This window comes from Eretmochelys imbricata, chromosome 5 (assembly GCF_965152235.1).
Source record: "Eretmochelys imbricata isolate rEreImb1 chromosome 5, rEreImb1.hap1, whole genome shotgun sequence".
NCBI lineage: Eukaryota > Metazoa > Chordata > Testudines > Cheloniidae > Eretmochelys > Eretmochelys imbricata.
The window spans coordinates 30,825,128-30,969,306 of NC_135576.1; the positions used below are offsets into that span (position 1 = coordinate 30,825,128).

At 39.8% G+C, this 144,179-nt stretch overlaps 1 protein-coding gene across 1 annotated transcript; it reads right to left on the minus strand.

The window, feature by feature from the left end:
- Window positions 1-5,074: 5,074 nt before the first annotated feature.
- Window positions 5,075-85,318, minus strand: FGF10 (fibroblast growth factor 10). Its single transcript, XM_077816265.1, has 3 exons — window positions 84,889-85,318; window positions 8,739-8,842; window positions 5,075-5,272 (listed from the first exon to the last, which is right to left on the minus strand). The coding sequence occupies exons 1-3, from the start codon at window positions 85,226-85,228 to the stop codon at window positions 5,075-5,077; spliced, it is 642 nt and encodes a 213-aa protein (XP_077672391.1). The 5' UTR covers window positions 85,229-85,318.
- Between the last annotated feature and the right edge of the window lie 58,861 nt (window positions 85,319-144,179).

Here is a 144,179-nt window from a genome sequence, read left to right on the forward strand (position 1 = left end):
GTCAATACTCTCCAGCCACTAGCTGTGTGTTTAGCTTTGGCTTCTTCTAAACTTAAAAGTTTAAAATATTTGATGAAGAATATCTATACTGGCAATAAATTGAGTCTGGGTGGAAATTGACAGACTGATTGCTCAACTTGCACTGGAAATGTTCCTCTTCCCTGAAAAATTCATTTTGTATAAAAGTTTAATAGTTTTTAAAAGGTTTCTCTTCCATACAAATGAATAGCATGTTGGATCTACTTCATGTAATGTGTAATGCTGGCATTAATTTTGTCTTCAGAGAAAGACCCTCTGTCAGATTGCCAACAGGCAAAAGGACTACTGAAGTGATGGCTAAATGATTTAGAAATTAGTAAAATGGTGAATTAGCCATTTAAAATTTATCTAAGATAATGAAAACCAAGTAGAATGATTCAGACCATAAAATAGTATGTCTGCAGCTGAGGTCACGGGCTATGCTGTGCAAATTTCTATGTTCAGTTCACAACGGTAATGAAGAACATAGAATATTTTGATTCTTCATGTACTAGCTTATCCCAAGAGAATACTAGATTCTAAGATCTAATATGAACATAAGCTCTTCTGTTTCCTTGCAACATGTTGTCTATGGTAATACATGCCATGTACCCTATACATTTAGGTACTTGATGTATTCACCTTCAGGTAATGGGATATTGATATCCTAGTAGTTTCACACTGAACCAAATGGCCAAACCTGTGCATTTTTATTTTACTAGCGTATCAGTTTATTCATCACATGCAATATATTTATGTGAAAGCAATGTACAATTTCCATAAAAATACCGATAAGGAACTTCTGCAGTCCATTTCCTTTTTATTAATTATAGTAGCCTGTAGAAGCCCCAAACAGGATCCGGGCACCAATATACTCAGTGCTGTACTAACAAGTAGCAAATGACAGTCCATGAGCCCCAAAAGACAGTTCCAAAGAGCTTCCATAAAATTAAATACTAGGATCAAACATCTCTTGAGTGGATATATGCAAATATAAAACCATAATTTCCTGGAGTAAAAAAACAATGCATTTTTCATGTTGAACCTTTTGGCCATAACGTGATATGAAACAGGTAGTTTCCTGTATATATTTAATGTTGTCATTGTCAATTGCTTTGAAACTGTTTCCATGAAGCAGTCTCCTTGACCACATTACAGAGTGTTCATACTCAACATAATTCCAGCAGAAAAATGTTTGGGCATATGTGTATGTGTGTGTGTGCTCTGTGTTGCTCTTTTCCTTCTAAAATTTAATAAGAAATTAGCAGTGGGGGAATAATCCCAGACAGTTAATTTAAGAAAGCTAAATAATGACACCTGGTACTTTAAGATATGGGGTACCCTCACCTCTGATTGACTTCAGAAACAGGCCCTAAATTTGCTGAGATTCATGTAATATAAACCTTTGCCTACATAACTGACATGAAGTTGCAGTCTACTTCCATGTACAAATGTTTTTGCACTACTGCATCTTACTAACCTTACTTGAGCTTTAAAAGCTTCAGAGTCTTGGACAAACACTTTAAATGTTAGAGAAAAATACCCTACGTTTTGCTTATAAATGTGAGTTCATGCTCTTCCTCCTAAAGCCCTTCATTCTTTCATCAAATAGGCTTCTTTTAAATTCATTGCTTTTTTCCACTGTATAAACTAGATGGACCTAGATACTTACAGGAAGAATCTAAAGCGTTCAGTTGTTATTAGAGTGACGATAGCTGACTCACACATGCAAAACATTAAAGAAACCTTACAAATGTTCAAGTGATTTTTGTTTTGTTTTAGGGCTATGGAGCACCAAACCACATCCTGTAATATACATGAATCTCCCCCTCCCCCCCCCGCTTTTTTTTTATTATGCAGTATCATTTAAGGCTAATAAAACAATCAAGGACAACATTTTTATTCTCTATTCCCAGCATTTTATTATTTTTATTTAAATATAACATACTGTACATTGTTGATCAGCCTTTAAAAAAACAAAAACAAAAAACCCCACCCTCTTTAACTTGATCAGGAGTCCCCTCTTATGGTAAAAGGAACTATAATACTCTGGGAAGACTGTCTGCAGCACAATTCTACCACAGTAAATACCAGAGCATGCCTATAGTGCAGGCCATCATTTTCCTTCAAGAATTTTTTATTTTTGTTAACCATCAGGAACCAACCATTCGTTCCACAGAATAGCTCCTGTCCCCATCTCTATTCACTTTAGAAAAGTGATATTTTCTATTCTTGGCCTCTGTGAGCAGCGATATGTTTTGCTAGAAGCTGTTTTAGTGTTTTGAAATCCTGTAATTATGAATGTTTACATATAAACTCCCCTAAGTCATCTAAATGGTTCTGTGAAATGAGAACCTAGTTTGTACCATAGATGTTGTTAAAGTGGTTATCCAATACTATATTTGCTCAACCAAACATTTAATTTTTGTTGTGGGTGGTCCATTATACATTGTCATATGCAATTATTACTTTAAAAATTTAAACAAGAAAGCCTCCCTCTCCATATGATAAGTTTTGCTATTCAGTCTCAATTACAAATTTAATTTTAACCTCTGAAATTCTACTGTCGGTCGATTTTTTAAAAAAATCTCATTCATCAACAAATAGGTTGGAAACCAAATACCATGAAATGCACTGGTAGCTGCAAGCCAAAATGCTGTGCCTCAAATACACTTTTTTGTTATAAAACAGACAACTTTGTTTTGAGGAACAGGAAATACAATCTGACCGTTCTTTATGTTTTACATGTTATGGGAAAGCTGCTGCTGCTGTTTTTTTTTTTTTTAATACACAACTAATACTTAAATAACAATTAACATTGGAAGTGCTGGCTAAGCATTGACTCAAATAAGTTATAGAAGATCACAATAACACCAGCCTTTCTTCAGGTAAAATTTTAGTTAAAAAAAAAAAGACACAATTTAGCAAAACTCTCCTTTTGTATCAAAATACAGGTTCCAAACAATAAAAATAAAACCAACTTTCCCCCAACAATACTGAAGATAGAACTGCACGTCAATATAATCTCATAGTTATCACTTAAAAGTATTTAGAAAAATTATTATTATACTACTTTTTTTTTCTCACTACGGACACCGCAGAGAAGTTTATGCATTTATTTAGTGGAATACAATGTGAAGACAGTGGTACATGTTGGCTGATGTACTGTTTTCTATTAAAAAGAAAAGGAGGACTTGTGGCACCTTAGAGATGAACCAATTTATCTGAGCTCACGAAAGCTTATGCTCAGATAAATTGGTTCGTCTCTAAGGTGCCACTAGTCCTCCTTTTCTTTTTGCGGATACAGACTAACACGGCTGCTACTCTGAAACCTGTTTTCTATTAATCTGCTCTAACAAAATGAATCTCAAGACGGTTATATTGATGAGTTTTCCAGAGCTCTCTAAATTTACAGAAATAAGTGAAGCAAAAAACAAACCTTATATTCCGTTAGGTTGACCAGACTTCATAATAGGCTTTAACTCATTTGCTTAAATTAAGCTGTGGGAATAGTAACATTTCATAAAAAGTGCCTGATATTGTGTTTTTTGAGCATTCATTTATTGTGATGGATATGAAAGACATTCTAACTTGGGACACGGTTGCTGTTTTTTTAGCTGGCTCTCATAATGTTATATGCATATGAAAGTAGTCTCTGTTAATTGCATGATCATGAATATTCTATGGTCTTTTTTCAGGAAATGGTCCCAATATATGTCTGTGGCTCTTCAAGCTGTTAATGAGGACAATTTAGTTGAACATGAAGGTTACTGAATAAGGACTGCAGGAGTGTGCTCTTTTTGGACTTACTTTTCGGGAGCCAAATTCTGCTCTCAGGTGCTTCCAATTGCACAGGATAATTCTGCTTGCATTTAAATGCATGCAATATTGCAATCTCATTAAAATCAATGGGCATGAGCCACATTTAGAGATTGTTCCAAAGGCCACTACAGGCAGTGAAAAGATTCCCATTAACTGCAATGAATTTTGGATCAGACCCCGAAGAAAGACTATACATTAGTCTCAAATACAAATCAATGGTATCTGAATTACATACACATACACATCCCAAACACGAACGCACCTGAGTACAGATTTGGCCTCTCCATCCACTTCATACAAGCAACAAGACCCCCCTGACAATGTATTTCTTGAAGTTTGTTCTTGAGTGATGGCAGGTAGGATTCACAAACATAAACACATCCAATGTGTGTGATAAATCTGAGCACTGCTTCAGGTCCTTTTGCTTAAGTGCAAAACAGTTTAGAAGAAAACAGATTGGACATATTCACTGCAATGCTGACTTTACCTTAAAGACTTGTCAGTTTCCTATTCTCAGGCAGTCAGTGAGGTTTTGAAAGTTTACTCTATCAACCCCCGTGAGAAAAGCTGAAAAAAGGGGAAGAAATAAGGAAGCAACTGAGGAAATCATTTAAAACAAAAAAAAAAAAAGATATTTAACATCCTATTAAATAAATAACTTAGAGAGAAATAAAAAGGAATGAAGTTAGAATACACAGGCATACCATACTATTCATTTTGTTAGAACAGTTTAATTCTAATATGCTTATATTTCCTAATCCTATCCATTCTTCCATGAGGCTACTCCAGAAACTTCTTTATTTGTGCATATGACCCAAGTGCTTCCAGTAAATGCTTGCATGTTTAACTGTTCATTGGATCATTAGGCTTGAATGAGCAATGAAGGTCTTTGATACGAGTTAGTATTCCATAAATAACTTTCCCCAAAGATCATTCAACAGATTGTCTCACGTCCTGCAAGTTCTATCGCAGAGATAAAAAAACATTATTCACACTGGGAATAGTTCCCATCCCATTTGATCCAGCTTGTATCTTGATTATAAGATATGACACAGAACTAATTAAAAGTCCTTCATGTGCCAGCAATGAGCACAAAACCTTCAAAGGCTTTCCCCCTTTTTCAAACAAGCAGACGTCTGCATTGTTTCTTTGCTTTTACTCTTCAAGAGGATTACCAAGTATACTTGACAAAAGAGCCTTTGGTTCAACTGCATCAATAAAACAGTTCCTTCATCTATGACATTACTACCATTGGAAGAAAGTGAGCTGAGGTGTTTTTCCTCCTTGTTTTCTGTCCTCTCTTTGTAGCTCCTCTTCCATTCAAGGCCACAAACATTTGTCTTCCATTGTGCTTCCAATTTAAGGATGCGTATGTGTTGTATCCATTTTCTTCTATTCTTTCCTTCAATTTACAATCGCTGTTAAACTCTTTCTGTAAGAAGAGAAAAATGAACAGGCCAGTTCAGAATGTAAAGACTTTTTAACCATATTGAGGATAAAATAATATCTTATACAATAATAACCTGAAGGATTCCAAAGTGTTTTACAACTTTTCCACATAATCTAGATGATTATTATAAAATTATACGGTTTGCTTATTGAAATATTTAATTGCATGCACATTATAACACATCGGTTATGCTACAAAATAAAAATGTAACCGATTGGGCAGTAGATAATTACATATAGTAATAAAATTATATAATGCAATTAACAGATGTAATGAAGCCACCTCTGGGATGGAACATGGCAGCAATGAAACATCAGTTTCTTAGTTATAAGGTTTCTCTATGTCACAATCATGGACTCATTCACTATGTTGCACTTCTAAACAAATGCAATCTTTGACGTGTCTTGATCCAGGTTATTGGTAGCACATGTTAAATGAATCTATAAACTATAAATTTTAAACTGTAAAGGCTCATTTAAACTAAAATCCATTCATACCGCTGTGGCATTGCAAAGGAGACTTTAAGTGGGTGCAAATCACTCTGGCAGTGTAAATGGACCGTAAAGTGAGTGTGATGCCCCTTTAACATGCCAAAATGGTATAAAGGGCCTTACCAGAAATAAGGATCAGGACCTGAAAGATTTCAGTGCCTGGCCCAATATCCATATTGTAAGAATGTTCACAGTGAACCTAACAAAATTCTGCATGCACACTTCCAAGGATGAATGGTTTCCATTTTTCAAGAAAATTGGTATCAGTTTGCTAGGAGAGGATGTAAAACATAAAAGGCAAGTATGTTGTCATGAGAGGCTAATTGTTTCTGTAATATTTACCATACACAGATCTGCTTTTCAGGAGTGATGACAAGAATGTCTTTAATAAACAAATAGCTTCCATATTGAAAAAAGGAAGCCATTTCAATAAAGCCACTTAAATACAAATTGGAACTCTTTTGCAAATAGGTCATTTGAAACCCTGCACATTGAAATGTGCAGTAAGACACAAAGCAGTATATATTTCTGTAATTCCTACATTTCAGAAAGCAAGTTCTTATTTACAGGGAAGCCCAAAAGAACCCTACAATGGAACATGTAAACACTGACCTGACCTGCCTACCTACCTACATATGGTAATTCTAAGGCATCTATTCAAATGCCAAGACAAAAATTAACAAGAAAGAATATGCTGAAGTAATAAATTGTTATTTATGGTACAAATAAGATTATTTTGAGGTGCTTTAAACATTTTATTTTTGATGAACGTTGTTAGATACTTTGAGCATTTAAAATATAAAAACCATCCACAGATATATAGTAGGAACATTTATATAGCAGATAGTTTAAGTGAGTCTTTAAAATAATTACGTGGTTTCACAGACATTTGAAGATACATAGAGGCAATATACGACAACTACTTTACATACGATTCATATAAATCTTCACTACTTATTCCTGTAGATTTCCATTTTCAAAAGTGATCAAGAGTTCATTATACTTAGATACAACTAAGAACTTTCAAACCCTTGCTTAATCTTTCACCTATCCTCAGGGCTTTTCTACCCTTGAAGGGCTACAGCTGCATTGCTGCAGTACTTTAATGTACACACTACCTACATCAACAGGAAGGGTTCTTCCATCAATGTAGGTCATCCATCTTTCTGAGAGGTGGTACCTAGGTTGATGGAAGAATTCTTCTGTAGACCTAGCATTGTCTACACCAGGGGTTAGGTAGGCTTTACTATACTGCTCAAGGATATAGATTCTTCACAGCCGTGAGTGATGTAGCTGGGTCAACCTAACTTTTTAGTGCAGACCAGGCCTCAGTTATAAACTACAGAAAGCATACTTTTGTTTTCTTCACACAGTTGACTGACTCAGTCACACTCAATTTGACTTTCAGAATGCTCTGAGTCACAGTATTAGTCCATTAGCAGAGTTATGTAAGCTTGGAAAAACATCTCCAGGGGATATGCTCTCCCTTTCCCAAACAGCTCTTTATATTCATCACTTTAGAAACCTAAAGACTGCTTGGACTTGCTTTAATATTCCATCATTTGCTTTAATGGAGAAAAAAAAGGCAAGTGACCATTAAATTAAGCAACAGCTCTAAGCCACACTAATTCTCCTTCTGTCTGGTCAGTCCTGAATCTGATAAATAAATCAAATTAATGAGCTCCTGCCCCTTTGCCTGCTCATACTAGCTGTAAAATACCAGTCAAAAAGGCTGGCAAATATTTTTGCTAAAAATAAAAATAACTCATTTGACTCCTTTTTCCTAGATGCAAAATTCTGATCCAAACTTTCAGCCTAGTTCATAGATGACATAAAGAGATTAGATGATGGAATCAGGTGGTAAAAAAGTTTTACTGGCATAAATTTGGGCATCAAACCCATTAGCGAATTATGCAGGATATTCTAAACAAATGCCAGTGTCATGCTCTACCTGCATGTCATGCTCTACCTGCAAGTTTATATATGGTCACCAGCCAATCAGGGTCAAGATCATGTGGCCACTCAGGGAGCTGGCTGAGGAATCCTAGAAGCTAGCCTACCCATGTCTGAATTCTAAAGTAAGTCAAAGAGTTGGTGCAGTGGGATGGCCAGTGCTGCTTCCTGAGGACCCACTGGGCCTGGGTTCAAGACTGGAATTTGAGACCAGGGTCCTGACATATACACTATAGATATATGTAGTATGTGTGTAAACCAGAGTTTAGTTCACCCATTCATGGGGTTATATTATGTGCCTCTGTGAAAATGATTGGTGATAATTCATATCTTACACAAACACATATTCTATCTTTTATAGGTAAGTACAGGTTTACCAAACTCTGATTAACCAAAGTTTGATTATGTTCCTGAGGATGTGATTGTCCCCCTCTCTACAGTATTCTCATGCAATAATCCGCTTTGCCCCTTTAAAGCTGGTGAATCTGTAAAGCTGACCAGTATGCTGTCCAGTGCACTCTGGGGTTGGGAACCTGGTGTACAGCCTTTAAATGTCTTCCAAGCTGTCGCTCCATCATCTGAAACCCCTGTTTAGGAGGTTTCAGATGCCCCCCCACCAAATTATTGACAAACAGGATTGTACTGTAGACATGAAAGAATAAAATACTTTTAACATTTTAATTTCTTTTTAGATTCTTCCCAAATTGTCTGCAGTTTTCATGCTGTGTTGGCTGCTACTTAGTGGGAGACCTGACCGGACCAGACACCAGAACAGGCCATTTCCATGACGAATACCAGCAGCCACTGCCAAACTTTAGCCTAATGAACTAACCACGATGAGCTGGTTTATGAGAGCCTGAAATTTTGATGAACAACTCCTTGCAGCTCTAATTACTAGAAAATTACAGATAACTGAGCAAGTCTATGGTTATGACTCCTGCAGGGGGGGAAACTATGGCTATGACTCCTGCAGTCCATTTTGAAAACAAAAGCAACATACTTACAGAGCCATAGACTTTTCCTTTCTTGTTCATGGCTAAGTAATAGTTGCTGTTAATCGATTTAACAGCCACAACTCCAATTTCCACTGATGTTATCTCCAATATGCCTAAAATACAAAAATGAAATAAAATAAATCAATAAATGAGAGGCTCAGCTCAAAGACTTTTAATCATTTCATTGAAGAAAGAGATCTGCCCGTTATAGAAAAAAAGAGATCAAATTTAAAATGAATCCCTTCAAATCATGCTAAAATCCAGTTAATACTCAGAACCAACCAACAAGCTTTAGTAACATTCCTCTTCAAATCACTACAAGAGAATACACAAACATTGTTTCAATTATCATGTTTCCTTTGCTAACCCTGCATTTAAAACCCCCATAAAATACGTAAACAGCTCCACCCTTAGCATAGATTTCACTAAAAGTTACCAAAAGAGACATCTGAACTACAGCATTAAATTAAATCTACAGCATATGTCAATAGAATGTCAGATTTGCCCCAATCTTCAAAAACAGTGGTAAACTATTTATTCCTCGTAGGACATTTAGATAAACTAAATCTCTCGGCTGCATTGAGCTGATAAATTCATTTTTGGCAAGTGTGTTGACATTCTGGGATATAGTAAGACTAACCTTGATGTTCACATTATCTTGGGATGGCAGAGAAACACTCTGCTCTGTTTGTAATAAATGTGATTAGCATTTTTTTGTTAAAGAAGAAAGCTTTCTGGGATACTGAACGGCTCAAAGGACCAGTAATGGGATACAGAATCTTTTATCTTTAGGTTATTTTAATCCATATTGGATTGTGAGTGTGACAAGTCACTGCCCCATGTGTGATGTTAGTGGTTCCTGTTAATATTAGACAAGTCTCAATATCAACAAAACCACCACAAAAATGTCATCCCACAGTGTCAGTAGCAGGCCAGTGGGTATGAAGATGGAGCTCAAACTGAACATGTCCACACTGGGATTCATATCTTGTTTAGGAGCCATATTTAAATTCAGGTTAAATATAGCTCATGTTAAACTGGTTTCTAACATGGCTTATGCAGCCAGTGTAGGTGAGTACAAACCTTTCTCCCTGATATATAAACAGGTCTATACGACATACTAAAATAGTGGCCTGCCTATACTAGTGCTCATCAAGTTGATACAACCAGAAAAACTGCATGAGTGATCGCAATGGTGGGAAATTTTAGGAATAACAAATCCTAGGCCTTCCATACTGGCCAAGCAACCTTAGGAACAAATTTACTTGGAACCAGGTTTCAGCAAGTTTTCTACAGTGATGAGCTGCCAACACTTGAAGCAATGGCAACCCACAACAATTTCCCTCCAAGCTTGTGATAAACCTTGTGTCCAAGGGGTGCAAGTGCTCTCAGAATTAAGGGGTGGGGTGCTGGGGAATCCATTTGTTTTCCCAGTCACCTAAAAATTCCATATTATAGTCACAACTAGGGAAGAAAACAACATAACTAGGCATTCAGTGCATTAGCTGGCAATGTTTATTTTTTGTCCTTAAAAACCATATTGAGTACATTCAAACTACAGAACCTAATTTACTCAGTTTGAAGTGGGGCTTGGGGTGAAGACCTTATGTGAGGTCTTCCTTTCCTGGGCCTTTCTTTCATAATTGTGCTACATACAGGGAAAAGCCCATTGTGAGTGGGGAACATTGGTGGGGTGATGCTAAGAAGCTTGCAATAATGCTGTCTGGTCTGTAGTAAAGGAATTCTGCCTCTAGCATGGAGGGCTTGTAGGAGGAAATCTGTTGTTTGGGCCATGCATATTAAAAGCATTGTGAATCTATGTATGAGAGAACTAGCAGGTAATTTTTAATGGTGAACAAGCTAGTGTGGTAGTTAACATTTACCAAAAATAAAGAAAAACATCAAATGGACCCAGTCAATATTATGGATTGTTTTTTCTCACTGAAGGATATGTGGCTTCACTGGTGCATCCCGCAGCCACAGAAGTGAGAGAAGGCTTTCCATTGACCTGTTACGAGTTGGGTTTTGTACTAACAGCCTGCCACAACTAGCCGGATCCTGCTGTTCCTGCATGCACAAGAGTTTAATTGACTTTAATAAGAGCCACGAGCAGGAAACAATGGTGGAATCAGGCCCTTCCAAATTTCCTTTTTGAAAATGAAAGGCTATTTTTAAGCAGAAAGCAGAATTAGAAGTTTTCCAGTTTCTCCGTCTTGTCCACGTTGAGAGTTACAAACTATCCTTTGGGCTCTGTTTTTTGTTTATTTAATTTACTCTGAATTTATCAAATCTCTTATTACAAATTTAGGATGATAACAGATATGTGTGACTCAAATCTATACCTATAATAAAATATAAATCCTGACAGGCATGAATAATTGAGGCAGTCCATATTATTGGAAACTTTGAAACAGCCCTCTTTCCTTCTGCAGAAGTCTTGTGAGTTCATATTTTCATCTGAAATAAGATAAATCATCATAGTGTGGGATAATGTAATGCACAGAATTCTGTAATCTAAACGAACTCCATTATGGTGAGATGAGCCTGATTATCTACTGAAGTCTACATTAATCTCCCCTGAGAACCTAAACACTTATAGTGTGAGTAAACACTGAGTGAAAATGCAATGAATAGTGGTGCAGGTCCACTGCCAGTGAGAAGCAGGGAAAGAGGTTTGCAATAAGATCCTGATCTCAACTCTCTCACCTCCAAAGGCAGGAAAAACAGTAACAGTAGAGACCCATTGGGAATCTGGAGCTTCCTGACTAGCGCCAGTCAGGAAAAGACATGGGCAGTCAGATCAGTGAAAGTGTATGATATCTCAGTCAACATTAACATACACATGCTTTAGGGGCTGACTGTAAAGTCAGCTTGAAGTATAACTTGAGTGTTGCCCCCAACCGATTCCCATCCACATAAACAAATCTCTAGCTTGAATTAGATGGTACTTTAAACGCAAACTAGCTGGCCTATCGGGGATGCTACTGATGTTTGAGCTAGTGATGGAATGGGGATGTTGCTACTCTATGCTGGCAACCCAATCACTATGGGTGTTGTTTTTGGTGTGGCCACTCTCCCTCGAGCCAGGCTAATGAGAGGTGTTAACCCAAGGTCTGTTCTATACTTAAAACTTAGATTGACATGGCTGTAGCACTCACGGGTGTGAAAAATCCACACCCCTAAGTGCTATAGCTATGCAAACCTTACCTCACATATATATGCAGCTAAATCAATGGAAGAATGCTTCCATCAACCTAGCTACTATCGCTTGGGGAGGTGGAGTTCCTACAGTAATGGAAGAAACCCCTTCCATTGCTCTATTCTGTGTCTTAACTACAGGATTGCCCTATGCCACTCTAGTGCCCATAGTGTAAACATGGCTTAACTCTTTAGTGAAGATGTACCCTTTGGCAGCATAGCCAAAGGGAAATAAGGCCGGGACAGGAGTGAGGAGCTCCCAAGTTCTAATTCTAATTCTAATTCTGCTTCTATTACAGTGGAGGCTACATTGCGTCATTTCACCCTTCCATACCCTGGATTCCCCTGTAAAATGGGGCAATAATACTTCTTTACTAACCACAGAGGAGAGTTTGAGAATTAATTAATTAGGGCCAGATCTCAGATGACCTAAACCAGTGTAGCTCCATTGACTTAAGTGGAGTTAAGGCAATTTACACCAGCTGAGGATATGGTCTTTAATGTTTACACAGCTCTTTTGAAATTTATTGCCACGTTCACCTGTCACACCCATATAGCTTCAGCCCATATTGGCTTTCCTACAAGAGCATTCTATGATGAAAAGCAGCTCTCTAGTTTCACCCAGCTGTTGGCCATCCATCTCCCTCAAAGTACTCCAGCTCAGAAACAAGCATCGCTAAATGGAGTGTATAGGACAAGTGGGGTGAATATGTGGTGCAAGCACTCCCTCCTCTGCCAGCTGCTCCCTTTTCCTGTGTGATTGATATGTTTTTGCTCTTTCCATGCCAGACAGTGATGGGGAGAACACAGACCATTATTTATAAGGAAATTTTAAATGGCTGTAATTCCTAGTGTGGTTCAGATAAAACCAGGTTGGATCCATTTCTAATAAAAAATCTACATTAGCATTTCAAGGGACTTTATTAATAAAGATATGTCAATTTTGATTAAACTGAATTATATTTTGTCATATTATACTTGTAAGAATTGCAACATGTTAAAATAAAATGTCATTCTATTGACCAATATAGTATCACTTTTCAATAGAATATATTTGTGAAATTTTCAAGTGCAGTTTGAAACTGGATAGTATATTACTCAAGTACAAAATTGGAATTGAATTAGCCAGTCCTGTTTTGTACTTGAATGATGCACAAATATGTTGTACGTTGATACAGTACTTTAATGCCTACAGTGCAATGAACCTTACTCAGTAGAAGATCAAATACAATAGATTTTTCTGGTAAACTGTGGTCAATCTCACACTCCATGTTATCCTCACTGATAGAGTGGAAACTAACTCACCAGGATGAATGTTATTGCACTGGAATTAGTTTGACTGCACCGAGTAATGCTCGCCTAAAATGTGGCTAGGTTCTTCTGAACTATTATCAGTTTACCATCACCATTGGTACAGGATTTATTCTCACTGAGTAAGTATGTTTTAAAAACTTGGAAGCATGGATAAAAACCATGATTTATGTCCCAAATTATAACTTCATAAATTCTCACCTCCAGAGTCTTTCTGGAGATTTCAGTGGAGGTTCATGTTTGAAATTAATCCTATGTTCTTAATTTACTCTCAGGTGGGTAACATCAACCAAATTCTGCGCTTACTTCCGCCCCCCTTCCCCATTGCCAGTGAAACCCTGGAAACTTCAATAGAGCTGCACACTAGGTCTGTACAGAATTTGGCTCTACTAGATCACAGTGCTTCTCTCCCTATGCAATTTGGCCTAACGTATAGTCTCTTCTTTAGAGAAGTTATGTTTCAGGGACCCAATTGAAAGTCCATTTAAGGCAATGGAATCTTCCTGTTTATTCTGTGATACAGCCATATGCATAATAAAATTTAGATGAGACCACCAGTTAATTTGACATAGGTCACAAAAGAGCCACATATTGACTTTCAGAACTGGAATGGATTCAAACCAATGGCCTCTGATAAAAAAGATGAAAATACCTGCATACAAGTACTAGTCACTTAAGTCATTGTGTCATAAGCTGGCCCGGGTAAGAAAGAAACAGATTCTTACAGTAGAACATCCCCAAATTGTAATTAAAGTTCTTTTCACCATCTAATGATTAAGGGAAATATTTGTGGCAAAATACATTATAGGTCAACTTCCCACTTTGGTCAACCATTATTCCATGCATTTATACAACGTCCAGCACAATAAATTCCTGGTTTATGACTGGGGCTTGTAGGCACTGCTGCGATACAAATATTAAATAATGATACTACATCCAGGGCTTGCAGGATTAGGCCCTATATGGTGCAGAAGTTTCATATTCCACAAATACAATAAGCTTCAGCATGACAGATAAACAGAGTCTGGCATTTTCATGACTTAGTCTTTTAATTTCTATAAAATATGTAAAGTGGAAATTATTTTGTGTATAATTTGCCTTCATAATAACCACTATGAAAAACTAATGAAGCAATTTTGGGGAATCTCAGTAGTAGTTGCTCAATTCAGTTTCATGTCTTGTAGGAATTTGGAAACAAAAAGAAAAATCTTTGTGGCCTCCATTATGGTTTTAAAACAGATATCACACTATTATTTTACAGTCGTAACTCTATAAACTGCAACAATTACAGCTAATCCCATTTCACCACATCCACTGTAACAGCATGGTTTTCAATACCCAAATCATTTCCAACTCATTGTAATTAGAAACATTCCCAATATCAACTTGAGATGTGCCCTGTAGCCATGCATGTGTTCCCAAAGGCTAGAAACATATTCACTATAGGAACCAAATATTATATATTTACCTTATTTTACCTTAAATAAACTGTATTTTTATAGTTTATATAAGTGGTCATTATACAAATGACAAGGCTAGAGAAGAATGGCTGGCCATCTCACACTACACAGAGGAATTGTAAAAAAATAGCACTTATAGTTTTGTATTGCTATTTGCAAACTTCTTGTGTTCTTATAAAAGTGCTAGGCATCTGAACTGAAAATATTTACTGTGGAATTTAATCACATGGTTCCTTAGGAAATAGTTCAGTATTTTTTATGATTAGTAAAGTATCTGATACTTTATCAAGACACTACTGCACTAATAATTGAATGCAGCTATGAGAGTTCTGTATGTATCAGTCAAAAAGGATTATAAGGCTCCAGGACCTCTTTCTTTGTGGTGTAGGATGGCCAATCATTCCTCTGTTACCTTGTCATTTGTATAATAAGCACCTATAAAATCTCTAAAACTGCAGTTTGTGGGTCTGTAAACCTTGACTGGCAGAATAATTCCACCTTCCATTGCCTGCCCCCCAATTCTGAGCCCTCCGCCTACCCTTTTGATGGTGATCTCTTATGCTTTCTACCTGTTCTCTCCCCACAGGTATTGCCTCCCTGTTCCTGTAATGATCTTGGGGTTCATTACACAACAGACCAGTGAATGAGAAAGGAATAAACCTTTTATTCCCCCACTTCCAGGATACGTCTCAAAATTCCTGTATTTATAATACTGACCGTTATGAGGGAGCCTCTATAAATTACAGTCTTGCACAAACATATATTTACATTTTCCATCCTAAAAAGCCAACTAACTCACTATAAACAACTAACAACTATCTAATAACACATACATTCAATTCTCAACCTGACTAGTACATTTCCGTAAACTACAATTCATATACCCAATGTATCAACTGTCTAGAGAGGAGAGGTTTACCAGCACATCTCTATGGAGTGAATCCATGCCCTTTCTTCAAATACCCCATTTTCCAGGCAGGTTAGAAAGTCTCTCAGTTTTTCGGGACACTTGATCTCCCCCTCTGATCTTCTCAGTATCAGCCTTTCATTAAAGTCTGAGTTGTTGTCTTATTCCTTGACAGTTTCTCCTTTGTCCATTGATAAACGATCAGTTGGTTGGTAAATGACAGAGTCCACTGTCTACTATCAATGTATTAGAACTTTCTGGGATTACGCTTGGATTCCTTCAATTAAAGCAAAATGTATCCCCTTGGTCCACCTGAACTCCGTAAGACCTTGGATTCAGCTGTTCTTTAATGGTACCCCTTTGGCCCAAAGTTTTAGAGGCATGATTCCTCAGGGACACTCTATCACCTGGGTTAAGAGATGGGAGATCACAGGTCCTTTTGTCAAAATAATATTTCTGCGTCCATTTCTGATTTTCTTTCATCTTCCATATGGTTTTGTTGTCATTAGATTTCAGTAAATTATAGGGATTGATAAATTAGATCTGATCCTTCTTTCCATGTACAGCTGACCTGGAGAAGAACCAATGTAGCTTTATAGAAATCACCTTCGCTGTCGAATGTCTTTTTCATAAGGTCCTTCTCCACCAGTAAACTCCTTTCCATAAATCCATTTGATTGGGGGTAATTTGGATTTGATGTTTTGTGATGAAAATAACCAACCAATGGCAAAGTGCCTACAACCTGTGCTGGAAAATTGTGGCCCATTATTGTTAAAGTTTGCATCTGGAATTCCATGTCTGAAAAATATTCCCTTCATGCCAGCTATTGGTTAATCTCTAAGGTGCCACAAGTACTCCTTGACTTAGTACTAGTACTGTGCAGTGAGCAAATTGCTGGATACAGAGACTAATCATCTGGGACTATTAAATAATCCTTTGATTTCCAGATAAATAAATCGGTGCCTACCTTCTCATAGGCTTTTGTGGAACTGGGTGAGGTCTCAGAGGCTCTGCCTGTTTACATGGCTTGTATTTCAAGCATGAAAAGCAGTTTCCTATCACATTAGCAATGTCATGATTGATCCGCAGTCAATATATCACTTCTCATGCCCATTGTTTGCATTTCTCAATTCCTAAATGACACTTGTGGATCTTCCATAGCATTTCTTTCCAGAGGCTTATTTGTACTACAACCTTGCTGAACCTGAAAATCATCCCATCTATCATAGTAAGTTCATGTCTGCAGTTTCAATAGTCTCTTATTCTTGGAAAACAATTGTTAATTTCTTCAGGTCACCCTTGAATTATCTCTTCTTTAAGGATCCCCAGTGATTCATGTTTCTCTGGTTCCCCTCTTATTTGTTGCAGTTTTTCATTAGCTACAGGACTTAACTTACAATCAGATCTATGTAGACTTGCATCTCTATCTCTACAGTCTTCTCTAGTTTTGTAGTGGAGTCATTGCTCTGGAAAGTGCATCTGCAGGAAACATGAATTTACCAGGTGTGTAGGTTATAACCAAATCATACTTTTGCAGTTTTATCATCATTCTTTGAATCCTTAAGTTACAGTCATTCAGCAGTTTGCCAAATAATTCTAACAGGGGCTTGTGGTCCATTTCAACATCTACAGCCCAGCCATAAATACATTGATTGAATCTCTCACAGGCAAACAATATTCCTAAAAGCTCCTTCTCAATGTGTATATCAGGTTTCCTCATCAGTCAGTGATTTTGATGCATACTCCACTGGTTGCCAACAATCATTGCATTTCTGTAAAATCACTGCACCTAACCCAGACTGTGAAGCATCTGCTAAAATTCCAATAGGCCTGCTTGGTGTGTAGAAGTTCAATATGGCTCTTGTATCAGTTGTTGTCTCAAAACTTCCCATGATTCCTCCTGTTCTGAATCCTAGTACTATTCATTTTTACTTTCTAGGAGTTTCCTCAAAGCTGCTGCTTTTGTAGATAGATTAGGTATGAATTTTCCAAGTAATTAACCATTCTCAGGAACTGCTGGATATCTTTGACTGTGGACATGGCTGAAACTGCTTATCAGGTTTTACACCTTCGCTGGAAATAGTATCTCCAATAAAAGTCAGTTCTGTAATCCCTAAAACAAAATGTCTCCCTATTTAGTTTCAAGTTTGCAGCTCTATTGGAAGCCAACACTTTCCAAAGGCTACAATCATGTTCCTCTGTAGTTGAGCCCCAGATGACGCTGTCATCCTTGAGGTGTCGACACCATTAATATATATGTAGTTCTTATGTATGGTTTTGTGGTACACTTCTGTTGCTGATGTTATCCCAAAGGGTAGGCATAAGAATCTGTATCTTCCAATGGGGGTATTAAAGGTGCATTGTTTTGAGCTTTCTTCAGTTAATTTTAGCTGCAGAAACCCCGAGGAGGCATCCAATTTACTGAAAGATTATGCATTCACAAAATGAGCCATAATCTCTTCTCTGTTGGCAGTTGGAAGTGTTCTCTTTTTATAGCCTTGTCGCAGTCTCTAGGATGTAAGCATATGTGTAGCCAGCTTTTATTTTCCTCCACAAGGACTAGGGAGCTCACCTCTTCCATTGACTCTTCAATATTTTTGTGTTACTTGCATTGTTTCCATCCTTGAGAGCTTAACCTTGAATTTATCATGGAGTGCAAATGGCATCTTTCTCCATGGATGGCTAAGTGGAGGGACCCTGCAAGCAACCAAGCTCTTAAAACAGATCATGATGTTCTTGAATAGGTGCCTCATAGCCAGGTTTGGTATGATCTTGTAGTGAGAGCACCCATTTTACCAGATTTCAGAGTAACAGCCGTGTTAGTCTGTATTCGCAAAAAGAAAAGGAGTACTTGTGGCACCTTAGAGACTAACCGATTTATTTGAGCATGAGCTTTCGTGAGCTACAGCTCACTTCATCGGATGCATACTGTGGAAACTGCAGAAGACATTATATATACACAGAGACCATGAAACAATACCTCCTCCCACCCCACTGTCCTGCTGGTAATAGCTTATCTAAAGTGATCATCAAGTTGGGCCATTTCCAGCACAAATCCAGGTTTTCTCACCCTCCGCTCCCCTCCCCCCCCACACACAAACTCACTCTCCTGCCGGTAATAGCCCATCCAAAGTGACCACTCTCTTTAAAATGTGTATGATGATCAAGGTGGGCCATTTCCAGCACAAATCCAGGTTTTCTCACCCCCTCACCCCCCTCCAAAAACCACACACACAAACTCACTCTCCTGCTGGTAATAGCTTATCCAAAGCGACCACTCTCCCTACAATGTGCATGATAATCAAGGTGGGCTATTTCCAGCACAAATCCGGGTTTTCTCACCCCCCCCCCACACACACAAACTCACTCTCCTGCTGGCAATAGCTCATCCAAACTGACCACTCTCCTTACAATGTGCATGATAATCAAGGTGGGCCATTTCCAGCATAAATGAGCCATTACCAGCAGGAGAGTGAGTTTGTGTGTGTGGTTTTTGGAGGGGGATGGGGGGGTGAGAAAACCTGGATTTGTGCTGGAAATGGCCCACCTTGATTATCATACACATTTTAAAGAGAGTGGTCACTTTGGATGGGCTATTACCAGCAGGAGAGTGAGTTGGGGGGGGGGGGCGCGGAGGGTGAGAAAACCTGGATTTGTGCTGGAAATGGCCCAACTTGATGATCACTTTAGATAAGCTATTACCAGCAGGAGAGTGGGGTGGGAGGAGGTATTGTTTCACGGTCTCTGTGTATATATAATGTCTTCTGCAGTTTCCACGGTATGCATCCGATGAAGTGAGCTGTAGCTCACGAAAGCTCATGCTCAAATAAATTGGTTAGTCTCTAAGGTGCCACAAGTACTCCTTTTCATTTTACCAGACTGAGCTTTTCACAGAGTGAGACTGACACCAGGCCTAAAATTGGTGTCACCTCTTTTGGTACTACAATGAATGAGAGCCCGTATGTGATGGTTTTATATTTGATGCTAGCACTGTACCTCCCCTTCACTGGTATATTTTTTCCAGAATAACTAGTTACTTTTGTTGGTCACTGTTTTGGTCTTATTTTCAGTCTCTCATAACCTTGTTTAGACAGAATATTAACTTGAGCTCCATGTCCAGTTTAAGTGGAATAATTGTTTCATTCACTTTCATTGGCCGTATCTAGTCCCTCATGAGTTGTACTTCATCCCAGGGCTGGTCTTCACTACGGAGCTAAATCAGCACTGCAGCGGCAGCGGCATCAATTTAGTGGGTCTAGTGAAGTCACACTCAATCGATGGGAGAACGCTCTCCCATTGATTTCTGTACTCCACCTCAATGAGAGGCAGAAACAATGTCAGTGGGAGAGCATCTCCTGTCGACACACCATAGTGTCGACCCTGTGGTAAGTAGATCTAAGCTATATCGATTTGAGTTACCCTATTAATGTAACTCAAATTGCGTAACTTAAATCGACCAGCCACTGCAGTGTTGACAAGCCCCCAGCATGTCTATGTAAAACTCCTCAACCAGGTAGTCTTCAACTGCATCCATTTGACTTTTCTGCATTTGGGATCTGCATCATTTTGCAAAATGATTTCCCCCCCACACACACTTGTGACAGAGTTTTCAAAGGCAAAACACTATTTTGGGCTGTGCTGTGATCCACACCTTCCACATGACCGTCTGTACCCCGTCTCTTCACTAACAGTAGTTTTCACAGAGGGTGCTTCCACTTTTTGAGTTGACCTCTAGTGGCTATATGCTTTTGTACTTGTATGAGGATAACCCCTTCTGGTGAATCCAGCTCTTTGGCTTGTGCTTACACAGTTTCTGCTGCTCTGCACATCTGGAATGCCTTTCCTAAAGTTAAATCTCCTTCACAGAGCAGTCTCTCTCTCTTAACATGTTGTCTTTACTGCCACAACTGATTCTATCTATCTCTGACCAGAGGCTCTGTCAGCTCAAAAGTCATGGGTTTTACTGAGTCTCCTTAATTCTGGGGCATATTGCACTAACACAGTGTTTCTCAACCTTTTTGATACCAGGGAGCAGCTTGCCGCCTTCCTAAACTGTGTCAGGGAGATCTCAGGAACCAGTGTCAGCCCACAGACTGGTCACTGAGAATTTTTTTGCAAATATGTAAAAATTTGTCTCTTTCAAAGGCTTCATTCCTTTTTGGCATGCAACATTGCTCAAATTTAATTAGTATTTTGCTTAACATCATGCTTTCATCTTCTTCAACTTAAAGTTGTTAAAACATCCAATGCTTCCTCCCCAACAACATGAAAAAAAGACTAATGATTTTACTTCATAATTTTTATCCTCTGCCAACATTGCTGCTAAATACAATTCAAATCTCTGTCAGAATTTTTTTCCAGTTCTCTGCAACATTGCCTGGCAGTTGCAGACTGGATGGAGGTTTCAGCACATCCATTTTTGGCTTTCTTCCCTTCTGAAGGTAGCCAAGCTACAATTGTGCTCATAAAATACATACATAAGCCTTTGTACTTCTCTGCTGCTCCACATGCTCCCCTTTCCTCTGCTTTCAGTTTCAAACACAGGAGTTAACCTCAGAATGAATGAAGTCTCTTTTTCATTCAGCATTTCTGACACCATCTAAATATCTTGGGGTTCGCTAAACAGTAAACCAGTGAATGAGAAAGGAATAAAACTTTTATTCCAAAAAGCCATAGAGTGCATGTGTGGTAAACTTCTGTACACAGCTACACTGAATTCTCCACACCCACTGCTTCCACAGCACATCTCAAAATTCCTGTATTCATAATACTGCCCTTTAGGAGGGAGTCTGTCTAAACTATAATCTTGCACAAACATATCTCTACAGTTCTCTCTTCTCTCCTGCAGAAGAATGAGCCCAGCTGGATGGAATGTGATGATGTCAGATGGATGTTGAAACAGGCAGTTTTCCAGGTGGTCAGCTGCCTGATGACAACAGCTTTGATGGTGGCGGCAGCTGCTGCTGCTGTTGGCTGGATGATGGGGGCCTTTCAGTAGGATTCTACCAGACTACGTTGTTGGAACTTTGGCTCCATGTTTATTATTGGCTGCTGGTGTCTGTTGCCCTGAAGGGTTCCCCCTGTAGGCCCAGGTTGCCTGGGTCTGGATCTATAGGGGTGGTGTTGGGGAGCAGATTAAGCAATGACATGAGGCATTTGTCAGTTCAAGAGCGGGACCAATTCATGTTTGAGGGATGGAGGTGTTGTTATTGATGGTCCCTCAGGGATGGTTTCAAGAGAGGTGGGGCAATTGGTTATAAGTGTTTTGTTGGTGGATAGTTAATTATCCACGTGCCCTGTTTGGTGGAGGAAGCCTGGATTGATGGAAAGAAAAGGGGGAGGGAGAGAGGAAGATGAGGACACTGAGCCTGCTTCTCTACTTCCTTACAACTTGTTGCAATTGTTCACACCTGTGCAAAGTGAGTATAAAATGACACCATGTCAAAATGTGTGTAATTTACACTCACTTTTGCATAAGTACAGATGAATGCACAAGGTGTACAGTGATGGAGAAGCAGGTGCAATAAGTGTAGGAAACAGAGTGAGTTGAGGAAGACATGCCTTTCAGAAGTGTTTTAATTAAAACTAACCTGTTTCACTGACTGCAAACATAATGATTTCAATGTAGTTGTCAGATGGCAAATTATGATACAAGGATCATAGCAAAATTATTTCCCTACAAATCCAGCAGAGAGCACCATTTATAATTAGGGGTAAAAATCTCATCCTGAACCATATCCCAAATCTTGACCCAAGAGCGAACCTTTGAGGTTGGAAAAAATTCAGAAGCTTTTAAAATTATTTTTAATATTCTCATAGAACTTCCCCACTTCCTGCTTTAAATCACGATGGAAATACCACAAAGAAAGCTATTGATGTGTCATGCCTAGCCCAACTCAAGCCAGAACATGCTGGAAATCTTGTCAGAATCCTGATCATGTGAGATTTCCAATCCAATTCCCAGTTGAATGCATTTGGATAACTTTAGACTAGCATCCAAACTTTTGGAAGGTTATGGGAATGGAACCTCTGAACCTTTCACGTTAGTACAATGTCTACATAAAGTTCAACAGAGTAAGAGCATAGAAAACTCATGAAGGGCTAGATTATCACAGCCCTTACTTGGACATGCAGAGGGATAAGGAGAAGAAAGTCCCTTCTCCCTCCTTTAATTCTCAAGAAGTGGTTTGGAAAGTGGGAGTGAGAGGAGCTTTGGCTCTGCCCCCCTACTTACCAACTAGAGTAGTTGGCCAGAGTCCAGACACAGGGGAAAGTAAGCTCACCCACAAAAGGATAGTGGTAATGGAGGAACCAGGGGAGGAATGGTGATTGTCAGTCACAATTTATCCTCAGTCCTGCTCCTGGGATGGCGAAGCTACACACCACCCCTTACTCAGGGCAGTTTGTAGCTAGCCCAAACATAACAGCAATGCAAGTTAGCATGCTACTGAAAGAAACAATGGTACTGAAACACAAAAACAGTAGTTAAAATTAGTCACAGACAAGCAAATTTCAATTTATCTAGATGCTACAGCCCACATAGCCCTCTGTCTGAAAGCCCTACTGCAATGATTTGGGTTAGAATTCAGGTACATTCAATTCAGATACATTAGTTAGAAAATATTCAATATTTAAACATTTAGCCAAAATAGGACACACATGAGAGTGGATGAACACCACACGCAACAATACTTACAAGGATTTTTTAAAAGTTGCTGTATCCAATTTAGGGCCAGATTCTATCCCCTCCCCCCAACTCATGTTGAGTACTAGTAGTTTTCTCCATGAGTGGCCCCATTTTCTTATATAAATCATTGAAGACAATGGGACAACTCGCAGAGTATTGAGTAATGGTGACAGAATCTGACTCAGAGAACAAGGTGCTGGTTCTACACAGTCCCTAAAAAGATGATGTAATATGCTGTGTGCTTGTTTCTAAATAAATGACTGCACATTTTTAAATGTTACTACATGTTTTCTTAGGCCCAGATGTGCGTTACTTTAAACTGCAGCATTACAATCTAGCTGTAGCCTGTAGGGCAGATTCATATTTCAATTTAAAAATGTTTTCAAGGTTAAAAAAACCAAACTTTTAAACCTTTTCAATGAAAATTCACATAGGGGCTGATCCAAAGTCCAAATGACTTCAAAGGGATTTGGTTAAGGCCGATAGATTTTACTGATCTGGTGATAATTTTATAAGTTTCCCATCACTTTGCAGTTTTTTGATTTGTGAACCAAATCCTGATTTTGAATGTACGTGCACAAATCCCATTCCAGGCAATAGGAGTCAGAAATATTCACCAAAGGGAATAACACAACTATTTGCAAACTAGCTAAGAGAAAGAAACGTTGTCAGTCTTCTGGCATTACACAAGTCATAATCATAAGGATTCTTATTCTTGGACTTTCGGTAGTGAACTAAAGTATATATGGGCAAATGGCAGTGGAAAAAAATCACCAGGAACATCAACCACAGGCAAAGACTAACTAGGGATTTTGTGCACTTGCATCCCAAAGGATCATGATAGAGACACCTTCTTAGGATACCACCTCAACAAAATTACATAGGAACTAAAAAGGAGGGACTTTTCTACTGTATATGACCATATGTAATATCTCCAAATCCACAGAGCTGCTAGTTTAGATTCAACTGACTGTTTTGGAAACTCTTTACAAATTAACATTAAAAATGTTTGCACCAATATGTGCTAGCAAATCAAAATTCTAAAAGAATGGTCTAAAATTAAGTCAAATAAAACATCAGAAGACAATTTGGTCACAAAGTAAAAATCTCACTGGTGAACCACACTTCATCAGCTTGTGACTGAGTGCTGAGAGCCAGTAGCTGACCCAGCACTCTGATCACTGAAGCATTATTTCACGATCCTCCCCACTCTCCAAAAAGGCCTGATGGAGGAGTGGAGTACCCAATTACTTAATCAGACTGGGTGGGGGAGTGATATGCTAAGAGCTAATTAGCTTTGAGAGGCAGTAAGAGCTCAGGGTGGTGAGATCTCTTTCTCTTCCTGGAAGAAGGGCTGAGGACTAGAGAAAACTGCAGCAACAGTTGCTGCATGGAAATGTGATGGTGGTTTGGTGGCGGGAATACAACTAAAACTCATAAAGATGCTAGCAAACAGAAAGTGTCAAGGCTGTTTGGGTGGGATCTCAAGACAGGAGGGGAGCCTGTCCTCTTATACACTCCAAATTGAAGTGAACCCCCAAAATCCATTCAGCATGAATTTCACCTTTCTGCTGATGTGCAAGATAAGTATCTAAAAAAATCTTCCTTCACTTTATAATTTATACAGCCCCCTTGATGTATCTGTGCTATATTGGGAACTCGAACAAGCTGAAGTTTGGAGGTTAAAGGAGGTTATTATTATGTGCATACATTTCTCGACTAAAGACATAATAGTGGAAGAAGAAAAGATTATTTAGTTTGAGACAAGACTGCTTCTACTGGATACAAAACAGGGCCCAATCCATCTCCCACGGAAATTGGTGAGAGTCATTTAATTGACTTCAGTGGGAGTTGGATCAGGCCCCAGATTAATAACTTTTTCTAGAGTTGTGATGAAGACCTTCTGAAGTTATTGGGAATCTCATAATATTTGGCTTAGAGTCTCTGTTTTTCAAAGATTTCAAGGCCAGAAGGGAACTTTGAGAGTATCTAGGCTTACTTTCTGAATACTACAGCCCATTGAATTTCACCTAGTAATACCTAATTGACCAGTAGATTATACTCAAAAATATGTTGCTTGAGTTTTGTAGGACTAATAAAACTTGGCATGCACTGCAAATGGTTTCCTTTGTGTGGCTCTTTACATCAGCTTTAAACAGCCTTTACCGAGTTGGGCCTGCAATCTTCTCCTGGCTTCTATGACAGCACCTGATGCTGATACTTGCCTGGGCCTGCTCTGCCCCACATTAAAATGAGAGAACATTTTTGTTTCGTTTTGGGCCAAGACTTTCAAAAATATGCACCTAAGGATGTAGAAATTAATTTGAAGCAATTTTTTTTTTAAATTGGAAAATAGGGTCACTTACATTTGCAGCTCTCAAATACATACAAAGACTCAGATAAATACAATTGTTATGTACTGAAATTAAACAAAGAAAAAACAATTAAAATTAGATGTGAAAAGTAGAGAGTTCTGAAATGATGGCTGATTTATTTTTTATGTTGTCTCTCTACTGGGCAGTATGGGGAGCAGAGCTTCATTGCAAAAATTTCAAAGATAACTTGATTCTCCTGCATTTCAAAATTGACCAATTTTTCATATTTTGAAGCTTTCAGCATGATATTTTATCTTTTTATCCATTTGTCAAACTGGAACTTCTGAAAATGTTCATAAAATTTCATATTAGAAAAACTAATGACAATTGGCATAAGAAAAGCTTCTGAAAACTCAAAACCAGAAACTGAAAAGGCAACTGAAAGCCAAGAAATAAAAACTGAAAATGAGAAACAAAAAGCAGAAAAGTTTTCATAGAAAAACTGTTTGCAAATTTTTCCAAGTTTGAAAAATTGCCAGATTTCAGAGAGAGAAACAATTAAAATGTAGACCGGCTCTAATAGTTGTCTCCCTCAGGATCACAACTTATCAACTTACTGAAGTCAAATGGTGTCCAAGAAAAAGGCAGCATGTGTTCTCTCTGAAAATAAGGCAGTCACTGGCAGGCTTTCACCAATGAGCACATTAAGAAGTTGATATTATTATTAGCCAGAGAGTTCCTTCATGTTACCTCCCTCTTCTAGCTGCGTGTCTGGTGCTACTAGTCAGCTGCTCTCATGTGGGTGCCTATTCACGTTAATGAGGGCCAACCTCTCCATATTATCTGCAGACAGGCATGTGGGTTATTTAGTGAATAGAGCACCTGTCATACTAAACAGCCACTCAGTAAAGACTAGAGGGGGTACAGCTTACATATTGTGCAGCTACATGAAACAGGCCCAGCTCCCGATACCTCTTGAGCTACAAATTAAGTCTGTACTGGTAGTCACAACAGTGCTATCTCACCAGATAGCCATCAGTCATATATGTGGCCTTAGCTTCCACTTAGTGGTTCAGCAGCTCAGGGCAGCACAGACAATTCCAATGCACTACAGGCTATCCCCAAAGGATCGTGGCCACTGAACTCCCACTGTTGCCTTGCTACTGCTGTGCTTCTCTCCAAGAGGTGTGACACTGCTTAGCATGTGGATCTGGGCCCAGCCAAATGCACTAACCCACTACATTAATTAGTTGTTGCTTCCACTAGTCTGTCTATCACCGCCTCACAATGGAAGAAGGAACCCACTGGATTTTAAAATCTGGGGGGCCACATGTTCACAACACTTTCTACCACTGCACAACCACAATAATTATTCTTGTTCATGTAATTATCTCAGGTGGCAGTTCCCAACAGCACACTCAGCATTTTTTTCTGATAATGCTACACCTTCTTCAGCATTTTCCTGGTACTGCCTGATCACTTAAGGGCTATATGTTCCAGTAATGGAAACTTCATAATGGATACAAGGGGCAGAATTAATTTTGCAACCCAGAGTCAGATGTAGTGTAGCGCTGCAGTAAGACAATCAATGGAATGTTCTGTTTGGTCAAGAGGTACTACAAGGAAAATGACAAAAATGGCTGTTTAAATATACCCTAAAATTCCCTCTTCCTGCTTATCTCCTGGCTGCTCCCTTTCCTTAAAATGCTCCCTTTCTCAACCCATCCAGTCTCTGACAGATTCAAAGCCACATGTTTTTATTGAGACACTCCTGTTTATGAAGGCTGGGTTATCCAACAAGGGAACAACAACAAAAAACAACATGGGGACTAAGACTCAGTAGACTAATCATGCAGTGAGAACAGCTAATACTCATAGTGAGCACTTCTCAAACAATCTATGGGATAAATCTGTTCACGCAAGTTGTCCAGCAATAATGCATAGCAAATGAATATTGTGACTTGTTATTAGATAAACTGAAAGCAGAGAATGAGGAAAAATTAGCTAAATACACTATTTAATTGCAAATTCTTCAACCAGCTCTTTATGTTGTCTCGCTGGGATATCTCCAGTTATCAATTCAAATCTGCCTCTCTCCATTCCTACCTCTCTCTCATACAAATTATTATTGTGATGGGTTGGACCCCTTGGGAAGCTACGTGATGTGCTGAGATACCACTGAGTCTACCTGTTCTGCCAGCATGGGCCTCCTTTAACCTGTCTTGCTGAGCCAGGCTCTTAAAACCTCCTCTAACACATGCACAGGCAGGGCCACACCCAGCTGCAGATCAGCTCTGGGAAGACTCAGCTTAAAGGACTTGCTCCAGCACTCAGATGTCCACGTTCCTTGAAGCGAAGACCCAAAGATATATTATGAAATTTGCCACCTCCCTCAATGTGGAGAGAGGTGTGCACACTCCTTGCCCTCCCCGCTCCCACAGTTAGAAATTACAGAAAATGGGTTTAATAATTAAAATTTTTTTTATTAACTATAAAAGGCAGATTTTAAGTGGTAAAAGGGGTAACAAACAGAACAAAGCAGATTACTAAGCAAACACGCAAACTAAGCTAGTTTCACTAAAGAAATTGGTTACAAATGGTATTTCTCACCCTAGATATTGTTGCAGGCAGTTTGCAAAGTTTCTGTGGTTCAGAGTTCCAATTATATGCCTTTTCAGACTGGACCCCATCGCAGTCTGGACTCCATCTTCTTGGGCAGACAGGCCATGGAAAGGAGGAGTCCTTTTTGCCTTCCTCCCCACCCTTAAATAGGATTTACATAAGGCAGGAATCCTTTGTTTCCCAAACTTGACCTCCCTTCCCTTACAGTGGAAAGTTACAAGAGATCCCAGGTAATGTTTTAGTATCAGGTGACAAGACCACCTGACTCTGTAATATCACAGCATCCATGTTAGTTGCATCCGCAGGAATGCCAAGTTAGGAGCATCCGCAGGAATGCCAAGTCTTTTCACAGTCCATTGTCCTTGCTGATGGGCCATGAGCCCTGTCTGGCTTTTCCATTGTTTTATCTGAAGTGTTAGCAGTGGGCGTCACCCAAAGTAGAATAGTTGAAATACAGATACATAGTTAATATTGCTAACTTCAGATGCAGAAATGATACAGGCATACAAACTGGATAATCACATTCAGTAAACCATAACCTTTCCAATGATATCTCACATGAGCCATCTTGCATAAAGTATATCTCAGTTATGTCATATTCATATCATAAGCATATTTTCATAAAGAATATGGAATGACACATCACACTTAATTCAGCCTAAACTACAACTAATAAAAACATGGCATTCTAGAATTGTATGGAATGCTTTAATTCCATATTCCATAAAATCAAATTTAATTCCATAAAATCAAAAAATTACAGAGATTTGTATCTTACTTCACATGTTCAATATGCTCTCTTCATCATCAAAGGTATGCAGCAATGTTAAAGCAAATAACAAGGTCTGCACACTTGCACACAGATGTAAACAATTGCCTGGTATAATACAAGGACCTGACATATGTCTTTCACAGTGTTTTCATCTTTAATACTTGACTGCCTCCTAACCTGGCTGAATCTGGTATCTTCAGTCCCCTAGTACAAACACATTTTTTTAAACTCTGATGAACAGTGATAAATGCTGTCTTCTTAAACATTCATTCAACACCTCATCAAAAAATGGGATGACAAAATCGTCAATCTTGCACTGAAACTTAAAAGGCTGATCTGAAGAGCACGATCACTTCACACCCTTCTGTTCTCATTATCTTCTAGTCTACTTTTTTATTGTTTCCCCATCTTGCCTGCTGACATCCTCAGCAGCCTGGTATTCTGTTCTGTGCACTGGACTGCATGATCTAATTGCACAAGCTTGTGCCTCCTGTCTTTTCCGTTTGAACAAATTCTGTTTCCATAGCTAAGCTTCTGAAGACACTTTTCTTGGCTTCGAATATCTGCCCTCCTACACACACATTCACAGACCTGTGCCTGCAACCCAGTTAAATGGCAGCACTTGAACTGTCGTTTTATAAATTCTTTCCATCTCTTTCATTTAACCTACCAAAAATGTTGGCAGCCATATTCAGTGTGAGGCCTCTGCTCATTGAAATCTGATAGCAAAAAAGGCAACAAAGTAACAGTTACAGTGGGCTAAATTCATGCAGTGATGTTGGGGCTGAGGAGGACCCTCCAGCACAGAATCACTGCATGGGAATGGGCAGATGTACAGTGGCCATAAAGATGGACCCAACACCTCTCTCTGTACATTAAAGCCAGGCTCAGTGATTTCTACACGCTGGCAACCATGGTGGAGACTAGCTGAGGTTAAGGCAGGGGCATGCCCACTGGGTCTGCAGTCATGTGACTTCAGAGGCCACAAACTCTGCATGGTGTGCCCAGAGATGGTATATAGGATAGCTCCACAGGCTACTTTTAGCCTCTAGGTTGTGAATTTAATTCTATTGTCCCCACAACCACTGTGAAGTTCCTGCCCAAGAACTCTTTTACTTGGGCTAGGAGTCTATGCTCATAAATTGCACCTTATGTGATTAATCACATTAGGGCTCAGGCTGGTTTTATATATTTGAAATGGCTGATGTTTAACTCCTCCCCCCCCAGCTAAGCAATACTCTACAGGGCCTGCTTTTCAGCTGGACAGAGACCTTGTAATTCCTACTGGAGTTATGGGGTATCCAGTTCCTCTGAAAATCATGCTCTTGGGTGTCACAAGATGAACTTCAATAAAGGAAGGCATCCAAAATCAGTCGCCATTTTTGAAAATATGAGCCACAATGCCCACATTTCCCCGCAATCCCCATTTTTGTGATTCGTTATGTTCTTGCCACCTCGTCATCTAAATGGCTGACAAGTCACTCCCTCTTTCCCTCAAACCAACAATGCAGTCTCCTTTCTTCTTGTAGTATCCACTAACAAAATAGCTGGGACAGAAAAAGAGTAAGTTAAAACATGTGACTAAAATTACAGTGGTTGCCTTTAAGCAGTAAAAGACTATTTATTTATTTTGAGGTTTTAAGACATACATGTGCCTGTACTGGGAGTTCCTTCCAATGTTTAAAACAACACAATAATGAACAATTACAACGCATTGTGAAAATCCACTGACATGCATATGTACAATTGCACTTCACTTTTACTCCATTATACTGCAATTAACAAACTCCTTCACCACTCTGCCCCACACTCAGCTGGTTTCCTTGTCAAGTGACCATGAAAGAATGAGAGCATTACATTGTGTGCAAACAGGTAACAAGGACTAGACCAGGAAGGAGGGAAGACAAGGGACGCTTGTGAAGAGTACACTACTGGCAGCTCTCTCTGTATAATACAGGCCATAGAACTTCTCCTCAATAACCATTAGCAAATTCCTTTGTGTAGCCCTCTTCAAGGCCTCTTACGTACACTGAACAAGACACCTTGCAAAATCCATCCTAAGATTGCCGTAGAGGTAGACAAACATTCATCCCAAATCACCCTCTGGGTTCCTCAGTATAAAAAGGAGAGAAGACACTTCCAAGTAGTTCCATCCACTCTTTCCAGGGACCTCAGACATATCGACAACGCCTTTGAGGGAACTGTACAAAAGTCAGCTGACAGATCCAACAAACTCAGCATGGCCATGTTGACCTCAACAAGAGTTAGAAGAGCACTAATCAATATCCTTAGTGCAATTTCAGTCCCAAACCTAAATTTAAAATTAAACTGATCAGAATCAAGAAAATCTGAAGACGTTAGATATTGATATCACTGTTTGGCTACTATTCATGTATTCCACAAAATGGGAGATGTGATACTTGTCTCTAATTGACAAGATCATCATCATCTTTGGTGGAGGCCCTCACCAATACCTCCTTGAAAACACCTGCCATACTTACCTCTGAAAGAGAAGAGGTTACTACTTCCATCAGCTATAGATCCTAACTCATTAAAACTCAATTCACCTCACCAGTTACTGAGTGGTAATTTGCAAAGCTGGTAATCCTTTAGGTTCCAAAGTCTATTACAGTTATAAGCTGTTTTACGTGATTATTGCTATGCTATAGCACCTAACCTTATTAACTGAATGGCGAAGGTCACTACTGCACATGGTTCACAGCATCTGAAACAGAGAGTAAAATCTCTATCCACAAAGCATCTCCACAGGGATATGATGGTTAGGGTAAGTCATAGCATCAGCTTGTAATGTCATTCTAAATCACTCAAACCTGGTCAATTAACACCTCAAAAGGTTGTTCTAAGACTATTAAAAGAAAAAAATAACTGAGTATAGTGCATATAACAACACTCCTGCTCATTTCATTCTGGGAAGTGTTGTTCTCAGAGCCTTTGTGACCAAAATTGCCTACCTGTAAATCACAATGCTTTAGGAACTGAAAATTCTACAGTGGCTTACTACTGCTATCTAGCTCGTACATAGTGCTTTTTGTCAGTAGATCTCAAAATACTTTACAAATGAAGTCAGTATTATTTTCCCCATTTTACAGGTGGGGGAAATGGAGGCACAGAGCGGTGAAGAGACATTCCTAAGGTCACCCAGTAGGATAGTGGCAAAGCTGGAAAGACAAGCCAGAAGTCTAACCACTAGATTACACTACTCTCTACTAATGGTCTTTACTCATTTATACTTTAAACCAGCTAAGATTAATCTTTGATTTCCTGCTTAACAATTCCAGTGTTGCTGGGGTTTTATTAAAACTCATACTTCCAGATCTTGATTCTTTCCAGTATTCATTTGTCTTTCATTAAGCTGCTCCTGCAAGGTGCCAAGTGACTTCTGTGAGTGTTGAGGGTAATGAAAGTTAAGGATGCTCAATACCTTCCAAATATTGGGTCAATCATGTTCTAAATTAAGCTCAGGGGAATTTTGCAATTGACATCAGTGGAAGTAGGAACAGGCCCTGAATCTGTAAATGCATTAGAAGCATTTAACTCTTATAAGATCACTGACTTTTGACAAGAAGGTAGTTAACAGGGCACCATAAACTATGTGTAAGGAGACAGTGGCAGCTGATTCTGATTTCTCCTCCAGCATATGGAATATGTTACATCTACACAAGCTCTAAGCTTTCATCTCGGGCAGCTGTGAAGGTGAAGGCTTGTGGAGGTCTGACTGGTTAATTAAGTCTGACTTAAAATTCACCTAAGTTAGACTAACATGGATAGGAAGTCAGGTTCTGTTAGCTGTTCCACCTTTCACCTTGCCACACATCTGGGAAATATTCAGTTCAAGATCATAACCTTGCATTTTGGCATTAACTACCTAAAAGAAAAGAAAATTAAGATATCACCAACAATTTGCCTTTGACTGGGAAAATTAGAAGCATATTTGAGATGTAAAAACTGGTGTGCTACTAATAATGCTGGTAATGATTAAAGGCTGCTACTTTTATTATAATGGAATAAAGCAAAGTTGACAGTCTTAGTCCATGCACATTTTTAGCAAAAACAAGAAAAGAAAATTCCAGTATATCAAATTCTAAAGGGAGAGAGAGAGAGAGAAAAAGGTGGGAGTACTTAGAGAAGAGTATTTTCAATGAGATCTATAAATTGAAAGCAGTATGTGTAAAGCACTGTAACAAATTTGTGGTTACTCTGCAAAAATGGGGATAGATCCTAGATTCTCCTGTTCCACCAGCATAGCCCCCTATTATTCAAACTAAAGGAGAATCTTCTTCAGGTGTAAACAGGTTTGAGACTATATGTACACTGGAGTCAGCCCAATAGAGGGTAGTAGTACACGTACATATTAGCCAATTCATGAGATCATCAGCACCATCATTATTGTTTCACTTCACGGAAAATACTGTAGGTCGGTTAGTGATGTGCGTCCCATTTATGTGAGCTGTAGCTCACGAAAGCTCATGCTCAAATAAATTGGTTAGTCTCTAAGGTGCCACAAGTACTCCTTTTCTTTTTGCGAATACAGACTAACACGGCTGTTACTCTGAAACCAACCATTTATAATCATATTTCTAGACAAAGGTAAAGATGAGTGTCCTACCACCATGAATAGGAGACCCCAAATCTCCCTCATCCCTCCTCTGGCATTTAGAAGACACATCTTAGGACACTAGAAAGAATTTGCTGTTATAGCTATCCTAGCAAAACCTCCTCATGTAGATGCAGCTTATATCAGCAAAAGCACTTTTTTGCCAGTATAACTGTATCTCCAATAGAGCTTTTGCCAGTATAAAAATGTTGAAAAAATAATCATGCTCCTAACCAACATTACTATCCTGACAAAAGTTTCTAATGTAGATTGGGCCTTAGAAACCTCCTAGTGTTTTCTCTGACCCACCAATGATAGAGAGCTATCCGGGCCTGGTTTGTAGAAAAATTTCAAAATGAAGTTTTTACTGTTTGAACTGTCTGTCTGAAAAAGTCTGGCAATAATTGTGTACAATGAGAAAACTGGATTTTTTTTAGACTCATGTAATTCCAGAGCAGGTAAGCTGTCTTCCCTCTCTCTCACACACATACACGACTTCAGCCGACATCAAGCACAGAACATTTCTGCAGAAAAGGAACATTTCTGGTAAAGCTGTGAGTGAATGAGTTCAAGGGTTATGACTGAAATTGTCTTATAACCATAGCTATAGTGTATTGAATTTATTGAATGCTATAATTCAACTAAGACATAGCTGCAAGTTAAACTATATAAAGCTGCTAAGTGAGGTTTTGTGGCTGAATCCCTTTACATATTCAGAAAGGATGCATGGCCTTTCTGATGTAGGATTCATTCCCTCCTTTGCGGAGTAACCTGTGTGGTCAGGAGAGGTTTCTCTGCCATGAAAGAGATCAGGTGTTTCACCCTCCTCACCCCTGTGGCTTCTGGACACAGCACCTTCTGCATAAATTATATTGCCAGGGGCTTCCTCAATGGCTGATTGCTACCAAAAAACACTTGGGAAGGTTTTCCACACCATAAAAGGGAAAGTAGTAACATGCAAGACTTTGCCCTGTGAGAGTGTGGTGGAATCTAAAGGAAACCTACTGACCCACCCCTTGCCAACCTTCAAAATCTAAGCCACTTGTTAGGTCAAGAGGAAAAGAGGTGCATGGCAGAGAGGTACCACTCCCCCTTTCTGCAGCCCCTGTAGAAGGATCTACAAACACAGGCTACCTTCTGCTAAAGTTGCTAGCTTTACCTATTACATTACCTAGTCACATTTAATGTCACTACACCTGGAAAGTCATTAACTTTAACCTTAGCAACTGTACTCTGGACTGAACAATGGGTTGCCTGAGTGGAGAAGCCAGTTTGACCAAGGTTCTCTATGGAGGGCTGATGAAGTGGAGAGGGAAATTTCTTGAACAGGACACAGGAACAGAGGTGACAATGCAGGGGTTTAAAAAGGACTCCCAGGAGGAACAAGGGAGAAGGCTTTTGGAGAAACAGAAAACTAAGGGCATGTGGGATTCCGCTTTTGGATCACCTCAGAGCAGTCTGGTGACTGTTGACTCGATGTGTGACAGTGTCATACATCCATATGCATGGCTTTACGTGTGTTGCTACCAAGTCACAGGTAGTATATCATTGGCTGTCAATGTCAGCTTCTTGGGAAGATCATTTATTGGAAAATGTTCATGTATCCCAGTTAGGAAACTTTGCATTGTACAACCAATTGATGACAATCGAACAGGTTCAAAAAAAGGGAGAAAGATTAGTTCTGCACACATGGCAAGCTCTGCACATTTCTTCATCATCTTCAGCAGTGACTTACTGTGTGATGACAAGAAAATTGGAAATAAGAATATTAGGGGAAGCACCATATTCTGCAGATGCAGCCACAGCTCTCTAGAAATAGTTTTCATCAGAGGATCTCAAACCATTATACAAAAGAGGGTAAGAGCTTGGAAAAGAGGCAACTAAGGGGGATGTGATTGAGGTCTATAAAATCATGACTGGTGTGGAGAAAGTAAATAAGGAAGTGCTATTTACTCCTCATAACACAAGAACTAGGGGTCACCACATGAAATTAATGGGCAGCAGGTTTAAAACAAACAAAAGGAAGTATTTCTTCACACAAAGCACAGTCAACCTGTGGAACTCTTTGCCAGAGGATGTTGTGAAGGTCAAGACTATAACAGGGTTCAAAAAAGAACTAGATAAATTCATGGAGGATAGGTCCAACAATGGCTGTTAGCCAGGATGAGCAGGGTTGGTGTCCCTAGACTCTGTCTGCCAGATGTTGGGAGTGGGCAGCAGTGGATGGATCACTTGGTGATTGCCTGTTCTCTTCAGTCCCTCTGGGGCACCTGGCATTGGCCACTGTCGGAAGACAGGATACTGGGCTATCTGGACCTTTGGTCTGATCCAGTATGGCTGTTCTTATGCAAGTATCCTCATCACCATATGACAAATAGGAAAACAGAAACGGCAAGTGACTCACTCAAGGTCACACAGTGAGTTTGTGACAGAGTCATGGAGCCCTGCTGACTGTCTACTCAGTTCTGTGCCTTTACTGCAAGACTATTCTCCCTCTCTAATTAACCCACATTCTTTCAGGTACCAGGTCGGACATATTAGTCAATTGGGATTTCTGACTACATGATGGGAGGGGAGTTCCACAAGAAAACCTAATAGAAACAGGCAGGATATATGATATTGCTAGTCTGCTTCAAATAGGAATTGTACTTTGGAAAGAAAAGATGAGACATCCTTTTAGCTGTGAAAACGATGAAAGAGACACCTAAAAGTGAGGGAGCAAGACGGGAATTTACTGTCAGAAATGGTAAGAATCAATCACTATCTAGTTGGGATATGTATCTGCGTGAATTTTTCTTTCAGACAAGATGACTATAGAGATTCTGTGAAATTTATTTATCTTTTAAAATCTTTTATTGATCAAAGGTGGAAGCACTTGGAAACAAAAGAATTTCATAAGAATCTAGGGAAACTTGATAGAGTTCCCCACAATACACAAACTTTTAAAAAGGACAGTGCAAGAAGTATTGTTAAAGATTGGGAAACCAGATACAGTTCAGGTTGACGAAAGCATCCGTCCTGCATGTTTAGTTTCTTAAGCCTTTCATGTGTTCAAAATATCACTAGGGTCCTTTCCTCATTTTCCCCCACCACGGTGTGAGTTCAAAGAAGCATATATTATGAAAAGGCTAAATTGTAATAAAAGCTTCCCAGCAGCTTTGAACTGCAACATATAGCTTCACTACAACTTTATTTATCAAAAATGCCCAAACATCTGAGTCAAAGTAAAGTACCCTATTAATTTGTTAGTGGTTAGTGATTAGTGTATTCTATTTCATCTATCAGAGACAAAAGAAATGAGGATTTATTTATTTATTTATTTATTTTAAAGAGGGTGGAAACTATAACTTGGAAGTTTGATGTGCACAAGGGAGGTATCTATACTGAGACTACCTACTCAGCTGCTTAAAAATAAATAAATAAATAAAGTACTGTGGAAAATTCTTTGTAAATGAAGTGAAACTAGCCAATTTAGCTGTGGGAGGAAGAGAAAAATCATCAAAATCCCCCTTTTTGTTGATGCAGTTTCAAGAATTTTTGTCATAAGAGAAAAACGATTCTGCCTACTTAGGTCAAGATTCTGATAGTCATTCTAGAGTAGTCATATTGACTCCAACTCAAGAACGAAGGTACTACTCAATGTGAGTAAGGTCATCAGATCAATCTCTTGGAGAGGAGAAAGACTAAAATAGAGAGACACTTGCAAAATATCTGAGAAATATAACCAAAGAGATGGTCATATATGCAACATGACTTGCAAAATTCAAGAAATTAGGACATTTTCACAGAGTCCCTCAACAACTTTTTTTGACTACTTTATGGAAGGCTTGTATGGCTAATTTGCCGAATTTAACATCATCTGTGCTCAGTCAAAACACCGCACTGAATTCAACTGGGAGGTATGGCCTGAGACTATAGAGTGAAATGGCACTATACATTCAACTGGCAAAATAATTGGACTACAATTAGTGCTGGGTGAATAATGCCAAAAAGCAATCATGAATATTCACCTCAGATAATTCACTTTTGCATGTCATGCCACTTTAGTGTTGATTTTCTACAAACATACAAGAGATCATGTTTTACTGGCACAAATAAGGAAGTGTTTTTCAAAACTGCATGTGTTCGTGATGTTTGGAAACACAATCAAAATTTGCCCATGCATGTCTTAGTGCTAGAAGTGCTTACAAACTCGTCCAACAAAAGGAGCAAAAACACCAACTTGTAAATTAAGAACAACCCCATTGAAGCCAGTGACATTCATCAGTGTACATTTGAAGAGAAACTTTTCTTACATGACTTATCTGACCAATTGCAACTAAAGCAACACAGCTCAGATTTTGAACATTCATGATCAATGCACATGGAGTGAAAAACCTGAAAAGCTACCTCTTAACTATATTAGAATAGCAAATACCTTTGAGGAAATCACAATCTGTTTGTGGACAACTTATAAGCAGAAAAGGAGGCTCAATTCACTGAGTAAATCATCAGCTGTGAATTTATTCACTCAGTTTTAGCTGCTACTATGAAAATCAGATCAAAATACCTTCGAAACTCATCCCTCACAGTCTCTTCCTCTCACCCTCAGCCACCCTCAGTTCATGCCTTTCCCCTCCCTTCCTTTCTTCCCTCCCTCCTGCCCTGCCCCACCCTCCTCTCTTCAATGTCTCCTCTTCCTTTCTTGGAGCAGGTCTACACTAGAAAATTAGGTCAACCCATCTTCATCACTCAAGGGTGTGAAAAATCCACACCTCCAAGCAACATAGTTAAGCCGGCCTAAGTCCCTGTGTAGACAGTGGTAGGCTGATGGACGAATTCTTCTGACCTAGCTACCACCTCTCGGGGAGGTGGATTATCTATGCTGACAGAAAAACCCCTCCTGACATGCTACCGCGGCTCAGCTGCAGCACCGTGAGTGTAGTAAGTGTAGACAGTGGTCTTTTCATTTACCCAATCCCCTCTTAATTAAAACCCCATTCCAAAAAAGGAAAAATTGAGGAACTAACGTGACATTTGCTGCCCATTCTGCTTGTATGTTCCATCCCACTACTCTTAGGCTGTCTTGCCTATTTAGATTGTAAATAGAATGTAAATTTAAATTGTAAATACAATCATGCTACATAGGCAGAATAAGGGCAGGCTCTTTCAAATACTTCACGTGCTTCAGGGAGGTAGGGTGAATATGCTTTGCCTAAAATTGCATGTAATTCAGCACAGACACAGAGCACTACTCATCTTCCCCTCTCCTATTTCTGCCCAGAAGACAGCTGTCAGTGTTGTCTAATAGACAGATCTGGCCTAAGCTTTTTTCAAACTAGAGGCAGGAGCAGGCCAGGAGAAGCAAATAAACGCTGTCAGTAGAGGTAAGTGACTAGTGAGAAAAAGTATGCATATGTTTTCACTAATCATGAATGCCTTCTCTATTCAGCCATGTTCACACCCCTTTTTCTCCACTTTTAAGCAAACATCCATGCAGGCAGGTTTTGTTTGCAAGAATGTTGGCTAATGGCTGCTTTATGTGCATACACATACTCACCTGTTGATAAGTGTATCCACATATTAATACAGGTGTTCAGTCCACTACTGATGCCAGAAGACCTTGCAACAACACCCCCGTTTATAAATTTTCAATCATCCATTCAGTGAGCAGAAACACTACCATGTGATTTAGATAGTCAATGAATAATAACAACAACAACAAAAGACTAGTTGACTATAGTTGAAGCAAGCAAATTGCAAATAACCTTTGGGCTGAAATATGTTCATAGAGTGACTGCAGATACATCATAGATACATTATCAAAAAGCAGTCTGCTCATGGATACTTCACAAACAGGAAAGAGGGCTAAATTTGTCAGATAATTTGTTCACTATAAATAGTTTGGCCAACTCTACTCGAATGTAGTTCTGAAATTAAGTGCCTGAAAAGTGACTCTGTGAAGATGAAATAAAGGGCTTTCATAGCTATATTCTCTCAGAGCCAAATTCAGTGCTGGCCAAAGTAGGGATGACTTAATTGACTTCCATGGAAATGTGCCAGCTGGTGCTCAGCCTCAGTTTGGCCCCCTACTAGACCTCCACATCATATGGATTCAGTTTACAAGTTGATTTTTTTTTCTTAATTGATGGCACTGCAAACAACTTATGATCTGAAAGACAAGCTCAGTTCTCTTTAACCATCCTCAGTACTAAAGATCAGAGCTCAGCGGATGTTGATGGTATACAATTCCAGCACACTCTTCCATAATGGTATTGGTTTTGTAGTATGAACTGTAGTAATATCTTTCTTGTCAGCAAAGCATGCAAAAACCACATACATTTTCAAAAGCAATCAGTAATGGCCTAACTCTGAACAGCTTTACCATTCACTTCACTGGAGAAAAGTTAAAGCAACGCTGAGTTCGTTTAAAAATCCCACCCATGGATTACACCAATTTACACACAGGGTTTACATCAGTGATGCCAATTTACACCCACTGAGGATTTGGCCCTGGCAGAGTGGTTGGATACATGAAGAAATCTCCCACTGACTTCAGTGGAGAGTGTATACAAATACCAAAGGCCATATTGGCTTTTGAACCATGTAAGCTGTGTAAATGAAAGTGAAATAATTCTGTGGCTACCATAGATAAATAAAAATAAGATAAATCAGCAGATGATGCTATGGCTCACTTTATTCTAGGCAGGGCTGGTAGCACTGTATATTAGGTTGCCCAACACAGCCCATTACCATGACCCTATTTTCAGTTGCTTATAACTTTGCCAATTTGGGCTGAAATTTTCCATGCAAAGTGTCTGCCTCAGGTTGGATTTCTGGGGAATTTTCAGCCAACATGGTTTAACCATTTCTGAGAACAAAGCTAATGAAAAATATATTGTTTTGCCCGTGTTAAAAAATTCCTGTGACCTTTTATTTGAGAAGCTCGAGCACCCTATACTTTGAAGCAGGGCTTTTACCTTTGGCCAAGGGTGGTGGTGGTGGCAGCCTTTGTGGCAGAAAGTGCCTTTTGCCATCCCCATGAAAATCCACGCAAATTTGGCCAAGTTATAAGTTCATACTTTAAAAAAATCACAGTTCAAAGGTAGGCGGTAGAGATTTGCTCGAGCTTTGGCGCTAATTTCCCAAAGAGTCTGTCCATACTGAGCATGCTTCTGCCTGGGGTTGAGCAAGACTTTCCTTGCCATTGCAGCTCTGGGCTGGCATGGGTGATGCCGGGACTGGGCATCAGGACTGATGTCAGGGAAGCTCTCTTTCCTGTACTGTCAGTGGCCTCATTGCTGGTCCATTCAAATGCAGAGGGGACAAATGTCAGACCAGGCAGAGTAGACTGGGACAAGGAGCCTGAAGGGGGAACACAAGACTGCTACTGGAGGCTGCCAGGTGGTAGGGAGAAGAAAATTGGGACTGGGAGGTGGGTGAGGGGGATACTGGGACTGGGGGAATACTGGGATTGGGAGCAGAGGGGGGCAAAGGATTAATAAATGTATAGATTTGTAAGGCCAGACAGGACCATTAGAACATCTAGTCTGACCTCAGAGGAGATTGGGACTTGGAGCTTGTAAGGGAAATAGGAGGGAGTGGGGGGGGGGGGTGGGGGAGGAGGAAGAAATGGGAGGGGGAACAGAAACTGGCTGGACAAAGAGACTGGGACAAAACCAGGGAGACAGGAGACTGGAGGAGGATCTCGGGGAGGGAGACTGCCACTAGAAGTCAGTGGTAATGGTGAAGGTAGGTGGGAAGAGGGGGAAGAGAGACAGATCGGAAGAGGAGCTGGGATGGAGGAAAATTGACTGACTAGGCAAGGAGACTGGGGCTGGGAACGGAGAGTTGGGAGAGAGAGCGAGTGGCAGGGACAGGTAGGAACGGACAGGGCAGAAGGGATCAAGCTTGAGGGGAATGGGCAGAAGAGTCTGTGCCTTGTACAGCACATTCCTGTCCAGAGCCAGGAATGGAACACACTATTCCTGAGTCTCACCATTCCTGCGCTGTCAGCAAATAATGTGAAACACATTGGCAAAGTGTTCCATCCCGATCTAATGCTGATCCTTTCTGAGGATGACAACCCATTTCTGCTATCAGTTACTCTGTTAGTTCAAGTGGCAGAGTTCTGTGCTGTGGATCCAAAGGTGCTAACTCTGATGATGACCTACTGTGGCTATCACTAATGAAGCCAAATGATGGCATTTCTATTTTTCCAGTTTGATTTTTAAAAACACCACTGCCCTTCTACATTTTATAGATGAGAGAAATGGGCCACAAAGGATTTAGCCAATGCCACATCATGAATCAGTGGCACAGAGAGATGTTCCTGTCTCACCAATCCTTTGGGATCCATTGAGACATACACACACGAGCCGGGGGAATATACAAGGATCATGGGCACAAGAGCTAAGTAAAATCACAGTCCTTATTCTCTTCAAGAATTACTAGACATCCCAAAGTGCTGCAGGAATGGATAAATAGGACACTAATGCATCTATGGAAAAACACTACAAAATACTTTATTCTAAGCTGGGAAGTAGGCTTAAAATATAGCTTAATTTTGCTTTAGCTGATGCATAGGTCTAATGAGGAGTGAATTTCACATGGTGGAAGTAGGGTGACCAGACAGCAAATGTGAAAAATCGGAACAGGGGGTGGGGAGGTAATAGGAGCCCATATACGAAAAAGACCTAAAAATCGGGACCGTCCCTATAAAATTGGGACATCTGGTCACCCTAGGTGGAAGGAACAATCTGAAGTACTGTTGAAAGGTACTGATAGGGGATAGTGTGGAAATAATTTTTACGTAACTGCAAAATGGGCTGCATACTCTTGTATGCTTGCCAACAAGCTCTATAAATGTGCACACGTTTTCATATATTTGCATAAATTCTGGCATGTTCTTTTCTGTTTTACAGTTATGGTCTACTACACCCCAGTGCGGAGAGCTAATTGCGTGCATGTTAGGGAGCTGAAAGCACCACGAAGTTTTAAAAATAAAAAATATAAATTAAAACCAAAGCCATTGAAAACATTTCTTTTAAAAATAGATTTATTATGATTATTAATAATATTTTTGTATTGTGGTAGCCTCTAATCTCACTCAGAGAGTATGGTCCCATTACGTTAGGTTCTTTACACACACCTTCCTTCCAAGGGTTTACAATCAAAGTGTATGATGAGATGCAGCAGGTGGAAACAAGAAATAGGGTGAGCAAGCACAAGGTAAACAGTGTGGCTATTACAATTAGCGTGATTAGTGGCGATCACAGACAGCAGTGTTTTGTAGGCACCATGACAGGTGAGTTTTAAGTAGTGATTTGAAAGAGGACAACATGGTGGTTTTGCAGATTTTTGACACAGAACTCCTTCCATGTATAAGAGGCAGAATAAGAGAAGATGCAAGGGCATTTGCAAGAAAATTGGACTCATGGACGATAAAGATTGATGTTGCTGGCAGAGCACAGGCAGGACTCTATGGACCTAGAGCTTGCAGAATTCAGGTTTTTGGACTTGTGTTATATAAGCAATAGCATTGTGCTAAGAAGCACTGTGTTCAGGCACCACCTAGTGTTTCTCTGAGTAGACAACAAATGTTACCTATGGATGAATTCTGGCCATAATTTATTGGTGTCTGTGTGCGAGATGAGTAGGAAGTTGTTTGGTGAGTGGGGATTGTTGTGAGATAAAGGGAAAAGAGGCATCATGATGAAATCATCTCCAAATGTCAGTGAGATCTGAATCTTAAATGCCATCCATGTCGCCAATATGGGCTTTTGGGACAGAATTGTGTTCAGCGCACAGTGTTGTCAAGGACAAGTTCAAAGTCATGCTGAAATCACATGCAGGATTATTTTTCAGGAGGGTAATTGGAAAGTTAAGATGGGAATCCCCTAGTATGCTTTGGGAGACAGAAATGTAACCTTTTATTATGCAGCCTGCTTTATCTAAGCTAAAACAAATTTTTTTTAAACAATAGTTCACACTTTTAACAAACAGTCCTAAACGGTCTGAACTACTATGTTAGAAACTGATTTAGCTGGTAATGTGTTTAAATATCGCTCACAAACACCACTGAAAGGCAAGCGAGATAGAAGTTCTGGCTACGAGATGCTTTCTTTAAATACCTATTTCAACTGTGTCTTTGAAGGCCTTTCTTGTACTACAGTCTATAGCCAGGCCCAGAGAAGGCCCAGTCCTCCCCATGTTCAGTTCAAGAGGAGTTGGCCATTGACTTGAATAGGAGCAGTGTCAGATGCCCTGTCTCAGCAAGCTAACACACTGACTAATGCACTCCACTGTTATTTACCTTTCCCGGATCCAATTAATGTAGCAGGGCTTTGTACTGTGGAAAAAGGAGAAATGGCCCCAGGACTGAAACCATCAAGGTTTACTTCAAACCATACTTTATCACAAGTCTTTGGGGGGGGGGTGGGGAGCCAGTGAATTAACCCATTGTGCCATTTAGTTCTCAGGTGATTTTTAAAAAAAATATAAATGTGTAAATTTCCTTGGCAGGAGCTCTACCACTTCACAGTCACTGAGGTGGTAGAGATGGTCATTAGTATCTGTAAAACATTTAGCAGTAGAGTTATGTTTCACTATAACAATCTTTTGGATTAACAATATACTAATAATGAAAATCATGTCACTGTTTTAAATGCTACATTATTATAATTTAGGGCCCAATTTATCCCCTATAAAGGAATAACCTGTATATGGAAATTGAAACTCTTGAGCTGAAATTCATTGGAGTTACCCTACAGCCATAATTCAAAGGTGCAGGTTACTCTCCATCGGTAAATTCAAGAGAGTATGGGGCCTTATTCACCATTCCTTTGGAGCCTGATTCAAAGCTCAGTGAAGTCAATGCAAACACTAATATTAAATTATATGAACTTTCGACTAGACCTTTAATTGTATTTATTCCAGTAAACTCAATTTCATCATTGCAAAACCCCAACTCTGGCCCAGAATAAATAATAATGTTTCATCATACTCTCAAATTATACGCACAAAACCTTCTGGGAAGTAAAACGCACCAAAATTATACATTAGTGACTCTTACTGATCAGCAACCTATATGTTTTACCATGAATTGACAATTTTATACACTTTTCCTATTAATATACAATAGAGAACATTATTCTCTAAAAGTAATTAAAAGTACTTTACCAAAAGAATCTCAATTGATGAATATATTTAGATGATATTTCTCAATGGGCAGTTACCCTTAAAAGGAAATATTTAGACACCACAACTGAGCCAAGAAAAACACATAAAACAAAAAACAGACAAGCAAAAGCCAGGTGTCAGAGTTAAGTGTGTTTTGATGAATTATGCATTTCTTTGCACTTGATAAGAATACTGGTCCAGATCCTCAGCTGCATACATCAGAGTAGCTCTTCCGCAATCAATAGGACCCAGCCCAACATATTTATGTTTATTATTTGGACAGGGTACAATTTTTTCATTCCTTTCCTCGTTATTAACTGTGTGGGTTTTGTAACTGATATGATAGGTAAGTTCACTGTTGTCACTTAGCAACCCTACCTGGTGTTTGAAATGAAGTTTGTTTGTTTCAGAAATTCTATTAGTTCAGTGGTTATCAAACTGGGATCCACAGATCATTGGTGGCTGGTAGTCTGCAGAGAACTGGCCAGTCATATGCTGCTGGCTTCTTCTCCTTATTTCCAGCTGTGAAACTGCATTAAAAGGCTATTAAAATACATAAAGGCTAGATCCACTGGAGCTATTCAAATTTATACCAGCTGAGGTCTGGCCTCAATACTTTCTACTGGTATGTCTACACTTGGAGCTGTGGGTGTGATTTCCAGCTTGAGGAGACATACTCGCATTAACTCTCATCTGCTAAAAATAGAATGTAAAGCAGTGGGATGGGCCAGCCGCCCAAGTACATGCAGAGACTCGAGGCACACACTTGGGGCAACTAGCCAATCCCCTTGCTTACGCTGCTGCAGCTACAGTCTATTTTTAGTGCTCTAGATGGATGAAAGCTAGCACAAGAATGTCTCCTTGAGTTGGGAACCATACCCACAGTTCCAAATGTAGACATACCCTTAGTAATACTTTCCCATGTAACTACTGTGGTTGCCGCAGCATCCGTAAGAGTTGGAGGTTTGCATGGTTGTGAATGTGAGGGGAGATGGTCCATGGGGCACTCGTTCTATTAACATGTGGTCCACACTGTGAAGATCTTTGAGAATCCCAGTATAAATGAACTCTTGTAAAGCGCTTTTTTTTTTAAAGAGAAACAATTTGAATGAAATCTGTGTGTCATTTATATCTCTTAAGGATTGTGAAAACACTTCAGTGGCTTCTTTAGAAATGCCCTTTATTTTAGGAAGCAGAGGGTTATATTCCAGTGAAATACAACCCATATTCCTGGCCCTACTCCCAGTGAAGTCAATGGCAAAACTACCACTGACTTCAAGGACAACATCAGGTCTTATAATTCCAGCTGCTATTTTCTTACTATGGTGTAACACGCTAAACAGATGCACAAAATCCCTTGAGGACATGATGCTGATTTTATCTCAGGAAGATTAGCTTTAGCTGCTACCCAGTTGCTGGAAAGAAAATGAAAAGTAACATTTTGTTAGCATACACCTGTCACTGATAAGTGATTGTGACAAGATGCCATGTGCTTGATGAAGGTCAGTCAGTTACTGTTGACTTACTGCATTAAGAGCCCATTTACCTTGGTTTTAGGCAAGGGTAGTTTACTGCTTTCCAATGAAAAAGGAAACATTAGAAGAATGTAGGCTGCCTAAAGTAAAGTCAAGGAAGCCTTTTCTTCTTTAAGGTTAACTTTTCTAATGTCTCTCTAATTTCTAAAGTACAGATCTCATAATTTTCCTCTTAAAGGGTTAGGTAAATAGATGTACAGATTTTACCTTTTAAAATAGGGAGAAGCACTTGTTTTATCTCCTAAATGACCTTATTTTTAGCAGACACTATCATTAAGCTATACTTGTAACTGGAAGGGCAGATGGATAGTTCTTTCTAGAGCCAACATGAATGCAGTTCAGTGTGGTCTAATTCCGTGAGTTTAGACTAAGGTGATCTGCATCCTCCTACTCAGCAAATACACTCAGGATGAAATTCACTTCACAGTGCGTATATACTACTTCATCCCCATTCAAACTAAGGGCATATGTGGTGCACAGAACTTTTTGTAGGCCCTTTGTCGCAGAGTGATTTTCACCCTTTGTGATTTTAGGGTGTGTGTACTATTCACATTGAGTTCTGCAAATCCAAATCTTATTGTTAGTTGCCTCCACCCTTCTCTTTCCTCCCATTGCTTGTTACAGTCTTTCTTGTTTTGTCTCTAAATTAGAACATGAACTCTTTGGAGCTGGGACAGTGCCTTCCAATGTGTTTGCACAGCACCTAGCATAATGGCCTTTTGGGCATTACCGTAATGCAAATCATCAGTACAGAGAAAATGTAAATAAACAGTAAATATTAACCCCATCAGCTGTTTTTATGAGGGTGACCACCTCAGGTTAACTGTAAAAGAGGACATACCTGGGGAGCCCTTAACTTACTAAAACAAAAGAAAATGTACGGAGACAAATCTGCCCTACAATTTCACCAGTGCTACCTCAAGTGACTTTAATGGAAGCTTTCCTAGTGGAGGGAAAATTTCACTCAGGATGGGCTTGTCTACATACAAACTTGCATCAAAATAGCTAAATTTTGTCTTAATTCACACCTTTTGTTATTCCACTGCAATTCTTTGTGTGGCAGTCTTATAGACTTGCACTGAAATAACAGGAAGTGTGAATTTAGTTATTTTGCTGCTCCTTTGTGACTGGCCCTATTTTTAGCTTTTTTTTTTGTCCAGTGGTGCTGCTATTAGAGAGAGATGAATAACTCAGTGCAGTGTGGCATCTTTCTACAGTACAATTTGGATTCACGTAATATTTCCTCCTGTTGGTTTTCACTACAGTGACGCATGGCAAAAGCACTGGTACTACTCGACTTGCGTCATAGTACATGGTTGTACCTCCCCAGAGTTAGGTCCTCCTAAAGGGGATGCCCATATCTGCAGCAATGTTTTTAAATATTGAGAAGAAAAAGCCATTTAAGAGCATTTATAAAATGTATCAGGCTGAGCCAGAACATATGGACAGTGCTATTCTGAGGCTGTTGAATAGACATATACACATCTGTTTTTTAAGTTGAGGGTGTAATTAACACACAGCCCTGTGCTAGCAGCTGCAATGACACCAGGCATGTCTGAGCACTGGGAGGGATTGTGTCTCAGAAGACACAACCTTCATCAAGGTCTTTGGATTGGAAGGGGAGCATGCACATAGCACCATCTTTTTGGATGGTGCAGCTGGCTCCCCCCACTGTCCTTGTTCCTCCTTGCTCCCGTCCCACCCCATTTTCCATTGCATGCACCAAAGGGGAAACATTGCTCCCAGTCATGGGAATTGCAATTGTCCGCTGTCCCTTCATGGAAGGGGATGTAGTTTCTTACACACCTCACTCTGAGCTCCATGCTGGGATAGGGTATAATCCAGCCCTTAGTGTTTTCCAAACATGTCAAATACCGCCTTAGAAACCCTTTTTAATCTACATTTATCAGCACCATTATGACTCAGCTGCCGTCACTCTTTTGGGCCATGAATTTGTCAGGAGAGCAGAGACGGATTTAGCAAATGAAGTTGGCAAATGTTTACTGGTATGCACCACTGCAACATTCTGAACTACAAAGTCATCCAAGCAATCCTGCTTTTGCTGGCTCTTCCCCTCCTCCCACTAGACGGAGGTTTGCAAACCTCAGAGATGCACTCAATTTGCCTCAAGCTTGGGGTTTGTAATTTAAGTTTCATTCAATCGACTCTGGCTCTAGTCAGGATGATAAAACTGACAGAACAATTAGTAACAGGCGGCACCCGATGAGCTATGAGGTTCAGTCTAGGTAATTTTTGTTCAAAAAGTTAATATTGGCCTGTACATTTCAGGCCTAATTTTAGTAGTGATTAAGAATGAAAATTTTGCAGAGTGAAAAAGAAATAAATCAGCACTGATGAAAACTGCTGTCGTGGTTATGGGCTAAAAGGATGGTTACCCTCTAAGCATTATCACCCACTCAGTTATATGGGGATTCCATGGGTATGTGACTGCTAATCTGATCAACATTAACTCATGCACTATTGCCCATGATGCAGTGAACACCCCTTGCCCGAAAAAGGGGTGGAGCAAAAGGACACTGACAGTCACAAAAGTGGCTCCCCCAAGACTGGGTGTACTCAGGAGTTGGAGTGGGTAGAAGTTGGTTTGGAAAGCAGCATGGAAGCATGCTGTTAAATACTGGTTTTACTTATATGTGTGAGTGAATGATGTGCATTCTACTGTCTGACCCACAGAGAGGGCATGGGACCTACTACTAGCAGAAGCTACCGGAACTCTCTTTCAGCTTGCAGCAGGCCTGTGTTCTTGAGCACAACCCTCAGGGTGCTGGGCCTAGCTGTGCATGTAGGTGAGTGATTTATATAGGAATGGTTGTCTTCAGACATAGTTTTGTGACAGCAGGTTTTGTGCAGAACACCTTGGTCTCTGAGACATCTCAGGCATCCCAGAATGTAGGGGACTGAACCCTCTGCCAGTTTGAGAGACCAGGGCTTTCCTCCAGAATTCTGTGGAGACTCCGTGAGTCCAAAGTACACATATCACATTACAGCATACAGGCTAAATTCAGCTCTGACATTTGCAGACACAGATGTCATAGCCTTCAGTGCTGGCATTAGGGCCAGACCCTAGCCTGTCAGAGTGGCAGAAAGGGGCAAGAAAGGCTGGCTTAAAAAGACAAGGGCTCACCTTTCATAAGGAATGCCTGGCTAGCATAGCTGGCTCTACACCACCCACGCTTGGCCAACTGTGGCAGGGTCTATGGTACAGGGTGGGGGTGGGAGCTAACCTTGTCGAATGGCATAGCCCAATTCTGAGTGATGTGTTTCCTTTGCTTTAATTAGAGAGTCTAGAAGTCTGTGACCACATTCACTGAGAGTACATGCTATAGTTTCACAGGAATTTTTCCTTAAACTGATTATGAATGCATTAAGGGCACATTCTCCTTCCAATTATCAGGTGTAATCCCAAGGACTTCCATGGAGTAAATGAAATAATTTTACCCTAAGCAATCCTGGTGAGAGAACAAAATATGAACTAAGAATAGTGCAAACTATAATAACCCTATTTAGGTGAATTTTCCTCTGTGCTTTCAAGGCAGTCAAGTAATGGCAGAAACTTGAGTCAAGGAATTTTCCATAGGAAAAGTGACCAATTCACTTCATATACCATTAGTGCAACTAATCTTCGAGCTTATTTTTCACCCATACATATAAACTGATTAAACTTATATTGCTCAACAACATGCTAAGCCCTACTAAAATTTTATTGCTTTTGTGCTTCTGGAACATTATTTAGTTTGTTTCTGCAATTTTTGAAAATATAAAGTGCAAGTGCTGAATGTTATTCTGTTCAACAAGCTATCTTAGTATGACATGTAGTCTTACAGATGGGTGCTTAGAATAAGGATATATTTGAAAGGAGGAGAGAACAGTCCAGGGTGAAGACTACTTTTTCTCCAGGCAAATGTACTTGCTCCTGACAGTATGCAGGCCTGCCGATCGGGGTGGGGAGGAGGAATTACCCAGAGGCCCAGGCAATTTAAAAGGGCCCGGGGGCCCCTGGCTGTTGCCAGCAGCGCAGCGGGGCTAAGGCAGGCTTCCTGCCCACCCTCACTCTGCACCGCTTTCGGAAGCAACTGGCATGTCCCTGTGGTCCCTGAGGAGGGGGTCTCCATGCGCTGCCCCTGCCCCAAGCGTCGACTCTGCAGCTCCCATTGGTTGGGAGCTGTGGCCAATGGGAGCTGCAGGGGCAGTGCCTGCGGGCAGCGGCACGTGGAGACCTCCTGGGCCCCCCACCTAGGAGCCATTGCCAGAGGGCTGTGCCGGTTGCTTTTGTGAGGCTCCCGAGGTAAGTGCTGATCCCCTGACCCTCTCCTGCACCCCAACCCCCTGCCCCGGCCTAGAGCCAACACCCTGAACCCCCTCTCGCACCCAAACTCCCTCCCAGAGCCTGCACCCTGCACCTCCTCCTGCACTCCAACCCCCTACCCCAACCTGGTGAAAGTGAGTGAGTGTGGGGGAGACCGAGCGATGGAGGGAGGGGGGATCGAGTGAGCAGCGGTGGGGCTTGGAGAAGGGGCGGGACAGAGCTCTGGTCTCAGGGAAGGGGCAGGGCCAGGGTCTCCGGGTTTGCACACTTAGACGGTTGGCAACCCTATCGGGCGGGCATGTGGAAGCCTTGGCCGTGACGGAAGAGCGTGCCCAGCAGTACAGCCGGCAGCTCACCGGGCACCAGCCAGCATGGGGCAGCACTGCCCAAATGTCAGGCAGACAGCGTCCTCGTGGGCCCATTGACTGTTCTGCTCTGGGGTCCGGAATTGCTGTCAGCGGGCCTGAGCATGGACTGACAGTTTTATTCAGGGCCAAAAGAAGGCAATGCAGCAACATCACTTCAACAAAATATCCCTCCTGGGTACGTAGGACCAAGGCCATCAAAAACACATGATGAACTTGAATTCCCCACAGTGTAAAATGTACACAGTGCAAATATTTTATTAGCAGGAAAACTGTGTTCAGCTGCCTCATTTAAACTCTCCATCCTCCTCTGCGGGAAGCCAAATGGTTCTAGGCACTTACATAAATTTGGTGACATCTGAAAGAAGTGTTGTGCTTTGTGCCACAGACAGGTTTTGCATGGGACTATGTTGTATTACAAAAGTTATAAAGCAGCTGGAGATTTAATACAGAATCTGTGATGGATAAAATCCAGGGCTACTGGCTCTGCTACTGCCTGCCCTTGGTCACACCAATCTCCTCTCAACCGACACATGTAACATATTAACAGTCCAATAATTAGTACACATTCCTGTCTGCTACTTAAAACTTCACTCCCAGATGCGGCTTTGGTCTAATCTCAATGTTATTACCTTTGATGATTCACTGCACTTTGGAATACAGTCTCCATTGCTATTCATTAGACCCAACAGTGGTTAGGCAGACACTAGCTGAAGTCAGGTTTCTAACAGGAATGAATTGCTCTTATTTCATGTGGCCAAGTTCTATAAATTAGTATGAGTCTTTGTTCCAAAACCACAGCAGCACGTGTGGGTGTACATAAGCAAAATAACCGTTAATACTGGAGCAAACCATGCAGCTAGATAACACAAGTCAAATGGATGGTAGGCTAAGTAAAAGAAGATATTCAGCAGCAATGTCTATCAGTTTACGTATTATTTTTCTAATGAGTACACCCACTGATCTTCCAACACCATGGCTGGCACCTTATCTGTGCCATTCTCTGTGTATCTAACAGTAACAACCTCCCACAAGTAGTCTGCTAGGCTTCTACTCTCTCCTAACTCAAATTCTGCTTCTATAGAGGTGCTCATGAGCACCGAGTCAACCATGACATTTAATTTCGTTTAGTGTTATTAGACAATAACTAGTTTCATTGGTTTGTGCACATGCCTTATTTTACTGCTATAGTCCCGGTCCTTCCTATCACATCTGCTCCCTACTATTTTGTTGTGTATGAAATTAGATTATGGGTTCTTCAGTGCAGGGATCATGGTTTGTTTGTTTGTTTTTTTAATGTGGAGATGCCTACCCATGTTTGAACACTGTAAAAATAATATGGGACATTGAAAAGGTTGGTCTTCTCTATGAAGGATTTTAAAAGTCCTTTCTATTAAAAATAATAGAAATAAGATTTCATACAAGTACTATAGTTAGGATCTGGTCTGAACTGATCAAAGCCAGGGAATGTATTTAAGGCTCGGATGCTGTTCTTCACCTGCCGTCTTGTCTGTGGATTCAGCAGAATGCTTACAACAGTAAATAACAGAAAAAGAAATTAATCCACTGTTTGGAGTTAGAGCTGTTGGAAATATTAAGAGTAAAACAAGAAACTGTATGAAATTTGCCTGACTTTGGGTTTTGTCACAAACTCAAACCTCAGACCAAGTTTGTCAAAAGTTCACAAAACCTTCAGGTGAACCCAGGCTGATATTTTTGTTTTAGATGGAAATCATGCCAAATTATTGGTTTTGGTACAAAATCTTGACTGAGTTTGGCTTTGAGGGATTGGATACAATCAAAACCCAAGATAAACCCCACAATTTGGAGGAAGGAGAGGCATACATCCTGACAGAGCGATAGCACAGAAAATGCTCACATGAACCACTGATGACTACAACTGGCAAATTTTACAGAGCTCTATTTGAAAAATAGCATCTCTTTCCTTGACTTTTGGGAGTTCAGATCATATCTTTAAGACATTGACCTAGTTTTTTTCCTAGACATCATTCTGACCTGCAAAGTATGGTTTCATGTCCAAAGTTCAGAGAGATTCCCATCTGTGATAATGAAATAAACAAATAAATATAACAAGCCACTCAATTTCCTGAGTTCAAACAATGAGTGATTGAGTGCTAGCATCCCAACAAGGTGTCATACCAATGAGAGAAGGAATGGAGTTTGTTTGCCACACTCTTAATCAAAAAGTACTTATGAAACACTTGCCTGGCCATCTTGATAATGGGAAAATCGACAACACACGTATCATGAAAGTTGGGCTGTCCAGACTGTTCAACTGAGGGGTCACTTCACAGCTTGCAAAGAGCCCAGATCTGATCCTGCAAACTCTTATGCAAGTTCTGTGTAGTCTGTACTCACAAGGACTAACCCATTGACTGCAATGGCATTATTATTAGTGGAAGTAGGGATTACTTACTTAAATTAGGGTTTGCAGAACAGGGCCCCAGGCATGCACAAAATGGAACAGATAGCAACCACTCTCAGGGCCAAAGCCATGGTTGATGTGAATCACTCCACTGACTTCAACAGAGCTATGCCAACATATGCCACTGAACATCTGGCCTTCAAACTTAAATATGTAGTGTGGTCTATAAGTCCCTGATCTCAGTGTGTACCCATCTGGATTTGAGCTGCCTTTGTATGCTGGGACCAGTATTTGCCAGAGTCCTCCTCACTATACTAAAATGAGGGTGATCAAGAGTAATATTTCAGGCAGCTGCACTTTTGGACACCTATGTTATAAAGCAAATGTTTTGCAAGTTGTCTTCTTAGCAAATTCAGCAATTAAAAAGAAGCACTACTAATTGTTAATCCTGGGCATTATAATATCATCAATGTTTGGAGTCTGTTTCAATTAATATGAAATAGGACGTTTTCCATGAGAGCAGTACTAAACTTAATTTAACACCATGTGCCAAGTCATTAAGATTAATAATTTCATTAGCTGCACTACCTTTATTACACAACATATTAGATGTTGTAAACATCATTTTTTGGCACTCATGGTTTTTAATTCAGGAACCAAAGTTGGACAGCACAGTACAACATTTGGCTAATGACTATCTTATCTTGGTTTTTGTAGTAATAATGTATAAACAGAAGTAGACATTTACTGGCAGCGGTGCACAGCAGAACTTGTGCCTTTTCCTTTTCATAATTCACAGTATCACGCTGGCATTTGTTATACATTTCTAAGCACATTTTGACAGCTAAAAATGTCCCACATCATAGCTCAGCATAATGAGCATTTTACATTATATTGTTATTTCTAATTCATTTTTTAACTCAATGGATCCATTATTTTTAGTGTAAAGGAATTCTGTGGAAACTCTATTAGTCAGTTATCCAAAAGCTGGAGAATTGTTGAGTGTTCTGTGATTCTTTTCACTGTGCTCTTATGCAGGCTAATTCAAGGTGGCTTCCATGCAAACAATGTCCAAGTTGGTTCAAGCATATGAGCCAAATCAAACAGATTTAAAAGATTATTGTGCTGCTGCTCTGAAGGAGCAGGAATGAGGTGAGACAGAAGTGAATTGCCACACTTTAAACTCCCTGGCTGACCTTCCAAGTCCTTCCCCAACTTGTTCTTCTGCTCTCAGAAGTGTAAAACTTCCCCCACTCCATTAAAAAAAAAGAAAACTGTGTTAGTTTGCAAGAAAATGAGTGATAAAAGAGATGGGGTAATGTCTGTGAAAGGGGGATAAATACACATTTCTTTCTGTGTTAAACAGAGATAATAATGGATTTCAATGCAGTTTGGAACTCAAATTAAATAGCCTTAAAGGGACACCATCATTTTAAAAACTGCTCTTCTGTCTGAAAATGTTGTAGCTTCTGTTGTTACAACTAATTTCTAGCATAATTATAACTGAAAGATTAGTGAAAACATTTTGTGATTTATTAGTTTGTTTACTGTTCACACTAACAACACTTTTTGTGTAGTCACTTGGACTGTTTCCACCGATATAGTCAGTTTCCCTGTTTGTGTGGATCTTTCACACAGCAGCAAAGGAGAGAAAATATGTTTTGTAAAATAGAAAAATGTGATTATTTAACCTAAAAAATTATCAAGAGGACTCTAGTGCAGGTAGTACACAAAATTACTTTGAACTATTTTTTTAAAAAATTGACTAGATTACAAATTGGCAATGTCCCTTTAATTCAAATAGGGGGCTGATAGCGTGGAACTTTAAAGATATTAAATGTTTTGATGGATGTTTGAGATTCTTATTACATGTGCATACTAAAGAGATGCTGTTACAATGCCACAGAGAGTACATAGCTGACTGAAATACTTGTTTGAATACACACTAACGCATCTGTAGTAGGGGGCCATGTGAGAAAGAAGCTTCAAAAACCAAAGAGATAGTACAGGGTACAGACAACTGGCTGCTTTCCTGCTTTGCTAATGATAGCTTCCCCCAGATTGTTTATGTAGTATACTAGGAGTGTCAACTGATGTGGACAGTATTGGAAACTTTCAGGCATAATTAACCTCTGTAGCCTCTTAGTGCAGTTTCACCTATAATCCACAGTCCCATACTGTGGAAGAGTGTAACAGCTCTCTCAAACAACAATTGCAACATTTCATGAAGAAGTTAATGATTAAAGCCAGACATATCGACAGTAGAAACCCTCCCCCTGAAAACATATGTTGTCCATTATCTCCACACATCAGTTGTAATGGTCCTCACTCTACCCGTGACATCTTTAAAAGTCAGCCAGCACTGAGAATATCTCCTGTTGATATATCTATCTCAAAAAGTCATGAACAAATCAAATTGTGCCTTCTGGCCTCAGGAGATTCTATATGGAAAAGATCTGTCACAACAGGAAAAGAAGCATTTGTTAACCAGGTGTTGTCTTCCTCTCTCTCCTCCCACCCCCCCAACAGAAATTATATGTACTTTTATAATAATTATATAGAATAATTATTTATATTATGTCTACCTATGTAGATCATATCCAGTGCAAATAGATGCAACATGCAGAACACATTTGTGCAAAGCTTAATTAACATTGTTGTTCTTGGTAAAAATGTGTTATGTTTTTTTATTCTCCATGAAAAACATGCAGTTTTATAAAATTAAAGGCTAAGTCATCAGTTTGCAATCTGCCCAAAGTAAGGGGCAGTGTGTTGTTATGCTGTCTCTGAAGCAACCCTGGAGTTGCTCTGCTCCTCTTGGGAGGGAATAAACTGTAACAAGTCTATACCTGGTTGGTAGATACGCTTCTCAGTGCACCAGTGTAACTGCACCATTGGGTATGTTAGGGGTATGGCGCAAGCCACTCCCCTTCCACCCACACATGTGAGATGGCGATGTAGCAGCTCTGTGGAGCTTGTTTGCCCAATGCATTGTAAGTAGAGGAATGGGCAGTTGCCTTATGCCCCTTTATTCCCTTGTGTTGCACACAGGGCAGGCCACAACCTGACCTTAGACTGGTTAGAAAGAAATTAGTTACTTTGCAAAAGGTAGGCATTTTATGGTAAGAATTCTCCCTTTTAAATTATTTTATAAATGAAGGAAAGAAAACGTATCAATCATATACAAAATAGATATAAAGGCCCACATTTTAATAAGCATGGTTACTTTTGCATATGCCTGAGTTGTAGGTGCAAAGAAGCCAAATGTACAAACCCAAGCCAAGGATTTAAGTTTCTGCAGATATTGTTGCGTGGACACACCTAAACATGCAACCAAATCCATAGCACAAATGGAATATGAGTGCTTGTGAAACATGATGATTGGACAGTACTAGAAACTGAAGTCTTGAGACCACAGGCTATATACAGTCTGAGAAGGGGTAATACAAGCTTCCCCACAATGCCCTTCCAACGTGCCTCATCCCAGCTCTTGAGGAGTGAGTGTACTTCAATCACCGTGCCAATGCATTCCTTGAATTCTTCAATAAGGCTGCCAACAAGGGCACCAAGCTGCCAGTTAGTGCCAATTCTGGTGTTCACTTCTGCATTGGGTACAGTAATCCATGCGGAGCCTGATTATGCTTGGGACAAATACCATATACTACTGATCAGAGTTGCATCTGCTAACTCTCCAATTTCCTTCATACTCTGAATTTAAATAAAGCTGGCTAGAAATTTTCCAACAAAATGTTTTTTCATTGGAAAATGCTGTTTCATTGAAAACAAAACTGTTTGGGGGAAATGATCCATTTCAACCAATTTCTTTTACTCCAGAAATTTTTGGAAAACACTTTTAAGATAGTCAAATGTTTTGTTTCAACATTTTCTAAACAAAAAAATTATGCCTCTCTGGTTCAAAACACCTTTCCATTCAAAATTTAAACTTATAGTAAAAAAATGTTTCAAAATTACTAAAAATAAAACGTTTCAACCAACCCAAAACAATATTTTTCTCCAAATTTGGGGTTTACAATTTTTTTTGAGATTTTGGCTTTTCATCCCCATTTGGGATGGGAAAAATGTCAATATCTCAAATTTCTGTGGGATAGGGAAATCATTTTCCACCCAACTCTAGCCATAAAATCAAAAACAAAACAAACCAAACAAACAAAAACCTTCCACTGCTGTGATTTCAAGATTAGGGGACAGCGTGTACAAAAATATTCTATATGCCACATTTCTGATGTGGATGATATGCATGTGATACATTGCAAAGCCATGATAAATTAGTTTTTCACACACCTTTGACTGACTCACCTGCCCCCTAATCATCTCTGCCTGGACTACATCTACCATTGCAACACCCTCAGCAATTAATCTATCCCCATCAACCATTGCAACACCCTCAGCAATTAATTTAGTATTGTACATGAGCTGCTGGAAAAATGTTTCTTTCAAAATGCCATATATTGCATCTTCTACCTCAATATTACATTAATCTGAGTTGGGTAATACTCAGTTCTTGACCAGTGGTATGGTTAAGGTCTGATTTTTTTGATGAACCATGAGGACTAGTAATGAATGACAGCAGTATATCTTCAGATAGGGTCTATTCACAACTTCCCAAAAGACTACATAGCGCTTGCTTCAATCCGTAGATAGTCCCAAGTTTTTTGAACTTCATAATCATATCATTTTTTTTATCTGCAAAAATAATTCCATGTAATTTTAAGAGATTTTTAAAATTCATTAGTTATAATTTTCCTCTTCCTCCCAGAGTCATGTACAGTTGCACAGTGAGCCAGCTTGGCTTTATTAAAAAAGGGAATTACAAAATAGCACCAATACAATTTGTAAAGACTCTATCACACTTTATAAATAGTCTTTGTGTAAAGTATGTGGCATATGTAGAATACATGATGGTATTCTGTGGAGTAAGCTTATTATCAGAGGTGTGTGGGAAATGGTTTTCTCATATTGGGAAATTTTTTGAGATTTTGAAAAATTTTCCCATCCCTAATCAGGATGAAAAGTTGAACTCTGAAAAAAATTTCACAAATTGACAATCTGGAAGGGCTAGGGGGAAGACAGACATAATTTGGGTCAACTGAAACATTTTGTTTCAATAATTTAAAAAAGTTTCACTTCCATTTCAACATTTTAAGTTTTTTTTATTAGAATTAGATTAAAATTTGAACTTTAAAAAAACGCACTATTTTTCATTTAGAAAACATCCCATTGAAACATCCCATTTAATCAATTTTGAAACTTTTTAAAAAGTTTTTTTTTGCAATGAGACATTTGTTGAAATCGACACAGTTTCAGTTTCAATGAATCACCATCTTTTGACAAATAAATGTTTTGTTGAAAAGTTCTTGACCAGCTCTATGTCTTGGCACTCATTTAGAATGGTAACTCTCCGGTGGCTTCAACAACGGGGGCATTCAATGAAATCAAAAGGTGACACATTCAAAACTGATAACGAGAAACAGTGTTTCACACAATGCACAATTAGCCTGTGGAACTCATTTACACGTGTTATCATTGAGCCTAAGAGCTTAGCAAGATTCAAAAAAGGATTGGACATTTATATGGAAACCTAGAATACCCAGAGTTACGATAGCAACTTACAAATAAAAATAATAATCAAACCAAACCCAACAGTTTTCGAAAGGATATAAACCCTCAAACTTAGGGGTATAAACCAACCTTTAACTGTTGGAGGTTAGTAGGAAACTTTTTAGCTGCACTAGCTCAATTAAAGTTAGCACGGCTATGCCTTCAATTGCAGTGTAGACATACCCATAGCTGTACGGTGAGAAGAGACCTTTCTGATCATCTAAGTCTGACCTCCTTCACTACACAGGCCACAGAACAGTTAATTAATTTAATTAAATAATAATTTAGATGGAATACATAGACAAAAGATGTTAACATACCCCAGCCACTGTCCAGGATAAAACAGTATTAAACAAGGTCCGGGGGTTGGTATACAGAGACCTCATCCTGCTTAGCACCATGGCAAACACACCATTAAAAATCTTTTAAACCTTTTCTTAAAGATACAGAAAAGATGGAAAAAGAGCTAAAGCATTTGAAATGTAAAGTATTTAGTAAGGCTTTTATTTTAACAACATTTCTTGTTTCCTTTCCCTTTAGCTGGAGAGAGGCTGAAGAAAATTTTAGAAGGAAAAAAACCCCTTGTTTGACAGTCTCTTAGATGGTATCAAAGATGGCATTAACTGCTCTTTTAGGTATAAAAAGAAGAAATTAGTTGAGATGAACTGTTACTGCTGTTGTTAATGTCTCAACCCAGTTCATCCCAGGTGGTGTTTGGGATTCAACTGGAGCCAGTAGAGGTAGTAATATTATCTGAATCTCTCTGTCTGGCCTGTCTCATCAGGACATGTTTTATGATTAGGATGACTAAGGCCCGGGGTCTCAGGAGATAGGAGGGGTGGCAGTAATGATGATGAAGCTTGCTTCAGTAGCCTCCATCCGTTCTTATTTTCCCACCAAAGAATCTTTCTTGAAGGACCAAAAACAGAAGTTATGGGTGGAATTGCCCATTCCCTCATTATTTTGTCCACCAATTAGGCCTGCTATTTGACACAACAATTTTGATTGATTAATTTCCAATTCCACATCTTCTGTTTTTACCAAGCACAAATTTAACATCATCCTTGAGTTATTTTAGTAGGCCTTTTTGTTTAGATTCATTCAGTCTGTCTCCCTTTTGTACCTTTTCCCATCAACATTTGTTGTTATAGGTTATTGTGACATCTTGGGAACTTATGCACACTTCTTACCATTGAGCTCAAAACAGGGGTAAATTTGTAGGCCCAATTATCAAAACAGAACCTCACTCAGTAAGTGTCTGCGACAATCCCATAATAGTCGTAATGCATCCAATTGTTGAAGGTTTGAAAGGATATAACAACTATAAAAAATAAAAATAAATAAAAAAATTGGAAAAATTACTAAAATTAGATTTCCATGCATCATAATGCTATAACAGTAAGGTCTGACGGGATGGGATCTTCCTGGGCTAGCAGCAAGTGGTATGTACCCAAAGCATAAATTATCAAATTCGCATTCCTATTGCCAGTGCTCTGAAGCTCTTGTTTCTATCTCAGAAGGGTAATAAGGCAGTAAACCTTAAACCTGCCACTGGTCCAGATTTCAGCACTGCCTATTCAGATTCATGGGTCATTGTATGGAAATTCTGTATTAATGGGAAAGGAAAATGTTTCCTAGCAAGTTTTTACTTTTCTTTTCTAAATTCTGCAAAGTTGGAACTGTTAGATGTGGTCCTGGGGGAGATGGATTAGTGGACAGAGTGCAGGTGAGGCAGTAAAAAAGGTGTATGGAATGCAATTTACCAAATTTATGATTCTGAAATTTATCATATGGCTATCACCTCCACATATATGGGGGACATTTTGTGCTTCCTGAGAGCTAGCGGTGGAGAAGGGGACAAGGACCCTGGCAGCTATGCAGAACCTGGGAAACTGCCAGGTTTGGGAGCTAGCCCTACAACCTTTTCTGTGTGGGGCCAAACCCCACACCACAATGGGATGATTGCCTCCCCGAAAGCCCCTTCACATGGATTTAAACATGGCAGGAGATGATCTGATCCAGTGTTCATTTTTAAGTAATGGTGAGTCATTAAATAGAGGTTCTAAGCAGCAGAAATCAGTGTCTATGGTAATGCTTTGTGGGCCTCCCAGGCTCCAAAGCAGCAATGGTTGCTCATTGTTTCTGAAATGGCAGCATAGGCTACCTGGCCTCTTCAAACCTGGCTTGCCAAGTGTATAAAAAAGGAAGCTTGAGAAGGAACAGCTGGAGTTTTGGTCCATAGCATTTAGCCGCTTTCATAGGTTTATAGAAAATGCCTCTTTTAATGATCACATAATATGAGGCCTTGAGGACTGCTGTATCCTAAAACAAGAGTCAGAAACCATTCCCTGCCTGACTGCAACTTATGGAAATCCTTTCGAGTGTGAGTACGAGTGTGTATAGGAGAGAGAGAACGCGAGACGGGGATGGGTGGGTGTGAAAGGTTCAGCGAGCCCCCATCTTAGTGATCAGAAGTCACTCTGGAGGCAGGTACTGCAGAGATGCTTTCACAACAACATAGTGATCATTTATTTTGACAGCCCCCTCATCCCTGAGGGTATGGAATAGGGATAATTCCAACATTAGGGCTTTAGGAATTCTTGTGGGCTGTATTATTGCAATATTAAGGCTTGTGCAAAGAAGGAGGAGATGGCGATGGTGCTAAGTTAGCCAGCTGGACAGAGCACAGGAGATGGGGAACTCATTTACATGAGTTCCTGAAGTGCTTCCCCTGCCACCAAGCTGCTCTGCAGCTCCCAGCACAAAGTTTTTATTTATTTATTTGATTTAGTTTTTTATGTCCTTTTTCTCTCCATCCCAAGCTGATCTTAACTGGGAATTGGTCCTGCTTCGAGCAGGGGGTTGGACTAGATGACCTTCAGGGGTCCCTTCCAACCCTGATATTCTATGATTCTATGATCTTTTCCCCTGGCCACTTCAGCCTGCTGCAAAGCTGGCATCTTTTCAGGGTTTGCACAGCCCACAAATCAATGAGTATTTTCTCCCTGGTTTGGCCCAAAGAGTATTTTTATAAGGTAGTGAAAAGATATATCTGGCAGAAACTGAAATCACAGCATCAGCAATTTGGCTACTTTGGTTTCCCAAATTCAAGAAAAAAAGAAATACAAGGGATAAAGAACTGAGATTATGGGATGTAATATTTATAGAGAGAGCCACTGCCTCTCTATTAAAAGTCTCAGTAAATCTATGATTTTCAACCTGCTAGTGTCCCTTTTAATACAGTTCTTATTTTCCCCTCACAAGGAAGTAGTCTAGGTCCCTGTTCTGAGCCATGGTTAGGAAACATAAAAATTGTCATACCAAATCAAACCAGTCATCTGTATAGCCTGGCATCCTGCCTCGGACAGTGGTCAATACCAGCTGTTTCAGAGGAAAGTGCAAGAAGCAGACAGTTATAGAATTATAAAATCATAGAAATATAGGGTCGTAAGGGACCTCAAGAAGTCATCAAGTCTAGCCCCCGGTGCTGAGGACAGACAAAATAAATCTAGACCATCCCTGACAGGTGTTTGTCTAACCTATTCTTAAAAACCTTGAATGATGGGGATTCCACAACCTCACTTGGAAGCTTATTTCAGAGCTTACTCATCGTTATAGTTATAAAGTTTTCCTAGTATGTAACCTACATCGCCCTTGCTGCAGATTAAGCCTATTACTTCTTGTCCTACCTTCACTAGACATGGAGAACAATTGATCACAATTCTCTTTATAACAGATCTTAATTTATTTGAGAACTGTTATCAGGTTTCATAGATTCATAGATATTAAGGTCAGAAGGGACCATTATGATCATCTAGTCCAACCTCCTGCACAACGCAGGCCACAGAATCTCACCCACCCACTCCTGCAGTAAACCTCTCACCTATGTCTGAGCTATTGAAGTCCTCAAATCGTGGTTTAAAGACGTCAAGGTGCAGAGAATCCTCCAGCAAGTGACCTGTGCCCCATGCTACAGAGGAAGGTGAAAAACCCCCAGGGCCTCTTCCAATCTGCCCTGGAGGAAAATTCCTCCCTGACCCCAAATATGGCGATCAGCTGAAGCCTGAGCATGTGGGCAAGATTCACCAGCCAGACACCCAGGAAAGAATTCTGTGTAGTAACTCAGATCCCTCCCCATCCAACACCTGAGGTTCTCCCCTCAATCTTCTTTTCTCAAGACTAAGCATGCACATTTTTTTTAACCTTTTTTCATAGGTCAGGTTTTGTAAACCCTTTATAATTTTTATTTCCCTCCTCTCGACGCTCTTCAATTTGTCCACATCTTTGCTAAATTGTGGTGCCCAGAAATGAAAACAGTACTCCAGCTGAGGACTCACCAGCGGTGAGTACATGGGACAATTACTTCCTGTGTCTTACATATGACATCCTTGTTAACAAACCCCCAGAATAATATTAGCCTTTTTCACAACTGTATCACATGGTTGACTCATATTCAACTTGTGATCCACTGTAACCCCCAGATCCTTTTCCGCAGTACTACAACCTCACCTATTATTCCCCATTTTGTAGTTGTGCATTTGATTTTTCCTTCCTTGTGTAGTACTTTGCAGTTGTCTTTACTGAATTTCATCCTGTTCATTTCAGACAAATTCTCCAATTTGTCGAGGTTGCTTTGAATTCTAATCCTGTTCTCCAAAGTATTTGCAACCTCTCCCAGCTTGGTGTCAGTCACAAATTTTATAAGCATATGCTCCACTCCATTATCCAAGTCATTAATAAAAATATTGAACAGTCGTGGAACCAGGACTGACCCTTGCAGGACCTCACTAGATATGTCCTTCCAGTTTGACAGAGAACCATTGATAACTGCTCTTTGAGTACAGTCTTTCAACAAGTTTTGCACCCATCATACAGTAATGTCATCTAAACACATTTATGCAGTTTGTTTATAAGAGGGTCGTGTGGGACTGTGTCAAAATCCTTACAAAAATCAGGATATATCATGTCTACTGCTTCCCCTATCCACTGGGCCAATAACCCTGTGAAAGAAGGAAATTAGGTTAGTTTGGCTTGATTAGATCTTGGTGAATCCATGCTGGCTAGTCCATATAACCCTATTATTCTCTAGGTGATTACATATTGATTGCTTTGTAATTTGTTCCAATAGCTTTCCAGGTATCAAAGTTAGGCTGATTTTTCTATAATTCCCCAGGTCCTCTTTGCTCCCCCTTTTAAAGACAGGTACTAGGTTTTCCCTTCTCCAGTTCTTGAAGATAACTGTTAGCAGTTCTGAGATTGCTTCAGCTTGTTCATTAAACACCCTAGGATGAATTTGATCAGGTTCTCCCAACTTGAATACATCTAATTTAATTACATATTCTTTAACTTATTCTTTTCCTATTTTGCATTGTGTTCCTTCTCCCTTATTGTTAATATTAATTGTGGTGAGTAGCTGGTCACCATTACCCTTTCTAGTGAAGACTGAAGCAAAACAGACATTAAACACCTCAGCCTTCTTAGATGTCATCAGTTATTAGCTCTCCTTCCCTGCTAAGTAGAGGACCTACACTTCCCTTTGTCTTTCTCTTACTCCTAATACATTTAAAGAACACCTCCTTACTACCTTTTATGTCCCTTTTTAGGTGTGGTTCAGCAGTTTTCAACCTGTAGTCTGCGGACCTCACAGGTCCGCAGATTATGTCTAAAGGGTCTGCCAAAGGTGACGTTTCAGATCCCAGAAAAGGCCTTCCATTTTTCTGATCAATCAAAGTACCCCCACCTACAGGTCAAAACCCAGAAGTGCTGTCATTACCTTAGAAGCCCACAGTTCAGTGCCCTTTCTCAGTCTGCATCAAATGTGATCTCCCTACTCTATACCATTCATTATTTTGTGTACTTTCATCATGAACCCTCTGATTCATCTCCTCTCTATTCTAAACAACCCCAATCTTTCTTTCATTAACACACACACACAAATCTTCCCTTCACCATTCCACTTCAAAAGAAAAACTCATCTCAACCTTTTTAGCCATAAGTTTTACAAATGTAAAGTTTGAATTCACCCACTCCCCATCCATTCTGAGCCATGACTAATTCATATGGTATGTTTACAATGTAAATATTTTTCTTCCTTGGCCCTTCTATGCCAGCTCAAGATTTTTCTCCCTGGTCCTCATTTTGAATCACGATTAACACATGTTTAAAATAAAAACCTGTTGTCTCTAACATCTCAGCAGCAGATTCTCACCCATTGTTCTCTTTTCCAGCCCTGGGTCACAGAAACATTTCACAGACAAAGCCAACTCCTTCCACTATTCTAAGCGATATCAGACCAGAGCACTATAAGGGATTATGGGCAAACACTTTCTAGCAAGGGAATGCTTATGTTAGCAATGTTACAGTTGTCCTAGCTGAAGCTGTCAGAAGAAAGTCACCTTCAAGGCACTATACAAATGCTTTTCAATCTACATCTTGGATAACATCGTCTATGAGGTTTCCCTCTAGCCCTTTACTCTCCTGGCCTCAATACCCTCTTTATTTCTTTCATTTTCAAACCTTCTTTCATGCTGCCTCTCTCAATGCAGACAACAACCTTTTTACCCCAGTGTGACCTCACCTTCTCCCTTGTTTAAATCCCTCCTAAGAACTCACTCTTCTTGCAAAGAATTCAACTTACAACTGCAACGAGGGATAAAAATAATGTAGTTAAGGTAACTGTTTCTTCTGGATTTCCCAGTTCATCTTGTAGTCTATGCCTGTCTTCTGGAGCGTGCGTTAGCTGGGCCACAGGCTGTCTTGAAATCTCTCTACTGACCAGTGCTAAGCACACTGTCAGCCCTTAAAAATAATAAATTGGAGTATATTTTATCTTATTCTGTGCTTTCATGCTAAAACAAACTCAGATCTACCATGGACTTCCCCAGTCTGATGGACTGATATTTGCTCCCCTCCTTCCTTCTCCCCTTAGCTAGCACTGGTCTGCTCTTACTAGAAGTTTTCATACAGCCTTGCCACCATTGGTTCAAGACCTTCTCTTCAGCTCCTTCTATCTGGAACATCTTTCCACTACTGCTCTCTCTTATTGACTCTTCATCTGTTTTCAAAATCTTCTGGACACATTTCCGACTCCCCTCATTTCTCTTTCACTCTATTTACATGTTTCTATATTTCAACTTTGTACATGTAGTATTTAACTCTGTAAGGTGTTATAGGACAATGTCAATATGGAAGACAAACCAAATGTACTACATGAAGTATTGGGAAGTTATAATCGAGTAACCAGTCATCAATGTTCATTTTGTTAATGGAAAAAGGGAAAGGAGGAGCACATTTTATCTAGAGACTTCCAAGACCTAATCACTGGGAGTTCTTGTGAAATAAGATATTACATCGTAGGAAAGTGGATGGCAGGCTTTACCCCTTTAAACACTCTGCCTCAGTTTCCCTCTCTGTAAAATAACAGAAATAATACAGGGCTGTTGCGAGGATTAAATACTTATTGTTTCCAGAGCACTTTGAAAGTGAAGGAATTATAACATTTTCCAATCTGGGTGCCTAAATCCATAGTTTGTCATCTATTTATTTACTGCAGGCACCCAGATTGGAATTTGAAGATTTGAACATTTTGATCTGTGTTATTTTTTTTTTTTTTACTGTTGCTTGAGATCCTGCTGCCCCCTCCATCTTATTAAAACTAACCATGGAGCATTCTAAAATAATTGCTCAAAGTACAGCAGTATCACTATTACAAAACGTAGAATTTTGAACCATTTGTATAGGCTATTGTAATACTTCCTTTTTTTATGAAGGACTCTAATCCAGTTGAAAAGTTTATTTTACCATCAGTTATTTTTGTTTAGAGCTATTTTAACTTCTTTTTCTCCTAATGGAAGCCAATTAGAATAACGAGGGCAAAAGGTTAGACATACATCTGGCCTCTCCATTTAACATCCAGGTTTATCTTTTACACCATGCTGACAATAATTTAGGGTGGGAAAAACCTCCCAAAACATTTGTATATTTTTCCATTACAAAAACTGCAGCCTCCATTTTTCACATATGTGACATCTGAAATAGCTCATACAAAGAAAAAAACCATGCTTCTTAGCTTAATGTTTAATTGTTGGAGCCAAAAAAGGTGAAGAAATAAGGCAGGTCTTGTATAGCTGACACTGTTTAGAAAGTAGGGTAGACCAGGCATGGCTCTCATTATATTTAAGTGAATTAGTCTGTTTCCTTTAAAAAGGAGAGATTAACAAGCCACCAAGGGCCTGCTATGGAGTTCTGACACTTTTAGTGGCTTGTGACATATGACTTGTGAATATCAGCTCTCCTTCAAAACCAGAAAACAAATCTATCCTTCGTATAAGGAATGCCAAAAAACTGATACCAGGTTATGTTAGCTAGAATTCATTACTGGGACGCAAAAAGGAGGAAAATCCTTTATCTGACTAAATGCTGGGAATATTATTAGACATCCTGTAATCATTGAAACATTTGTCAGCCTTTATCTGACAGCAAACAGCTCCATCTGAAAGCAGAAGTACCCTATGGCAAGAGAATATGTACAATAAATCGTCCTTTAAAGGAATTCAGTCATGGGCTCAAATAATGGAATGATAACATATAGCACTTTTTATTCTGAGATTTACAGACTGAGCCTGATTCTGCAAGGCCTTGAAGTCGATCCTATAATAGGAGTGCAAGGACCATTTATGAAATATGCAAGAACATATTTAAATAGCTATGCCCTTAAGGATTCCTTTGGAAAAACTCATCCCTGAATGCCTTCTATTAGCCATGTGTTATTATTGCATATTTTCCAGTATGTGATAGGAGTTCCATGTACAGAAGACTTGCAGGATCAATCTTGGAATTTATACAATGCCACTGAGATTTAGTCACCTTTGGGTGGAGAGTTGCAGCCAACCAGTGAGAGGAAGAGAAGGATATAATTTTGGCCAAGGACACTGGGGCAAATACCAATACTTTAATGAAAAGTGTCATGGGATCTTGAATATTCATATACAAGTGACTGGACCTTTTTCTTCTCTAAAATCTGTAAGGAACTCAATGTATCTACGAAGATGAAGAATTATTTTTAAAGAGATATGCTCTAGTTCAAATGGGAATTAATTCAGGGAAGTCCTATGGCCTGTGTTACACAGGAGGTCAGGCTTGATGATCACAGTGGTCCCTTTTGACCTTATAATCTATGCACGTGTAAAGGGTTGAATTAATTAACAGGATACAAAACTTACAGTTCCAGGGAATTCTAGAAATGTAAAAGCTAGTGCTTAGACCATCTCTCTGGCTTTTGCTGGTTGCATATAAGTAGGGCAGATATACTGAATCATCAAAAAAAGTAAGGTGAAAATTAGCTTCCTGTGAAAACTATTCTACTTTATAGCAGTGCTAGAAAACCTTATTTAATAAATAACCTATAATTTAAAAAAATGAAACCAATATATTTTACTTCATAGGGTAGACAAATTAATTTATATGTTTGTAATACTTAATAGGTAGATAATTCTTCTTTACTACAATATTATTATATTTCAAATGTTTTTTTATGAGAAGTATGTTTCAGAAGAAAAACTAAGTTCACTCAGACCATGACTTTCCATTCAAGGGAGTCCAATTCCCTTACAAATAATATTGAGTATACAGTATAACCCCTATTTTATGAACTAATTGGGGATTGAATACTTCATAAAATCAAGAAGTTCATAAAATTGAACATCTCAGAATTACAATAGATACAGTGTATAAGTTAATCATTCCAGGATAATGTCTGTAACGAATGGTAGCAAATATAACTCCAGCTCTTCTTTCCTGCCAAATCTCTCTTTTCAAACCTGTTCAGCTGCATGAACATTGGTTGAAGGACTGAAGTCATGATAGAAAGAAGATATCGGCGCAGGAAAATGGTTCATATAACCGGTTGTGGATCAGATCGATGTTAATAAAATTGGGGCTTTACTGTATGATCAAGTTGCACTAGAAAGCTAGAAACATAATTTTAAAGTTTGTCCGTTTTCATGCCTCAGGGCATAAAAATTATTGTTAGTTGGGGTCATTGTCCCTGGTGTTATAGCTTTGCACAGTTCGATCCATTATTCATTCTACACTTACGTGGCATTGGTCAATATCAGTGACACTATGTCAGATTAGATGAATCATTGGTCTGTTCTATTCTGGTAATTCAGATGTTCTTACATCAAATTCAGTGAAAGGAAAAAAATGACTTTGGCAGTTAGCGTGGCATTAAATGGGCTTTTACATGAAAATAAATTCTGTGGTGGAAAATTCCAGTCTCTTATGAGAATTTGATACCAGGAAAGAGCATAAAATGGCAGCAGGTAAAGGAACTAAGCCAAATACAGCCTGAGATGTAGCTCAGCAGGATATAACAAATTGTTATCTCAAACCGTATGTTGACATTTTGATTTTTTTAACCCCAGGCATATTGCTTTAGAACGATCAGTTCAACAAGCCTGCCACATTGCTAATATGCTGCAGATTGTGGTTAGTGTCAATTGTTGCATACTGCCAAGTTCAACTGAACACATTTTGATTAATGCTTGTTGCATGGCTGAGGCATCCTGATTACAGGGAAAGCACTCTGATGACCAAATGTTGCCTTTCTTAGTCAAATAAAACCTCCTCTGAGATCAGTGGTCATTTTGTGTGTGTAAGGCAAGCAGGGTTAGGCCCATAAAGTGTAAAGTACCAGGCTGAAGTACAGTAGCTTGTGTTACCTGTTGTTAAGTGTTGGTTAACAGTATAGACTATAACTTGAACAGAAATCATCCCTATTCACGTACACATGTGACTACAGCTGGTAGGAAGATTTTGCAAAAAATGAAATTTCAATGAAAAAGCAGATACGGAATGGCATATACGTTTCTAATTTTTTTTTGTGAACAAGTCCACAAATGACATATTAGAATACAGTATGGATAGGAGCTGATAATGCCTTTTGCTTATGCTGTAGTTGTGTTGTGAGGCTTTATCCTAATTTCATTAGAAAAGCAATTTCCATCAGTTAGCAGAGGTAACATGGTACTTAGTATATTGACTGTGGCTGACTGTTTACTATGGAAAGGCAGAAAACATGTGGATCAAAGTCCTGTTGGTGCTGTAATGTATTGTAACAAGTGATAGAGCTGTTTCTAAGGGTGTTTCCATCTCTTAAAAAAAAACCATTAAAAGAACATTTAGATTGCAAAGTCAAGCACTCTGAAGTTAGGAAATACCAGACTTAAGGTTCTTTGTACCTCAGTTCAGGCCCCTTGTGCATCTATTGGGAAACATTGGGCCACCTTAACCATAGGTGTCACTTACTACATTGCCTATAATGTAATAGCAAGTTACAGGATATTCCTGTGCACTGATCTTCTTGCTTGTCAATATCATTCAAGACTTTCCTTGTGTGTGTATGGACCTCACACCGGCAGCTTCTCCTCAAGAAAGCCTACAGATAACATAAACTGGCAATACGGATGGGATTCTGGGATAAGCGATCGCTGTTGACACTTCCTTAGTCAGTGAAGCAGCAATTTTGTAATATTTTATTTCAAGCAGCACTAAAGATCCTTCTGAGCCTATGCAGATTGGATCGCTATGATGAATTATATGTTGAAAGACTAGAGCAAGTTTTATTATGCTAATAGCATAGCAGATACAAAAGCTAACACCCCTGTTTACCTGGATGATCTATTATTGTATACACTCACAAAACCAATGAAGTCAAAAGAGAAGAGTTTCACAGAGATTATTAAAGACCTTTGTAAAATACCTATGTCTCCAAATCCTCTTATCATAGCAAAACATTTCCTGATGCATAAGCAGAAAGAGCAACATGCTGAGTCCACAAGTGCCTGTCTGGTAGAACTATAGAAATTAAGCAAGCATGGTATATTTTGAGCAAATCTGGATGGATTGTTTGGTGTGTGGTCTGAGGCATGAAGACATATTGAAACGGAAGTTGATCTTCCATGTTGTCCAGCTACAGATATGTCTATTTTAATGAAGACTGCAGTAAGAGAACTAGAAGAAATGACCAAGAGTGATGTACACCAGATTAATGTCATATTAGCCAAGTGTCAGACTGAATAACCTTATTGGAAGTGTTTTCACCGCAGTTGAATAGATTATAAACTAGAGGACTGTCATTTCAAAGAGGAGTTATACCGTAAGTGCCACAAGAGAAGGCAAATAGAGGGTGTGTGTGTATAAAAGTAAATTCAATTGTGACAAATTCAGGCAAAAGAATAAAGCCCTAGGATGCCAAAGGCACGATGACAATCATGAAAAAAAGGGATACCCCAACTCTAAGATATATTTAGTACTTCAAGGAGGTGTAGAGTGCTTTGGAATAGCCTAACATTGCCAAAAATTGATGCCATGATCAAATTCCTGTGACTAAAACATATAGGAGTATAGGGAAAGGGAACAGAAAGAAGCTGGACTCATGGCATATTTTCTAAAGCGTCTATAATGAATGTTTTTATAGAAATGTTTTAGAATAATTACAGAGAGGCCCAACCCACGGAATTAAGATCTATTATTGTATACACTCACAAGATCTAGACTTGAAACATCCCAAGTTTAGGTCTTTAAGATACAATCATTTCTGATGCTTAGCACACCTTGTCTGTCATGAATGTAACACTGTTGTTCTGTGTAAACAGATTTGGGTCTGTTTGTTATAAAGATAGGACCCATTTGCATCTCTAGCTGTGCTGTTTGATCACTGGCTATTATATTTTTAATGTTTGTATTTGTGTCCAGCTACTACAAGAAGCTGATCCTATAAATCAATAAATCAATGTATTGCACTAATTTTGACTAAAGGGAGTGCATGCATTGTTAGTTTGTGCTATGCAATGTAACTGAATGATCTGCACAGTGCATTGAATGAATGAGTGAATCTGTGAAACTTTGTAGGGTTGTGCGTTTGTGCTGTTTTAAATGAAAAGCATTTAAGAGTGTTGGAAATTATTATTGAGCAGTTCAGTATTTTCTAGGAAGAATTGCTTGCAATCCTCCCGGGTTTGAGACTAGAAGCAGAAGCAGTTAGAGAGGTTACCAAGTTTTATTTGATACTTTAGGGCAATTTCCCTCACTTTCAAAGATCTTTGTTTCCCTTTCCTCAACATCATTTTATTATACCCAAAATACTTGTATGAAAACATAAATCATACCATGAAAAAAAAAAACCAAACCGTATGGTTATATACAAAAAGAAAATCTTGGCTCATGATTGCTTAAAAATGGTCATTTGATGAGGCAGTAAATCCCTTGTTGTTTACTTCCTCAGAAGTCAATGATATTGAAGTCTGGAGTTAAATGAAATTGCATTGAAAGCTATTATTCACCTCCTGTGACCTCTAACTTCATCTCATCTTTAGAATGATCTGAAAAGAAATAAACCTCCTGGCAGTTTGTGTACTTAGATGGGAATCTTGATTAACTGTTCGAAGGACTGAAATAATAAATGCACATTATGTAATAAAACAGTATATTGAAGTCTTCCCCTCGGTCTCTCTCTAAACTACATACACAAAAACTATGTTAAAAGAACACCATTAAGGTTGCAAAGTCAAGCACTCAAAAGTTAGGAAATGCCCAAATTAAGATTGCCTAAGCAACCTTAATTCTACCCCCTTGTACATTGTGCGTTATGACACAGTCTCTAATTATATCATCATATATGTTTTTTTCCCCCACAGGATCATGCCTCAATCAGTGTAGAGGATGGATCCGCTCTGGGGATGAAGCTTGGTTATATAGTGAAGGAGACTGGTATTTGTAAGGCACTGCTTCATTTGTTGCAGATCCTGGAAGGTTGTAGTGAATGAGGCAGGGGATTGCAGAAGAGAAGGGATGGTCTCCCAGCCAACTAGTTCCCAGTCCCAATTTCCTTGCCCAGCTTCTCATCCAATCTATTTCTCCCATGCTCACTCACTCTCAGTCCCTCCCAGTCTCTTTGCTCAGCCTGTCCAAGTCTCCCCCACCTGCTCCCACACCCAGTCTCCTTGCTCTATCAGTCCTAGTCTCCTCTGTCTCCTAGTTCCCAGTTTCAATCTCTCCTTCACTGGCCTTCAGTCAGCCTCTCCCACCCCCAAGCTTCTTGTCCAAATCTATGCTGGCCCTCCTCCCCAGGTCTGGCTCTTCTGCTCCCTGCATTTGAATCAGACAGCTACCTGCACCATGCTATTTGGACCCAGCGGGGGAAAGGGGGTGTCACTGAAAGCATAGGAAAGGAAAAGCTCCTTGCACTCAGTGCTGGAATCCATTCCTGGCACTTCCAGCAGCCCAGAATTGGAGGTAAAGTCTCCCCTCCACAGGGCCTTAAACTTCCATTTCCTATTAAACGGATCCATTTTCCATACATTAGAAGACTAACATACTACTTCAATACTCACTACAAATATATATCATAGTTGATACACATGTAGTTAAAATAGCTGAATATACAAACTAGTAAGGCTTACAGAATAAAGATATTTCATAACACTACACAGATCATTTATAAAAAAAAGATTCTTCTGCTCCATCATCATATTAACCTGTCAGAAACTTTGCAGAACTCTGACATAACACATAAGTGTACTGAAGGACTGCGCTTCTTTTGAAAACTTTACTACACTTTAATAAACAATACACAATCGCAACAGCATACAGAATATTTCCATTACAGACAAAAACAATGGGACAGTGTTAAAGTTGTGTGTATGGGTTGATCGTGAGTGATACGGGTTCCATGGCAGTGGGGAACAGGCTTTACTCTTCATTTTCACACAGTATTTCCAAGTTTGTTCATTTTTCTAAAAATGAGTAGATTGTTGTAAAGAAAGTTTAATATCTTTGGAGTGCTGGCTACATTGCACTGAAAAAAATTCAACCCCTTAACTCTTCTAGCAAAGATTTTTTATTGTGAATGCTCTATGTAGCTGATGAACTTCTAGGGCAGTGTGTTTAAACCAAGGTGTTCTCTTTCAGTGTATTTCATCTCACCAGGACTCAGAATACTGAAGTTGTGACATCAGCTACAGATAGGAGGATATGGCAATAGTGCCTATTGTCACAGATTCTGGGGGAGGGGAACAATCTAATTCCCCATTGTGTGTGGAAGGACCAGAGACTACATAAATACTGGTTACCACTGGGTGGCATGTACAAAAGCTGCAGTGAAACAATTTCAGCCACATTACTCTAAGAAATTGTACGCGTCTTTTGTGGGTTTGTGACTTCACACATTCAGGGTGAGGGTTGTGTCTAATTAGCACAGTAGCTCGCATACTTTTAATTTATAAAGACAGTTATGTTAGAAGAATCTGAGTGACTATGCTAATGTAATCCACACCTGCTTGGTGTGCCACTCTGTCCCCCTCTAGTGGCACCTAAACCAGCTAGAGATGGATGAGTCTGCTACAGCCTGGGCTAAGCAACAGTAATCTTCTAGCTCATGCAGTAGAGGCTCATGCATTAAGTTCCAGAGGTCCCAAGTTTGATCCCAGCCAACGCTGACTGGGGTCTGTCGGTGTTCCACTAACTCCTGCGTTGAGCCTCAGATCATTTTGAGTGTATATCAAAATGTTTCCAGACTCCTTCTCAAAACCTTAGTCTTGTCTACACCCAAAAATTGCACCAGTTTAACTAAAATCATTTTTTACATCAATGTAATTAAACCTGTCCAAACCCCAATGTGGACACACTTACATTGGTTTACACCTGATTTATAATGATTTAGCTCAATTCAGTTAGTATGAAACTGACTATACCAATACCTGTGTTAATCCTTTGAGCATGTCCACTATGCACTAGATGTTTCCAGAAGCCTTAGGAGACTCAGACTGAGCTGAGTATTTGTGCAGTTAAAAAAGTGACATGCCTTATCTGCAACAAACCTGCCTCGTGAATGCACATTCCATGCCCTGCGCTGGCTATACGTCCGTCGCCCTCCACACATACAGAGTTTGCAGCTGCAAAGTTTGTGTTTGTGTGTGAGGGGAGGGGGTGGGGGGGGCTACAAAAATATTACCTTTCCCCAGGTTCTACACTGTCTTCTTGAGACTGTTTGATCATTCCATGGCAATATCCCTCTGAGCCCTCAGTGTGGTGATGAGTAGGGAACAATACGTTTCAACAGCGGTGCTGGAACAGTTTGTATAATGGGGGTGCGGAGAGCCATTGAACCAAACTGTATATAATGGAAACCACTTCAAGCTAGGGAATGCGGCAGCACACTCAGCACCTATGCACTTAAACTAAGAACATCTCCAGTCCCTTCAGTAGGATTTTACCCAATGGTAGATTTTCGACATTGCTAAATGAAGGCAAAAGAGAAAAATCACTCATTAAGGTAGATACTCGTAAGTAGCAACATATCTGTGCTCTTTTCCTATATTGCTCTGAAGAGGCTGTTGCTGTTATGGGGAGTGTCGTCTGACCAAAGGCAGTCTGCTTTTTTTGATACGTAAAACAGCTACAGTACATGCTAACAATCTATAATGGCAACAATGTGATTATGTTTATTATTATTGCTGCAGTATTACATTAATATATGTACTGTCCTTTTTACACATATTCTGCATTTGTAGCCTACTACCATATTGAATCAAGAAGTTAATGGAATTAAAAATAAAACTTGATACTTTTATAAGTTATGTTTTAAGGTCAAACATCAACCACGACAACACACACAACCTCTTGCTCTTACTTGTAAACATTTTTTGTACTCGCACTTATCTGTAATACTTTGTATGCACTATAAGTCACCCTGGATGAGGGTGTCTGCTACGCAAATAAGTAGTAATACTGTAATAACCTAAATGAAAGTACTATTCCACATCAAAAAGTGTATTCTATTGATACAGGGAGTATCAAATTGTAAATTAAGAATGGATAAACTCACTCATTTCTGGGGACAGAACTCAGTTAATTTGCTCAGCTTCTTCTCAGTCACATTTTTGTTTTGAAGATGGGATTCAGTGTCCCAAAGAGACCTGTAGACCCTGTCACCAAATCCTTCTAGCTGTGAAAAGTTCCTAAGTGTGTTCAAAGACTCCAACAGCTTGGAATTTGATTCTGATGAAGGTCCACCTCTGACAATCTCACTCTCTTGATTATCTCTTAGTTTACAAAATGTTTCCTCAACACAAGCTTATTTCTCTGGCCTTGCAGCAGCGCTCAGTAATTCTTCATTGATTAGCTCTCCAAACATGAGCAAATCCTCATCTAGTCCTCTTTCTCCATGTTGACCCGGAAGTGGAACATTGTTCAGGGCAGGGCCGGCTCTAGATTTTTGGCCGCCCCAAGCTCCGAGTGCGCAACTGCCCAAGCAAAAAAGGATGGCCAGAATGCCTCCCCTGGAACTGTGCTGCCCCAAGCATGTGCTTGCTTTGCTCTTGCCTAGAGCCAGTCCTGGTTCAGGGGGTCGTCAAACTCTTCAATATCCTCGTCTAGCACACCTTCTGCTAGCACAACGTATTTACCTTTCCTGAAACAGTCGGAAATTGTTGTCAGCTTTACATCTTGCCATGCCTCAGCAACAAGATGAATGGACTCTAGCAAATTTACAATTTTCAAGATTGTCTGAACATCTATGTTAGGGTCCACATCAAGAGCAACAATAATCCGGTTTGAGTTAGTCTCTAAGGTTTCACTAGTACTCCTTTTCTTTTTGATCATTCCCCTCATGTTCTTAATCACATCTTGATCCAGAGGTTGCATCAAAGATGTAATGTTAGGGAGGTAAGATTTCAAGCTGAATGTTTGTGAGAACCACTCCTTGGGATGTGCAAAGCAGTTATCCAGGAAGAGGCATCTCTTAGGGTTCTGAGAGCGAAGCTGACGATCCCACTTTTTTAGCCAGCTGATGAAAATTTCACCTGTATCCCAACCAGTCGCTGAACTGACATAACTGAGGGGAAGTTTCCTGAAATCCTTTGGAAAGCATCTAGGTAATTTTACCTTCCCAGTCATGAACAGCAGGCGTTTGTCATTCCCATCCAGTTACCCTGTCCTTTGAAGCTTTCCCTCCTTCTTGCTTTTTATTTTTTTTTCTACATGTCCTCTGTCATAGAGCCTTTCAGATAAAGTCCTGTTTCATCAGCACTGTAGATGTCAGCGGGGAAAACTTTTCAGGAATGTGAGGAAGTTTTTCATACTGTCACTGCTAAGCCGCTGGTTTATCCACCCACTGTTTTTTGCCGTGCTCTTCTTTGAAAGTGATATTGAAGCGTTTCTTCCATCTGGCAAACCAACCGTCACTTGCCTTAAAGTTTTTTAATCCAAGTGAAGCAGCAAGCTGAAGGGCTTTTTCCTTGATTGTGGGTCCAGTAAGCAGTGCTCCCTGTGCCCTCTTCTCCTTGAACCATATAAAGAGAACCTGGTTGACATTAGGAGCTTTTCCTTCATGCCCACTCTTATGGCAGTTATTCGACTGTCCGTCTTCATATTTAGCCAAAAGTTATCCTTCTGCTTCAGTATTCTGCATGCAACCAACCTGTGCAATTCCCATTTGATTGCAACTTGTTTTTGAGTAGCCCCTGGAGTTGGACAGTCTTGGATAATCTGTACTTTTTCTTTCAGTGAGAGACTTCTTGGCATTTTGTCCGTTTTTGCCACACAAAAAAAGATACAATCTCACAAATGTTGCTCTTGTGCGGTGGCTATGTTACTGAGTGGACACTTCATGTTAGGGAAAAATGTTCCCAGAGGAAATGTTGCTGGTAAGCAGCAGTTGTTCTCCCAAATTGTTGCTGCAAACAAGCATCTACTGTACAAGCATCAAGAGAAACACCATGTGGAAAGCGAGAAAGAAATTAAACAGCTTTTTGTTTCAGCATGTTTTAATTTTTGAAGCTTGCCCCGTGTGTGAAAATTCCTCTTTAATCACAGAAGATATACAATATTGACAGATTATTTAGAGCTAAACATGGAAGGAGATAGGCTAAAGAATTATTAGCCTAACTATAAAATAAGGTAATGCTTTACTACTTACACTATGAATCTATCAAGCAATAATTGGATGCACGTGTTAGTAGCAGTAAAAAGGCATTGTCCAGTTCTCCACCTTACATGGGAATATACTTTAAGTGTTTTCTTTGATTTATGGTTCCAATTAGAACAGAATGTTCAAAGAAAGAACAAAAGTGACCTGATTTAAAAGCAAAAAGAGTGCCTTTAAAGCTATTGTTTTGCATGTGACCTGGCTCACATTTAAATTAATTGAAACTCACATTTGTGTAAAACTGTACCCCCTCAAAGAATTAATTCAGTTTTAATAATCCATTCAATGATGAAAGTGTACACACTTTTTTCCTTTAAGATTTTGGTGTTTATAGACAGAGATGGCTTTCCAGGAAACAGGTTGATTTCTTCTTAAAGCTTTGGATGGCATGTTTTCTGTCTGATTTCTTCTTTATTCTATATTGTAAAGCATCTTTGCTCATTACAGTAAGTTGGCACTAGCAACAAAGGCAACTAGTACTGTGAGAAAATCATTTTCCCAGTCCACAGAACCAAGTAATAAATACCATTTATTCAAGCATCTGAATAATAAGAAGCCTTAGACATTAAAATATTGGAGAGCCTTTTGCACTAAATATATCTTTGGGGTAAGAGAAGGATAATCTCTTTGTTAGCCGTGCATAGTCTGACTAGTAATAATAGTGCATATGCCAACATAGAAATTAAAGTATATTGGTACAGAGTCCATTTGTAAATCCTCCGTCCATTACACATCAAAGAAATTGTTTTTCATATCCTGGGGTGAGTGATGCCAATTTTTCATTTAATTCCAACAAGATAATATCTGCTATTAATATTGACAAATTTTGGAATTGTATAACTATAAGGAACACTTGTACTATTTTAAAGGCAAACGAGGTCATAAAAGTCTTTAGAAATAAGATTTAAAAAAATACCCTGGAACAACACACTTTAACCCTCCACTTCTTGCTGCAACTGCACAGAATATTCATGACATTAGATTTGTGTGTAAACTGTAATTTTAATTCAGTACATTTTTTTGAGTAATTAAAGACTCTGAGTCTAGCTTCGGAAAAAAATGGATAGACTCTAGAACTACTCCCATAGTGGCTGCTTAATCTCTATACTGACTTTGTTGGCATCGTTTCCACCTCCTCAGCTGGAAAACTTTTGAGGAAAAACACAATATTGTGGTTCAGAAAGGATTTTTTTTCCCATTAGCACTCACGTGAAGGAGGTTCTATCCTGTTTGTGTTTAACATTCACGAATCTTCAATGTGATAAAAATAATTGGAAACAACCAATAGCTTATCTTGAGAAGACACAAAGGGTGGAAAGTCATTGTTTGCAAATATAAGCTCTCTTTCAAAATGTAAGGCTCTGTAGATGAGTGAAAACTTTATTCCTACAGGACCTGATCCAACTCCCAGTGAAATCACTGGCAAAACTCCCACTGACTTTATTGGGAGCTGGATTGGCACACAAAATTGGAGACTCAAGAAGGGCATCTGAAAACATTTAAAATGCCTTCTTTCAAGATAGAGATTCTTACACTATAGTGGAACATGCTTGAGAAGTTTCATACTGCCTTGAGCCACATTCTACGGTCCTTACCAACTCAAGACTACAGAATCATCTTGTTGAAATAGTGTGGGATATGTAAGCTTACTTGTCCTTGGTCTCATATTCTTCGTAGGTTCTCAGGGTGATCCCCACCTAATGCTGTCTTAGTCTTCTTTTGCAAGTGGCTATAAATCAGATTTATTAAGACAAAAAGAAAAAAAAGACTTCTTACAACTGTAAATTTTAAGAAATTTATGATGACGCTACACTATCAGTGTGGAGGGTCCACATGGTGGGAATGCAGTCAAGGTAACAGGAGTGTCATGTAGACATTAAATAATACAATTCCTTCCATATACATAAATCCCAAGTGTCTGTGCTTGTATGCTGATGGTTATAAATTATGTAACTGAACTCCAGGAACAACCTAGACTTAAATGAGTTACCAGTTAAGTAATAAAAATGTATAGATTTCCTTCCCGGGAAACAAAACTATTTATTAGGAGGCAGTATATGATTTCCTGAGGTCAATATTTTTTAAAAAATTTTGAACTGTCAACAACAAGTAGTAACTCTTTGTAAAAAGTGACACAAGGGAAATACATGAGCCTGGAAAGCAGTCTTTCATTTAAAAAAAAATATTGTTTAATATACTTAACCAACTCTGAAAGCGTTAAAGTGATCTCATACAGTCTGTTTTAATAATATCAAGTATCAAGACAGCACTGTTTGCTCAATGTTCTAGTCTTCTATTTAAAGTTGCAGCTATCTCACTGTTATTTACAATCAAATTAAATGGTTTTATTACACCTGGGAACAGTTAAACATTGGCTGAAGGCTGTAAACAATTACAAGAGACAATGAAATTAGTAGATTTTTCTTAAATAGTCATGTATCCTTAATCTAATGTGCCACTGTTAACATAGGTGACATTGATGTAGATTTTCTTTGTGCATTATATATCTGATCCAAAGTTCACTGAAGTCAGTGCAAAGACTACAAGGGCCCACTGAAGTCAATAAGTAGGTATACTAGAAGATAAAATCTCATCTGCTGTAAATCAGTGTGATTCCATTGATTTAAATATAGCTGCATCAGTTTACGCTAGCTCAGAATCTACCCCTATGGCGTCAGCCTAATTTGAGTGTAAGCTCTCTGTGGTAGTGGCTGTACCACCTCCGACAGTATGTTTTGTACAGCACTGTGCACATAGAGCCTTACTGCAAGTGAAAGCCCATGGGAGTGAATGGGAAACCTTCCATTGATTTCAGTGAGCTTTGGATCAGGCCCATAGATTTCATTCAATAAATAAATACATACATAAATAAATAATCGCTCCAATTCTGCAATCCCTATTCTGGTTGCAGAACTTAATAACTACACAGTTCATATTTTACCCTCTGCCCTTGTTACTGCTATCCCAGTTAACATTCATATCTTCAAGGCCTTCAGGCAGTTCCCTCTGTCGTCAATTTTTTATTGTTTTTGATAGTGTAATACTAAAAAAATTTAATGTATATTTACCTTAGCCAACTCATCATAAATTATATAGGCCAAAATTCACTCTCCATTACACCTGCGCAATCCCACTAATTCCAGTAAGGTGCAACTGGGCCACATGTCTACACACAGGAATGCCTCTATCTTTACATATGCTAAAAGCTCAAAACTCTTCTTAGCCATCTCAGATGTCAAGTTATAGGCAATACTTTTGTAATTACTCAAGGCTTTTGTTTCACACATGCTCACAGTCACTGGAGAGCACTACAGCTGTTTTATTCACTTCTAGAAATGGACTTATCAGGAGCTGTAGCAAGAGGACCTTGCAGCTGCAACACTGAGGTAAGAACTAGTGCTGAGTGGTAGAGTTTCAAGGGCAAAGCTCTAGATGTAAAGAATAATAAAACAAAACCTAAACTCTCCTATTTATATCTAGTGACGGATATACTCCAGCTATGATAAATTATGAAAGCTCCCCCAGACTTCTTACAGAATAGTCATAATTCACCCGTTCCCGTTATCCTGGAGGTATGTAAAGGCTGAGGTAACAGTTCTGGTGTAATCAAGTTGGAAAACATCTGCCAAAGTAAACCTTTATTTAGTGCATACTATATAATATTTATAGAGCAAAGCTATGAATGCTTCTTGAGCCATTTTAGGAACTGGAAACTGAATTGTACTTTCTGAAGGTTTATCTTGACTTTCTCCGACTGCTTCTTTTACTTCATAGCATTTCACTGGCAAGCTGCCATTAAAACTGTTGTCTAATTACACAGCATATCAGAAGCTTGCAGCCCCATAGATAGCATTTTGTGTAGTATAACTGGATTTTAAACATTATCATCTGAGTGAAAGAAATTACTCCCCAGATTAACATATTTAAAAAATAAAGCCCTGTGTGTCAATAGCAATCATTATTTGTTTAGGGAAATGTGATTTTGGATGAGGAACTTATTTCAGAGGTTAAACACCCTAATATTTAACAGGCTACAATTTGATGGGCTCGTTAGATGACTTACCCCTTAGGTATGGCAGGAGTTTATTCACGTGTAATTACACATTTAGACAATATCTTAATGATGATATGAAATACTTCCACTGACTCAGTCCATCTGGAGATTATGGTGGTGTTCTGATTACATAGCCACATGTTAAATTATGATTCACAGAACCTATGCTTTTCACTTACAACATTTTGATATGGATGTTCTTGAAATACAAGGCAACATAGGTGGGGATCATTTAACACAGTTGTGCGCTTTCATGAAGACATGTTAATTTGCATTGATATGTAGTTAAAGAATAGTGTAGATGTTTGACTCTTTTTGATCTGACAGCAAAAACTTAAATACTTACTAAAATATTATATATCCAGATGGGTTTGCTTTTTAAAGGTATTCCAATACTCTGCTTTAAATAACTGACTTCATTTAAGCACTCTCAATTTTTCATTTTGAAGAAACTGTGCCCTTCATTTACTTTATGTAAACTTTGCTGACAACAAGCTAGAATTATTTTGTAGTTCTGAATTAATGCTTGACTTACATCACCTGATGATTACCTGTTTTGTTCATTCCCTCTAAAGCACCTGGCATTGGCCACTGTAGGAAGACAGGATACTGAGCTACATGGACCATTGGTCTGACCCAGTATGGCCGTTCTGAAGTTCTTATGTGCATGGGGGGAAAAACAGGTAAACAAATCCATGTTTTATTTAATTTTTGGCACTGCGGACAAACATTCTGCAAATCTGAAAATAGCTATGAAATGTCAGCAAGAATATTAACTGCTTTCTAATTTTAATTATGTGTTGGGTGAAAAACAAAAAGACCTAAGCATAATGCCAGATGGATTAAGGGGAGTTGCTCCTACTTAAGGACTGTAGGATTGGAGCTCTGATCATGTGTATGTTTGTGTTTCCCTTTATTCTCTTTCCTCAGATAGGGACCCATCCTGTAGGCACTTACACATGTAGGTAACTTTATCCAAATGAATAGTTGTACTGATTAAAATAGGACTACTCACCAGAGTAAAGTTACTTGCCTGCATAAATGTCTACAGAATCAGGCCCTTAGTACTTCCCATTCCCTTCCTGAAGCAATATGCTCACACAAAATCTATTTACTTTACAAATAGAGGAATACACATTTAGAAACACATTTATGAGAAGTGCAGTACTCTGCTCTATTAAGAAACATGGTACAATAAAGGTAACAGCTAAGTACAGGCTAACCCATTGAAATGAAGTCTTCAGCATATGATTGTATCTCATAAAACTATTTTCTATGAAAATTAAAAGACTACATGGTAAAGCCAATCTGCTTTGACACCTAAAGCATTACAAACATAGGCTTAACACTGCAGAATTAACACCTGTGATAATATAAAATATAAAAATAAGTTGCTAGTTGTAGCAAGTGGAAGCAATGACACAAGAACTCAAATGAAAAAAAAATGCTTATTATGGAGGTGTAAAGAAAGAATGCAAGTACCGGAGAATTAATTGTAATCTTTTTTTAATATATAACATGGCATCCTGCCAAACCACACTCTGTACTTTACTTACTGTTTCAAGCAGCTCTCATTTATTTTTTAGTTTAGCAGGGCATATATCCCTAGGTATATCTGGATTTACAAAAACAACCTAAGACCAACCAGCTGCTCTTCACCCATAAGATCAGATAAAGTAGCTGTCTCAAACATTGGTATAGCAGGGGCTACCTTTTCAACACAGGGATGTCTGCATTTAAAAGTACACTACGATGTATTGTGATTTCCTACAGTTCCCCCCACACGCTTGAGACTATTCATTTTCTTGCCTGCACAAAAATTACATTTCTCAAGACTGACTCCCAAAAATATATGACCAGAGACACCATATTACTAGAAGCCTAATTAGTATGGAGCGAAACGTTCACTCTGCGGGGTAAACTACAGCCATCGGAGCAGCCTGGTGACTTTTACTTTGAAAATATTTCTTCTTTAAAACGCGATGACAATGAAATGTGTGTGAGGTCCGCATGAGTACAGCCCCAGATGTTTACGATGCAGTGGAAGTACAGCAGTGCTGCAATCTGAGAGCTTTCCGAAGAAAAGAGGACAACAGGACACCGCAAAGCAGCACATATGCTATTGACCACGCAGACAGGAGCATCATGTTACCAGAGAGAAGGCAGGGCAAAGACAAATAGCAGCGCTGGTGCCTTAAAAGTTAACTTCATGGGCTGCAATCACCCAAAACGCAGCAACATGCAGGGACAGAAATCAAAACCAGAAAAACACTTTTCACGGGATGGGGAGTGGAAGGATTGGGGGCGGGGGCGGGGGGCGAGAGAGAAGTAGATAAATCTTGTGGGGCTTAACGGGAGGTGGGGAATCAATGTATTGTTTTAAACCAGAGTTCACATCAAACCATTCTAATGACAGGGGATAATTGTTTTCAGACTCAGTAGAAAATACCCTCTCTCCACCCCCACCCCCCTTTACAAATCTTTCTAATTTGCTTTTCTGCCAGCCCAGGAAACCAATTGTGTTCACTCAAACCATTTGCAAAACAAATTTCTGGAGAGAGATGAGATGTGCAGATAGGAGAAGGATGCAGCGAGCAGAGTCCAAAGAGACACCCCCCTACCTCTCTCTCTCTCTGTCACCTTCCCAAGCAAGTGCTCTTGAGAACTAAAAGTTTGGATGGCGGGGGGGGGGGGGGGGGGGCATGTGAGCAAACGAGATGCACCGGTAGTGGGGTGACTGTCCTGGTTGTGTAGGGCTTTTCAGGGGAGCGAGGGGTGTGACATGGATTGGGCTCCCTCTGGGCGCTCAGGTTTTAGGGGGTGCGGGGAGGCAGTACTTACTGTACGGGCAGTTCTCCTTCTTGGTCCCGCTGACCTTGCCGTTCTTCTCAATCTTGAGAAAGTACTTGTTGTAAGAGTAGAGCTTCCTCCAGCGCACATCTCCCTGGAGGTGATTGTAGCTCCGCACGTGCCTCCCCGCACTGGCAGGCGAGGAGAAGGATGAAGAGGAGGAGGAGGAGGAGGATGAAGAAGACGCGTTGGTGGCCTCTGGGGACCGCATGTCCTGGCAGATGACAGACCCAGAAGACACCAAGAAGAGCAGCAGGAAGAGGCAGCCGCCGCTGCAGCAAGGCAGGTGGGAAAAGGCGGAGGCACCATTTGTCAGTATCCATTTGCACATTGTACTGAAACGCTGGGCGCTGGAAAATGTCTCATCAGAAGAAACATACTGGAAGGGTAAAAGCTGGTAAAAGGCAAGTGGAGAGCTGGTGGCTGCTGCTTCTGGTTAGAGCCCCCTGAGCTGTGATCTGGCCTGAAGTGAGTGCACCAACATCCATAACTCGGGACAAATCGCCTCAGAAGTTGCTGCCTTTTTAATCCTCCGAGTCCTCCCTCACGGAAGAAAGTTGGTGGGGTGTGTGTGTGGTGGTGGTGGTGGTGATGGTGGTTAATCCTCTCTCCTTTTACTCTCACCCCCCCTCCCCAACCTGGTCTGAGGCTTCCCCGTGGTTATTTCGTTCTCTTCCTCCCTCCTTTCTTTACCATCTTAGATGCAGAAAGGTCTGAAAAATAGATGACAGCAGAGTGAACAACGATAGCAACAATAAATAACGACTCGAACCCAAGGGGGGTACTGCAGGGGGTTTCTTGCCCCAAGCCCACACACCCTCCCCTCCTCCCCCCCACACACACTTGATGGCTTTTGCACCTTCTTCTGATTTCCCCACCCCCTTTCCTTGGCAAAGCGCAAGCCAGTTGTACAACTCGTCCCCTCTCACTGACAGCCCAGAGGAGGCAGTTTCTTTGTTTTGCTTTGAATCCTCCAGAAAGTACCAAAAAAAAAAAAAAAAAATTCCAGAGAGAGAGAGAGAGAGAGAGAGAGAGAAATCCCAACTTCTCTCCCCCGTCTGGTTGTAAACAGGTTGGAAGCTGTAGCCTCAGTGTATGTCAGTGATTACAAGCAAGAGGTGGGATGTGCCTCTGGTGGTCAACCCTTATTTGCAGGGGGTCAGGCAGCGGTGGGACATCTGAAACCCTTTTGCAGCTGGAGTGAGCAAATGCCTGCTGTGGAGGGAGCCTCCGGACGGAACTTCCTCCCAGTCTGCGGCAGAAGCAGCGGCAAGCAGCCTCCCGCTCGTTGCTAATTGCTCCTAAAGCGTTCTTCTCCTCCGAGTGCTGGCCACCAGCATGGCTTGGAGACTCATGCTTTACTAATTCCCCTGTCTTCCAGGCTGAACCAATCCCCTCTAGGGAACCCCCCTTCTTTCCTTCCTTCTTCTTTTTTTTTTTAAATGCTTGTTTTCTAGCGCAGGATTTGATTTGATTTTTTTTGGCAGTGAAGTGCTTGAGAGAACCACCTGGAGCTTGTTGCTGTGCTGACTTCCCCCACCCCCGTTCCTGGGCTAGAGAAGGAATCGGGGGCGAGACTGGTTAGAAGAATATAGTGAAGACAAGCCCTGAAAAGTAAGATTATATGTTGGTCAAGGAGAGTAAAAGGGAAGACACATAATTAGCTCCCTTTCCTTCCCCTCTGCCAGCTTCCATGGAGGTCTCGCCCCCCCTTTAATGTATCATTGATTTCTCGCTTCCGTCGCTGAAATAAGAAGTTCACACTTTAGCCTGCTCTTCCTTTTAAGCCTCTCAAGATTTATCTCCCCTCACCCTCCTGGTCTCAAATGAAATCGGGGATCTAAATGACCTATGATTTCTAATTATTAACATGAGTCATTGACTGAATCACGCATCGGACTTCAAAGCAAAAAGGGGCTTTTATGGGGATTGCAAAATTTTCCTCATAAAATCTGTCTGAATGGTTTTCTGTGGGTTTTTTTTAAGCCAACAATTAACAGTACATCACACAGGGTTGCCTAAGTTGTTATACCTTAATAAGGGGCCAGGGAGTGCCCCTGCTCGTGCTTAAGGACAGTCGGTGCACAAGACATTAAACTGTACATCAGCATTCCCCAATGCAACATAATCCGTATAAAATGCAAGATAACGAAACATTATTAAGTAAGAGACTCGATTACAGAGGGAAACTGACATGTGGAAACAAAATGGGTTATCCTGTGCATAAGCATGGAACTTGTCTGAAACAGGCATAGTCAAAGGGAAATAATGCGGATCAATAGAATGCAATGGGAAAAACAGCCTCTGCCATTATATTGTTCATTTGGAATCAATCTTACGTTGAACAGCAGAAAATACATAAAAGACAAATAGTTATAAAATTAGATTGATTCATTAGGCTGGGCTCTTTAGTATATTGTTAACTTCACAGTAGAAAATTAGAAATGATTTTCTCCAATTTTGGTGTTTACTCAGTTGCAAAAGAGTCAGCTCTTAAATTTATGTGCTTAGATTCTGCGGGTGACATTTAAACAACCTTAAAAATGGAACCATTTAATGCTGGAATCAATATGTTTTATGATGTTGTTTATGTTACTTCAGAATATTTATTCTTCATATTTTCACTGTGGTAAAGGCTTCAGAAAATTCTCAGGCTTAATTTGATTTAAGATTTATTTTTGCAGTTACTAATCTTAAAGAGAAAAGAAAAAGAAAAAGTCTATTCTGTAATGAATGGCTGACAACTTTAATGTGGCCACAATGTTAATTTCAATTTTCTAGCTCATAGTTTTATACCTGGGTTACCCACAATGTCTGAAAGATACGGTATAGGGTTTCTGAGGGATTTGTGTTTCAGCCAAAAGTTCAGCTGATTCAAAAAATTTAAAATGCCAAGTAATTAAAAATACATGTCTTTTAAATTGTACGTGTGATGAAACTATCTGATTATAGCGCTTTGTGCTAACAAATGTTACAAAATGCAACAATTTCTTTTAGAGTTTCTCTGCACTGGGAAGAGAAAATATCACAGGAAGCTAAAAAGGCTTTACTTAAAATATTATTTAAAGCCTCACATCTGAATTTTCTGCTCACGTGAGAAATTCTACTTAGACTTATTTGTAACTTCTGCTTGGTTGCATGAATGAAAAATAAAAATTGCAACTTTAGAAGTTTCATATTAAATCTGGTTCTGGCAGGTGCAATACTTAGTGCAGTACTTAAAACCACTACAACAGATAGAGTCCTTTTCTATACTGTGTGATGACAGGGAGGGCATTTACAAAACAGAGCCCAAATGAAAAGCTGACATAGCTTTTTAGATTATATCTCATTCCTTTTTCTACTTTCTGTATAGCCTTTCTTTTATAGCACAGTTGAATCCCTAAATACCCCACTACTTTGCATTGTTAGGTCACCTCTTAGGTTAGCCTGAGAAAGCCTGAGAAAAGTTCCACAGGAAAGATGCACTATTTAACGGAATTCAATCTGTCCCAATAGATTTGAATCACTAACATAAATGTATGAATGTAGATTATATCTCTGTAATGAGGCCTGAATCATTCTCAGTTACTTCAAAGGACTGAAATTCAACCTTCCTTTTTAGCAGCAACAATCAGACCTTAATGGGTTCCTTTATTAATTGTTCCACTGCTAAGTTTGAAAAGGAACTAACTTCAGTACAGGTCCTACACTAGAAGTGGTACCTACTACCTCTAAAACTGTTTCTTTCTTGCCTCCAAGCTCTTTACGATTTTCACATAGCTTACTTAGCGGCATTCTCAAACATTCAGTAACATTGACTCATCCACATTGAAACAAAGCAACCCCCCTTCTCAAAAACTTATGCAACGAGTAAAAAACATTTTTCAGGGTGCTGTTTCGGCAGATCAACTTTCCTAAGAATGTTGGGGGAAATGAAGTACATACAGGAATTTTAATTGGAAATATTCATAACAATCTACTAGCTTCCTATGGTTGTATTGCATTTTTTTCCTTTCGATCAGTAGAGTTTTTTTTACAGTATGAATTGCAAGTGTTCCTGTAGTTAGATAAAATTTCATTTTTGAATTGCAGGAGTATCTCAAGGGTGGACATACTAGGCTCTGCCTACTTTTGATTTCCCTCAAACTGTCATCTTTACTTGGTGTTGTAAGTAACTTCTATGTCTTTAAATTTGCAGCATTGTCACCATCTTGGTCCCAGGATATGAGACAAGGTGGGTGAGGTAATATCTGTTATTGGATCAACTTCTGTTGGTGAAAGAGACAAACTATCAAGCTCCACAGAGCTCTCTTCTTCAAGTAACCCTGAAAGGTTGGTTTAGGTAATAAACTTGTCTGAGGAAGAGCTCTGTGGAGCTTGAAAGCTTGTCTCTTTCGCCAACAGAAGTTGATCCAGTAACAGATATTACCTCACCCACCTTGCCTCTCTTATATGTTTAAGTGTTATTTTCGTCAGTTCACTCTGAAATACCACCAGCTTCCTGTGCAGACTTTGGACTGCTGGATAGTAATCATGACCATTTGCTGCTGACTGTGTAATTAGAGATGTGTATTCACCTTATTGGATCCAATCCTGCTCCCATTCTAGTCCATAGGAATTTTGCCAGCCACTGCAATAAGAGCAGATTTGGGCCAGTGATGTCATTGGTAAAGAGAGTGCTGCCAGAAATGATGTAAAGAATGCTACATGACAGCAATGATGCAAACAATGCAGTCTGTAGGCCAAATGCAGGCTGCAGAGTTCTGCAAAGTGGTATATGACCAATCCCACTTGTACAAAAGTGGCATGACAGGTAGAATCCACAAGTCCCAACATACAATACTCTGTCTCAATGTGAGGCAGGCCAGTCAGACAGAGCAATGCATGTTGAAACCTTTACACCATATGATGTACTCCCATAAACGAGAGCAGATGCAATCTGTGGCATTTTATGCAAATTAAGGTTTATGACAAGTCACCATTATGGTCTTCCTGTGAGCAATCTGCAATATAACAAAAATTATCTCTGTCCTTCTGTAGTGCTTTTCCACATATCTCAAAGTGCTTTACAAAGGCAAGCAAACATTATTATTCCCATTTTCCATAGAGTGTGAGGTATAGTAGAAGCTCAGAGTTACAAACACCTTGGGAATGGAGGTTGTTTGTAACTCAGAAATGTTCATAACTCTGAACAAAACGTTATGGTTGTTCTTTCAAAAGTTTATAACTGAACATTGACTTAATACAGCTTTGAAACTATGCAGAAGAAAAATGCTGCTTTTAACCATCTTAATTTAAATGAAACAAACACAGAAACAGTTTCCTTACCTTGTCAAATCTTTGTTTTTAAACTTTCCCTTTATTTTTTAGTAGTTTACATTTAAAACACTACTGTACTGTATTTGCTTGTGTGTGTGTGTTTGTTACTGCCTGATTGCCTACTTCCAGTTCCAAATGAGGTGTGTGGTTGACTGGTCAGTCCGTAACGCTGGTGTTCATAACTCTGAGGTTCAACTGTATAAAGAAATTAAGTGACTTGCTCAAGTTCACAAAGAGTGAAACTCATTCCTATGCATAAGACCAGCACAATGCACCCTTTACGACCCACTTAATTGGGTTTTAAGTGATACACAGACCTTGGACACAGGCCCTCTGCACATGGGTGGATTTAATCCACAGTGAGTAAGTGGCAGAGATGGGAAAAGAACCTACATATATTCATTTCTAGACCCATTCTCAATCCAGTAGACTGTAGTTGCTCATTGCTGTATACATTGCCTATTGCAATATAGATGACTGCCTGGGTTATATTACCTTTTGTAACACTTGAGCAACCCTTGAGTTGTTGCACACGCTTAAAATCTTCAGCTGAGTAACCAACACAATTCCATGTGTACGAGCAAGGGCTATATTAAGAGTTTTAACAGAGTTCAACTTGTGTTTGCATTTATCTTCCAAAAAAAGCTTGAATTTCTAATTCAGTCATAACCATGAAAACACATGCAAACAGCAAGTCTGAAATAAAATTGAGTTAATCAAGGCCTGACTCTGCCCTAGATCCATATTGCGGTATTGTAATGGAAACATAGAGCGTTAAAGAGAGACTGTCAGCTAAAAATCATATATATTGCGTCACTGTATTACTAGGAGCACCTTCGATGGATAAAATTGAAAGAATTTTAAAAATCCAAGATTCTGTTTGCAATTCGCTCAGCAAGGACAATGAAAACAGATGACTCACTTTTTCTATTCAGTCCTCTGGTCCAGTAATGATCCTACTGGAGTCAATAGTAAAACTCTCATTAGTTTCTGTGGGAGTAGGATTTGGCCAGTTGGCAATTTTGCTTTTCAGTTCTCATGCACTAGCACAGTGCTGCAATGTGGAAGTTGCAAACACTGAAAGGGGATGTTTAAATTCAAATAAAACCTGTTTTACTGAAATGAAAAATAGTTTCCTTAAAAACGTGCTAGGACATTTAGATTTTGTAAAAGCTCTCTCCACTCCTCCAGTTCACTTACATTTTCAGCTAAAGTCCCTGATAGTATTCTTAAGTATTTCAGGAACTGATAGCAATCTCTGACTTTACATCATCATTCACCAATATTGTACCATCTTCCAAAAAATGCAGGTTACCAGATCCAGAGGTCTTCTGAATTTGCAATGACAGATATCCAAAAGGGACATGGTTTGGACAGAAAGCTTAACAGATTTCTTTGCTGCTGTCTGAGATTGAACCAATTTTAAATGATCTATTCTCTCGATATGCACACAAAACTGCCATTGATGGCAGCACATACTGAGAAGGTAATAGATCTCAAAAAGTGTGAACAAAAATTGATTTTTTGTTCTAGAGGGGAGCTGGGGGGGAGAGTGGAGAATAAGTCCTGGACCCTTCTATATCATAATTATCTGGCTCATGTTAGTGTTTTATATCTGTTTTTAAAGAGACAAATGTAAAATGCGCCACTTAAACTGGTGTGACTAGGGGATAGAGCAATGGACTGGGACTCATGATACCTGAGTTCTATTCCTGGCTGCTACTAGTGTGCTGGATGACCTTGGGCAAGTAACTTCACCTCTCTGTTCCTCAATTTTCCCATCTGTAAAATGGGGATAATGATACTGACCTTCTTTGAAAGTGATTTGAGATCGACTGATGAAAAGCTGAGAGCTAGGGATAATGATGATGATGATGATGATTGTTATTAAGGATATTGGGCAAAATGCCACTTCTCTTACTCTTGAAGCCAGTGGTATATATGCAGCTAAAGCCACCTGGATTTGGCACATCCTGTAGGTTTATGAAATTTCCTTGTGAACTTCTGGTGCAAAAATCAACGAATGGATTGTTGTGATCCATAAAAATAGTTTTTCAAATGTGGCATACAAAGTAGCGTCAAACTCCATATGCTTTATTCCTTCCAGGCTCCAAGAGTTAGAGAATGCAATCGGGTAGATGTGAGGATCCAAAGGGAGGAACCTGCATCTGCTGGTCCCTGAGTAACAGCCTCTGTGTTGCCAGCCACAGCAGACCAGCAATTGCCAGGCTGTGATCCTTGTGGTGCCAAATGCCACAGGATTTGTGACAGTCCATGGAGGGCCTGATTGGTAGTGCTTCCAGGGTCTCTGATTGGTCAAGGTGCACTACTTAACTTCTTGGTGTCCCCTCCAGACTTATCTGTGCAATGAGGTGGATCCTCACATGGCTGCTATGACAGACTCTTATGGCTGCACCTTGGCTTTGGTTCCTGGCTTCCAATTCCCTCTCTGGCCCTACCCACTAGGCCTAACTGGTTCCACCCACTAGGCATGACTGCCACACCCTGTCTGTGACAATAGAATTGCTTAAGCAACATGTGAGAAGTGTGCACATGGCAGCATTTCACGGCATGTCTGCTAGTGAACATGATGCATGGGCTTTCACACCATTTTTTAGCCCCTTGCTTTACTCATGCTACAAGCTCCATTATGTAATAATATATAATAATTACTGGACCTCTGTATTGTGCCTGGTGTGTTTCTTTGTCACAAACGTATTCGCTAAGATGCCTGGACTCTGCACGTTAAGCAGATGATTTAAAAGATTGTTATTCTTCATAAGGCGCTAATTATGGTTATTTTCCCAGTCTATGTTTATGGTTATGTTATGTCTGGTAAAGAAAGTATGGTAAACTTTGTAAAATAATATATGTATGCCACATAGAGACAATATCCATGTAATTTTTGTTTGATAAATAATGCTATTTTAAAAAAAGAAATTAGTAGGAAATTCATTCTAGTGGGGTCCAGTGGAACAGACTGCAGGACAGACCCCAAAACACTTAACTAGAGTCCCATAAATAGCCATGTACATGGGTTGAACTCTGACCAAGTTTGGTAATATTTTTCTGACTCTAGAAATGCATGCCGCAGCCAAATCTGTATACTCCAATCTGCAAAATCTACTTTAAAGGGCAGAATCTGCAGGGAGTTCTACCACCCTCAGAGAGTATATTTTCTTTTCTCTCTGCATACAAAACTCCCTCAAATATCGGCCGCTGAAGTCTTCCACTAAAATGAACAATTGGAAGCAAAATTGACAGACCCTGGACAGGATGGGCAGAAGAGGATAGTAGTAGCTCTGCAAGATGCTCCCTTCTGTCACCCAATCTCATCTAAGCCCATCCACTCCAAGTCTGCAGCACTTGGGATCTGAGGGTCTGGGCGTACATGTTAGGGGTGGTTGATGGCTGCATCTTGTGGCATCACACACACACATACTTCCTAATGAGAGTTAAAGCTGATCGTCTCAGATACTGAGCCTTTTGTGTGAATTCCCACTCTCTCCATGGATATCTCAAGATCTATGGAATTTTCTCACAGATCTTGGGATACCCACCGGGTTGGTGGGTCTTACTCCCAACCATTCCCAGACCTATCAAATGGAACATTGTGATGGAAATTCGATGTCATGAAAACCCTGGAGTGTCCTGTCCCTGTGCAAGTTTTTCCTTGCATAGGGATAATCTGGTCCTTCAGTATATCAGAACATATTAATTACTTTGAATCGAACATATAGTAAGCTGGGCTAACTCTCAGGATATAACTGAAGCAAGATTAAAAATAGAAGTAGATGGTTACATGAATAAGAAAAATACCTGTACTTTCACAAGCTTTTATACAAATAAAGTCCTGGTCCCTGAAGGGTGCTGACCATCTACAATTTCCTTTGAACCAAGTCCAGATCCTCTTACACAGAGGGCACAGAGCTTGGCCAAAGATCAACATCTTGGCTAGGCTCCGTGCCTGCTGAGTGCTATCAGAATTCAGGGAAGGAGTTCCTTCTAGCCAGTGCTTGTGGAGCTGTCTGAAATGAAGTTGAGAGGTGGGAACAGCAGGTCAACACACTCCCCTCACCACAGACAACTGGAGTAGCAGACAGGCTCCCTCTTTGTTATTTCACAACTGTAGGGGCAGCTCACACATTGCCACAGAAAAGGCAATGAGTAGTAGTCAATGGGACTACTTCTGAGAATAAGCACTACTCAGTGTGAGTAAGGGTTGCAGAACTGAGTCCTGTGTTAATTGGGAAATGTGTAAAATAATAGGTAAGCGATGGACAGCCCCAAGTTTAATGTGTATCTATATTCTGACCAAACATCAGTGGGTGCAAGATCTGGCCCCTAAAGAGGTTCTATGCTCTTTAAAGGACATAGAACATAGTATGCTCTTGATACACTAGATTCTAATGGGGTGTGCATGTAAGTGCTGAGCTAACCCCCACACCCCAAACTTCTGATCAAATCTTTTCACAGGTGTAGAATACATGTATATTCTCACCTACTATAATTTAAAGGATACTGGCATCCCTGCACAGCACCAAGTTTTAGTGGAGTCTACTCAGACATGTTTTCTGGTTTTGGGTAATCTGTATATCTGAAGACAACATCACACGCTTGAAGCTATTTAACTAAAAAAGTAATGACTAAGGCCCTACTTAATTTGTGATATTGCGGAAATTGTAAATCCCACAATATTAGGCTTCCACTGCAATTTTGTCAGCTGGCTGGCTGACAGCAGGAGTCCTGCCATATACCGTCAGCCTTGCGTGGCTGATGGGTGGGGTCCCACTATCAGTCCTGTGCATGACAGGGCTCCTGCTGTCAGCCCTGTGCATCAATAATTGTAATAAAATTGTAATATATTTTTAAAACCCTTGCAGGTTTGTTTTCGAGTTATTTGGAGTGTATATACAACCCAGGTGGCCCGTCCAACCATTTTACCATGTCCAGTGAGCAGTCATGAGTTATTACAATCATTACGAGATTCCCAAGAAAAATAGGGAAGGTATATAGCTTAGATAAAAAATAGATTTGGAGAAAGAAAGTTTTACACATGAGGGACAGAACCGCATGGAATAGCAGTTCTACTGTTTTTCCCAGTACTCTCAAAGATGTTGAGAATGTCTAGTGAGTATAATAAAGTCCTTCTACTAAAAAGTTTTGCAGTTCTTTTTTGCTGGTAGTCCGGCATACCAAGGGCTGATAGGACTTTCTCACTAATCTTTGGCCATTTCTCCCTAGCACCTATGGGAGAAACGATAATATTCTATTTCTTTGGCTCCAGTTAGTTTTGTTTTTTATCTGGCTTGTTAGATCTTCATAATGTCTCACCTTCTCTTCTACAGTGTCTTCAAAGACCTTCTCCTTGTATTCTAACCAGACTGTGATGTCCACCACCAGGGCTTTCTCTTCTTTAACGAAGATGAGGTCAGGCTTTCTTAGTTCCTCTTCGGCGGTATGCAGGTGTGATTCTTTGTAGATCACCCATTCCAATTTTCAGGCTTCCCGCTTCAACATACCACATAGTTTGTTGCGTCTTCTTATGCAGGCTTCCTGAGCTGCCGGACATTGACCTAAAATGTGGGATAAAGATTCATAAGAAGCAGGACAATGTCTGCAATTCATGATCTTATTTGTCCGGCCACGTCCTAAATGCTCTCTGGTGGGGTATAGGTTTGGTCTAAGTTTAAGAGCCAAAAGAAATTGACGTTCTGAAAACCCACGATGGAAGTTCATCCAATCACTACTTATTGGATCGCTGTCAAAATGTTCCATTCCACTGCCTTGGCAAGGCAGATTTTTCTAATGGGCTAGTTCTGTTTCTCTCCAATTACATGGGATCGGATATATCTTCTTAGGAGCTGGTTTCTCCCATTCGCTGAGAAGTTCCAAGATCTGCCGGGGTAGTCTATAATCAATAGACACTAGATCTGTTATTCTAGGAATTTCATCCTCCTTCCCACCAGCAGTCACCCATAGGTTTTGGAATTCTTCTTCAATGTTGTTTGCCAATGCAATATTCCTAATAGTTTCGTCTTCTGAGTTTGCAATTCTATGCAACCGCCATGCTTGAACTGAAGGGATGAGGCTAGTGAGTTTCGTCACTCCGAGCCCCCCATCCCTGGTTCTAGCATAAATTAAACTAGAATTACAGGTATCAGGTGGAAGATGAAGCCACTGTTTCACGGTGTTTCTGATGTTATCATCTAATGAAGATAACAAGGTCTTTCTCGTCTCTGTGTGATCAGCCAGGCAGATGATTCTAGGTGTTGTATATACATTTAACATAATTAGCTTCTGTGAAGGTTTTAGTGGAGCTTTTTTCAATCATAGAATCATAGAATATGAGGGTTGGAAGGGACCTCAGGAGGTCATCTAGTCCAACCCCCTGCTCAAAGCAGGACCAATCCCCAATTTTTGCCCCAGATCCCAAATGGCCCCCTCAAGGATTGAACTCACAACCCTGGGTTTAGCAGGCCAAGGCTCAAACCACTGAGCTATCCCTCCCCACTTTCAAGACTTTTGAGTCTTTCAAGCCATGTGTCAAGTTTTTCAAAGAACAAATGTTTAGAGAACCCAATCCATGGGTCGACTTTGCGTCCCAGATATTTTTCGGATTCGCCAGGTACGATCATATTCAAATCATCTTTGTTTATCTTCCGGGCATCACAATTATTGATGGTATATGAATCGTGAGTAGGGCTGAGAAAGAATCCATAGCACTTTTTGGATTGCACTTTCAAGCCAGTTAGCCTCCAAAAGGTTTCCAATATTTCAATGTTTATATTCACGTCCTCCTAGCTATCACTGAGCATGACCAAATCATCTGCAAAGGCAAGTGATGTTATCTTATTTATCCCATAGGAGAATCCTGTACCAGCCTTCTCTAGTGTTGTAATTAGAGGATCAAGTGCCACGTTAAATAGCAGTGGAGACATGGGATCTCCTTGTTTGACGCCAACTTTTATTTCAATGGGAGAAGTGAACTCCTTTCCAACTTGTATACGGGTGTGGACATTCTTGTAGGAGTCACTAATTATATCCACAATATGCTGATCCAAGCCCCTTTCCCTTAGTACCCACATTATGTGATCATGGGATACTGAATTGACTGCCTTGGCAATATCAATGAATATGACTCCTAACGACTTTTTGCTCTTTTTGGCTTGATTTAATATTATATGGAGAATTTTAAGGTTCTCCGAACAGCCAGATGTAGCAGTAAATCCTCTTTGTTGAGCATTTATTGGGCATGCTTTAGTGAGTCGGTTCACTATTATTCTCGAAAAGAGCCGTAGCACAGTGGAACCGATGGTTAGAGGCCTCCAATTCCCTAGATCTTTCAGGGCCTCAGGGTCCGATATTTTGGGATTAAAAGGGAACGGCATTCTTTTATACCACTGGGAATTATGCCTGTGATCAGCCATGTCTTGAATAATTTCTCAAGAGCATTACCTTCCGGGTCAACTAGGAGTAGGTTCCTCAGACTGACCTTGTCAGGTCCTGGAGCCAAGTTCTTATTCATCTCCTTTATGTTTTTCATTATCTCTTTAGCCGAGAGTAAGCTTTCAAAGAGCTGCGTTATCGGCAGTCGCATGAGATTTAAATTGGCCCAATCCTTCGAAGGGAGTTTGGGTCTCCCATTTGTTCTTATATGTTTCAAGGATTTCTTTAAGAGGGACTTGGCACTGCAAACAATCGGTGCCATCGATGATAATGGAAACGAGCTTGCATCTGTCGATCTTAAATAGATGCTGGTATCTCTTATAGATACCTTTGCGAGCCGCTCTTTTCTCCATCCACTCTTTTTTCTTTCCACTCTTTGAGCTTTTATTTATGGCCATTTTACTCAACCTCTTCTTCAGTTCAGGTGCTTTCATCGGGAAGGTGGAGAGGATATCAATAGAGGTGGACTCAACAAGAGAGCTTATGTTAGAATTTCCAGCCATCCATGTATTTATGACTTCCATGTCAAATTATATCTGACCGTGGTTGACTAGATTTTCATTTACTTTATGTAGGTATATGTCCTTCAGCCCAATAATGGTATCAGGACTATCAGTCTTTACTTCCAGGTGGCATGCCTTTGCTACAATTTCTGGGTCAGCCGTTATCAATTTGGCATTCTTATTAAGACCTAGTAGTCACCGCTTATCTGTTTAGCAGTTTTTGTTTTGATTTGTTCTGCAATCAGAACATTTATGGTCCTTTTGCCCCCAAATGTACTATTAAAGTCAGTGAGGAGCTGTTCTTCTTCAATGGTCCAACAACTTTTATGTTTGCCCTGTTGCGATTTTGCTTTGGGCTGACTGGCTTCGATACGCTCTTGATTCCATACCACTGGATGGGCTATTCTCTTATGTTGCGAGAGCCCACTTTTGGTGTTAAATTGCTTGTTACGTATTTCGCAAGCCCAGTCACCCACTGATTCCTCAGTTATTTTCCCTTTGCATTTAGGAATATGACAAAGAATACTATGTACTTTTGGGTCAATTTTATTACATAGGGAACACTGGAACTCCACATCTCTTCCACCGTGATTTCACTTGAGGTGTACGCTCACAGCACTTGGCTTGCCGACGTGATCACCACAAAAGGGGCACGCTGGGTCATCATTAGGCAGCTGCATTAAAGTTTTTTCTTGTGCTCCATTTACAGTTGTTCCCACTGCCTCTTCAGTAGTGGGCTCTTCAACAATGGGAGTTATGTTGCCTTCGTTTGTCCCTGCCTTTGAACCTTCCACGTCCAATTCCTCTTCATCAAAGATATTTATGAGAAGGTCGGGATTTGGTAAACAAATGGATTTAACAGTCTCTTTATATACACTGTTTATGAATGCTAATGTAGGGATTGAACTAATGTTTGGTTATAAAAAAAAAACCAAAAAAAACCCAGCAGGCATAACATAATACTTCAGTGTTTATATTGTTCCAGCAAATTTTTCTTAAACAAATAGACATTCTCTGGCTTTTCCAAATTACCACAGTTAATAAAGGTCCATGATTACTTTTCGGCTATTTTCCATGTCTTGTCTGCAACTCAGCCACAATTATTTGACAATCACCCTGCGATTCAAGTAGGGCCGTACTCATGACTGAAATACAACCACTCAAATTTATACAATCTTCTTATCATTATTCAATACTTATATTTTGATATTGTGCAGAGGCTCTGATCAGTCCCCTATTGTGCGATGTGCTGTACGGACACAGAGCTACTCATGGTCCCTGCTTCAAAGAGAGACGATAGTTTAACTATGACCTTTCCTTAAGACGTTTTTGTTCTTACAGAAGGTATGTTCCAGTTGCGAGTTAGTTATGTCTTGTTAAATGTAAGTTAAAATAAAATCTCAGAAATTCAATTTAGTCATGATTTATGTTTATTAGCAAATTGTTTAGGTTTCTATTAAGATCAAAATACATAAGCAAAGGATAATGAGATGGTATCCTCTTTCTAAGATTGTTTAAAATGTATACAACATGTTAAAGATTTAGGAAACTCTCTGAAGTGAAGTCATCCATCCTGCTAGCCTTAGAGACATAATTTTTCTTTATAGTATATAGCTAACAACTGGCCACACAGATCCACATTACTGAAGTTTTTATCCACATTGCAAGTCACTGATGGTAATTAGCTCTAAATGCAAAATTCCCTAAATTTGACATTTGATGTAGCCTTCATCCAATTGCCAAAGAAGGAATTTGCATACTAAAAATAACTTACGTTGCGTCTTGCATGTTAAAAATGGACACAAATGTCATCCCTGGGTATTCACTAAATATTAGAAAACCACTGGAGGCATTTTTCCAACCTCCAGTATGCAACTCAGGGGTGCATAGCCCTTAAAGCCAGCAGAGTCTGCCAATACAAGAAGTATTTCTGACCATAACAAACACTTGAGACCTATGCATACAATGCAGGCTAATTCTGACCATTTTCCAGAAAACTGAAGGAGCAGAATGCACCCAAACAGGCAGGCCACAGGAGAAAAGAAAAAGAGAAATCTCAGTTTCCTTTTCCCTACCTGCTCTTGTGAGGCTGCCCAGCATGGTTACATTTTACCTCTATTATTTTCATGATAAAGAGTTAATCCTACCAACCCTAACTCTCCTGAGTTGTTCTACTCACACAACAACTCACCCTGATAAGGGTTTGTAAGACTGGGCCCTTTATGTTTTATCATCTGAATATTCAAAGATAATAGGACTGTGACAGGGTGTGTTCCCTGCATTGACTCTGAAAGGGTTAATGTGGGCCCCCGAGAGGCCAATTAGGCTACCTTGCTGCACCTGGAGTGACAAGCAGGCTTAACTGAGGATGAAGCTCAGCTGGGCAGGAGCTGGGTGGTTAGTTTAAAGAGAGGAAGCACAGCTTAGAAAGGGACTGTATGGTGAAACTCTTCAGTTGTTCTCTGCAATAAGAGACTAGAGAGAACAGAGTGGAAGGGTCAAGAAAGAAGGTCGGGGCAGAGTGTAAGTCCTGGGAGTCTCACCTAAGCAGAGGAAGCTGGCAGGAGTGGCATGGACCAGGTTCTGGTGACAAGCCCTGACAAAAGGGCAGAACCTGGACTTCCAAGGAGAGAGCCCTGAGAGGCATTTAACTGAGAGAGGTGTAAGGTTAAACCCAAGAAAGATGGAAGTGAGTTTTTGTTTATACTTTTTATGTTGGGGGTTTTGTTAGGGGATTCCAGGGGTGGGCTCTGAGAGTCCCGGCACTGTAAGAAGGCTTAATCTAGAGAGGTAATGGGAAAGAAGGCCTGAGAGAGGCTCAATAGGAAGATATTCAGGGAGGGAGCAGCAAATAGCTCTGTGGACCAGACCTTGGCTGCTGGTTATAGGGTCCCTTGGCTGAAAACTGGTGTAGTGAGAAGGTCCAGATTTTCCATACTAGCCACCAGAAAAGGTGGGGGAAGCCTCTGAGAAGGAGACCCTGAGAGATGAGTATAAGGACCACAGGGGCCCAGATTTGGGGCTGGAGATCTGATACAAAGTTTTGGACATTGGTTTGTTGGCTACCCTTGAAGGGGTGGATTTAAACTGTGGCCTGATTGGAGGGCTGAGGACCAGAGTGGCTGTTGGCAGGGGCTAATATATAGGAAGAGAGATGCTATGCCACATCCAGATATGAGGAGGTGCTTCAGTGATGAGTCCACTCATTCACAAGGACTTTGAACTATGAATATCAAACAGCAGCCATTTCATTCACTCGTAGTACTCACAGCCCGTGCTATTTCTCCTCACTAATCTACTGTACAAATAGACCTGTACTCTGCATTCAATCCATTGATATCAATGAAAGTTCTAAATACTGAGCTAACTGTTCCCATCTCCTTCCATGACCAGACAAAAGCCTGAACCCACACACCCTAACTGGGGAGGCATAGAAGGGAGAGCACTATCTTTGTGGCCCATCGCCCATGGAAGCTATGGGTTCTGGTACTGCAGGCTCTCAGGACATGGGATGAAAATGGGAGAGATGAGATGGTGAACTGGATGCTGTGGATTCTCTCCTGCAACTCAGTGCAAAACCTTGCAAGCCTGAAAGGCAGTAACATAAATGGCTTCATATTGTGGAACTGCTACTTAATAGATTCCAGAGGATCTGGCAACCAGGGAAACCAGTGACAGTATGTCTCCTGCGTGGCTTCCCAAGACAGAGCAGGAAGGTCAGCCACACAGTGGAAAAACCTCTGAGGGACTTTTGTGACTTCTGATGCAGGGAACTGAAATGTGCTCTCACCTTCCTTCTGCAGCTGAGCTAGTGTGGAGGTTGCCTAACCTGCTACTGGCAAATAGGCCAGTGGCAAATTTTTACTTCACTGTCTTGTCATCAGAACATTCAGAATAAAGCTGAGACAAACAAGAAAAGAGATGGTATTTGATGTAAAAACAATGCCTGATCCAGGAATTAGGAGGGATTTTAAAATCCAGCTCTGAGTTCAAGAGGGGGGTCACACCTCTCCCCTGCAAAGCCCTGCACCCTGGCCAGGCCAGAAGCTGGAGCCGGGCTGTGGTAAGAGCCACTCAAGGTGCCTGGGCTGCTGTGGGGAGCCCCAGACTCTCCACGTGCCCTGGATGGTGCATCCCAGGGGGTGGGGACACAGAGTGGGGGCTCTTCTTGGGGCCCCTTGGCTCCCTGCTCAGGACAGGTGGAGGGTCTGGGGCTCCCCACAGCAGCCCAGGCTCCCTGGGTGGCTCTTATCACTGTCTGGTTCTGGCTTCCAGCCTGGCCACGAAGCAAGGCTACTTCTCCCCCACCACCAACTTCCATTAAGGTTCCGGTGCTCCTGTTACCATTGGCATAAACAGAGAGTGGGGAAGATCACTACTGGATACATGATATTTTATAAGTCCTCATGCAGGAAGAGGCAGGAAGGAAGCGCCAAAGGGGAGTGAGGGGACTAGGGCTGGGTGAGCCCAGTTATGCAGAAGCCTTAAGCCTGGGTCCTGGGGAGAGGGCCAAAAAGTGTTGTTGGTGCTGTAAATAGACTGCTGCATGGGAATTGTTGTGGAAATGGTGGAGGGACCTTAAAATAAAAGGATACGGTAAAGGCACAACCACTTGAGTCTGTGCAGTTCCCGCAGGGAGAAGGCGGGAGAAGAGCCATGCTCCATGACAAGCTGTTAGAATATTTTGTTTCAGATGATAAGTTCCCTCATGAGTTTGGTCTACCACCATCATCTTTCCATTCAAATTCAGTTATTGTCAACTCAGTGACTTCCTTTAGGCTGGCTAATTGAGACAGACTTTTGTATCTGGGTTGTTTCAATAACTAACTTTATAATAACTATAAACTTCATAATATAGTTTTGGGAAAAATAACTGCCCAGAGAATTGGAAGAAAGGTGTGATCTGTAAATTAGCAAAGAGGCAACCAGCTGGTGTCTGATAACTGGCAAGGAATAAAATTACTTTCAGTACCTGGAAAAGTGCCCTGCAGTAAACTGTTGAACAGAATCAAACTGGTCATAGATGGAAAAACTGTGTAATGAGCAAGCAGGCTCCAAACCAAAAGGATCATGTGTATGCCAAATCTTTTCATTCTGAGACGGATGATTGAGAAAGGGCTCACCTACCAGAAAGATTAGTCTTGAACTTCATAGGTTTCACCAACACATTCAACTGCATTAATAGTTACTATGGAAGATCTTGCATCAATTTGGGCTTCCTAGAAAGATAGTGTCACTGGTGAAATTGCTGTCAGAAGGCTCAAAATGCTTTGTAAGGACAGAATGGAGAGACTGGTTTGATATCATCACTGGAGTGTGGCAGGGTTGTATCTTACCACTCTATCTTTTCCGCATTATGACAGATTTTATTATTCAAAGAGCAAAATCAAAGTAAAATTCAGGAGTTGTGCAATAAAGGAAAACTTAAAGATCTTGACTTTGCAGATGACATTGTTCTGTTGGACACAGATGACAGTGCCATTAAAAAGACCGGTTTCAAAGTAGCAGCCGTGTTAGTCTGTATCCGCAAAAAGAAAAGGAGGACTTGTGGCACCTTAGAGACTAACAAATTTATTTGAGCATAAGCTTTCGTGAGCTACAGCTCACTTCATCGGATGCATGCAGTGGAAAATACAGTGGGGAGATTTATATACACAGAGAACATGAAACAATGGGTGTTACCATACACACTGTAATGAGAGTGATCAGGTAAGGTGAGCTATTACCAGCAGGAGAGAGAGAGAGAGAGAGAGAAACCCTTTTGTAGTGATAATCAAGGTGGGCCATTTCCAGCAGTTGACAAGAACGTGTGAGGAACAGTGGGGGGGAATAAACATGGGGAAATAGTTTTATTTTGTGTAATGACACACCCACTCCCAGTCTTTATTAAAGCCTAAATTAATGGTGCCCAGTTTGCAGATTAAATCCAGTTCTGCTGTTTCTCGTTGGAGTCTGTTTTTGAAGTATTTTTTTTTGAAGAATTGCCACTTTTAGGTCTGTAATCGAGTGACCAGAGAGATTGAGGTGTTCTCCGATTGGTTTTTGAACGTTATAATTCTTGACGTCTATTTTGTGTCCATTTATTCTTTTACGTAGGGACTGTCCGGTTTGGCCAATGTACATGACAGAGGGGCATTGCTGGCACATGATGGCATATATCACATTGGTAGATGTGCAGGTGAACGAGCCTCTGATAGTGTAGCTGATGTGATTAGGCCCTATGATGGTGTCCCCTGAATAAATATGTGGACACAGTTGGCAACGGGCTTTGTTGCAAGGATAGGTTCCTTGGTTAGTGTTTTTGTTGTGTGGTGTGTCGTTGCTGGTCAGTATTTGCTTCAGGTTGGGGGGCTGTCTGTAAGCAAGGACTGGCCTGACTCCCAAGATCTGTGAGAGTGATGGATTGTCCTTCAGGATAGATTGGAGAGGTTTTAGTTGGGGGCTGAAGGTGATGACTAGACCATTATCAATATCAATCATGAGACTGCTGAAGTAGGATTAAGAATCAGCCAAAAGGAAGGCAATAAGGTTTAACTCAATTCAGTAAATTTAATTCAAGATATTGGAGAAAATTGTCTCTGTCACAGCTGGGTCCGTAGCTCTTTTCATCAGAAGATCATAATGTACTTCACAACAGAGATGTATCATCTTCCCGATTTTACAGAGGTGAAGTGACTTGTCCATGCTAACCCTGCCAGCCAGTGGCAGAGCTGGGAACATAAACTAAGTCTGAGTCCCAGTCCAGTGCTCTATTCACAAGACAAAACTGGTTCAACTCTCCATTTCTTGCTGATATTCATTTGTAGAATATTGCTGGCACCTCCCACGGTGATGTTCACGTACATCACACTATAAAACAATTTTTAAAATATTACCTGTTTTGCTATATTATGCAACTAAAGATCAAAAACAATTCCAAATTTTAATATATTTCTGTTATCTTGTGCTGAGAAGTACTTGTCTTTTGAAATGTCAGATGGCTAGTGTGAGGAAAGTGGGTGTGGTTTTCCTGTTCAATGCATATTCAAAGCTTCTTGAATGCAGAAGCAAAATTATATCAATTGTGCACGAAAATAGCTTGTTTCCTCTTAATCCTTTCATAGAATTTAACACCAGAGGAACCATTATGATGATCTAGGCAAGGGGTTCTCAAACTTCATTGCACTGCAACCCCCTTCTGACAACAAAAATTACTACACGACCCCAGGAGGGAGGACTGAAGCCTGAGCGTGGCTGAACCCTGGCGCCCCAGGCAGGGGGCCAAAGCCCCATGGCTTCAGCCCTGGGTGGGGGGAAGGGAAGGGGAATTGAGCTTGGGCTTTGGCCCCAGGCCCCAGTAAGTCTAATGCCAGCCCTGGTGATCACATTAAAATGGGGTCACGACTCACTTTGAGGTCACAACCCACAGTTGAGAACTGCTGATCTAGGCTGAACTTCCTCAGTAACACAGGCCATAGAATTTCACTTAGTGATTGCTACATCTAGCCCAATAATTTGTGGTTGAAAAAGCTTTCAGAATTCCCCCAAAACAGACTTCAAGCAGAGATGCCAGGGATGCTAACAAGATCAGAGGAAGACATTCATTGATTTATGAACCTCAAAATGTCCCAAACCCATACAACATCCTTGCTGTAATAATTCAAAACTGAAATAATGTAAAGATGTTTCAGTTACAGTATGTTAAAAGTGAAGCTGTTGGATTACAGTTAATATACTTAGCTTTCATTTTTTATCCAAAAATATGTTTTATTTGCTAATCTCATTAGATTTTTTGGGGTGGAGAAGACTTAAAACTCTTCCAACTAAAGAAAAAAAACCTATACATTGTCTTAGTACTTGTTCTTAAAATAGATGAATTCAGAATGAAGAGTTATCTTTCCTTTCCTGTTCAATTTGTCTCACAGCAAATTAACTCTTAGCTATGAAGAAAAGGAAACGAGTTTCCATGTTTTCATGCTAAAAAGTTTTTCTCCCTTTGGCTAAACTGGCAGAACTGATTAATATTTGAAAAAAACCCATAATTTATTAAACAAAGTTGTATAACCAAAGGCTGAAATTTCTAGAGGAGTCTGGATTAGTCAGCATATTCCTCTCTCCATTTGGAATGGAAGAAGGAAACTGTAAAGTAAATCTGGTGTTGTGGTGCCAAATTTATTCATCTGCTATTTCCTTTAGAAAAAAAAGTGAACTTCTAATGTTTGATTTTTTTTTTCATAGAGATGCCTAAAAAAACATGTAGGTTTCACCAAATTTTTAGAACCTTGTTCAAAAGTTTGAGGTGTTTGAACACTTTTGGAAAGCCCTATTTTTTTCTGCTTCAAAGAAAGATAAAAAAATGCCTATGCCACTCCAAAGGGCCAAGACAAAACCCAACATCCAGATTACCTTGGTTTGAATTTAATGGCATAAAATAAACAAAGACCAGGCTTAGAAACAGACAGCCTTGCTACATAAGAAAGTTAGTAGTTCAACATCCTTTTGGTATGTTGACTGTCTGATCCCAACATATCTTGAGTTGCTGCTGCCATCTTAGGTTCCTATCCTGCAACAACATGTACACAAGATTAGGTTTATAGCCTGCAAATAGTCCCACTGAAGTCAAGGGGGATACTCCCTGGGCTTGATCCAAAGCCCATTGAAGTCAAGGGAAAGACTCCCATTAACTCCAGTGGTCTTTGGATCAGGCTCACAGGATGTAAACTTAAGCACACACACAAGTCTTTGCAGGACTGGTGCCTTAGACTTCATTATCCCGGTATGTGGTGTTCTTGGAATGATGTAATTCCATGAGCCAACCTAATTTACATCTTTCTGCACAGATCTCAAGATGTCCACAGAGGCCCATGCAACAGTAAAGCTGCCCCAGGACTACTGTTGGCTGGGGCTCCCCTCTACTGCTGTAGAACAGCATCCACAGAGAGGAGATTGCTGGGAAATGTGCAAGATTAGCATCCTCCTCTGTTTGCAGAAGTAGAGGAAAGAATCTAGTCCTAATTTTAAATTTTTATTTGTAAGAAAATAACTCTTAGTTTTGTAAATAACTGACTGCATTTCAAAGTGCAATTACCATGAATACCTACAATTTAGACAATAGAGACAAACATTTTAATGGGAATATTTATAAATATTTTATTACTCTACACTAATATTGGGGAAGTGCCTACATCCAGCTTTAAGCCCTGGTGTGCGAGATATCATACAAACATATTTAAATATCAGTTTCTACCCTGAAAAGCATGACAATACAGGTGGGTGAGGCTAACACTATTCCTCCTCCAATCACCCCCATGGCTTTTGGAATGTATTTGAAACTAAAATGTTAAGGCCAGATTCATCCCTGCACCACCATCGGGGACAAATCTGCCTTAGTGTGTGTCCTGTTACAATGGCTCTTATGGGTCAATGCAGAGGTGCAAAATCACCAGTGTGTAAGGACACCCTAGCCATGGTATCTCGGCCAAAATTTCATCTCCTTTATGATGTTCTGTGTCCCCACTGGCTGCCATCCTCTGCCTCAGAGACAAACATCTTCCAGTGATACTAAAATACACCTGTGTACCTGAAATACCACCCCTCTCTCTGTGCCATACCCCCACAGTTGGGATCAGAAGAGATACGCAAGCCTGGTCTCACTATAAGAGAAGGAAGTGGCTAGCGTTCTCCATGAAAGCCCCTTGCCTGTGGAACTCATATTTCTTCTGGCCTGAAATAGCTTGAATTTGAAAGATAAAGTGGGTGAGGTAATATCTTTTACTGGATCAACTTCAAGCTCTAAAGCATGTCTCTCTCACCAAGAGAAGTTGGTTCTACTACTTCACTGCCCTTGTCTCTCTCATATCCTGGAACCAGCAGGGCTCCAACAACACTGAATGTGATAGGCCATCAGACCTGCCATGACAGCCATCTATTTGAGAGGACTTCTGTGGAAGGGTATATCTGGCTGCTATACTTCCTAGTTTGTGTCTTAACTTTTCATGTTTCATTCTGCCCCAGGGATTGCAAATGTAATTACTGTCTGAGCACCTGGAGCTAAGGTATAGGTTTTTAAAAGTACTGTATTTTAAATCTAAATAAAAAGTAAGACACTTTAAGATGCAAGCCATCATTAGCAAGCTTCTGATTCTCATAGTCATGTGTAGTAGCACCTTACTTCATGAGTAATTAAAATTAAAAGGGATTCATAGAGTAGGGTGCTTTTCAACATGAATAAGGGTATCCAAATCTGACCATATTTAGGTATAAAGTATTATTATATCTTGTCACAACACCATCAGCTTTTTATTTTTTGTCTATAATATAAGATGCAGTAGTTTAATTAAAACTGTTTTTTAAATTGGTTTAGTTAAATTAGTGCAAACCCCTTAAATCAATTTAAACATGGCTTATATCAATTTATCTTAAATCAGTAAGGAATTGACAAACTAAATTAACCTAAACAGGTTTAAATTGATTTTAAGAATCCACACAGCAGTTTGACCCAGTTTGAACTAAATCAGTTCTAGAAAGACCTCTCGAGTTGAATCAGTGCAACTTGTTATATGGACGAGGATTCATTTAAGTGCCTGTCCCTTGAGAATCTACCTCTATAGTCAAGAGGCAGCCAGACTTCTATATGGTAGCAGGCTATCCCAAGAAGTCTTGCTTTTTTTAAAGAGACAGTTTTTTCAAAGAACGAACAAATCCATAGTATCAACACACAAAACAGTTAAAAAACAGCATATGCATGAAATATACTAAAACTTTCTGAATGGCTGAAAGCCCTTGTTGATCTTTCAACAAGGACTTCTGAGCCCAGCAGAATAAACAACCCAGATTCTGTCCTAATTGCTCCTAGTCAGCAGAGCTGCCACACCTAGGTGTGTGGTTTCCCTTTATAAATTAAAAGGTCAGCCTGTCCCCTCCTCCCTTAAGGAAAACATCCTGTTCTTGTGCTTTCGCTGGCCTTAGGAAGCTAATCAGGTTCATGCCAGGGGGTTTGTTGTGCAAGGGAGTGCAGTTTGAATTTTTTATTTTTTACCCTTCCTTTTGGTAGGAAATTTTACCCTCCGCCTTCACTGTCTGTTGGAGCATCCCTGTTCTTTAAGCAAAAAAAGAGAAAACATATTCAACAAATGGGAGAACTCCCTACTGCAGGCAAGGCCTTAGCTGTATTATGAAACTCCTTCATTGGATTGATGGGACTCAGGTAAATGTAACAGCTGTGTTACTGCTGCAGAGGCACCCATGTTCATCTATAGGCTGGGTCTCTTTCACTGGGGATTGTCCTCCATCCCCACTCACTTGTCACAATAGAAGGAAAATGAAAGAGGAAAAAAGAAGAGCAACTGGAACAAAAAGAAAAGAAAAAAGTAAGCTACACATTTAACTTGGGATATAAGGTATACAAAACCTAAGCACCCTACAGTACTGGAAATGAAAAGACTCATGTCCATGCATCTCATTGGAGTTTCCCTTTCATGGACTGTGACTGTGTAAGAAAAAAGAAACTATCTAGAAAATACCCACTCCCACTATCTTCTTTAAGATTTTCCCGAAGAAGCATGTCAATAAGATCTCTTCATTTCTAGCACAAAAACAGGGACTCCATCACATTTAAAACGTGCAGAGAGCCACCAAAATTTTTCATTTGTGTGTATTAGGCCTTGTCTACACTAAAGGGAAAAGTCGATTTAAGATTCGCAATTTGAGTTACATAAATAGCGTAACTCAGATCGATGTAGCTTAGATCTACTTACCGCAGGGGCCACACTATGCGACATTGAAGGGAGATGCTCTCCCGTTGACTCCCCTTACTCTTCTTGATCAGGTGGACTACAGGAGTTGATGGAACAGTGATCGGTGGTCGATTTAGCGAGTCTTCACTAGACCCGCTAAATCAACTACCCATGCATTGATCACCACAGCATCGATCCTCCGGTAAGTGTAGACAAGCCCTAATTCTCTAAAGGTAGAAATAAATCCTCAGAATACAATACTATAAAAGTTCTCTTTTCAGCAGTGACTTTTTTGTATATTAGCACACAGCTCAAAATGAAAATACTGCATATTTACAATATTTTTGAAAAAAACTGGTACAGATACTAGGGGAGTAGCATTTTGCAGTGTGCGAAAGATGGTTTGAGAGAAACAGAAGAGCATTGGCCTGTTGCTATATCAACAAATGGCCCAAGCATTCACACTGGGCAATCAGAATTTTTAACAAAGCGCTCGTACGTTGTTAGCACAATGGGGTCCTGGTCCAGCGCTGGGACTCCTAGGCACTACCACAGTACAATCACAAAAAATAAAATAATAAAGTGAAGTTCATACTTGTCAAAGATTAACTTCTTTCAGGATAGTTTCCATATAATTGTTTGTTTCTCTCTCATGCTGCCAGGATGCTGACAATTTTGTCATGTCAACACCTGCTCACTGGGAATTAGGCCAATCCCAATAACTCATTTCATATTGGCCGCTACCCAGCTATCTGAAAACTTTAGGTAACTGACCTGGGCGAGATTCAAACCAGGATGAGCACTTTGCATTCTCCACAGTCTGCAGTTGTTTACAGACTGTTTGCTGGGAGTATTTCATATTGGAACTAGGTCACTGCTCTCCCAAAGTACCTGGGATTAATCTTATTCCTCGATTTTCTGACCTAAACATACACTATTTCTGCTTCTGCCCCAAGATAATAACTTTTATTGAGAAAATGAAAAATTCATTTGTTTATGCAAAATCTTTCACAGACAGTCATGTTAACAAATTTTGCTTCATGAGAGTGCATGCAAAAGTGAACGAAAAGTGGGGCAAACATTGTTGAAACAAAAATCTGTTTAGATGTCACCAGGGGCTAATCAATACTTTTTTTTTTTTTTTTTTTTTTTTTACTATTAGTCCATCTCCAGCAGTGACCTAGAAGTGAAAGATGCAGGATCTCATTACCACTTTCTTGAGCTTCCAACCCATCTCCACAACTCAAAACAGGTTTTGGCTGCATGACTATATAGTTATGTGCAAGAGACTCTCAAAGGGCTGTTTTTGGGAATTGCTATGTCATCTTCTCTCACTTCTATCTCTCTGCCTCTTTTCCATGTGACTCCTTATACTTGGAATACCTACCCCATCCTGGTTTGCCAAACTACCCTTTTCTGCATTCAGGTCTTCCCTAAGGACTCACTTCTTCCATGACAGCAACAAGAACAGAGCCAACAATGATGATCATTAGTAAACATATCTCATGTGGCTTCCCAGTGCATCCTGCCTTTTCTGTGCCTGTCTTCTCAACTCTAAGATCTTCAAAGCAGGGACTGTCTTCATGTTCACGCTTTGTCTTATGTAACACAAAGCAATTTGCTGGTGCCTAACAAGCAATAATATTATGGGTGAAATTCTACTTGTTCATATATTCCTATAAATCCGGTGTCACTTTATGGTGCATATATGTATGCAAAGGATTTGGATCTTTGCCAAAATATGTGTAAAATGAACATAAACCCCTTACATTTCTGAATGGGGCAGTAAAGCATGGGAATTTCAGTCATCAAGCATATAAAGCAGACGTTTATCATTACTGTACATGCAAAACTTCTAATTTTTTCTGTTAGTCTGGTGCATTATATTTTTATTCATGCCCTTTATAGTCAAAGTAAAGAAATTCCTTAAGGAGATAAACTCTTGCTGTCCCTTCCTCCCCATTTTTAACACAGCTTCATTCTGTTACTAATCTATTATGACACAACATGAAACTACTAAATGCAACCCTTTTCTTAATCTCAGCTCTCTTAAAGGATACATCAAAGTCCTGCCTGTGACACTTTTATTGTCCAGATGGTTTGTGACGTATACAGATGGTATATTTGGTAATGCACTGATTATCAAAACATGTGCTATTGTTCACTTGACTACAACTTGCTACATCGATTTGTTACATAGATTAATAGTTTTAATTAATACTAACCTACCAATTTTCTAGCTGCCTAGTGGTGGCGATAGGTTTTTTTGTTTGCTTGGGGTTTTTTTTGAGATGCTAGATGGCACTGCTAGTCAAGACTTTATTTTAAACAGCTGGATTTCATAAAGCTAATTCTGCAAGTTACAAAAGGGCATGTAAGGTATTATTTAAACTTGACAGCTAATGCATTCTGAGAAAAATATATTCTGATGAGCTCATAATAATGTTTCCACTATAAGAGTTTCCACTACAAATTCAGGCCTATAAATGCTAGTGAACTGTGCTTCAGTTGTAAAACATTATTCCACATAAATTTCTTATGACAAGACCTATGATAGAGCATTTTGATCACGGTATTTTTAAATGCTGCATTTTTGTTTCAATTTAGGAAGCTGAGACAATGGTACAAAAATAGGACCAGTTTCTCATGGGAATCTTCAGTTTTGAAAACATGAACTATATTATTGAAGAACATAAATAAAGGAGTCCTGCAAAATATTTTCTTCTCCCTTATTAATCATAGGGACCTTTTATACAAAATTCATCTCCTCATCCTTTTTTATTTAATTTAATCCACAAAAAACATTTCTTCTATGTAATTTATGACATAATCCTATTCTTTATTATTAGGTGTGGAATTAGGGTTTAGAAAAATAAACCTTACACCCAAAAGATGGGAAGAAACACCAGACCAAACCAAATCAAACCAAAAAACAACAACAACAAAAACCTTGCAGTAAAGGGCTCTAGGAATATGCAAAGCCCCTCCTGCCACATGAAGATTTGTGACTTCAAAAACTTTATACAATGTTATTGACTGTTCATTCTTTGTTTAGTTAGTATCAGATTCCCTTCTTTTGTTTATTGTTCAGTAAGCTCACAAAGAAACTGCAAATTCTCAGCCTTTTGTGCAGACAGTTGGATACCATGTCTAGGCGTTTGGAGCAACCAAACGGAACCTGCATCATTCCGACCATTGGCTGGGTCACTGGTGGGGGCTTAAAGACTCACCTGAGTAACTCGAGAAATCCCTTCAATCTCCCCTTTTGATTTAGCTTTCACAGGCCAGTACTTTTTATTTCTTCTCATCTGTCTGCTATCATGTTAACAAGCAAAGGAGAATCTCAGCAGTTCATTGGCATCATAATAAAATGGGATTTGGGTTTCAGTGTCCAAAGAATGGCTTGCTTTTAGGGCTTTGAGTCTCGTACAGTGATCAAAAAACCAACAGCTGACCACAAGAACGTCTTACCTATGTCGTTTAACTATGAGTGATAGAATGCATAAGGTATAATGAACTCTACGCAAAACAAAAAAAAAATCTGTCTTGTTAATGTTATAGCATTAACAATGGGCATTCTTTTGTGTGCATTTATGCAGGTAATTATTTCCATCTAAATTAAGTTTGGGGATACACCTAATTCCTTACAATTCAATGAAGAATGGGCCAAATTCATTCCAGATGTAACTCCATTAAATTGATGGGATGAATTTGGCCTGTTTGTCTGCTTTGGAAAACTCCTGCTTTCTATCGGAAATCCAATGCAAATGTAACCAAATATTATCCATGCTAAGTGATTCTCTCAGGTGAATATTGAACTAAACATTTCATTACTACTGAGACACGTGTCCTTGACAATATCAATTCGTGCACTAAGCTAAACACAGTTTTGTACAAACAAAGGGAGAGTGTGTACATGGTAGCACAATATTGTTTAGTGTGGACAGAACAATCAAGTACAATATAATGCAATATTGTGACACAGCTCTACAACTTAATATCTATTCTGAAATGCATGTAAAGTTTTCAACTTTCTAACAAGGCTGACTACAAACTAAATTAAATTGCATTTATGCTTTCAAACTACACTTTTCATATATATTTAAGTTAATTAAAATGTCCCTTTTGTCTAAGCAAAGGATTTGTTTTTAATACTAAGGCTTGTGTTTATTTTATTAAAGTTAGATTTCTGCCGAGACAGATGTTTATTCTTAATTTTTAATTAACAAAATTGCATTAGCTTTGCTTTGATAGCAGCATCTACCAATTTATGCTTTAATCTAAATTATGGGTCATCAAGTACCCTGACAATAAATGTAGTAATCTCCACTAGGATAAACATACGTCTGTGAATTAGTTTGTCAGCTGTTCCTTATTCTGCATAATGTAGATGCTGGGAACTAGAGAGGTGTGCATTATTTATAAATAATGAATGTGTGGATTAGTTTCATGTGAGAGAAAGCTGAGCACTCTACTGTGCACTATTTATTTTTAATCAGTGCAACAGAATAACTCTTGAACTGCTCCACTGTATCATGGGCACCAGTAACACAGAATGTTAAACTAAAGGCCTATGGCACCTGAAGCTTTTAAGGAGAGGTGCCCACTGAAATCAACAAGAACTTATGTCTAAAAATAATCAAGGTTCAGTATGGCACTCTAATAAAAGCACACTGAGCTATACACAGTCATTACTGTTGTCTAACTCGATGTCAGAGCTGGAGGGTTTCAAGTTAAGGCCACCATTCTTCACTGAGGATCACATGGGCAGCTCACTGCACCTGTGTATAGCTTCTCAGACTTCCATGGGGCTCCATGTGGGCATAGGTGTCTAGCCACATTGCTCTCAGTACAAGATTGAGGCCTAAATTAGGAACCAGTGAACGTACCGTAAACTGCTCTCCTTGGGTCAAATTATGTCACCCTCCTCCTTATTCAGGAAAAACTCACAGTGAAGCCTACCTACTGCAGCATTTGGCCCCTTTTCTCGAGGCTGACTGAAATTACAAAGGGCCAGGTTAAGACTGATTCTTACATGGGTGTACAGTGGAGATACAAGGCACAAGGAATGTTCCCCTCTCCTCTTGTCCAGATAACATAAAGGCCACACTGAGTTTAAATCTCTGGAATCAGGAGGGCAGAGGGACTGCTGCTTCTCCTGTAGATACAGGTTGCCCCAAAAGGGGTGGGGAGAGGCAGGGGCAAGGCCTCTCTGCACCTTTGTTATGGCCCATGGAGAGGGACTAGCATGCAAAAGGGAGTATGTTGCACCCCAGAAAAGGCGTGGTATTAGGTTATTCTCTCTGGGAGATTCTGGGGTGCAGCTTAGCAGCACTAGGGTGACGAGACATCCCAATATTATCAGGACCATCCCAATACTAGGGGTTTTGTCTTATCTATGCAACTATACCCTCCCCACTCTGGAAAAAAAAACCTGTCCCCATTTTTCACACTTGTTATCTGGTCACCCTAAGCAGCACCTACATACAATAAATCTCAACTGAGTCTGAAGTGAATACACTGTGCCCCTGTACTTCATTGGGGTTTTGCCTGCATAACTGAGGGCAGAGTTTGTATAAGATTTTTGAATTCACAATCAACATAAAAAGAAAAGGAGTACTTGTGGCACCTTAGAGACTAACCAATTTATTTGAGCATAAGCTTTCGTGAGCTACAGCTCACTTCATCGGGTGCAACTTATGCTCAAATAAATTTGTTAGTCTCTAAGGTGCCACAAGTCCTCCTTTTCTTTTTGCAAATACAGACTAACACGGCTGCTACTCTGAAACAATCAACATACAATATTAACTTGTTTAATATAAAACACAACTGTATACAAGGTAATTCTGTTTCTCTTTATACTTAAAACAAAGGCTATGGGCCTGATCCTGACTCCACTGAAGTCAACGGGAATCTTGCAATTACCTTTGATAGGAGGAGGGTTGGCTTTCATTTGTGCGTGTGCACACAGTAAATCCGAGGTAACACCCAGCCCTGCCTGACACATACAGTACTTTTTTTTTAACTGTTTCATTTTTAACCAGGTTAATTAGTGTCTAAGTGAGTAAGATGCTTTTATACCCTCTAAATACTCTCACTGCAGTGCGATCCTTGCCAGGGGTTGAAGTGTTTTTGATTAACTCTATGGGATAATGAAAACCATGCGAACAACTTTATGCAGGAGTTCCCTCTTTCTGATGTTACATATAAAATTGCGGAAGTCTTACAATATTTAACACACAACCTTTTTCTTCCCCCACTCCACCCCAAAGCCAGAGCTCAAACTAATTATGAAAGTGTGAGAAATGATTTTATCCCAAGAGTTAGCATTTTGTAAGAAGTGCCTCGGTGAAGAGTTCAACCATTTTTACTGGGGTGAAGGGACAGCTTGCACAGCAGTCTGATGAGGATATGAAATGAGTGCTGTGCTACCTGCCTGGGGTTACTGTGTTATTAATCGATGTTATCCAGAGTGACAGCTGAGTAAATGTGCATGTCAGGATGGCTAAAGGAACAAGCAAGAGACTCTGTTTCACTTACACACATTCTGTGAGCATTTTTAAACTAAACGTTGTGGATGTTGGACTTTCCATAAGCATAAGTAAGAAAACACAACTGGCCTGGTGGGACTGAACAAGACTGCCAAGTGCTAGGGGTTAAGAAAACAATTTTAGCTGTCTACTCAGGATACTGTACAGTGTTATGAATACTCAGAGGCCTCCTTTTTCATGTAATTCCCATTACAAAAATGGTCTCTTTGGATGCTGGTGATTATGCTGCAAAAAGACACATCGCAGGCTCTAACCACTGTTAAAGGAACTGCTCCTGCTCCCAACAAGAGCTTTACAATGTTCTTCAGTAAGGGAAGGGCAGGGATCCCTGAGAGTTGCAGTCTTTGTAAAATACCCAGAAGGGACAAAATGTGTGGAACAAAATTTGCTGTGTCACACCAGTGTAAATCTGGACTAAATCTATTCACCCCAGTGGAGTTCAAATTTACACCAGTGTAACAGAGCTGTAGGGATTCACAGCACTGAGGGATTGATGCATCTTTCTCTATCTTGCCAGTAGAGTTAGGAACTGTGGGTGCAATCCTGGCCCTATTAAAGTCAATGGCAAAACTCCCACTTCACCCTGTAATTTTCGTCCTATTGAGTAATTATAAAACCTTATCAATGATTAAAATAAATGAGCAATTTCTGATTAAACATCCATGGTGTAGACAACTGAGGTCTTTGTGCATCAGAGAAAAGGTATGTCAGGCAGGTTTGGGGCTAAGTGGAGACCAGAGAGCCCTCACGCTATTATAGATTAATAATATTTAGAGAATAAAGAGGTATGGAGGTCTCTAAACAATTGTGCCTCAGTTGCTGGAAATATTTACATTTGGGTATTCTCAGTGGATATCGTTATATATGCAGTGACAAAAGGAGAACATCGCTGAAATAGGATTGGTCCCTGGGTACACAGATAAGAGTATTCCAGATATCAATGAGAAGAGCTACACATATAATGTACAGTATTACTTCACAATTGGCTTCATTGGACGAAGGATTGGGTCCCATGTGGACAAAGCAGAGTCAAAGATATACATAATTGCCATTAGTGGTACGCAAAACAACAAGGACTAACACCTAACAAATAAAGCCAACTTTCAAATGAAACTAAATTCTGTTGTATGCATTAGATGCCAACATTACACTACAAAGGAAAGCTGAAAAATACCACTAAAGTAGTATATCTCAGCAGATGTTCTGATGCAGAGGTAATCTACAGTAATTGAAACTGGTGTGTTTAGTCTTGTTTTGGTCTCATTATTTGGACTCTCTAAAGCACCCATCTAGCATGGTAAATCGATAAGAACTTGACTCAGCTTGATGCAGAACGCACGGTCATTGGTACATATACATTAATTAATTAAATCAATTTCACATAGAATGAATCAAGCAGAGCCTAACACTGGCTGATGTACAAGCATTTCAATGTAGGCCTATCCTTCTTTGTAGCAAAATCAAGAGGGCATTAAATAAAGATGAAACAACCCTTGTCAAAACCAACAAAATAAAAACAGTATGGCCTACAAAGCTGTTAAATTAGATAAAACTGGGGCCATCCTAAAGGAGCCCATCCTGTCTCATTATAGTCTCACATCTGAAAGCACTGAGTTATCTGTTCTTTCCAATGCTGTACTACAAAGGTGCTAAATTACAGGGATCAAATTAACGCTTTATACATTCAGAATAAGTTTTCTCTGAAGTAACCCGGCGTAAAGGGTTCAAAGTAAAAGTATTTGCTTTGAAAAGGTGTTTGGGGATAACTGTAGTATTATTTTTTTAAACACAGCAGTACCCTGATGGCAAACAGACACATTGCAACGTCACCTTTTGACAGATATATGTTGGGCCGTGTTATGCAGTCTCATTGACCATATTGGGGATTCCACAGTGTGTAAATCTGAGTAGAATTTATTCAGTTGTGTCCCAATTACATTGTGGTGAAAATTAATGGGAAATATAGTGATACTATTCACCATTAGGATGAAAAATATAAAATCTTACCAATGATTAAACAGCCATGGGTGTAGACAATGGGGGATTGCATTAATACATCAAAGAAACAGTGAGTTTAGAATAGAACTTTGTTTATATCATTTTATTAAAATTGGACAAATTTAGTCATGGTACAAAACTAATCTTTAAAGCGATATTCAGCAGGTGTTGCCTTGTAATGCTAATAAAAAAAAAGTTGCCCCTGACATCAGTAGCATGATATGGCCCAACGTTATTTTGACGACACTTTTTAATGCTTTAAAAATCAAATTTGAGAAGCATGATTCAGCTTTCTGTTGACTAATTATAAGTTACAACAATCACAATTTTAGAAACATTTGCTCCTAATTTAATGGCAAGGTTTTTTTCCTTTCATTAAATGACCTTAAAATACCAAAACCAATTATTTTTGTAAATATTTAGCTTTCCAATAAAGCTATGTCCAAGTATCATCCATTTGATAAAAAACATCTGTAACTCTTTGAATTTCATGCCTACTGCACATTTCAAACCATTATAGCCTAATCTACTGTTTGTTTTGAAAGCATTAATTTTTACCAAAGTTAGGCTCAACAGAATAGCAACTATTAAAGGGCCCAATCCTGTAATTATGGTCTGTCCCAAAACATGGGTAACAACTTTGAATTATACAGCTGTTATTTCCATGTAGTTACTGTGAACTATAGAAAGGCAGACATCATGGAAAGGAAAAATAAATATTACATAAATGATATAGTAGTCTCTTTTGGTCCCCTTGAAATCTATGTATCTATAAAGACTAACTGCTGTTCATATGTAATCACAGAGGTTACTTTGAAACTAGGCAGTTAATGAGATTTGTAAGAAAATGAAAGAAATATAAATGCATGAATGAAAAATGCTGTGATTATAGTTTTGAGTTGAGTAATACATTGGAGAAGTGCATTGCTGAAAATGTTGATTTGAAAACAAGAAGGTAGGAGTAAGAGCTTATTGATTAAACCCTTTTACTTCTTTATTCACTTTAGCACCTGCTCCTATTACTGATATTCAGGATTTAAAACAAAAACAAAAAACTATAGCAATGGAACTTGAACATTAGTGATAGAAGTCACTATTTTTGGGGGGCTGCCATATTTTGAGGACACAACTTGAATTGAATTGTTTCACCCGTTTAACCAAACTTTAGAAAGCAAAAATATAAAGTTAAATGAGATGAAAGGCATACGTTTTCTGACAATAATAAATACAGTTCAAAAGGGCTCTCCCGACATGTCTGATGTGGTTAGCATGTCTAACTCTTAACATTTAGAATAAACATCTGTTGTCTGTATGAATTTTCCTTTAACGCATAATGTCAGGTGCATAGATTAGGGCCCAATCCTATACAACCACTCAGAGGAGTAGCCCTATTGAGACTACTCACCTGAGTAAGGCTTTGAAGGGTCAAGTCCTCACTGTTTCTTGAACGCTTAATTTGAATAGTTTAACTTGAATAGCGCAGTGGCATGTAATCCCTTCAGATACATGCACATATGTAAATGATACTTTACAATAAGCAAACCGTTTCATTTACGTTGAGACTGGGAGAAATTTTGAAAAGACTAAACTTTTAAAGAAAAAAATAACCAAGGAATACTACTTTTCTTTTCTAGACAACTTTATAATGTTATATGTAAAAACTAACAATTAAAAATCACAGCAATATGTCTCAGTTCATTATCACTTTCTTACTGTAACATTAAAACTCATGTATAAGAAACACATTTCAACATATTATAATGCTTAAAGCTTAAAATAATTTTCATGAAATATGTCACAGAAATATGTCATGAAATATGTTTACGCAGCTCTAGCATTTGTTGCTATACTTTGTACTTTCAGAATCCTTACTTTATCTAAGAAACCACTGTCAGATTCCTTACATATACATTTCTTTCCTATTTTTTTGTAAGAAGCTTTTGGTTCTACCCTTCCAATCAACATATCTGTTAAACAGTCAGTGAGTTGGTTATTTTGGTATCTTTGCAACAGTCCCACTTAGCTTTATCTTTCCAGTGGTGGTTTACAAATTCTTGCTAATGCAAAATTAGAACAGTAATTTCTGCCTGCTTCTTCTGTTCTTTTCCCCTTACCTTGGGTTCTGGACTGGGGAGGGGGAATACTATAAAAGGGATGAAAAGCTTTAACATACTCACGCTGCAAGGCAGAGGATAAGGGAGATCACAGCTGTCTAACTCTTGGATCTGGATCTTATTAATGTCATCGAGCGCTGAATCCTCTGTAGCTGTAGGCTGGACTCTTCCTGCTGTTAACAGGCCTCAGTCTGAACTGAAGTTCACCAAACTTTCTTCAGCTAAGTAAACTCAGTGTTACTCAGAAGTTTTCTCCAGAGTATAAGAGTACAACAAATGGCATAGTGTTAGTACAACAACCCCGTGGAACTGTTTGATGTCTGCAAATTGACTCAAGTGCTAAAATATATCATTTGGGGGCTGCCCCTCCTCCCAGCCATAACCTGCCCTCCTAAATGGAGCATAAAGTTGTGCAGGCTGCAGTGCAGTTGAGATGAGGCATGGCTGTGGTCTCTTATTGTCCTGTAATCCTTCCTGCTATCTGAACCATATCAAGCTCTGCCTTGGCTACCTAGCCTGTCCTCATTATTTTTCAAGTGAAAAGAACAAGGCAGAGAAAATTTAAGAGGAGTTTTAAATACCATACCTGCAGGGTATAATATAAGAAACAGGCTTTTGAACTATTTCTTTGTTACATTTCAGGTATTATTAAAAAGAAAGGTCCCTTGCAGGAAATGTGTTCATGGGAAATCTGATACCTTTCTGTTGCAGAAAACATTATTCTGCTTAAGAAGACATACCAAACCTGAGGATGTTTCTTCACTAAGTATCATATTATATTTGCATCTAATTAGTTGGCTCTCAAATGGCTTGGAAAGTATAATTTTTAATATCTAAAAAATTCTTTGGCTTTTTCTGGCTTCAAAACTTGGAAACTGGTTAAGCCTGCCATTAGAAAGGCAGGATTTTCAATAATATACAGTACTTAAGGATAGCACCATTTATCAGTTCAGTCACTTTACTCGCAGAATGCTGCATGTTTGCAAAACACGATCAAGTTGCCTAAAACCTAATGACAAGTGATAAATGTGAAATGCCTTTCCATTTATAAGGGATCTCCTGTCTCAATTTTTTAATCCTTAGAGCCTACTAAATGATTGAGCTCAAGGAAAGGTGTTAGTAATGCTCCCAGAGGATAATTTGGAGGTGAGGTAGGCATTCCAAGTGACCGTCATCAGAGTTTGGAAAGAAAGTATCATCTCAAAGTTTCATATAGCATCTTTACTGCACTACAAATAAATAGAATAACCATTGGAAGTACAGGGAAAGGCAATCACATATCTTCCCTATCAGATCGTCATATTTCCGGAGTAGTAAGTATATTTGTCTACAAAACTATTCATAAATTTGGGTAATTTCAACCAAAAAAATTCAGCCAAAAATGGATTTTTTTCAAAAGCCAAATTGATTTATTTCAACATTTTGCAAATGAAATGTTTTGACTTTTCATTTAAAAGTTTAGCTTGATTTATTTTAAAAAGTCAAACAAAAAAGGCTAAAAAACTCACCTGACAATGAAATGAAACAAAAAGAAAGAAAATAACAACAAACATAAAAAGAAAATCATTCTCAGTTGAACAAAAAGAATCAGTTTTTTTGTTTCAACAAGGAAAAAACAAAACAAATTTCTCTTTCTAGGTCAAACCAAAACAAAAATGTTTTCAGATTTTTCGGTTTGTCCACCAAATCAAAGCACTTCATAAAGGTGGGGAAACTGAAGCACAGGTAGGTTAAAACTTACCCAAGGCCACAAGTACATCATTTGCAGAATCGGGAATACAGCCCAGCACTCCTGGATGTCAGTCCAGTCCGCTATTTATATAAGCACTACACAGATGTTTATGTATCCTTGTATGGTTCTGTTTTTTAAATATGGCAGAAATTACTAGTTTGTGGATTCAGTCCTGCAAACCTTGACTCACTTGACTAGTCCCATTGACCCACTGAGTGAGGATTACTTGTGAGTAAAGACTAGCAGGATCAGATTATAATTTGGCAACCTATATACATTTTACCTGCAAATACCCTCACAGGATCAAATTAACAAACTGAAACAATGAACAAAACTTAACTGCTGATGGTATATAGTGCGGATGATTTCTACCCAGTTTTAAATAATATTTTTAAGAAATCAAATTAATTCACATCACAGCTGGTGATAAAGATTCTGAGAACCAGCCTGGGTAAAGTAAGAACCAGCAGCTTTTCAAAACTCAAACCAAATGGAACTCAATCTATGTTAAAACAACGAGGAGTCCTTGTGGCACCTTAGAGACAAACAAATTTATTTGGGCATAAGCTTTCATGGGCCAATCTACGTTGCAATTAATCTACCCAGCCTGAGGTAGCTGTCATGAGCCAGCCATGGGTGTCTAATTGCAGTGTAGACATACCCAATAACTGGAGGTTTATGAACATTGGATTAATCTAGCTCTGTGTGTGCCTCTGCACTTCCTGCTTGGCAACTCACCAAAAAAGAGGTGGAGAGAGGTCTAAACTGGAGGAACTATGGGTCTTCCCCGCTATACACTGATCCTCAACTTGGTTAACATGTATGAGGGTGGAGGGGATGTAAAATATACTCAAGGGATGTTACAAATTACTTTTCCTTGGTGCTACCTTTATGAGGTAAACTATCTCCCATTGCTCCTAAGGCAGGGCAAAGTGATATTAGCCCAGTCTTTACCATAATAAATAATACCTTACATTTTGTGGCATTCTCCAGGGCACAATCTGGACTGATGGGTTGCTGTGTCCCCTCATTACTCCAACCAAAGGTGCCTTTTGTGCTGCTTTGCTGTGAAGGCAACCTCTCCTGGTCAGCTTATATACAAGCTCCTGTAAGTAAATAACTCCAAGCTCTATTATATGAGTGCTATAGCCAGCCAGCCAGCCATGAGTTACACTGCAGGGCAACATCAGCAAACTTCCAGTCCCAGACTGTCTCCCAGAAATGTATGTCTTGCACTGCCCAGCACCCTCCTGGACAATACAAGCTCATATAAAGTCTGTCATTTCATAAATAGAAAATTATATGTAACGATCTTGTTATCTCAAATGAAGTTTCCCAAACACTTCAGCCCAAACATGCACTGGTTTAGATAGAACAACCAAACACATTTCTTAACTACAGAAAGATAGATTTTAAACAATTATACATAATGAGGCATAAAAGTCAGAACTGGTTACAAGAAAATAAAAAGTGAAAATGCAATTAATATCTAACTTAACAAGATAAATGAATTCAAAGCAAAGGTTTCTTTCACCACATGCTTTAGCAGTCTTACTGGCTGGAATCCTTTTAGCCAGGACCCCTCTCCCAGTTCAGTGTTAATTTCCTTGTCCTTCAGATATTATTGATGCCATTGGCAAAGAGAAAGGGGAGGAATATTTTGGGGCATCTGTTCCCCTTTCTTGTAGGTCTATTTTTTTCTGAAAATCATCTCCAGCTGAGGTTCAGGGGAGAGAAGTCTTTGGGGATGGAAATCTGCAGCTGTCTATTAGCCAAAATGTAGATTTCTCCCTCCCACCCCTTTTTCTGCCAAAGAATGGCCACTTAATCAGGTGATAGTCCATTTGGTTTTGTTGACATTGGGCTGAGGCATCAGTTTTCCTTTTGTCTTTGAGGAACTAGTTTGTGCCTGCTTTTCTAAACTTGGAACATGTCTCAGTAATGTTATACAGTAAAATCTTATACATTTACATACAATGTTGCCACACATGTTACCAGAACAATAATGATCAGCAAATTATGAGTTTTCAAATGAGACTTCACAAGACATACTTTGTACAAAATCCATTACAGTTTTGTAAAAAGGGTGAACATGGGGTACAGACTATCACACATTTATATAACATCTTTCATCCAAAGAATCCCAAAGCTTTTCATAAACTATGGGCCTAATTCTCTCCCTAAATATTTTAAGGGGCGTCTGTTGAATTTAATGGGACCTGCAGATGTACATGAGGATACAGAGATTGCCCTTTAGATAATCATAAATGACTATATCCACCTCTATCCAATAGCTCATAGCAACAGTACACAGAGTTTAGGGCAGGATGTGAAACAAAAATATCTAGCTGAAATTGTTGGGGAACCTGGGTAGGCACAATGTCATTACACAAACTGGATATGCCTGGGACTAGACATATGGCTTAATACTCTACTTTCATAAAGTGAAGTGGGATATTTAATGACCAAGTGTTACATTTTATCTGGGAGAGCGTCTCCCAATGGCACAGTGTCCTCTAACACAGTGCCAGAATATTATTTTGGTACTGGTTGGCAGGAAAGAGTGTGATCTACTGAATCAGCAACACTACTTTCTTCAGCATCCCAGTTTTGCCTTGGAAGTCTTCAGTTCAAGACTTTACTCAACTTAGCTGTACTTTGCTTGTAAGAGGCCAAAGTCCCAGTTTAAGATGGAGGTAACATGAGTTATTTATTCCTCCTGCAAAAGCTTCCAATGGGCCAATTTAGCTAAAAGACAACAACAAAAGTTTGGCTTCTGCAATGCAGAATTGGCCTTGGAAGGGCTCAGAATTGGATTTGGGGGCTGCCATATTTTGGGGGGCACAATTTAATTTTTTGCTGAAATCTCCCTGAGAAAGGAAAAGAAGAAAACTGGGAGTCTGCACTGAGTTCCAATTCAATATCACAAGTGATACCCACATATATTTGAATGCTTTGTTTTGACTTAGACTAATTACTTAATAATTACACTTTAATTACACATCCTGTGCTGGCTCATGAATTTGGGAACTTTTTAACTACTCATTAGAACCTTTTCCCAGGAACCGGAAGCCACCTTGCTAGCTGGAAAACTCAATCTTCTCAGCTCCTGGTAAAAAAGTATGTTTAGTAGAAAAAAAAAGTTTTTCAACAGAATCTTATATTGCATGTCTTTTTAAATTAAAAATCTAGTCTGTGATTTGTGATTTGTAAAGAAATAAATGTTTCCCTATTTTTATCTGATTTCATGAATAACCATCGATCCCCTACCCCCCGCCATGTAGCCAGTGGGTGTGCAGAGGGCAGGGAAGGCTAGGAGCCCTGCCAACTGTTAGATGGAGGTGGGGTTCAGGAGAAAATGCTTTTTGCTTAATTCAACCGTAGTTTAATGGGGCTTGTTTAGAGTCAAAGCCTGCTTTCATTGCTGCCAAATAAGTGTGCAGGTGTATTCAGTAATACACACACGTTGCTGTAACAATGTGGCCTGTTGGGTTAGTTGTTTGTTCATTATACATTATATAGGAATCTCTATCAGAGAACAAAATGTCTCTTCTCCAGAGTATTAATAATGTTCTATGAAAAATTATCTGTTTTAATTACCAACAACAAAAATCTCCAGCTGCAAACTCAAAAAGCAATAGGTCAACATTTTCCAAACTGGTGCATAATGTTAGAGAACATTTTCAAAGGCACAAAGGGAAGTCAGGTGCCCATCTCCCATTTGTGCCTTTGATAAGCACCCTATAGGTCCTTATTTAGGCACTTAAATTGGTGTCTTGACAGCAGCTCCGACTGACTTCACCCAGGTCTGCACCCATTTTTTAAATCTTGGACTGTTTCAGCTATGTTGAGTCTACACTGTCAAATACTCTCTTAGGCTGAGATCAGGTGAGAAATAAAAAGCCTCAAGACAAGCAGCTATATGGTATCCATGTACTCCAGCTGGATGGCCTCTTTCGGCAATGAAGGAGAAGGAGAAGCTATTGACAAAGGCATGATGGAAAGAGGATATATTAGAAGAAAAGAAAAAGGGATTATTTAGAAGGAAGTGATGGGAAGAAAAGACAAAAGGGGGCAATAAAACTTGTGGTGGGGAGAGGCTGCCACTTGACATAAACACTAAGCTATGCACTGGGCATATAGCCTCGTGGTTAGAGCACTCCTCCAGGAAGTAGATGATGCAGGTTCCAGTTCCCCCTCTTTCCATGAATACTTAATTATTTATACATAGTGGAAAAGTTTTTATGGGAGAGATTGAGAGCACTTTGCTTGAGAATACGCCATAGCTCAGTGGTTAGGCCATGCTGAAGGAATACTCAATTGAAGCCTAGATCCTTGGTGAGTGCTTGTTATACCTGGGCTACAAGTTATAAGGAGGGCACTACCCTATCGCCCACTCTAGCTGTTTTGGTGTCCTCTGAGAATGCTCATCAGACCGGGCCCCACAGGTGAGATAGGCAGGAGCACACCGCATGAAGATCCTGCTGGACCTTAGATGTGAGGTAGGAGGCTGGGTGCTAGTGTTGAGACCACAGCATCATGTCTGCTGGCAGGCTTTTAGGCATCTTTGGACTTTAACAATGGGAATGTAGACACCCACGGACTCGAGTGCCTATCAAGGCAGGAGGCACCTGAGCAGGGGTTTTGAGGATCTCAGTGGTGCCTGAATGTTCGACATAGGCATCTAAAGTGGCAGTTAGGTGCCTAAGTCCTTTTATGGATCTAGCTGCATGTCTCCTCTTTCAGTGTGTAAATAGGGATGTAGCTGCTTAACTTCAAGTACACGTGTCTGAAAATATGGTTCTTAATCATCTCTGTGCTTCAGATTCATCCCTACATAAAACAAGGTTGATAATAGTATTTCCCTTGGTAAGGCCCTTTGAGACCCTTGGAGGAAAGACACTTTACATGCAAAGTGTTAACAGTTATGCTAACACAAATTCTGCTCTTAGTTGCACCAGTGTAAATCCAGAGAAATATCACTGACTTCAGTTGCTTATGGTGAGGGTCAACAACACAGAGCCACTGAGACTTCAAAAGCCATTCATAATTATTGTTGTTAAAACATTAAAGTGAATTATGAAAATGAGCAATTGAGTGCTGGCAAGAGGCAAGCAGATTGGGCAAGTACTGCACTGCCTTCTTCTTGTAGCTATCCCACTTCACCTCCACGTTTGACCTGCACTGCCCTGAATGCTCTAGTCCTGGATCTCTGTGGAACGGTGGTGGGAAGCAGTGCCAAACTGTGTGAGATGCTCTGAATAAATAAATGTTCTCTAGGGTCCAGGATGAGACCCCTGCATTCATTTGAACTTCAGTAAAAATGACTTTGTTTTTGCAGTTATTTGGCACCATGTAAAAAATATAAGGTCAAAATCAGCTCTAGTGTTGCAACTCAACTAATTTCAATGGCATTGCGCCCATCTACACCGGAACTGAGTTTGGTCCATCTGGATCTATTTACTGAATACTCTGCTAAATGTTCAGTGCCTTTCACAGGGTTTTAGTTATGTGATTGATGCTGAATTTAATGGGAGTTGTGTGGTTAAGATCCTGACAAAGTTATGCAATTATAGGAATTGTGATAGGGCTTTGTATGAGTTTGTACACCACCAAGCAGAGTGAACCCCTGATCCTGATTAGGACCTCTGGGTACTACTGCAATATAGATATTAAATGATAACAATAAGCATGATTAATGTTTAAGGTAGCAGAATGCAAAGTGCTCTAGTAGTTAAGGGATGGAAGGCACAGACATGGGATTGTGTTGTTTCATAGTAAACTACTACTTTAAACGCACGAAGCATATGAGAGGGAGTGTAATTTTCCTAAGCATTCGCCTTATGAGTTGCTTCAAAAAACATTAGAGGGTTCTCTTAATGCAGACATTTGTCAGGTAGCAAACATAGTATCATCGTATTGTTTGGGGATTATAAGAGATCTAGAAAAATATAAAAACAGCTAATAATTTAAGCACTTAAATGAATAAATTAGTCTTTTAATTTTTGGAAATGCCTGCAGATAAGTAGGTTTCAGATATTTTGATCCAAAAGGACAACTGCCAAATATCTTTACAGAGCAATGAAGATGGATTCCTCACATGTGACCATGAGGCACAATGAGAGTTGATCAAAATTTTTCTGTCTATGTGAAATTTTCGCAAAATATGTATGCTTTCTGTGGAAAACTTGGAATTTTTGTCAAACTTTTTGGTCAAAATTTTTTGGGTTTTGGGTGAAATTTTTATTTTTTTGAGAGTTAAAATTTCCTATTAGAAGAAAAAGCATTTTCTGACCATCGATAGGTAGCCCCAACACAGCTTGGTTTCTGGCCTGCATTGAAACTTCCTTGACTGATAGGAGGTTGAAGATGTATTTAAAAAAGATACAGGGTTGGAAACTAGGAATAGGATTTTTCTTTCAAATATCTTAATACGGCAATACTGATTTCCACAGGCCTATCAAAACTGATCTGGGACAGGATGCAGCAATGAATAATAGCTCTAAATTCTTTTTTTTCTTTACTTGTGATATTCAGTCAGATTCTACTCATCCAAACAACCAAGGTAGTGATATGAAATGACCTATAGGGCACCTAGTCCAACATTCGACCAATGAAGGTGGGCCATTTCCGATAGTCTGAAGAGCTTTCTCCAGTCAATTTCTCAGTAATTCAAGTGCTATTGCTTCCATTAGTTTTAACACTGGGATATTCCATGTTCTAATAGATCTCCTTATTAGGAATTTTTTCCTGATGTTCAGACTACATTCCCTTGACTTAATTTCATCTTTAGTCTCCACATTTGATTCAGCACCAGCTCTTAATATATCCTGACTGACTGTTCGATGTTCCTCTTGCTAGTTATGCAAGTTATTGAAGGGTGTGTGACGTTGCACTCCATATGTTTATGGAAATATGCTTATGAGTGTGAATATAATGTAACTGAAATATGCTTTATGCAAAAGGTCTCTTGTAAGGTATCATTACAAAGCTTATAATCTACTGAGTGTGTTCATTCTATTTGTATGAATGTATCATTCTTGTATCTGAAGCTAGAAATATGAAGAATTACTCTGAAGTCCTATTTTAATTATGCCATCAATGGTGGCTGAGAATCTTGATGGCTCTCATTGACCAGGACAATTGGTTGTCATAGATCATAGAATAGATCATAGAATATCAGGGTTGGAAGGGACCTCAGGAGGTCATCTAGTCCAACCCCCTGCTCAAAGCAGGACCAATCCCCAATTTCCCCCCCCCAGCCTTCCTGTATATGTGGGTGCCAGCCAGGAAGTAATGAGGTCTCACAGGACATGAGGTGGTACTGGAATCCATCTTAAACCTGGTGCTTTTCCATTTAGAAGGAGGGGCGGGGACCCAGAGAGACAAAAGATTCCCACCTTGTGCCAAAGCTATAAAAGGGGGTGGAACAGAGCAAAGGTGGCTGCCAGTCATGAGAAATCCCCGAGTTACCACCTGACCTGGAACTAACAAGGTCTGTACCAGGGGAAAGGATCGGACCAGCCTAGGAAGGAGCCTAGTCTGTGAAAGAAGCTTAATGGAACATCTCTGAGGGCGAGATTTACCTGTATTCAGTTTGTTAATGTATTAGGCTTAGAGTTGCATGTTTTGTTTTATTTTGCTTGGTAGCTTACATTGTTCTGTCTGTTATTATTTGAAACCACTTAAATCCTACTTTTTATACTTAATAAAATCGCTTTTGTTTATTAGTAAACCCAGAGTAAGTGCTTAATACTTGGGGGGAGCAAATAGCTGTGCATCTCTCTCTCTCAGTGTTATAGAGGGCAGACAATTTATAAGTTTACCCTGTATAAGCTTTATACAGAGTAAAACGGATTTATTTGGGATTTGGATCCCATTGGGAACTGGGTGTCTGGGTGCTGGAGAGAGGTAACCTGCTGAGTGGTTTTCAATTAAAGTCTGCAGCTTTGGGTGCATGGTTCAGACTTGGGTCTATGTTGCAGCAGACTAGCGTGTCTGGCTCAACAAGGCATGGTTCTGGAGTCCCAAGCCATCAGGGAAATCGGGATCAGGGGTAATTTCAGCACATCAGGTGACAGTCCCAAGGGGTCTCTGTGACCGAACCTGTCACAGGGTGCGTGCCAAAGTCAGTGATAAGATCAGGGAAGCAAACCTCACCTCAGCTGATCAGATGATAAAGAAAAGAGAGCTCAGTTCTGCATCCATTATACACATGTAGTAGTGCTTAATCCTGGAAGATCTCTCTTTGAAATCATTGGAACCACCTGCAAAGTAAGGGCTATTCAACATAAATAAGGGCAGCAGAATCCTGCTTCTTAGGGTAGATTCACAAGAGGGATTTAGGTGCTGCAAGTGTCAGCATTGCAGCATCTATTGTTTAGGCTCCCCACCACCAAGGTGGGATTCAGTTAACTCTGGGCTGTGAACTTTGACCCAGCTTAGGTGCCTCACTCTAGGAGAAATGTTTTTCAAGAAAAAATGAGGATGAGGGGCAAGTGGCAGTAGGCAGAGAGTGGGAAAGACTCTATGGGGTACTCACCTGGAAGGTGGGTTCAGGACCAGGTTCAGTCCCCCTGCTTCAATGAATATTCAATTATTTATACACAGTAGAATAGCTCCAACAGGAGACAGCAAAGCTTGCTCCAGGTCACCTCCCCCATTCTAGGCATTTGCTCTAACCCCTGGGCTGTGAGGATCTACTTCACATCAGGCAGAGGGGGTATTTGAGCCCAGGTGAATACGTCCTGGGTGAATACTTTAATCATTGGACTAAAATGTATAAGGCAAAGGCTGGGAATACTTCCTCTGACATCTTATGTGTGGGTTTAGATATGCTATGAACATATCTACTGCATCAGGATCCAAAGACAAGATAGACAGGGGAGCACCTAGTTTGTGCATCCCACTGAGGCTTAAGAAAGAATTAGGCAAGGCACTGCTGGGTGGTGTCAGGATTTAGGCATATGTGCATGTGTCTAGCTGCCAAAATGTAGGAACCTTGGGGACGTAACAGTGGAAATTTAGGCTCCTACTGAGTTAGCTGGTAGCTGAGCAGAAGTTTTGTGAACGCCACAAAATGCTGGATTTAGGTCATGTGTATACTGCACTACAGTTCATACTTCAGGGGAGGGAATAGCAGTGCACACCAGAGGTCTGCACTGTATCTCCCCTGTGTGGATTCTGCAAGTATGAACTTAAGTTCCCTCATTTGTACTAATGTAGTTGTCTTCAAACAGGACTAAATTACTGAGATATCTTCAAGCTAACAAGGATTTTTACAAACACTTCAGAAAATTAAATAAACAAAATAATCATCATCCAGGTCTATACTTAGACTTCTCTAAGGAATTTGACCTGGAACCACACACTATGTTGAATATAAAATATGGATTAAAAACTGGCTAACTGATAGGTCTCAAAATGTAATTAGAAATGGAGAATCATAATCAAGCAGGTGTGTTTCCAGTGGGATTCCACAGTGATATGTTCTTGGCCCTACGCTATTTAATGACTTGTCAATGACTTGGAAGAAAACATAATATCATCACTGATAAAGTTTGCAGATGACACAAAAATTTGGGGAGTGGCAAATAACGAAGAGGACAAGTCACTCATTCAGAGTGATCTAGATCGCTTGGTAAACTGAGCACAAACAAACAATATGCATTTTAATTAATCACATTTTAATTGTTGATTAATCGCAGTGAACTCATGCGATTAAATCAAAAAAAGTATTGCGATTAACAAAATTAATCGTGATTAATCACAGTTTTAATCACACTGTTAAACGATAGAATACCAATTGACACTTATTAAATGTTTTGGATGTTTTCTACATTTTCAAATATCTTGATTTCAATTACAACAGAGAATACAAAGTGTACAGTGCTCACTTTATTTTTGATTTATTTTTGATTCAATATATTTGAAAATGTAGAAAACATCCAAAAATATTTAAATACATGGTATTCTATTATTAATGGTGTGATTAATTGTGATTTTTTTTAATCGTGCGATTAATCGTGATTAATTTTTTTAATCACTTGACAGCCCTAATTTTAATACAGCTAAATGTAAATGTGTACATTTAGGAATAAGGGATGTTGGCCATATTTACAGGATGAGGTACTCTATCCTGGGATGCAGTGACTCAAAGATTTGGTGATGCTTTGGCCAAAGGAGCTAATGTGATCCTTGGATACATAAACAGGGAGATTATTTAACCTCTTTCTTTGGTGTGACCACCATTCAAGAAAGATGCTGATAAACTGGAGAGGGTTCCGAAAAGAGACATGAGAGTGATTAAAAGTATTAGATAATGTGTCTTATAGTGATAGACTCAAAGAGTTCAATCTATTTACTTAACTACGAGAAGGTTAAGGGGTGACTTGATTAGTCTATAAGTATCTACATTGGGACCAAATATTGAATAATAGGCTCTTCAATTTAGGAGAGAAAGGTATAACATGATCCAATGGCTGGAACGTGAAGCTAGACAAATTTAGACTGGAAATAACAGTGGAAACAGGATGCTTTTAACAGTGAGAGTAATTAACCATTGTTTACAATTGTGGTGGATTCTCCATCAGTGACAATTTTTAAATCAAGATGTTATGTTTTTCTATAAGATACTCTGGGAATTGTTTTGGGGGAGTTCTATGGCCTGTGTTATACAACAGGACAGACTAGATGATCACAATGGTCCCTTCTGGTCTTGGAATCTATGAATCTCTGAAATGTTCATTAATGTCATCTGGACAATGCAAGCTAAACACTGAACAGGGGATCTCACGAATGTTAGCATGGTTCTATTGATGGTCTTCCCTCTGAGCCAAAAATCTGTGGATTTGGGTGCTGGCTAGAATTATGGCTAATACATAGGGCTACACAAATTTTTTTCTATCAAAACTGTTTCTCAGTGGAAAATTGGGGGTTTGATTTTCATTGAAAAATTGAATGTATGAAAAGTGAATAATTTTGGATGAAAACTGAACAATTCTGATTTGCCACAGCGTCTGAGGAGGGGTGTTGTAGGTGAGTTGCCTCATGTTTCTATTCTCCACTCTGGCCAGGGCTCCCTGCAAGTCTGGTTGGGGAGATTCCACCTCATATTGGGACAAAGACAGCTCATCTCCCAGAGGTACTGTAGAGCTAAGACCCACCATGAAGGGGGCCGCCTCTTTTGGCTGCCCCTAACAATCGCAAGTATGAACTTATGCGGGATATGATGTCTGCCCCTACATACTTCTCCACTGCAAGAGAGGAGATTTATACAATGTATAAATATCTACTAATATCCCTTCCTGATTCTGCAGCGTGTTATTACTAATGATCAGAGGTGGACAAACTTTTTGGCCCGAGGGCCACATCTGGGTATGCAAATTGTATGGCGGGCCATGAATGCTCATGAAATTGGGGTTGATGTTCAGGAGGGGGTACAGGCTCTAGGGTGGGGCTGGGGATAAGGGGTTTGGGGTATATGAGGGTGCTCTGGGCTGGGATCAAGGGGTTCGGAGGGCAGGAGTGGGATCAAAGCTGGGGCAGGGGGTTAGGGCACGGGAGGGGCTCAAAGGTGCAGGCTCCAGGCGGCACTTACCTCAAGCAGCTCCCGGAAGCAGCAGCATGTCCCCACTCCAGCTCCTATGTGGAGGGGCGGCCAGGCGGCTCTGTGTGCTGCCCTGTCTGCAGGCACTGCCCCTGCAGCTCCCATTGGCTGCAGTTCCTGGCCAATGGGAGCTGAAGGGGCAGCACTTGGGGTGAGAGCAGTGTGCGGAGCCCCCTGGCTGCCCCTAAGCCTAGGAACCAGAGGGGGGACATGCCGCTGCTTCTGGGAGCCATGTGGAAGCACAGCACATGAGCGCAGAGTGGCCCCCGACCCCACTCCCTGGCTGGAGTGCAGGAGCGAGGCAAGCCCCATATCTCACTCCCCAGCGGGCTAGAGGGCTGGATTAAATCGGCTGGTGGGCTGGATGTGGGCTGTAGTTTGCCCATGCCTGCTAATGGTGCTTCGTTGTGATCATCTTTAGATGAGACATTAAACCACAGTCCCTGCAACTTGTCATTGGACAGGATTGTTCCCCTTGATTTGCGTGTGAGGAGGAGATGGGATATGGGAAAATACGTCTTCCCCCTTACCCACCTTTATTTTTCCCCTAGGATACCATAGAGGTTGCTCTTAGGATCCGCATGAGGGGAATAGGCGTTCCAAGTGAGGCTAGATGGACTAATTGTTCTCCTACTGGAAATATGGAGTTCAGAACAGAAAAAAAAAAACTAGCCCACAATCCAGCCCTGATTGTGGTATACTTCTGCATCTCCTCCATAGAGCAGTGATCCTCCTCCTTACAGAGGAGGTTTCTGGAGTATTCATTTGTTGCAGGTCCACTGTCCGTGAAGCTACAGGGAGCTCTGCTGGATGAAAGGGTCAGCAAGATTCCTAGCACCCTCATGGACTTGTGGGGTCTCTGTCAGGATGACTATGGCCTTGCACTGAGCCTCCACAATTTGCAAGGTTCAAAGATGGACCCTGCAGCCTGTTCCATGTTTCAAGCCCCATTCCCCCCACATGGTTTGAATAGGAAGAAACTTCAGAGAGAAGTGATCTAGAGAGATTTCCTCACGTGGGAAGGGACTCAAGGGTAGAAGTGATCAGGCTCTTTGCTAGCAGTCCAGGGGGAAGAAAAAACATCCAATGACAGGTTGTAAAAAGTGCCACAGTGTCTTGAGTTAGTTCTCAACAGAACAGGCTGGACTGTTTAAGTGTACATTATCTGAGCAGATAATGGAGCTTCAATTTACTTCCTTGGCCACTTTTCTCCTAATCTTTCATTATTGTGTAAAATGTTTTGAGTATGGAAGAAGCTATATTCTGTTTTTCAGTGAGTTTCCATATATTTGTGTTCATTATGGCATCTGGGATATTTAGTCTGATAAATTGTCATAAAGATTTAATTTTACTAACTGGATCTTAGCGAGGAGCTATTTGGTAAAAGACAAGCTTTGTCCAAGACCTTCTCTGAATTGATCTATGCCTGATTCTCAGAGTTGCCACTAATCCTTAATTTTATGAATAATTCTGCATGGGTAATAAATGTTAATTCCATAATACAAGGTTACCTGGTTAATGATTGCATATCTGTCTCTGGTATCGCAGGAAAAGGCAGAAAGTTTATCCTTGTAAAGTGACACTATGGAAGAGAAACAATCCCCAAATCACAACCAGCTACAACAAACCTTTTTAAAAAAAGTAAAAAAAAGATAGAAGAAGGAGCATCTGAGAAATGTCTTTTAAAGAAACTCAGCATTAATAGAAATCTGTATCAAAAACCCAGGTGCAAATATTCCAGAACATTTGGGAGAATATTTGGAATCAAAATCTGGATTCAAATCTGAATTTCACAATGGTTTCCATTGTCTATAACGGGCCAAATCAGAACCTTGAACTACTATATCAGATGTATCCGATGAAGTGAGCTGTAGCTCTCGAAAGCTTATGCTCAAATAAAATTGTTAGTCTCTAAGGTGCCACAAGTACTCCTGTTCTTTTTGCGGATACAGACTAACACAGCTGCTACTCTGAAACAGAGCAGAAACTGTTTGCTTCTTAGTTTCTACAGTGCCTACCACAATGGGGCCCTGATCCTTGTCTGGGTGCCTCTGTGCTATAAATAATCAGGGATATATTTTAGCTTTCATCTCACAGCTTTGAGCCTGTGGTTGGGGGAGGAAAGGGGACTGCAGAGCTGTACCAACCCATGAGGAGGACCAGAGGGATTGTACCGCAGACTAGCACAGTCTCTTCTGATGCTGCTCCTTGCATATACCTTTGTGTACATGCAATCTGCTATACCCTTTAAAGTGAAGCTGGCTGTGGCCTTCCCTGCTCCCTTTTCAGCATTCAGGTCCCCGGGCACGCAGGGACTGCTACTGTGAGTGGCTCTTCTGCAACAGCACAAAGGGTGAGGCTCCTTGCATGCCCCAGCTGCTACTATGCAGCCATCCAAGGGCTGCTCACAATTGGATCCTTCATTTCTGTGCGGCATTCAGACTGGAGATCTCAGTTCTGGGTCTCAGGCCCATCCCTGATAAGAAATAGATTGCAGTTTAAGAAACAGCAACTCATCTTTTCTCCATGTCACCCTGACTGCCAGCTGAGTGCCAGGTCTTGCTCCCCTGGCTCTGGATGGGCTTCTCACATGAGTAAGGAGGATAGGCTTTGGGCCAAATGAAATCTGAGTCTTAAAAGGGATCTTTCTGACTCAGAGACATTACAGTCTATCTGAGTGTATTTCAGCTCCAACTAATCTCTGCAAGTTCTTTACAATGCATTATGTAATATGCGTTTTTACTTTTACAGCTCTTCCTGAAACTATAATATTCCTGAAAAGATTGTTCTGAAAATAAATAGCTAACAGACAGAGCTAACCTAGGGGGTGGGCTGAGTGGCTTGGAATTCTAGGATCAGCCAAGCCTGAGGGAGAAGGCTTGGACTGGACTTTATTGACAAGGAAAAGAAAGATAACAAAATTAAGCCAAACTGTAGGAATAAGGTGAGTTTTACATAGGAATATAAGAATTGCAATACTGGATCAGACAATGTAGACCACTATCTTGTCTTTCTTGTGTTAGTGCCATTCCTCTGTGGAAAATAAAAATATGATGGGTTTTTACCTGTGTGGTTTTACCCGCGTGTAAGTGAATCCAGACAGGAACAGAGCAGGCACAAAAATTGCGTGTGCATGTGGAAAACTCGCAAATAATACGGAGAATTATCATTCTCTTGTTAATGGTTTGGTCAGAGAATGACCACCACACAAGCTTCAATTTTTGGAATGATCCAGAAAACACTTATATAAACCATCAAAATTACCAGATTGGTGAGAAAAAATATTTTCTTGTTACCTTTGGACGGGGCGATCTAATATGTTACCGACTCATTTCTATTAAGATACGACAAACATGTCCATATGTGCAGCAGTAAATAATAGAGAGAGTTAGTTTAGCAAATTCATTATCCAAACAGAATTATTTGTGAAGCACAGGTGTAGGATTGTAACCCACTGCTGAGTGCTTGTCTGGGCCAATCTGTAGTGGATATGAATTATTACAGAACGTTGGCTCTTTAGGTCAAGCTGTAGCAGCTCATGCTATAGCTCTGGTGGTCCCACATTAAATCCCTGGTATGTCTGCCACATTCAGAGGGGCTTTTTTGTCATTGCATCTGTAAAGAGGACTGGAGAACTTCACAGACAGTCATGACTACCTAGCACTTTGATTACAATAGCAATGACTGATTGCTTTCTGTAGAGCTGTGGAGAAATGTTTGTGCAAGAATATAATTTATAGAGGCTCCCTCATAAGGGACAGTATTATGAACGTAGGAATTTTTATATGTGCCCTTGAAGCAGAACCCAGTGTAGCTGTGTCCCTCAGTTCACCACAGATAATTTCGTGGGTCGTTTTTTTTATAATAATTTTATTCCTTTCTCATTCACTGATTTGTTTAATGAACCCCAAGTCATTACAGAACAGCATTCAGGGCCACTGTGCAACTAAGCTATGTAGGTGCACAAGGAATCTCCCTCGCTAGCCCCATTGTGGCTAAAGAGCTTGGTTGCTGTACAGGAGTAGCACAGAGGACAATATTAACACTCCTTAAAGCAGCCGAGTGGGGTGGGAGGAGAGGGAAGCCATGGCCCCATTTGCCAGAAAATTGGCCTACCATGGAGGATGCACCCTTTTAAAGGGTGTCAGAGCTCCTGTTACCATGTGCACTCCCAGGCTGAATTCTGAGTCAGCCAGAATTCCTCCTGGGCCTTCTGCTGCAGTGCGGCTCAGTCTGTAGCCACCTATAACAGGGCGGTGCCCAACAGGCCTAACCCTAGCCCTAAGTCGACTCAACTTCTTGATGCAATTAAACTTTATGAATACTAAGGTTCTGAAGAGTCCTTTGGATTACTTACAGGGTAAAAAAATGTTTGACTTAAAACCAAGTACAGCACGTATCAATCACATTTTTAAGGTTAAAAAAAAACAATACAGTCACACATGAGGACCAAATACCACAGTCCTTACTCAGGTAAAAGTCCCATGAACTTCAGTGGGTGTTTTGCCTGAGTAACAACTATCTAACGTCAGCTGGAAATCTCTCTAGTAGATTATATATAGGTTTTGTTTATTCCTGCCTGAATATTTCTCTCCTCCTTCCCATTTTTTAAATAAAGCCAAAGAATTAATAAATGTATATCATGCTGTTCATTACACTTTGCCTATCCATTTTCATGTATCTCCAGCTTTACTGGTAACTATGGTTTATGATTAAATTATTACTCAGGAATATTCTATTATTAAAAAGTAGTATTATATTCAGTGACTCCACAAAGTAATTATGTAAGAAATGAATCTGTTAGCTTGTATTTCTCTAACTCTGCATGCAGAACTATTCACTTTTATACACCTGCTTGAGTGGCTTGCAAGAGAAGACCTCAAACAAGTGATTAAACTTGTGATGGTTCATGAAATATATACTAGTTCTTTTTATTGTAAAACTAAAGGAAATTTATGAGTCATTGCAATCTTGGACAAATGAGAACCAGAGCGCAAACAATGAAGCCAAGTACATCATTACAGGGTGAGTAATGTGAACAACTTGCATAAACTATGGCTGAAACTCAGTTTTTAGCAGAAGACCATAACCTCATGATTGCATCAAGAAAAGTTAAAAGCTCTTTAATCTGCATGTTGTCATTCAGGAAAGAGAATCTCATCAATCCAAATTGTAATCTTTAAGACTTGCAATTTTTCATTTTGATTTGACTCTGCTTTTCCTCTGATATATCTCTTCTGCATCCTTTCTTATTAAATATCCTTTATGTAGCAGTTGTCCTCCAACAGAAGGGGAATAGGTGAGCAGTTGCCTCCACAACTGATGCCTATATGTCTTCATTTTCCCATGTCCACGATTTCCAGACAATGAACTACACCATATTGAATTCCATGTTTCCCTTGCAGCAAATTTCTTGTTTTACTAATGGTATCTTCTCACCTATCCTAATGTAGGTTTTCTCATTTACTGCTCCATTGGTCCCACTAAAAGATAGTCCAGATGACTAGAAATCTGTCAACTATTTTTGTATGCTATTTATTGTTATAGCCTCTCTCTATAGAGGCACTGTCTGTTTGATAACTAGCAGAGTAGAACAAGTAACCTGGCTAATACAGAAAGTAGATCACTTCATCCTCCCAGAGCCCAAGTCTGCCAGTTTCACATTTACCACCTTTAAACTCATCTTCTTTAAAGAAGAGCAAGAAATCTGATCTCACTCCTGATCTGTCTCCCTAAGAGAGTTTTCCCTAAGAGGTACCAGCTTTAGTCTGGGTGGGTGGGATTGTTTGGCTTCAGTAAATGAAATTATTTTGTGGAAATGACAAATTCTCAGAGAGCAACTCCAGCAGAAGTTTTGTTCCAGTGCTCTTGACACCTGCTTTATCCCAGTTGCACTACTTGATTTCAGATATAAGAAGTTCATAACCCCTGGGTAATTCTTTGACATAAAGCAGGAGCTGCTGTCTAAAGTTCAGGAGCCTACAATCAGACTAGAAGAGAGGCTGGATACTTTTAATTATTCTAGTGCAACAAGTACACATACCAGCCATTAGCTTAGTGGCTAGCAGAGCGAGTCCTGACACTGTTGCCACTAATGACGTTTGTAGAGAAACCTTTTTCACTGGTGACAATGCTCCTATGTATTATATCATCTGAGTTAAGTTAAAAATAACTTGGCTGCAAACTACATTGCTACTTCAGATGAGCTCTTGCCTAAGTACATCCTGACAGTTTATCTGTCAGGGCTTAAGCTGCTGAGAGCTACTGATAAAATCAGTTCTGACAAATAAACTAGGCATTTGGTCTGCTTCTGGAGACGGTAAGTAGTAACATCTTATATGGCATGTTCTCCCATTTATCTCACTGAGATAATTTACTATACCACTGCTTCTCACCAGGCTCTAGACATAATACTAACTGCAAAACAAAATGTAAGAAAGTAATAAGGAAGTAATTAATTATTTAAATTAATCATGTGAAACTACAATACTGCCAAGTAGTAACGGTTATGAGAGCATCATCAGCCAGCATTCAGGGTTTGTTCAGTAACTATTCTATAATGGCCAGGCAGTTCACTACATGTAGGTGACAACTGGAGTACGTCTACACTGCAATAAAGGCCTGCAGTATAGCTGTGGCTGGCCTGGATCAGCTGAGTCAGGCTTGTGGGGCTTGGGCTGCGGGGCTAAAAATTGCAGTGTAGGCATTTGGGCTCAGGCTGGAGCCTGGGTTCTGAAACCCTGGGAGAAAGGTAGTTCTCAGAGTCCAGGCTCCAGCCCAAACTCAAACATTTTAATTTTTAGCCCTGCAACCTGAGACCCACAAGTCGAGTCAATTGTCTTGGCTCTGAGACTAAATGCAGCGGGATTTTTATTGCAGTGTAAATATACCCGTGATTTTTTTACTTTTGCTTACTTCCTACCTAGCTTCTCAGGCATAATGCCTTAGTTATACCTTCAAAACACATTCATATCCAGGGTTTGCATGTCCATCAAGTACACAAACATATTTTGTAGGTGCAACTTAAGTGTCAAAATCAGGCCCTTGACTTGCTGCAGGTGTATAACCCTATCAAGTCACAGGGAGTCTATACTCTTTAAGGGCCAGATTTTCAAAAGAATTCAGGACCAGGCTTTCAAGTGCTCAGTACCTCGATTTCCAAACATGCTATCCATCCAACAGCTCCTACTGAGGCACCAAATGTGCTGACATCTGTTGAAAATTTTGGCAATTTATTTTGGTGCCAAATAAGAACTGAGCTCTCTTCAAAATCTAGTCCTGATCGTGGGTGCTGCGCTCTTTAGAATATCTGGCCATATCTTACTAGTCACCATCATTCCCCTTTACAATGCTATCTTATCTAATGAGGGGGGTGATGGCAGTCCTTATGACCAACTCACTGGGGATTAAATCAGGAAACCTCCAGACCTAAAAGCTTGGGCAGAAAAGCTAAGGCTCTACAACTGATGGCTGACATAACTCATATCCTCTATGGATTAGCAGAGCGGGGGACCTGTACTACATCATCACACTGGGTGATAAGGGACTATGTTATATTCTATCAGAGTAATATTGGTAAGATGCCTAAATAAGATGCTGCATACATTAGTCCCCATTTGTTTTTACCCCTCTCTGGAATGTCGAGTTCCTGATGAGTTCCATATATTTCTATTTCATGCAACAGCTAACCCTCACATATTTCTTAGTATTTATAACTATGGTGCTTGCAGAAGGTCCTCCCCTGGGCAAGGTTTTTTTCCACTGTTTTGTCAGTGAACAAAATTACACACAGCAACTATCCGATCTCCCCAAAAAAACTAAACTGCAAAACATGAAGCAAGGAATACAGTGTCTGAATTGAAACCCATAATATCAGTTCCAGTAATACAACAGAGTAAGCAATTTTCTTTAGTTTGGTGTGTTAGCAATCTCTTTTTAATGAATCCATCGAGTCTAAAACCACATGGTGCTTCATTTCTCAGTCACACAAACAAGTACTTGGTATTGCTGAATGTCAGTTAAAGTCATGTATTTGGGATGAGCTATATTTACGTAGATGTAAGCTAAATACAGCGGTATGGTAACTCCCTTTCAGCTCTAGTGAAATACAAGTGTCTAGTATGCAGTCCTTTCATTCAACACAGCAGGTTGTATACATGTCACACAGCATGTGTATCATTTACTCCTCTACAATCTGTTTATTTTTGTTATGTGGAGTCCTCAGTGGAGGTTATATTTTTATCACAGTGCAGTGGACTGGGAACTATGTATTCAAACATTATTGATAACAAAAGGAGATTTGGGAACTTATCTTCCCATTCATGGTGGGGAGAGATAGTTTTTGTAAATGTTTTCATCCCAAATCAGGACAAAAGCTCAAAATCTCAATTTTGTTCCACAAACTGGAATATTTTGTTGTTTCCAAATGAAATATGATCCTCACTGCTCATCTGCCAGACTATAATGGAGGTAGGGAGCTGCAGAACTGGGAATGATTTTCCAGTGGAAAATCAAAATCATCCAGCAAAATTGAAGTTTTCTCATGGAAAAGTTTGATTTTTGTGGAAAGTGGATTTTCTGTCAGAAAAATCATTCCAATGGAAAATTCCCAACCAGTTCTAATGGTAAGGCTATCTGAGAACATTCTTGTAATCAGGAAACCCTTAAGGATGTGCTAATAGCCTGTTTCACTTCTGGAACTGTTCAAAGCAATTTCTTTCATTCTTGTGCAATAGGAAATTAATGAAATACATTTAACTTGCATCAGTTTACGTTTTTTATTTTTGTAAGTAGTGTAACTCCTTCCCTATCTTTTGAGCTAATCTGAGCAGTTAAATTCAATAGGGTAGATCCTCAGCTGGTATGAATGGGTATAGCTCCATTTATTTCCTCTTGTATATGTTTTAAAGTATTAGCAGGCACTCAAGAGGCAAAAATTAATTGGGTTTTATTTATTTAATGGTGTCAAAATGAATAGCTCCAGACACCAGAAAGAGATTACTGAACCACTGGAGAAGTGAATCTCAGATCTAGTGGAGGTCCCATTTTATGAAGGGGTAATATATGGTTTGGATAATGGAACAATGTACATTGAGGCCAGCTTCCAAATTCTGAAGCAGTACAGAGAGGGAAGGGCCCTCTAAAGAATGAAGAAACATACAATTCACTTACATTCCAGTGTATCCCACTGTATGTTGTTAGTGACACTGAGTAAATGCTACAAAGAATAACAAGTGTGGTTGTGCCGATTAAGAGCTATTCCAGTAAAGAGCACTTTTTATAAATATGAATTCCAAACTGTGCTGTAAGGGCATCCATTAAACTCATACCCGTAAAACTGCAAACACATGTTCACTTTCAGTGTGTGTAAACAAATCACAATTTACAGTGTAAATTGCTACCAAAAGGTTCATTTATAAAGCAATAGCAATTTAAAAAGTTAAAATAAGAATGATTTTCAGTTTACAAAACCCTGTAAATACTCATTTGTTTAAATGTATTTAGAAAGCACCAATATTAAAAAATATCAGGATTAATAGCCAGAGTACAAAAGACTTGCCTGACTCTTCAAGGCCAGCCCTATTTCTTTAAAGCAAATCGTTCATTTAACAATCCACCATAAAATACTCCTTAATCCAATCATCCCTCAACCCACCCCTTCTCGAGAAGCTGAAGAATACAGATGAAATACACAATGTGCTCTGCAAATCAGCAAATATGGGCTGCTCCCTCATGGAAAACGTCCTACTATCAGGCCAATCCATTTTTAATCCTTAGGGGTTGGCTTGAGCACATCAACAGATCACCGCTGTAGTGGTATCCCAAGAGGAGTGAGGTGATATCTCACATAGCCAGATCCTAAACCATTTAGGGCTGGATTGTCTCTAGCTACAACATGGTTGTAGGGATTAACAAGGACACCAAACCCCCATGTGGTCATGTTAGGGCTGCCTAGATTCCAGCTTGAAGTGGGGTGGGGTTGGGGGAGAAGGGACAGAGGAGAGAAAGAGCTGCCCATGGGAAAATGGAGAGTGCAAAGTTATAGATTGTGCCTCTCCTCCCTCAACATGCTGACCAGAACAGCTGGCCAGGTATGGGGAGGGGAGTAACCTGTACCCAGAAAAAGAGGGGAAGTAACTTACTGCCACCCATTGCTCCCAGAGCAAGAAGGGGAACAACAGAGCAATTGTGACTCTGGCCAGGTCTATACTACAAACATACATCAGTATAACTAGGTCACTCAGGGGTGTGAAAAAATCACACCCTTGAGCAACACCGTTATACTGATTTAAGCCCTGGCGTAGACAGCGCT

Coding starts and splice junctions, on each gene's coding strand:
- FGF10 (XM_077816265.1), bottom strand. CDS start 85,228: ATGTGCAAATGGATACTGACAAATGGTGCCTCCGCCTTTTCCCACCTG. Junction 8,843..84,888: donor GAAGGAGAACTGCCCGTACA/GTAAGTACTGCC, acceptor TTTGTATTTTAG/GCATATTGGAGATAACATCA. Junction 5,273..8,738: donor AAGGAAAAGTCTATGGCTCT/GTAAGTATGTTG, acceptor CTCTTCTTACAG/AAAGAGTTTAACAGCGATTG.